Consider the following 116,023-nt stretch of genomic DNA (forward strand, 5'->3'; position numbering starts at 1 on the left):
ACTGTGCCGTGAAGGGAAAAGCAAATAGGAAAGAACATGCACAGCATCAGGGAAGGACATTAAGCTGAGGCCATATCTTTCTCCCTCTGTCTGTCCAGTGAAAACATCATGTAAGAAGACACATCACCATCCATCATCGCAGACAAACCGAGAGGGACTTTTAGTGGTGATCCGACCCCTGGCAGGTACACACCTCTGACACTCTATTCGTTTTTAACTATGGGAAATGCAATGCAAGAAAAAAAAGGCATTCTTTGGAAAGTTTTCTTTACAAAAGCAATGGAGGAAAGAGTTTTGTCATTTAATCAACAATAACAGGAAACTATATTACAGTGGGTTATATTGGTATGTACATTTAAGCATAGGTTACCATCTGGGTAAGCAAAGGAAGACATGGATATAGTTAGTCTGCAGACAGTGTTTATGATTCATGGCTGGGTCACCTCATGGGATATTGCAGTCACAAAAGATATTGCTCAGTAAGTAAGAAAAACATCAGTAACATATCCTCAGGTCTCCTCACAAGTACAGGTCCGTTGTCCACACTCAGCTTCTTGGAGAGGCAGTCCTGTTTCCTCACTTGAGGTCCATGAACACTCGATTTCACATAACCGCCTTTGATAAAGGAGGCAAGTGACTCCAGGAGCATATTAATGTGCTTTCCCATGAAGCTTATCTCAGACTGGGGTCACAGAGGCCAAGTGGCAAGAGGCTGATCGCCATTGCAATAAGGCCCTAGAAGCCGTTAGCGCAGATTACGACCCCTCTGACGATAACGGAGCCAGCCCAGGGCCTACTTTTTTGGAATAATCAAAGTCTTCATTCAAACCCATGTGGGAAATAATATCCACCTTTACAACAGTATAGGGCGTACTCAAATTAACCTCTGCTAACTGAGATGGGGGCCATTTTGATGTGATATGAGGAGGCGTAATTGTCGACCAGCAGCAGTTTTTACACTAAATACAGTCCACAATCCCAATGGCCCTGCCCTCTTCAATGAGACGGGGGTGTTTTAATGACATTTTAAATGGAGTGGAACACAAAAAGTGTTAAAAAGAAAAAAAAAGACATCCTGGATCGACAGTAGGGCCCCACCCCTCCACGTTTTGATGTAAATTGTTTCCGTTACATTTACATAATTCTACTTGCCAGCTATCATGATTGAAATTGAAACCAACTCCCCGGCTGTGAGAACAAAGCAATCCCAAGTCAAGTGTTAGTCGTATCGCATCACAAGTGTGCAAATGTATATTTCTTTTTGCAGTCCGCAACACTTTTTTGTCTGGTCCGTTGATGGTCTATTCATTAAGTGGACCACTTTGTTAGCATATGGTCGTCCCCTGCTGTCCTCCACTTTCTGCCGTGTCACAGAGGAGGAAGGGATACATGTATAACTGTCTTGATTGCTACAAACGTTTCACTACTCTTAAACTGAAGGATTACGCCTTGTTCACAGCAGGGAGAATAGCGTGCATCCGACCTTCTCCTCTTAAGCCATTTGCCTCATTCACATTGTGAATCATGAAGTCCAGCCAGCAGTTGTAACAGCCTCTGATACCTCCGTCTGAATAGGAGCAAAGCGTCTTTGCATGGCTTTAAATAAGCCAGTCTCAGCTGCCAGCAAGTCCATTTGATATTTTTTAAATACATTAGCTTCATCAATTGTGCTTTAAAGCATGCAAATAGCATAGTAAATCAACCCTGTCAGAAAGCAGACTATAACAGCTAAACATTGCGGGGTGGAACACCACCTGTCTACACCTTCTGGCCATTTATTTATTTCAACAGCAAGATTGTACATATTCACAAATGCCTCTCTTTCTTGCTTTGAAGAAAGTCAATATGTTTTGTCCTTGATATTGTCGGATTCCTTTATAGGGCTTCACAAAAAAAGTTGAAAGCATCTGCTTTGCGCCCCTTTAACTATTCAGAGGCTAAAGATTTAGTTTACAGCATTTAATCAATGGCGTGACTCGCAGGTCCGTTCATTTTTTTTTTTTTTTTTGTTAATCCGATTCTCCATATTCCTCCTTAAATCTTCTTGGGCGACGACATCTCAGTGAACGGCTTGATGGCGAACGGTTCATAACAAGGCCGAAGCGTATGCGCTGGCCAAAAATAAGGAGGGAGGATGGGCTTTAAATGCCCTAATATTCATCCCTGTCATTAGCTGTACAGTATGGTCTAAGGCGGGATGCTCAGTCTTAGCCGCTTCATACAACTAATCTAGTGTCTGTCTGGCTCTCGTCTGTTTATATCATGACATCTTGACAAAGTGAATATTTCTATCAGCAACGCAATACTGTATACAGTCAATTGTCTGTCAACACACGTGCATCGCTTCCGAAGAGTAGTTTTTTTCACCCAAGGATGGTGGTTAAAAGCAGAGCAATTACCATTAGTTGTCTCACTGTAATCCTCTCACCTTTGACCCCACTAGCCCAAACATGTCTGGCTTGAGGTCACTGTTAATTGTGACACCCCACCAGCCATCAGACACTTTGCGTCCGTGTGACAGACAACACATTTTCGTTACGATGCAAGGTTGTGGTTTTACAATTATTCTTGATCGCAAGTGAAACAAATATAATTTTGTTTTAAATCCACCAGAGGCTTTCTTGTGGTCTTGAATTTTAGCACTTGTTCTGTTACTTATCCTCTCCATTAAAAGTTGTTTTTAATGATTGCCCCGCCCCTGTGAATCAGTTTCCATGGTCCATAAAGCCAGTGGTGTCATTGATGGGGTGTTTAGTCGGATAGACACATACTTTCCAACGAGTTGAATGAATAGGTAAGATGTTAATCAATCCATTAAAGGCCACATAAGTTAATTAGCTGACAGTGCACTAGGGTAGACAATATCCTTCATCCTGACTGACACTTATGGACTTCCAGCACGGAAATGTGCAGCTACAACGTTAATCAGTAAACTCATCTTTAGTAAATATGATTACACTTGGGCTGGTCTGATGGGAAGATGAATCGATTAGTTTATTTACTGGTAGTTAATAATTATATAAATTGTGTTGAAAATGAGAGCGTATAAATGCTAAACAATAGGAGAAACATCTCATTAAGAGATGGGTGGAAAAGCTGATTCAGTGGAGCACAAAGGAGTGAAAAGTAGACTTGTGGTTGACTCTACATCCATAGTTGCCTATCATTTACATGCCAACAGAACCCCCTTCACACCCGCATATCCATCATGTTAATATACCTACAACATGGCCAACTGGGTAATATATCTTTGACCTGTGATTACGCTAACAGCTTATTGTTTGCACACTGAACAATCCCATTATGTCAACGATCTGTTTACATACTGTACCGCCTCGCTCTCTAGATTAGTCTGTGTGCGTCCAAGCGTGTGTGTCTGGCCGCGAAAATGACTGATTTTTCTGAGTTTGTGTGCTCATACTATATTTTGTTCTGCATATTGTTCGCTCTACCTCTTTTGAATGTTGGCATACATCTTCATCCTGGCAGGGTCTTGGTTCGGCAATTCTGCCCAATGGTCACGTCAGGAACCTTCTGCAGATACTGTATTTTAAAAGGCATTGTCTTTAATTCACCCTTTCGTGCACCACTAACGATAACCTGATAGCATGATAAGCTGTCCACTGGAGTGACCGCCGTCCCTGAAAGTGTTAAAGAGTGGTAGGAAAAGCAGAGCATTGTAGTTTGGGAATCATATATGTAACCTCAACTCCAAGCATCTGGTTGAGCCGATGGCAGTGCTAATTAGCACAAAGTAAACGTCAAGCAGGACATGGTCATGACAGCCCTAGATTATTAGCAGCAGAATATGCTCGCAAAAAAGGTAAATGAGGGGAGTTGAGCTCTTCAATGTTGCTGTTGATCGCAAACCATTACCTTTAAGGGCAAATGGACCAAAAGTGCACTCGACCAAATGTTGGATACTTTCAGAACTTCTACTTCGGTTATGGACTTGTCTGGCAGCGTTTCGACTCGCTGAGATGTACAAATCCCTTTGACGTTGGATGAATAGACAGCTGCTGGCAGGATGCCCTGAACCACTTTGTGAGCTGCCATTTAATTGGCGCGCCCCAGTTCGCTTTGCCTTCTTCTCTTCCCCCACCCACGCACACTGTGACCAGGTTGTGTGGAACATCAAAAGTGAGGTTACGTCTTCTTTAAAAAAAAGGTTTAAGAGTTATGGACTCTGCTGCTGCCTATTCGCCTGCGTAGCAACATTCACTATTGGAATAGGTGAGCTGAAACTACATGAGTTGTGTTACTTGTGATGAGACCTACGGTATGTCGTGATCAAGTTCCAACACAACATGCAGCATCTCTGGCTATACATTGTGGAAATACTGTACATATATACAGTGGTATATTTGAGCAGTGCCGTGTTTTGGTTGTGAACCGCTTAGCCGTGCTAGCTTATTTCATTGAGCGTCCAAGTGAACACTTGTTTTATTTCCTCTAGTCAAATGTCCGCTTGTAGCATCCAACAATGAGCATGGTTCTCCTCGCGTCATGCAGCAGGGAAGCAGATTGAAGGAGTCGGAAATAAGTGACAGACGCCTCTGTGCAGATCACTCACTGAGAGGTAGGGGCTGTTATATGGTGGACCTGCAGTGTTCAGGTTCCCTGTTGACCGTGTAAAGGCTGTCTTTCGTTCCCACTGAGGTTGTCTGTCCACTGGTTTGGTATTTGATCTGTCAGGCCATTTTGGTTATCATAATGGTCCATAGAGGACAGAGGTGTCCTCATTGACATTACAATCGAGGAGGTGTTCTTTGCCCCATTTATTAGGTCAGAATGAGAGCACCGACATCCATGCAAAGAAAAAAGTTGCCACCTAAACGACGAGTTGGGGCAGGAATGATGGAAACATCTGAATCACACCAGCATGAAGAAACTTTTTCCAAGCCATGTTGAACACTTGAAACACAGACATTTCCCTTTCACCGCGGTTTCATTTTTACTGGTAGAAATTGTTTGTGATTTTACCTTGTAACGTCACAAAAGCGTATCTACAAATAGTTTTACCTCGATGTAAGATCTTAATGCAGTCTAGCAAAAAAGACATAATAGTGCTCCCCCCCCCCCCACTCCTGCCCCGAGTGTTTGTATTAGAAAACAAGTTAAAGTTTTGTCGGAAATCATTTCTAAAATATCCACATATGAATGTTGCGATCTACAATATGGTACTGAAGAACTGCCGTGATCCACTATGCAGTGTATAGTGTTTCATGCTTTTCTCTTCATTCGTCTCTATTTACATGTACTAAAGAGAATACTGAAGGGGGAAGACCAGGCCAGGAATAATTAGAAGCAACTTTTGCTTTTTTTTTTTTTTTTTTTACAGTCCCAATAAGCTGACGAGAAATGATACTGGAAATGATAATTACATGGTGTCTGGAACGAGAAGGATAGTGGCTTCATTTGGAAAATGGTGGGCCATGAGGACTATACACAGTCATGAAGGTTTATGGGATGGTGAGAACGACTTGGTATGCGGCCCGCATTAGGAGTGTGGGTACGGTTTTATTATGATCTATTTACAGAAGCATGCATTAGTGAGGTTCCTGCCGAAAGGAAAATAGTCCTCCTGATGTCACTGTCTCTTGAGTGTCGTCTTCCCCCCCCCCCCCACCCATTTTTCAGGTTTTGTAGAAAAAAAAGCTGGAAGCAAAATATCAGGGAAGAGTCAAAAGTAGCAATTTGGAGGGCTATCAGCCAGTCTGTCTTCCGTCCCCCTGGCGAAGACATTTTTGAATGTTGTGCTTTGTTGGTGTCTTCATGCGATTGGCCAGCCGCTCTGATGTCCTCACTGCTCACTTGTGGAGTTGTCTGAAAAAGAAGTAAGAAGGGAGAGGGTGGGAACACACAGAAAAAAAGAAAAGTGTAGTTACTAAGTGTGATTCAGGCAACCACATTCTCACACACGCGTTGTCGTGCTTCCATACAATCGCCATAATGTTGAGTATGAGAAACTGAAGACCGCATTACGAGCTGTATGGTACATTTGTCTCAGCCCTCCAGGAATTATGGTGACATACAGTGAGTCACAGTCACATTATATATGGGGTGGGGAGGGCTCTGCTGTCGCCGATGCCAATGTAAAAAACAAAGGCAGAGTGACCACCCTGTGAGTGTACACGGTGAGCCCACTTGGCAGAGATGCAGAGCGACAGTGTCGTCTGCACGGGGGTTGACTCTTCATTCAGCTTCAATTAAGGCCAAAGGTAGACGAGCGATCTTAACATCGGCGCTACTCTAAGGTGTCCGTGTAGCATGTTAAGTTTTGTTTGTTGTGTTTTAAGCTGCACGTATGCAGTACGTAAATGTTTATGAAAAACACAAAAGAGCCATTTAATATTCACTGCTTATTTGTGGCACACTGACAATGATGTTTCTCAGTGCTTGTAACCTTTGACACTGTTCCTTGCTATCAATGCCTGGTGTTCATATTCAGACGGTCTTTCCAGCTTGGCGGAGGTTACGCTTTATCTAAGTGTTTGTTGTGTCATAGATCCAGTCATATCAATTGCCTCTCTCCACGTGGCAATCCCACTTCAAACCACGAATTGCTACAAGCACTCCATCGCTGCATTGTCCACCTTTTGCACAGCAGAGAGCCAATAACCTCACCGCAGAGATCACAACTATTGCCCTGGGCATGCTACATCCACTCTGAGAGGAAAAGCAGCAGTCAGGACTCCGCAGCTCCTCAAGAGTCAATGTGGTCCCAGGGTGTGTGATAACAGAGTATGTGATGGGAATGCAGGGCCATTTGGACCTGCAAAGCCAGGTGTTAGCACTTCAGCTCACCGCCTCATCAATAATTGACAGATGCAAACCAATCAGAACAATTTGCTCCCCGCAGCGAAGTGCTAGAGCAGCCTAACATTGGTGAATCATTAATGAGGCAATTAGCAGAAATGGTTAGACAGTTCGCCCTCACTGGCGACGCTCTTGGGACGCAACGGCGACAAGTCTCCTCATATGGGCACTGTGGATGATGGAGTGATGTGCAGACCGACGCAAGCTGAAGCACAAGATTGCTTCAAGACTGAGCCAAGCGAGCCATCTTCGACTGCAAGCGTAACTTGCGGTGGTGCCAGTTCTCCATCTGTTGACCACAGCTCAGAGCGCCAATAATGGGAACAAACCCAATTGGCTAATACCATGGGAGATTGACCTTTATTGGCGGTTGTTACCATTGCACAGACCAGCAGATGCCGTCTCCTGGGTGATTCAAGTGTGGGAGAGCCTTTATGGACATGGATAAAATCGACCTCAGTGACATCACTCAAACATGGAGGGGAGAAAACAACAAGAACAATAACAGCAAAGATGACGATTGCCTTTGAAGAGCAGAGATCCCGGACTGTTGTTTGAGTGGAAAATCAAAGACTCAAGGGAGCTCCTCACAAAGCCTCATCGTTCGACCATATTGGAACCATTTTATAGTTTATCAATGCTCCTCTGCCCGCTTTCTCAGCCATTGGGACGAGTACACGCTCAATTAAACCAGCAACCTTGATCTCAGGAAGAAACCGTAAAAATGCAAATTGCTCTAAGGATATTTTAGCGGAATCACAGGCTCTTGCTTAAACGTTAAAAAATAAATAAATAATACTGCATAGAGTTTACACAATTTTATTTTATCATGGTTGCATTCATAAAAAAAATCTGGATCCAGATACTGTACATTTTATTAAGTAGATATATAATGTTCTTAAATGTATCTGTATTCAGATTATTTTATTTTGTGCAACCACATGACAAAATAAAATTAAGTAGATTAAAAAACAAATCTTTTGTCAGTGTAATAACAGTGTAACAACATAAATATGGCTTGTAAATTTGACACGCCATATAAAAGAGTGTTGTGCCCTATGAGTGGCTGGAGATTCATCCAGTAGATACCACACCTCTCGCCCAAAGTCATCTAGGATAGGACATTCCTCCTTGGTACATGCGGTATATAAAAAGAAAAGAAAAAGAAAAAAAGAGGGTGGGTGGATAGATGAGTGTCTTTTGAGTTTGGGCTTTTCTTCATTGTTTATTTTTTTAATAATCTTCAATTATGTGAAGTTGGTTGTTGAATCATGCCTTCCAAGAAGGTCAAAATGAAGGTCTACTACTTGGTTGCAGCAATAGTGGAACTGTTGATTCACTTTTAATGACACCGGAAGAAAAACTGGCGTGTTGTATTTTCTCAATTTTATTTCGTCAATTGGTTGCACAAAATAAAATCATCTGGATGCAGAAACATTTTTGAAGTAAATGCATAGTCTGTATTTTTCCAGCTACATTAGAAAAAGTCGACGTAGAGTCTACTAAAAAAAAAATGTTAATAAGATGACTTTATTTGGTGCTACAACTTTACCAAATAAATTCGAGTCAATTCATCAAAACTTTTTTGGTGAAGTTTGTCCAACATTATATCAGCTTGGAGGAGTTGCGCAACATCTACAGAGACCTCCAGTGGAAGACAACCAACTACTGTGTGTATATGCTCAATGCCGGCATCAAAACAGGAGTTCAGAGAGAGATTATCCTCTCATATTGAAATATTTTAATCACTTTTCTGTTGTCTTTGCATTTTATGAATGACTTTGAAACCCAGCCGCACATCATTGATAAGAAGCTTGGTCAGGCTGTATTGCTGATATTGACACGTGTATTTTTAATGGTTGCTATCCACTTTTATAGCCCTCTCCGGATGTCATCGGGGAAAACAGGAAATTTGGTGGATGGCTTGAGAGAGTCATAACCCCGGCGCATTTGTGTTTTGAGATTAACATGTTATTAAGATTGTAAATCCATTTTTATTAAACAGGAGCGCAAAACAAAGGAGCGCTGAAGTTTGTCATAACGCTTTTCGGTAGCCACCCACTGAAGCATGTCTTTGCGATAGGTGATGATGACTTATTTAGCTACCTTGAGAAATCAGTCACACCTGAAGTGTATACCGTGATTAGTGTTCAAATTTGGGGGTTTTTTTTTGTTGTTTTTTTCATTTTAAAGATGCAAGTGCATTGAATCGAGCCAAACCGAATTGTTCTACTTGTATAGAATATATCGCGATACCTATCGATTCTTTTTATTTATGGGAGAGAAATATATTTTAGGGCGGCCCGGTGGGCCAGTGGTTAGCACGTCGACCTCACAGTGCAGAGGTTGTGGGTTCGATCCCGGCTCCGGCCTTCCTGTGCATACATTCCAGGTACATTCCATCCTGTAGACTTGGGCCCCCTGTCTCCTTATCTTGAGTCAACAGTCTCAAACTTGGGCCTTAAACTGGACAGTGATTTCAAACTCGATCGGCAAATTGGTGCCGTTGTTAAATCCAGCTTCTTTCACCTTAGACAGCTGGCCAAAATAAAACCTCTCCTCTCACATGAACACTTTGAGACAGTAATTCATGCCTTTGTCACATCCCGGCTCGATTACTGCAATGCCCTTTACTTTGGAGTCAGCCAGTCCTCCATTAAGCGCCTTCAGCTGGTCCAGAATGCCGCTGCTCGCCTCTTGACTGGTACTCGTAAGAGGGAGCACATAACTCCTACTCTGGCATCCCTTCACTGGCTCCCCATTCATTTTAGAGTTATTTTCAAGATCCTCTTATTTGTTTTCAAATCTCGGAATAATCTCGCGCCACCTTACCTCTCTGAGCTCATCCGCCCCTACACACCTGCCCGGCGCCTCAGGTCTGTGGACCAGACTTTATTAGAAGTACCAAGAACTAAACTGAGGCTCAGAGGGGATCGAGCCTTTTCTGTTGCTGGTCCCTCTCTCTGGAATGACCTCCCACTGAACATTCGGCAAGCCTCCTCGCTGCCCATCTTCAAAACCCTCCTCAAAACCCACTTGTATTCTTTGGCATTCGACTCAGCATGACTTAGATTTGTTCTTGGTGTTACTGTTTAGTGCTTTCTACCGCCTTTATTACCGATTTGTCTTACTGTTTATTGTGCATGTTAAATTGCTCCATGTACAGCACTTTGTATGCAGCGATGGCTGTTTGAAAGTGCTCTATAAATCCTGTTGACTTGACTTGACTGTGTGAAGTTTGCATGTTCTCCCCGGGTCTGCCTGGGTTTTCTCCGGGTACTCCGGTTTCCTCCCACATTCCAAAAACATGCATGGCAGGCCGATTGAAGCCTCTAAATTGTCCCTAGATGTGATTGTGAGTGCAGATGGTTGTTCGTCTCTGTGTGCCCTGTGATTGGCTGGCAACCAGTTCAGGGTGTGCCCCACCTACTGCCCGAAGACGGCTGGGATAGGCTCCAGCACCCCCCGTGACCCTTGTGAGGATAAAACGGATTGGAAAATGGATATAATATATCTTAGAAGTAAATGGTACTGACAAGTTCATTCAAATGTCTTTAAAAAGACAACAAAAAAATAATATCATCATACCCACATCATATCATATCGAATCGAATCGAAACGTAATCCCACTGAGTCCAGCTGGATCAAATCTTCCCACAAATCAAACCGTCCTTGAATCTTTCCCACCCCACCTCTCAAAAACAGTACAGGACAGTCTTTTGTGGAGAGATGGGCCCCCTAACCGTTACACACAGACACTCCACCCGCTTCCTTTTCAGTTTTTTCCTTTTATTTATTTTTATTTTTTTACCCTCTCGACCCCACGCCCAACTTTAAGCTTTTGTAAACTGCTTTGATAAAAGAAGAGATACTAACAACCTCTCACACCAACAAACTCCACCCTCCATATTTCCCAGCATTTACTCGAGGAGAAAAAGGAGGAGTCATGTACAAGCTTTAATAGCCTTTTTATTGTTTGCATTTGACTCAACAAATGCACCGCTGAATCAAACATTGGGGTTGACCTCAACCATGCATTGAAAATGAAGTTCTGAACCAGTGGCTTCATAATTAATGCTGAGCACCAAGAGCATGTGGGCAAACGGTTTTGACTCTTTCGCTGATGCTTTATCTTGTATTGATAATTTTTCATCCAACAAGCCTGCAAAGTCTTGATCTGTGAAAGATGGAAAAACGCGTCAGGGATATTGGAAATCTAATGCAATTTTACAGGAAGTGGAAGCTCCATGGTTTCATTGACAGCCATAATGGGAAGATGAAAACAACGGAAACATGTTTGGCGAGATGATTTATACACTCCTTGTTTTTTTTTTTTTTTTTTTTTTAAACAAAGTGAATAGCTGTGTTGGCATAAAATACTATACTACACACACACAGCCCTTGTACATTTGAATACACACTATTTCATGATTTTCCCAGCAACTTCAGGGCCGTGTCACTCGAATAAGGCCAATCTTCGCTTCGGCACAAAATCGGTTTCGTATTTCTTTCCACAAATAAATAAAAATCAGGAAATAAAAGGACGGGAATAATAATGAAATGGGAAAAGTGAATCAAAATCGAAGAACGATAACATGAAAGATTGAATCAAATGTAGATGTGCAATAAATACATATTCGGTATCGATTAATTAAATACGTTTATTCCTAAACTTCACTGTTAAAATTAGTAAGAGTTTTCCATTTCTTGGTAATTTCACATATGTTTGCCACAGATCCTTAGATGCAAATATTTCTACTAGTTCAACTCCATCCTTGGTTCTTTTGTTGTCTGCTCAAATAGCCCGCTTTTACAGAATTAAAAAAAAAAAAGATACTCGAAATTTCCTTGACATAGTGCAAACTTTTGTTGGTTCCTGTTTTTGCACCTCTGTGTTAATGGAAATCCTTTTTAAAATGCCACTGGTGTGCGAAATTCAGAACGTGACTAAGTAAAAAGTCACATTTTCATAGGAAACGCTAACCACAGTTACTAGACCATGACCCAACGTAAAGTTTATGCTTCTGTGGTAATATGTATCTGTCATGTTTAATGCCCAAATATTATTGTTTTCAACTCACATAAAAATGTTTTCATTGAAAATGCAAAGCACTTTATTATGTTTGAATTATGTCACATTGTCCCTATTTACATGCACAGCTGGAAAGAAAAGTTTGAGTGGATCAATGTTTTGTTTACATTGAGTTCTCCGAGAGGCAGTTTGAAATTTTTCTTACTTGTTCAAAATGGTAAAAGAAGCCACTGAATTTGAAAGAGTGCACAAAAACAATTTGTGATGCTTGATGGGCAATAATATGTTTGTTTGGTCCAAATAATGTCCAAACTTGAGTCATTATATTCTTCAGGCTCCTCAAAAAAAAAAAAAAAAAATCATTGTGATCCTTAGTTCAGATAAGCACAGTTTTACAGGCCAGCGGGTCAAGTGGGTTGAGACTCAGCGCAGCACTGTGGAAAGTCGTCATCATCATTTCTTTCATCGCTGAGTAAAAAGACCTGCGGTGGAAACTCTCATCAGATACACTGCACCCACATCATCATTCATCACTTATAGATAATAAAATGTGTACGTCATGATGGACCGCTAAGGAAAATCTCGATCAATTGAAATGGGTTTTAACTAGTTAGTATACGTTTAAGTTTTTGACTTTGGAGAGACCCAGTATGGAGGCGCCGTGCACATCTTGACACAAAGCAAGCAGCGGTTTCTTCATGGAGTGTGTCACAACTCTGACCTTGAAGAGGCGTGAATGTGACTAAACTCGGAACAGCAAACTATCCAAAAAAAAACAAACATTCTTGTGATGTCTCGGCTGCGTATTTTGAAGAATGACATTTCAAAATCACTAACATTATGAAAACATTGTTGGGATATATTTCATTGTGTTTAATTCCGCTAAAATGTAAATGATGATTATTAGATTTTGAAAGCGTACACGTTAAGAGTAGTTTGCAACAAGTGCACACACACACACACACACACACACACACACACACACACACACACACACACACACACGCGCAGGGTTTGCGTGTGCGTGCATATACGTTATTGAAAACGTCTTGGTGTCTCGCAGTGGAGGAAAAGTGACAAATGCGACCGAAAGTGGGGATGTGACATTTCGAGCGGGCATTTGAAAAGCTCAATGGATCATCTGTCAGCTTTAAATAAGAACAGGTTGAGCGAGACGGACAAAGACGAGGTGTTCAAAGGAAACAGGAGAAAAATGAAACTCGGGCTGCGACGAGCGTGTCTGTGATATACCGTATCCCCCATGAAGCCCCGTGACTGCTCTGAGCCTGTGGCCGGACACGATCAATAACCTGAGCGTATCTCCTTATGCGATGCATTGAACAGTGCACGCTATTTTTATATGGCGGCACTTCAAAAAGAAATAAGGGAGACTCGCTCAAATAACCAGATTACACTTCATCCATTCCTTCTCTGATTGGCACATTCCATCCATCTTTTAAGGTCGTGTCTTTTTCACCTGCAAATCAACGAGTGGCGGTCACAGACCAAGCGAGTGTCGTCACGTGTGGGTTAAACGCTGGCGGCCTGTCCTCGTCTTCCAGGGTCCCGTAATGTTCGCCCCTGGGGATCAATACCCATCAGCCTGCTAAAACAAATACATTTATCAAAGCCTGATAGGTGTGCGCTGTACCTCGTAGCAACAGCGTGTTACATCAGATTGCAGGCCCAGATACGGAGGAGCATCCAGCAGCTGGAGACGCTCCTGCCAGACTGCGCTCTGGCGTTTCTGTTAAACTGCTTGCATAACACGCAGCGTTGTTTTTGAGCAAAATGATGACAGGTATTATGGCTCCCATTGGCAAAAAAAAAAAAAAAAAAAAGGGCTGATCTTTCTCCATGTTTTCAATCAAGTCAGCTTTGTGGCATTTATAATTTCATCCGAGCGAAATGTTCCTTATGTCCACCCTCTGCTGCAGATAAAGAACAGGCGTTTGAGTAATTACGGTGCATTATCGCCAAGGAACATTTCATTGCCGCGTTTTAAACTGTGTAGCGAGCAGTGACAAACGAAGGACCATTTTAATTCCTATCAGGAGGGAAAACACATTGCTGGAACCAATGAAGTCAACTCTCACATTCTGCCTCTGACTGAGACCATCTGGACCAAATAATTTTTTTTTCCCCTTTGAATCAACATCTGTTGAAAATTACACAAGCGACACTTAATCTCGATATGGTCCTCCCTTTTATTTTTGCATTTGCTCTAAAGTCAACTGTGTTTGTTGTGCACTTTAATTTTTTATGGCAGATTTGATCACAGAAAAAAGAAGGGCATTCAGCCGTGCGTAGCCTTCTGCCATGGAAAGAAAAAAATAAAAATCAATTCTCCAGCACCTTGAATCTGAAGTCATTTCAAAACCTTTTCCACTATTAATGTGACCTATACCCTGTACAACTCAACTGGGCGGGGGGGCATTTGCAATAGTAAATAAGAATACAGAGATCAGGTGGTTGTCAGGCTTCTGCTGCTCTAGATTGCAGACTAATAAAATAAAATAGAATGTCAGGACAAGCCTCCAAGAACATCTGACGCTTATCTGAGGCTACTCAGGACTTCACCTGGTGGCTGGGATGTGATGGCTCCCATTTTCCTCAGGTTCATGTGACTGGGTAATTTTCAACAGTTATTTTTATTCACCATCTTATTATTTTATTTTTTCATTGAGTTGTAAAAGTTATATTACTGGTAGAAAACATTTTAAAATAATTTATCTTGGTTCGTTTATTTATTTCTTTAATGGGTATTATAAAATCCTTGCATTTGAACAGGGTTGTGTAAACTTTTTTTCAATAATGTTAAAATATTACTTGAATTATTGCATGGGCAGTTACTAAATGTGCTCATTGTTGACCATTTGGAATCTGGAACAAGTCCTTCAAAATATCCTGACTTGCAATGGGAAATTTAGTTCAGAAAGAACAACTTCAACAAAGTCAACCAGCACCATGAAGAGGATTATCTCCCTCTTTGGAGATTCCACTGTAAACTTTGATCAAGAATCAAGTGTAGGACAAATCCATTTGAATGAAAATTATCGGTCACAGGGGTCAGACTCAAGGCCCGGGGGCTAGATCCGGCCCGCCACGTCATTTTACGTGGCTCGCGGAAGCAAATAGATCATGTCAACTTGCATGATGCTGGCGAAAATCTCGACCAAAATTTAAAAAAACAAATCACATGTAATAAATAAGAGATGTATTGTAAGCATTTTCTGGGAACCTAATCCCTCATTACAGTAACTTAATCAATCGTTCAATAAACCGCAATTGACTTTTTTAATTTGGTTTCAGTCATGACGTATCTCCAAGGGAAACGGTAACTAAAATGTGGCCCACGACAACAATGAGTTTGACACCCCTGCTATAGGTCCTACCACATAATAACAATAACGACTTTTTCTTGGCCCAACCACACTTCTCTGAAGTTTCACGCAAATTATTTGAGCAACCTTTTGTGTAATTTATTTGACAAAAAAAAATGCTATAAACTTTACCTTTCTGGTAGTGATGGCAATCCACTACGTGTTTTCTGTCGTTCCCAACATCTTCCCTCCTCCTTCTTGTCCTCTCCCTCTCGCTCTCTCTCTTGCCCGCGTGATCGACGGCCTGACCGTGTCTGTCAATCTGTCAGCAGCTGACAGTTTTACAACATATACACTATAGGGATGGTACCATCACTCAGTAACGATTGAGCTCTGCTCTGAAATCTAAATACAGAGTGAAGGAGATGTAAAGGAGCAAATAAACGAGATAGAAAAATAGCGTTTGTGTCAAAAAGAAAGAAAAAAAGCAGGCAGCCAAGATCGAAGAGGTCAGCATGTGCATCCCGGTTTTACATTGGAATGTATCATGTCAGTTTTTCAACATTGTCAGAATGTTTTGAGCTAACATTTCCACCTATGAAGGTGGAATCATTGGTCTTGTGTCTTTCCGCTGGCCGGTGAATAATTTATTCCATTGCAGTGGTGACACTTAACGTAATCGCGAGCTACAATTACAGAGGAACAGAAATATTAGACTCGATCCGACCCAATGGAGCAAAAGATCTGGCCGTAGCTTGTTAATTTATTGTGCTGTTTTGCTCTTATTTATTACATTGGGAAGTGTACAGTGGGAGGACTTTTCAATGATTGACTGGACACTTTGTTTTCCACCTGCAAGTTTGAGCGTGCACCAATCCTGATGTCACATGTTCCCCATATTCTTATTGGAATTACTGTAACTGATATTTAGTGTGTAACAAAAAAGTAACAACATTTTTTGTTATTCTGGAATGACTAAAGCACACTGTGTACATTCTGCTTTATTTAATTGGATACCAAACAAACGCTTTAGTACTCTGTAACATGGCCTGATTGTTTTCAATGCAATTTTCACCTGGGTTAGGGATTGCTTTTCAAAAAGAATTTTAAATGCGTTTGAATTCGACGTGAGCATAGATTAATGAATATGTGTAATATATGTGAAATGAATCACAAACTGAAGTCTCCCCTTGAAACCAGGAGGCAAACGCTGTGCCGAGGAGAGCGGGAAAGGAGCAAATCTGCCACTCTGTTTGCAGCGAACAGAAACAGAAGCATCCTGCCACCCCGCACTGTCATATGGGAGGCAGGTTCCCGCAAACACATGCTTAATGACTCGATTTATTCACTCTTTCACCATCTCTTCATTTTTTCCGCTCTCCTTTTGCCAACTGATTAAACCGGACGCACTTCCGGCTCTCGCTTTTCAACAAAACGTGCAAACTCTTATTGAATCGGGGAAATAAGTCCCTTCCCAGATTTCCAAGTCATGTTCTAAAGTAGTTCTCCATGATAAGGACAAATTATTTTAATATCTTTTTTTTTTTCTTGTGCCATTCATGCCACTCCGTCGAATGTTGTTCAAGCATCGATCGTACAGTTGCGCTGGAAGGTCTCTCAAATGTTGTATTCTCAAATCCATACTGACAGGTGATGACATGATGGAGGTCGGACTGCACAATTAATTGTGTCTACTTCCCTTTCTCTTCTCCTTCGTCTCGTTGTCCAATCACTCTCTGCCTTATACGTTTTGCTCCCCCATCACTTTCTCCACTCGGCGCTGCGATGTGTTGAGCGCGAGATGTCAGATTATTTCCCAGCAGACACTGCGCAGTGTGACAGAGGACTGGAGCATTATATCACTAGATGACACCTCCTCTGCCTCGAACACCCCCCCCCCCCCCCCCCCGCTCTCCACCACACCGCCCCGCAGACAACATCAAATATCGCGGGCCCTTTTGATCATTTAAAAGGCTTGTATTAGGAGAAGAGCCGGTGCTTAAACAAAAGCAAACACACTGTTTCATCTGTCACATTTGTCAGTGGGCCATATGTGCGGTGTGAGAATTTTTCTGTCAGAAAGGCCCTAAACCACATAATGTCACGTGTGGGACACCAAAACCTCTCGATTATAACTGGCAACCTGTATTATTGAGTAAGACATGTTATTTTACTGTGAAACATTAAACAGGCCACAACATTGAATACAATTGCACTAATGAGAGCCAATGCAAGGGCAGCAAAAACTAGAAATACATTTCTTCTTTTTTTTTCTGGTGATTTTATATTTATCAGTTTGTCAGGGCAACCCTTGTGCTATTACAAAAAAATACACACATTTAGTGTTTTGGATTGTGAAACATCAAGTCCAGTTTGGAATTCAGCGGCTCTGCTTATTGTGTCCACTCTCCCCCTCCAGACCAATAACTCCAAAGTCTTTGCTTCCTAAGCGTACATGGCAGCATAGCACAAAACACAATATTGAGTCTGCACCAGGGATTCATACTGCAGCCTCTCGCAGGATTTATGGAATGTTAAGAAAGAAAGAGGAAGACAAACAAATAATGCTTACCAAAGTGATGACCTCAATAAAAGAAATCATCGTGCTTTTAGTAGTGTGGCAATTATTATTGTGTTCCTCATCACATAATGACTTGGAACAATGTCGTTAATGGTATTATTGGCTGGCCCCCAGAATAGGGTGTGTAAGCTTGATGAAGCTTCTTTTTTTTTTTTTTTATAATCCATAATTCACTCCAATGCATATTTGTTTTGATCTGTGTGTTGTAAGTTTAAGTTTGTTGTTTTATTTATTTATTTTGTGATGACTGATTGGTGTCAGGGCGGCCCGGTTGTCGACTGGTTGGCGCGTGGGCCTCACAGTGCAGAGGTGCAGGGTTCGATCCCAGCTCCGCCCTTCCTATGTGGAGTTTGCATGTTCTCCCCGGGCCTGCGTGGGTTTTCTGCGGGTACTCCGGCTTCCTCCCACATTCCAAATACATGTGTGGCAGGCTCGTGGGATACTCTAAATTGTCCCTCGGTATGAGTGTGGGTGCAGATGGTTATTCGTCAATGTGTGCCTTGCGATTGGCTGGCCACCATGTCAGTGTGTCCCCCGCCTACTGCCCAAAGAGAGCTGGGATAGGCTCCACCACCCCCCGCGACAATTGTGAAGATAAAGCGGAACAGAAAATCGATGGTTTGATGGAAGTTTATGACTAAAGGTTGCATCTTAAAGCAATGGATCTGGTGATGCTTTTGACAGTCTATGATCCACTTGGCATTTGTGTACTATCGCCTCATTAGAGCAAATGAACATACACCAAAATTTGTCTGTGAAGAAATAAACCTTTACAACAGTCAAAGACCAACTCGAGAAACAAAACAGTACGTCATGTGTAATCAAACAAAACGACATGATTATTTGAATTAAAAATTACAACTTAGAAGTCACTGTGGTGTTTCTTAAGTGACCACACTTTAGGCACACGCACTGCTCCGTTTGCAAAGTAGCCTGTGGTGAATCCAATTATAATCAGGTGGTTCATTCAGACGCTGGATGAATGCTCACAATTCAACATTCTGGAATGTAGCGGGAATGATCACTCTGGTCACGTTTGGGCGCAAAGTATACAGCCGCTGTCTTACAGGCAGGCTTCTGAGAAAGCGGTAGAATTAAAAGTTAGCTTCACTTTGTTTTGGGTGTCTGCACCGACCTTCTCTAATGTTCTTCCTCCTCCTCCAATGCCTTTTCCTCCGCCTCCTCTCTCTCGCTCGCTCTGACGGCTCAATAACAGGTGCCATGCTAAGAGAGCTGTTACAGCCGTCCCTGAGTGGTTGTGTCAGCAGCAATGTTGGGTTTGAGCTTTCCAACCTGCTAACCATGCAGGAAAAAGGAAAAGGGAGAAGGGGGGGAAAAACTCTCCCCGGTCCCCAAATGATGCCCGCTGGGAGCCATCGTGTGCTAAATTCCGCCTGGTGGTTCTTCGCTGTTTTCTATCTTTTGGCTTGCGGACTCTGATTAACAGACACGACCATATTGGCCCTTTCTGCATGGAAACACCCCAGCAGCTGTGTTCAGCAGAAAAAAAATGGCTCCACATAATAAAGAAACATCAACATCCCAATTCAAAGCTTATGGAGTTTTCATGGAACCAAAAAAAAAAACTTGAGTGTTTCAACTTCATTATCCCCCCCCTCCCCCCAAAAAAATAAAATTGATCTAGATGATCCAGCATAATGACTGATGGCTTCAAAAGCAACTTAACTTAAAGAGCTGATCTAGTGCAAGCTGATAGACATATCGTCAACCTTTATCGCAAACAGAAAGATCCGTCGTCGTGATTGCTTTTTTTTTTTTTTTAAACCCTCCTTCAAGCGCATTCCTCGAGATTTGAGAGGTTGCCAAATCTATGCAAATGAAGCTGCTTTGTGAAAAGACACATCAGCACGCATGAAGCCAGAAGCGGGAAATAATCACCGCCGGATTGTGTGCAAACAAGAGCTACTAAGCACCTCTGAAAGCAACAAAAAGGCACTGCAGCCGCTTGGAAAAGAATTCAGGCAGGTGATTTTCGAGGTTTTTTTTTTTTTTCTGATTAGACACTTTATTTCATCCTGACTCCTTAAAAACTTTAGCATTATGGATATGCATTACTCTTATAACATACAGTACTGTGCAGAAGTCCTGAGCCACTATCTTTGTTTTAATCCTGCACGCAGAGTGAAATAGCACACTTAGTATCAAACAGATGAAGATATATTGGCACTCTACCGAGTGACATTTTAGTTATTTGGAATCATTATAGACTTGGTACAACAAAAAAAAAATAATACTAATCTAAAGAGCTGCATTTGTGTGTCTTCAGGACTCAATGTCTCTGCACCTTTAGGAATTTTGTTTTTGTGGCAGGCAGGAAGGGTAGAGGATGTTGGCATATAGGTAATCTAAATTTAGCGGCCATACCATCACAGGAGCGCCTCATTTTACACGCACGCAAAAAAATGATAAATTCCAAAGGTGACCTGATGTCTACACTTACAGCTGATTGATCGGCTTGTGTTTGTGAGGGTGGCACAAAATGGACAGGGCAGACACACAACACCTTTGAGATACTTGGAAGGACGTATAGGCCATCCGACCACAGCATATATACCGGACATCTAGCATTTAAGGTGCCTGGAACGTTTTTTTTCATTTAATTTTATTTTTTTCACCACCCAAAAAAGAAATGTTTCGGGATGTACCTGTACATGTAAATATATGGCACCTGAAAATGGTTCTGTTAATAATCTGTTAATAATATCCTAGCATTTGCTAAAATATTATTAACAGATTACACTAATTATTTAATTCAAGGTGTAGGAATGGTGGAGTGTATTGACGTGCAGCAATAATGACTGTATTGGAAGAAAACCATCTACAATATCACATGACAGCTCTGAAACTGAACAGGAGAAAACTTGTCGAAACACATGAAGCATACAACATAATTAAAATGAATGGCATTGATCACAATATAATTAGTCGACTATTTTTAGTGCTTAGAATTGATTTAGAATTCACACATCTGTAATACCCTCAAATAATTTTACGCGGACCTAAATCATTCAACACAGTGGCTATTTTTATGGCTGTCTTGTGTTATATTCGAGTGTTTGGGAACAAAGCGGGGATGTATGAATCTCTCCTGAAAACATAAATAACGCAGGCAATTCATCTTAAGAACGCAAAGGAAATGTCAAGGGCACAGGAGTTCCTTCCCCACCCCCCTCTCACGTCGAGGTCACACACAAAACATAAACAGCAAAACACATGCACAAATATACACAACATTTGCATGCTGCATTGTGTCCTGCCGCGCTACAAATAAGTTACGGCATTGACAAATCACTGAGAGCTCTAAGTGGGGCCGAGGTGGGACTAATTGAAATGAACTTTAGTGAAGGGTGCGTGTGTGTGTGTGTGTGTCTGTGTGTGTGCGTGTGTGTGTGTGTTGGGCAAGGGGAAAGGAGGGGGTTACCTAATTAAACAAGTACTTTCTATGCTGTGTTTGTGTTGACGTCCCGCCGCCTAAATTTAAGCTCATCTTGTTTAGCCAAATGTGGCGATGTAGGCAAAATGTTGCATGAAGAAGGAATAAGGTCACTTCATCTCCTCAGTGGAATGTTTTTTTTTTCTTTTTTGCGCCTCTTATCAAGTCACTTGAAACATTTTTGGGGAAATCCTGAGCGGAACATTTATTTTATACTCTGGCTGTCTTTATTAGAGAAACTTTGCAGGTTTGGTAACTTGTGTATATTTACGTGATATGTTCTTGCCGGCATACAAACAGCAACGCACGCGTGTATACGCACAAGCAGGGGATATATGGATGTCTAGTTTAGAAGAGATGAAGTTTCCCAGTAAGAGCCCAATTCCTCAGTGGCTGTTTAGAGTGTCTCGAGCAGTGCTAAGTGTTCTCCCTGCGCCCGATCGGTTTGTTTAAGGTCCCCCGAGAAGACTCTCGCATCCTACCTCGAGTCGCTCCTTTGTTTTCCTTTTGGCTCACGCTCACTGCGCCATGTGCAACTCACTGGACATTGCAAATAGATTGGACTTGATGTGCAAATCACTCACGGTACTTTCTGTCATCGTTTTGTGTCAGACTAAGACGTCAATGTTTTTTTTTTTGTATTCATTATAAATCTTTCATATCACGATCATCATACCGTGCTTTGCGGCTCTTTGTCATTTTGGTGCTGAGCCAAATAATAAGTCAATTTGTCCATCTTTACTTTTCAAAGTGACTGTTGTAATGTATGCTGAGAGTAATTGTGTTTGCGGCATACTGTCCATTGAATATATATTACCTCATAAAACAATTCATTAATCAATCTTTTACCAAGTAAATGGTGTTGCGTGTGTTTGTTGGGGCATTTTGTTCCCTCGAGACGTTTGCCGCTTGTCTTACTGTAACTTAATACTGTTCTGTTCCTGGTTTGTGTTGCTGTTTACGTTCTGTCTGGCCGCTTGCTTGGTGATCGCTGGTAGGCGGAGCCGGCTGAGGCGCACCTGCAGGCATTTTGAGATCGAGAGTGCTTTTAAGGCGAACAGCAGTGGAATGAAGTTGTTGGATAGCACATTTGCTTGCTGCCATTACTTCCCAGCCTGTAAATGTATTGTTATTCTGGATTTCCTGAGTTGACTGTTCCATAGTGCTGTTTTTGTTACTTACATTGCCAAGTTACTCTTTTCCACTGCAACTTTGTCCACCGCTTTTGTACTCCTTGGTGTACTAGCTTGCAATGTGTCTTTTTGCAGTCATTTCTGTCTTCGTTGGTGCACTTTGTACCCACGTTTGCTGTGCATGTAGTTTTTAAGCCATTTTGTTGTACACTTGGCAGATTCAGGATTCTATTTTATGCACCAACTCACATGAGTCATTTCCCGCTATGGCTCCCAAATAGATAATTATAATATTATTGACAGCGGTGGATAATGATACAATGTTGACTTCTCATACAGCCACGTATGGATGGTCTATGAAACTGTAGATTTGTATCCAGAATTAACAGGCCTAATCCTCTTGGCCATCTTCCCTCCACCATGCAGGAAATCAGGACATTGCTCACATTAGGACGACTGTTGTCATTTTTTTGTTTGCTAGGAAAAACAGATGCTCACTAAATACAGCAAAAACTAATCGCAGACACACGTTCTAGCGCTTTCTTGCTACCTCGCTTGAACCAAAGGTCACATGTGTGCAGATAAAATAAAAGCACAGCTTTAAAAATAAAATCACAGCTTATTTTCTGTTTTATTATGACTTCATGGTCACTGTGATGGCCAGTCATAGACGGAATGTATGTGGCACCCGAGCCGGACTTTGCCCAGGTCTGATAGATACCAAAATTCTCCGGCCCGGGAACATTTTTCTACATGATCTTCCAGGGAGTATTGGAGCAAGACACTTTTCCACCAGCAAAAGCAACATAGTGTAATAATATCTCACGACATTTTTTTTTTTTTAAAGCAAAGGATTTACTAAACCATCTTTGTGCTGCTCAAGACACCAAGCTTGATTAGAAGTATGGACCCTACATCCTTTAAAACTTAAAAGTACACTTTATATCGGCTGTTATAAATTGAATTTGAAATTAATGAAATTCATTATTGAAATTCACGGAAACATACATCAAATCGATCTGAAGAAAAAAATCCCACGCTTGTGCTTAATATATACTCTTTGTAAACACGATGTCATTTTGTACCTCAAATAAGTACTTATTTGTTTTTCAAACTTGTCCATTTCGAGTCCTCCTCTCGGGATGCGGAACTTGTGTGAAGGTTATCCAGCTGACTATGTGGCTAAAGGAACTGAGATGTTGAGCGATCATTGTCTTTGTCTTTCAAGGCTGCACGCTGTGTCCGTATCGCTGTTGCAGCGTAATTGATACGGTCTCATGCTGTTGAGCTTAACAGAGCCTCGCTGTGGCCTAACGCTCAGATCTCGCACAGCTGTTGGGCTCGGAGCTCTCATAAAATCGCACAAGCATGTGTAGACACACACACACACACACACAACACATCCACCCAGCCGACTTGTGGTGAGATCACAGCCAAGGAGAGCCAGAGCGGGGCTGGTTAGGCGGACATTAATGGAGATGAGCTGCCTGGTTAGCTCAATGGAAAATTGAGCAGAGTTGATGCTCATTTCATCCCAGCAGCAGTCCGCTCCCCTGGGAATACAACTGATTTTAGAGCTCTTGAAAGGAAGAGGAAAGTGGGGGAAAAATGCGGTGTGTGTCGAGGCTGGTTGGTGCACTACAGAGAAAGCTTTATCATGTAAGGTTTTATATGAAACTGGATGTGATAGATGATTGTCTCCGAAGAAACATGCTCAAAGCACACATTTGTAAGGGCATGCTGTGTTCAATCAGTGCTCCTTCACTGACAAGACGCTCTTATCGTTCGCCTGCTTAGTAGCGAGTGCATTAAATCATGTCACTAGTGAGAAAATGTGTGCGACACCTGAGCGCATGTGTCCTGGCCAGCAGCACTGTCGCGTAGTAAAAACCACAGAGGTTCAGCGGCGAGCAAGAGGTGGTCCTCTACTTTTATCCCGCCGCATGACATTCTGTGACATTTAAGAAGTCGTTAAAGGTGTCAGCAATGTAGAGGAGAGTTCCTCAGGCGGAGAAACGCCCTCACAGCTTTCACCAAATAAAACCTTGTTGGAGGAACTGATTATGGTGTCAGAAAAAAAAAAATCTATTACACCATTGACATAGTCTGTGTTTACCGCATTTACACATGATGTTTGCTTTTGTGATCCTTAGATGTGACTGGAGGTGTACGAATTGGAAATAAACAATGTTGGACACGAAACAGAGGCTGTACTGCTAACATGGCCTGTAGTCCATCTCTGGTCTATGACGGTTCACCAATGGTCAGCAGTGGCTGTGACACAAACACACAGGGTCTACAAAAGATAAGAGTCTCCACTTTTATGAGACTCTTCCTCCGGACCAACAAACAGCTATTAAACTGCATCCAGATCTGGCTCCTGCTGATGCCGCTGACCGCTAATGTCCTACTATTTGTCCATCTCTGGCCTCAGTCTTCATAAAGGGCCTTGCTGTAAAGAGCCCAGCTGACCTACATCGTTAGGGCCCGACCTTGTCTTTACTGCAGGAAATGTTTGTTTAGGGGAAGCCCCCTCCCCACCCCCACCCCCTCGATCTGAAGTGGTGCTTAGCCTCTGGTGGAGAGAGTAACCCACAGGTTCAAAGCTCTTCCTCTACTGAGAGGCCATCACCTCCAATGCTAACAGACGTCACAGATACAGAGGGGACGTAACTAAGCTCATTTCTAATCTGCTCAGGTATGTTTCCTCTCAAACAAAACACCTCTTTACAGTAGACAGAATACTAACGTTATATGTGGTTGTCTATATGAATACTCTTTGTAAACACGATGTCATTTTGTACCTCAAATAAGTACTCCAAAAATAAAAAAAACCCAAACAAAAAAATTCCACTTTTTTTTAAAGCTATGAGAGATTCTTCCATTGTTCTGGAAAGATTTTCTACAAGCTTTTGGAGTGGGTCCTTTGGAATAATTATTCATTCAAACTGAAAGAATGAGGTTGTGAGGTCAGAGGTCACTGATATTGGACTTGTGAGACAATTTATCGCAAGGAGCCAATGCCATGGATTAAGCGGCATATCCCACATTTGTAATATTCATATGGGTTGGGGATGCATCAATGTGTTATGAGCCAAACTATTCAAATGCCATTGTGTCCATAATTATTCACATGGGATACATTTTCTCCAGTTCATCCGTCGCAAATTGTATTCATCTACAATTCAAACAAAACAAATTTTAACATGCACCACTCAAACATGACATACTTCCATTGTCTATTGCAAAATATAAAGCATGTATCGTAAATATAGATCAACATGTACAATCTAATGAAAAATATTGGGGTACAATTCTCCTCAGATTGTGCAATTTGGAATCCAGACTCCTTTTTGGAGAGGTAAGATAAGATAAGAGAAGAAAACCTTTATTAGTCTCGCAATGGAGAAATTCCCAATTCACAGCAGCAAAGTTATGAAAGGAAGAAGTAGAACAACAAAATATAGGAGCTGCTGGAAAGGCAGCCACTCTCGCGGCGCCATTTTGAAGTCAAAATAACAAAAATAACAACATACCCGTAATGTTATATTCATTTGTGCAATTTATTTCTGAACTGTACCGTTTCCATCAGTGATGTCAGGGTGTGTAACAATTGTCCTTCTGAGTTTACATTTACACATTAAACTATGCTGTTCATTTAGAAATCTCATATTTTTAAATCACGAATGTTCAACCTCCTTCTGTTGCATCATGAACTCAGGCAGACTTGACACAAAGCGACGTGTGCCCCCTTATTTAAATTTTCCTAGGTGACAGGAGTCAAAGTCAGCCAGGTCGCACTCAGACCTTTGTCCATCAATCAGATGTGACGCCTGAAGTTGCGCTCTCCACTCGGGGAGGCCCTGACATTCCCACCGTGCACGCAGAACTAATGGAGTCCCTCATGTGCATGAGGGCACCGACAGAGCAGTGAAAAGAGATGGTGACTGAGTGTATTGTACCCCATTGACTCATGCCCTAAGTACATGAGTTCCTGCCTCAAATCCTTGGAAATATCCAGCTCCGGGTCAGGTCCACCCTTAGCCACATCACATGGGAGGGACCAGGTGGCTTTTTCTGATGGATGTTAAAAAGCTGATGTCTTGAGGTTTGGGAGTTCTCTCTGGGACCACTTCTGCGCTGTCTTTTTGTGGTACCCCAGCTGCTATTGCGCTCATAAGAAATGTTTCCCCCAATCATTTGTGAGTCTAGAGGATGACAACCACTGGCCTGCACAGTTTCCAAATAGCTACAGATTCAACTATACAAATAATACAGCATGTAAGAGAAATGGCAGATGATATTCTTTCAGTGCGTCAGGAACTCAGCATTTCTATATCTTGGACACCCATTTGGAAATATCAATATAACAAACCAATACAACAATGTCTTTTTCATAAAGATTTGAGTATACTGTAGTGGATTTTAAAAAATAAGGGGGAACTGGCACGGCTTCATAGCTACTGACAGTGACATCCCTTACTGAACACTTTAATGAGCAGTTGTGTGTTAAGAAATGTATTTGATAAAATTCAGCACTGTTTTTCTTTTAGTGAACACTGTGAATCTGGCGTACTTTTTTTTTCTCCCCACAGCATAAACATACAGTATACAGTAAGGCCCGATGGACCTGAACCCGTCTGAGCTAAAGCCCAAACTAAACACACAGACATCTGGTCGATGTAATCCTCTTACAACTGCCCACACACATTGTTGTTGATGGTAAGTCGGTGGTGACTCTGACATTGTACCATGGAAATTAACTTTAACTTATGTCCATTAACTATCCAAAAGCAGCTTACACCAGCAAGGGTCAAGGACCAGACTTAAGTTTAAGGCATTGAACAAAACTGGGAAAGAGAGGTCAAAGGGGCAATCACATCCATAAGGCTATGCGATGCAAAATATTACTGCCTCTGACAAAATGTGTGAACACATACCATAATAATTCAAAAGCCGGTAACGTTCACAGTTGCCAAGGGCAGCTACGGTACATTTTGACTTTCAACATCATGGTCCTTGTCTTTAGATTTGTCATTTAATTTGTCTTACTCCTGTCTTGCAAACTAAAATATGTGACCTTCTCCTCTGCAATGCGGTCTTCAAGCTTTGCATTTTCATTCAAGTTGCTCACTTAACGCGCGCACACACACACACATACAGTATATATACACAACACACATACGGCTCTCCAAAATTATATGTATCTGTTGATTACATTCGGTTTGGCCTTTGTAGTGTGTGTAACCTTTGCATTGTCCCTGAAGTTACCTGTCCCGGCCGGCTACACTTTATGACCATGTTGTCATCGTTCATAGTGACGTCCTTGCTTGCTTCACTTAATTTGTAAATGATTCCATGTGCCATGGATTAAGCGTGCGGACCTCGTGTGTAATTTTCACTGAACCAAATGATCAAGAAATCTTTGTTTCTCTCATGGCAGAGCGCTTAGGACTCACCATAAATGTGTTTTAAAAGAAACAGACTGGAACAATGGTGGAGACTGCGTGGGAAATGGCTTCCTGTTGTGCTAAGTCTAAGACCAAGCTCAAACGAACCTAACATGACAAGTGAATTTCAAAACATGGGAAAATTACACTTGACACAGGCAATGTACACTTAAATGAAAAGGAAGCATACACTTTAGGCCTTTAATATTTGTAGAGATATGGAATAATAATTATAATTAAATGGTCTAAGACATCCGGGATGTCTTATGAGAATCGAAATTAGCTTTCAAGATGAATTAAGATGCAAGAAAAAAACAACTGTACGCTTCCTTGATGTGATTTAGCCAGACATTTGCAGACTTGCGTCACAAAGGAAAAAAAAAACTGCTTATACGGTGGTGATGTACCACACATCTGGTTAAGGTTGTTTAAGTATGTGTACTCGGACACAAAAATGAGACAGTTGTTGAAGTTTAAATCATAGCCATGCCTTTAAAAAAAACTTCTGAAATATATCAAAGTTAATCTGAACCAGTGTCGTCCCACCAGGAGCCATTTTACTTGCTATTTTTCATCAAAATGCTGGCCACCACTTCTCCCATCTCTGCGTGCACCTAAATAGTTAATGGACCGGCCGCCCACTTGGCTACTGTATGTTGAACGGCTGAATGAGGCAGTCTGGACCACTTCAAAAAGTTTCTGCCATAGATCAGAAAAATATCCAAAACTTTTCAGTTTTGTAATATGCATGGTGTGCTTTTGGAACGATATACTCTTCCCTGGTTTTGAAGTTCAAGTACTACCAGATTTATATGTCTCTCAAAAATCCCCAGTCCATCGATGGTAACTGGGCACTGGTTATGAATACACATTTACTGCCCCCCCCCCCCCCACAACCCTTCTTCAACTTAAACACGTCTTCATATATGCATGAAAAGCCATTTTGCATCTCAGTGTAATCATCATGCACATTTTACGATGGTTCCTCACACACCGAATGCGGTGGAATACGTTGGACCAGAACCATTATGCCTGTAAATGTGCTGGTTAATTGTCAGATTATCCCTTAACTCTTATGCTAAATCTCATGCTAAATTGTTGCCAACTATAATTCACAGTATATACATACTGTAGTTTGAAGATCAGTTGGAAGTAGCAAATAAAAACAAACAAACAAAAATGTTTTCAACAAGCTATGCATCTTCTAACCAAGCTAAAAAAAAATGTATGGGAGTTTGATACTCTGCCTTGCCTTATGTGTCCCGGTTCATTGTGTAGTCACTGTTCCAGGGAGATAAACTGTGCTAGAAAATAGATCAGTGCAGCAGTGAAGCATACCACTGCACAGCTCCGAGATACCAGGAAGTCAAAATCTTAAACCCACACTGAGATTTGAGTCGGTGCAGCAGGACCTCTTTGAAGAAAATGATAAAATATTAAGGGGAAGTGGAAACTTCACCCGGCTCAACGTCGACATGGGTCAAGCCACACACGGAGCTCCTAAAATAAATCCTCTTTTTCTCTTATCGCTACCTGCATCTGATTTTTTTTCCCCCATTGCTTTTTTTCCCAACCAAGAGGTGTCATAGAGATTTCAAGAGTGTACAATATACCACATTGAAAATTGACATGTTTTTTATATTTGACACTTTTCGATGACATAATGCTGTATGCAAATTGGGGGAAATGCACTTTGAAGAAGTATTTCGAATCCTTATTGAAATTGGCCTCAGTTATTGACAGACAGCAACTGAGTTGACATTGCCAATACTCGAGAGAAACATCCATCCACCCATATCTGAGCCGCTTATCCTCCCGGGTGTGTTGGAGCCTATCCCAGCCGTCTTCGGGCAGTAGGCGGGGGACACCCTGAACTGGTTGCCAGCCAAACACAGGGCACACATAGACGAACAACCATTTGTATTCGCAATCACACCTAGGGGGCGATCTAAAGTGGGTCCAAAGTGGGTCCACCTTCTACTTGCAGGACGACTCGAAGTCAATATGTATGTTTTGCGGGGTAGTCAGCTTGACAGTTGAAGCATGCACCACTTAGGTTAAACACTGACCAAATCCCTGTTATTAAACTTAACCGTCAACATGAAACAAGGGGTGGCGTATTTAAAGGTAGTTTCAGACAAATACAATTTTCACAAGTCCTGAATAGAGTCAGTCTTGAGTCTCCAGAAGCTGCGTCGCTGATGAAGGGTGACCCACAGCTTTAATTAAAGAGTTTGAATTGATAAATGATCAGGAAAATTGGAAATAGATGGATGGACTATTATATGAATTTTGTATTTTATAGATGATACAAAATTGATAAACTTTGTTATCACGACATCCAAGTTAAAGCTACCTCGGTGTAGTTGGCTGTAGCAAGGACACCACAGAAGTCAGGGCTGTCAAGTCCCTGTGACGACATGAGTCACTCCCTGGCTCCACCTGAGCACTGGGGTGTGGCCGGAATGATCGCTCTGTGTGAATGATCCACCCTGATTCGACCCAGACTGTCAGCATAGACCAGATGTTCACCTCTGCCTGTTATCTGGAATGAAGCCGGCCGGCCGGCCTCGGTCATGGCGGCGATCGCAACTTTCCCGAGCTCATCATCTTAAATCACAACCTACTGTTGCCGAGATGAATCAGCGTTGACTCCCAGCCAAGTTCTTCTTTAAAGTCAGGTGTAACTTTGGTGAAAATTAAGAGCAAAGGGATGTCGGTTGGCTTATATTGTATTAATAGGTTAAATCTATGGTGACCTTATTTTTGGTGGAGCAGTCTGATAATTGGAAGTCCTGCACAGCGTTAGGGATTACCGTGTTTATCCTCCTATAATCCCCATAAACATTAAGACACAGCAAGCTACATGCTGATTAGCTTTAGGCAAAAGCAGTCAATCAGAGAGTGATAAATAGCCCCTTCCTCCCCGACTTTCCATCCCCATGAATGAATACCAACCTTTTACCTTGGATTTCTCATGACCACCTTTGGCACCTTGTGAAATACATTCCAACCTCTTTTAATGAGAGCTGAATCACATGTGTGGTGTTCACTCCAAATGCACACTTAAATTGTTGCATTTTCATCCATAATTGGGAGGACGTTTGTAACTTTAAATTGATGTGTATTTCCTGTGAAAGTCATTCAAATCAGGGTCCAGTTCTTTCCGTAACTCCCAAGTTGACAATCAGAAGTGTAAACATTTATCACAGGCCTCAGGCCTGTAGTCGGGGATTGCTCCTTTGGCACACAGGAGTCCATTCTGCCATGTTGCATATTTGCCCATTCAGAAAGGGGAATGGCCCAAATTCCTCAAGCAGAACACATTTAGGGAGGCCCGTTGTGAGGACTTCATGTTTGCAAATGACTTGCAACTATGCACATAAAACCTGCTACATGTCCCTGATAAAGTGACTTGTTGAAACCCAGACAAGCACCACTGCTCGAACTCCTCCTGCCAGAAGCAGGATGGAGAGACGAGCTTTGCGCGAAATGCAAGATGGGAGAGGCGGAGGAGGCGGGGAGGGTGGTTGAGCTTGAGGACTTGTGCATTTTCCACGTACATGCGACGCCACGATAAGGAGACACTAGAGCTTGTTTACATGCAGCAATGGGAAAACAAATTGAAAATTCCTGGCAGGCCGCAGATGCATATCAAAGCAGGATTATTTTAGAAATAATCATCCATGCCACAAACTGTCACCCGCTAATCTCCATTTTGTTAGAATTCAAATTACTTTCCCATGTTTACATTGCCATTACTGCAAGGGCAGGGGCTAGACGCTCTATTGGGGCCTTATTTGCACAAGCGTAGCAATAAAATACTGATAAAAATAAACTTCCCATAAATATTCCAAAACATAAAGAATGCTAAGGTTCTGTTGGCCCAACAGGAATTTTGAATAGCGGTAGCTTGAGCAATAATCGAAGCCGAAAGCAGCTATGAAGGAGAGACGGCAACGATTGCAGATTTAAGTTGTGATGGAAGTGTGATTGACGGCAAACGCAAAAGTCGGTCGGCCATGAAGTCATCGAATGCCACACTCGGAGTGAGCGGTTCAGTTCGTCTCAATTAGACAGCAGTGTTGAACTATAGCATACACGAGCATACCGAACTGTTCACTACAATCTGGAGCTCGAGCCGATCAAGAATTTCCTAAGAAGAATAGAAGCGCATTGAGTTTGAACTCCATCAGAGTCAAGAAGTGCCACTGGTCTCCGGATCAGGTTGCTGGTGTTCATCATCACTTCGAGCTGTGCTGGCACTGTGGTCCGATACACTATCCCTTATCCAGCACTATCAGTGACTGAATAATGCTCTAAAACACGGATGCATACTTAAGCATGGGAGGAGCTATGGTAAAACACGTCTGTTCCTTTTTTTATTTTTATTTTTTTAATATACACCAAATATTTGTCCAAAAAAACACTGATAAATATTCTACATACTTTTTCCATGGAAAATTGGGAAAAATCCAAAACGTAAAAAATATTTTTGAAAGAGAGGAAAAAAAGAAAATCCACAAATAGACAAATTCAATACGCAGGGGTTGACTGTAGTTTTGAAGTTGTAATATCACTGATCACCCCTAGATGGCAGATGTGCCTTAGTTGCACTTAAAATGGTCTTACGCTGCCCTATACCACAATGTGAGTCAGATACTTTTTTGGCGGATTTGTAATGACGTGTAGGAAAAACATAGTACCCCAATCATTTTAACATTTTGAGTTGATTTTTTGTGCGGAAAAATTTACAAAGTTAGTTCTTACACTTAAGATCGGTTTCATGTTCAGCAGTTTTGTGGTGTCTTTGAATGGTACTTTTTATGCAAGACAGACCTTTGCACTGGGAAAAAAACATAACAAAACAGTATGCGCTTATTTTGTTTGGTTCAACCCCTTTGTTGTTGGCTTCGAATAATTAATATTTTACACATGCATTGAAAAATGTATTATTATGATTAGTTATGAAATATATTTTATTAAGAGCACCTAGTTTCCATGTGTGCACATATTTTGCCCATAATTTGTCATACATCTGTTTAGGAAGTGAGTGGTCCTATATGGGTCCCCAGTGGTAGAAAAAAATGTTGGCCCATCCGGCATTTAGGTTGCCACTCCTTGTTGTAAATGTTGATGTTTAGATGCAACCAAATGGAAGATACTGTAGCTCCTTGCTTGGACCGTCTTGCATTCACACTGACAGTCAAAATCGTTAGTGTAGGTAGAGCATGGAAGTGGCCCTTCACGAAACGGCAGCGCTGATACCATTAGTATGTACTGTAGGTTCTTCCTCAAACTCCTTAGTTGCGGTCAGACTCTATTTGTTGCTCGGCCGTACAGCCTTGGAGGCTGTCCTTATGGTTCCCTGAAGAATAGAGGATGTGTCTTGTGGTGAAAACCACACTGTGGACAGACACAGAGGAGACACGAAGAAGGCCGCTGTCATCCATGTTCACTCCAGCACTGCTCACCTCAAATTGCTTTCTTTTCTCAATTTGACTGTGGTCGCTTTCTTTCTTCACAAGAAAAGAAGTATAACTGATGGGTGACCATACACTAATGAGAGAAGTTATTTGGGTCACATTGAGGGACCCTCCGTGTGATGCAAATAATGTAGTCTGCATAGAAACAATGGTGGCGTCTCTGCTGTGACTTTGCTCCTATGTTCCCCAGCCCTTGCCTGAGGCTGTAAACGGCTTTGCTCACTTGGGGAAGGTGGCGCGGGGGCCCATGGTGGCACAGAAGGGGGCAGACAGAGGTAGGTTAGATTAACTTTGACAAGGTAAGGCTTTGAACTGGAGGAGGTTAGATGATTTATTCTCCAAATACCTCACCTTAATGGACTTAACAGTGCTTTTGTTCAATCAGATGACAATAGTGCACAGACACGATGGTCTGCTTTTTTTCTCCTTTATCTCCTCCACATGCTTAAACTTGATCGCTTCTTTTTTTTTTTTTTTTTTTTTTTTTTACATTTTTGACAATATACACCCCTGTGGAGATCCAGACATGCAAGTTATTGGCATCCTGTATCGGTTCTTTATTGTTCTTATAATTACCGGTACATGGCCTAGCTGTCTCTCACTATAACTACCGGTACTGTAAACTAAAATGAGATAATTTAAGCAGTGGCAGCAGTCGCACAAACTAAACAGGAAGCTTTGTTTTAGGCATTTGAGTGTGGCAGATATGAGTTTTGAGAACTACGATGGGGTTATATTACGATAGGGATGCCATCCTTTTTGGAATGCTGGGAAGGTGCAGCTCCTATCGTACGAGGCCATACAATTGTAAGACATATCCCAAGTGGAGGGCAAAAGCTATGATCTCACCGAGTTATCCAAAGAATTTTGAGGCAAAAAAAAACAACATACAGTATATGTTTTCTTTTGATCTCATTTTCTTTCCCTTTGCAGCCTAGTATATAATGACACCAGCTAAGACGGAACACATTACAGACCATCTGTTGTCATGTGAAACACGGCGACAGAGAAGGGAAAGATCCGAGTCAGATTTGTTTTCTCTGAGTTTTCTTTTGCCGCTACTTTATCAAAACACACTTTTCTTATGGTGGACCTAACTGCACTTGTTTTAGTATTATTTTCTTTTTTGCAGAGAGGGATGACTTGCTCTTTCTCTTGTAGCATGACAGCGTCGGTGTGGATGCTTCTCATCTATCAACATTTCTTTATGGGTCTAAGATCAGCACATTCGGTGGCAATTCAATCCACCCCAATTTATTGAAAGGTTTATGCTAACAAAGACCACAATGAAAAAAATGCCTTCTGACTACATACACAATTTCACACAACTACACAGGTATGACACTTAGTAAGAACAGCCCAGCATATTGAGATGTAATACTATAATAAACCCACTGAATACATTTTCTGGAGAATTTTCTCCGTTGCTTTTCAGTTTCCTTCAGTTTGACTTCGTGACTTTGTGGTGACAGAAACTGAACAAACGACCACGCGTGTGATCTTATGTCCTCGCTAAAAGTTGCACAAGGTATGACCAAACACTCTCAACACATTCTAGCCCACAGTCGCTCATAACTGTGAACCTCAGTGCGACCACCTCAACCACATGTTTTCGTTGGAACGCGGCGGTAACAGTGGAAGTGCGATTCGTGCACTTATCTTTCCCTAATTGTACTTTTGATACAGATCCTCAAATCCTATTACTTAGAAAAAACATTCCCTATAAGCTTGTTATTAATGTATTATTACCAGGCAATGTGAAGCAGCTGCGAAGAGGGCGGTGGTTTACAAAAACGAGGCCAAATAACGAATTGCTCACACCTTACTAGAAAACAGGGCCGGAGCGGTCACAGCCCCATGCTGTGAAGGAGGCAGAGTGTGATGATGATGAAATGCCGGATGATTCACATTTTACTGTCAGAAGTTGTAAAGGGAACACTTGCTCACGCCTCGAAGAAAATAGCACGCAGCTCAAACACTCGGGCTCGTATTGACTCACGTCTCCTCCTCTGTGTCGCTTTGGCAGTCGGCTTTTAGTCATGACAGCAGGGAAACACACCATGTTATTATGCCTATAGCCACGAGTTTCAGACCCTGACAATGTTGTTTCAGAAATTGTATATTGATGCTGTACTTTTCCGTCTTTGCCAAGCTTGCGTATTGATTATTATAGCCAGGTTTCCATTAAACAGCGACGGGTGTGGTACAGTCAATTCTCTAAAGTTGAGCATCTTTCCTGAATTCATCCCTTATCATTTTTTGGGGGGGTGGGGGGGATTACATTATTGGTGTATATGGAACTGTTTTGTGAGAGCAGATTTAATTCTTTCTCAAGTCAAATCCAATTTATTTATATATCTCCCAATCACATAAAAGTCTCAAAGGGTATTATATGCCCACAGTTGACAAATATTAATGATATCCCCTGATCCTAACCCCCAGGGGACCAAGGAAAACCTCATCTGGGGAAAAAAAAATTGAAACCTTGAGAAGGGGCAGCAGATGGGGGAATCTGCTTTCCCGGATGACCAGGCTGCAATGGGTGCAACATTTAACACATAATATAATGCTGTGCAATATAATATTAATAATTTACTGTGGAAGTCCCTTCAATCAGATGCAGGAAGACACCTTCGGTGAAGTGCCTCCCGACCTAGTTGGTCAATGCGGAAATTTCATGTACCCGTGTGAGCGAGTTGGGAAGGTAAACAATGAGAAAACAACGTGTGCAAAACATCCACAAACACACACTATGGCACACGCATTCTGTTCCACTTTATATACCCCAAGGCGAAAACATACACTACCAATGTTTACTGGGGTTGACTGGGTTGACTTAAACGATACCATTTGGTGGAAACTTGGGGATTAAATTTAATTAAGTGGTTAATTGATTGCTGAGGATTCTGAACTGGTTGTTGTGCTTATTGTTAAACATAAATGGAGTCGTGGATCTGTCAATTCGGCCTCAAACCATTTGTGGCCTGAAGAAGAAACTGTTGTCAGCTATGGACTTCGTCCACTCAGGACTCCATCATGGCAAAAGTATGTCCATACGCATGTTATGCTCAGACTTGTCAACAATAACCAGTAAACGGTGTGGAAATGTTGTCAAATGCTGATTTCTAGTGGAAACTTTACTCGAGCGTATCCTGTATGCATGCATGTCTGAGTTTATCGGTGCCACGCAGATGGTGAAGTCGGGGTCCGTGATCAGTGCATTTCAGTAAAAACAGGTTTGCAAGCGTTACCATTGTGTCTAAACCTGCCTGCGCTGCTCACCTTGGCTCAGTCTTCCAAACCCGGTCTCATTAACTCCTTAAAGCAAGGGAGTACAATATCCCTTTGGTGCTTTCTTAAAATGTCTTGCCAATTGGGCCATTTCACTGACGATGAAAACAAGATCACACAGAGACACACACACACACACACACACGCACAAAAAAAAAAACCCTCAGCCATTTAAAGAAAGCCTCTTCATAAAACATTTAGCAGATCATTTCATTTTTGAATTCTGATTCCTAGAGAGTATCTGACTTGTCTTTGTAATTGCCGAGGGAATATCCTTGTCCCTTTGACTTGGCAAATGCATGTGTATTTTTTAAGGCCAAACGATATCTGTCTAAACACTGATACAGTGATTCGGGAGTTTCCTTCTGCCAAGACATCACTGCTAAAACAAACGCTGACCCATCCATCTGTCAGTGACATGCCACAGGTACGTGCACACCAGGAAGTAATCCATTCCTCAAGTCTACCTCGACCACTACATAGCTGTTTGCATTAAAAAAAAAAGTGTTTGCACAGGTCCTGTTTAAAATGTCCTGTCACTGTATGTCAGTATACAGTCGTTCAGTTTCCTTAGTTAGTAGTTGGCTAACCCTTTTTTTGCATGGGAAGGCACATCTTAGATAAGAATGAGTTCAGAACAAACAGGCATCCTGTCACTGTCTCCTATGCTTTTCTAACCTGAACTCTGGGAGCAGCCGAGGGCCTGGAAGCCAGTATCTTAATGGTCCCCCAGGGCACATAAAGCTGCCAGGCCCATGATGCAGGACACGCTTACTCCGCTGACCATGTCACCGGGGGCTCTTCCTCACCCTCCTTTTGAGGATTCTCGTGTGAAGTGAGGATGCTGAATGTTTGATGCTTGTCTCTTGCGGCTGTGTGTTAAGATAACAAAAAAAAAAGGGGGGGGGGGGGACCCGGACCTGGAACTTTAACTTTGGAAATGCGAGACAGCAGTTGAAGGCATCATAATGGCCAGTGTACCATATACAATTGCTGTGATCCCATAAATCCCAATTAGTCCGTGACTTGCCATTAGAATGTAAACTATGACCTCCAATGCATTTACACTGTTCACAATGGCCACAGCAGATTTGTTTCCCCCCAAATCTCTGTCCTGTTTTCTCACAGTCTATCATGGAATCTTTGACGGGCTGCAGGCTGAAGGGGGAGCTGAGCCCTGGAGGCTAAAAGGCACCACTCGGTACAGCCAAAGATGCCAATATGTTCCCTCCTGGCTTGTCCTGTTCAGATGGGGTCCCTCATGTTTCTCATATTGGGCCCATAATCATGGCGGGACATAATGTGATCGAACCAGACCAAATTGCTTCCATACATTGTAGCTTGCCGTGAGAACCGTGACCAAAATAGGACAAAATGCACAGCAAATGACCAAATTTTGATCGGCCAGGTACACAGATTAAGTCAATCAGGCTATTTTTGTCGCTGTTTAACCAACCTTTCACAGTGCATCCCACAAGTAAGCGTTTGCTCTGTGAATCAGATCCAACTAATAATGATTCAAATCAAACACATCTGGAGATCAAGTTCAGTAGCAGCATCCTCCCCAGGCGCTGAGCAAAAATGATTCAGGCGGGAGTCGTCCACGCTCGGGGAAATGTGCGCATCATCGTGGTGTATGTGCTGGCTGTGCGTGCGATTGAGTAGCTCTCTCATTTTCTCTCCTTAGCTTATGTTTCTTTTCCACTGACCTTTCTGGCATATGATTTGCAATGTTTTCAGTTGCCCTTGCCGATCCAAATGAGTGTGGACATCATCGATTGCGCAATCGTGCTACAAGTGTCTCAGTGTAGGGGTCACTGAACTGCTTTGCCATACTTGCCTCCTGCACCTGTCTTTTCACTCAGTAAAATTATAATGTTACATCCAATTGCATTTGCCAAGACTCTTTGCTAATGGAGCAAGGAAGGCACTTGTTACTTACAAGAGGTATTGACAGTTCATTCGAATTGGGCTCTTTGCATGACGCATTTGAGTCGTTTGTTCATTGAAGTGAACTAATTTATCACCAGAATAGTGACTGTGCAATTAGTTTTTTTAATTGGCTTTGTGTGGCTCAGCAATAAATGTTAAAACACTGGATGCCAGAGAAGCATTGTATGAATGTTAAAATGTAAAAAAAAATAGTACTACTACTAAAATAATAATCATAATAATGATGTGTTATGATGGTGACAGTACAACCTCGACCAACATCACGAATGAGTTTTCAACCTCACTCTAATTCTATAAATGTTATAAATGTGGAGAAGCTGAGTGGTGTATCAACCACAAAGATTTGCTGGTCTTCCTTGAAAGAGAACATAAAAGGAATAAAGATCCATGCTGCCGGAGCTTTGGTGATCAATACAAACAAAGAGAACTGATCGAATGATCCTACAACATAAATCTGCAAAATAAAGGCTTTGATTTATTTATTTTTTAATGCAAAAGCAGAGCAAGAAATGCAGTAACACCACTCAATGTGTTGTAAATCTTAGAACGGTCACACACACTATTGATTGCTGATTGGCAGGAAATTAAGGAATATCAACACTAACAAAAGAATAAAAAAAAAGAAAGTTTTTTTTTTTAAATGGAGCTCTGTAAATTCTTCCTGCATGCACAGAAACACACACACAAACACACACACACACACACACACACACCCTGCTGTTTAGCTGCCCTTCAACAATAGTTGAAGTAATGTTTATTGCTCTGTTTGGGAGACGGCCGGATTCATGAGAAATCTGCACATCAGCAGTATTTCAGGTGCGCTCAACATGGGGACAGAGAGTGCTCACTGGAGGAGGGATACAATGAAGTGCCTGTGCATATACTGCCCCTAGTGGTCAAATGCAGCAAAACAATGATTTCTTTTTGCCTCATTTTGTTTTCATTTTAATTGTCTTTTCTTCCCCAACTGTTTAAGCCTGTTCATTGCAAGTAAGTCAAAAGACAGAGTTCCGTTGATTATGAAAAATCAACGGGGCAAAGATTCAAGATGGGGGCTGGGGGGGAAGAGGTCCAAATTGTTGGAAAAGAAAAGTGCTGTGCTTGTAGTTTATTAACACAAAGACATGCACCACGTCATCCGATGGGTGCACCTTGAGCGAATTTGCCTCAATATCTTTCTGTGGGGCAGTGCGAAAAGAGTGCTGAATATGTATCCATACGTGGAATATCACACAGACTGGCTAATGAGCATTAACATGATAGCAAAGAGATGCTCAGGTGAAAAGACCGAAGAAGGAACCTCCTGAGGATATTTTCCCCAAATGCCTCCCTTTTTTTCCCTTGCTCTCCCCTACAGACTATTAGCCCCACCTCCCCTCCTTTCTTTCCGTCTGTGAGGTGCAATTAGTGCTCTCAATGAATATTGAAGGTATGGAGAAGAATGAGGCTTTTTAGCTGTTTCTCTTCCGCTTAGACCACTGCTCCACTGAGGGATGGCTGAGGGCTTTGACTAAATCAGGATGCTGCGCTACAGAAACGCCACTTAGAGCTGAACAATCACTGATCATTTATTTAAACAGACTTATTTATTCATCGCCGTTTGCTGTTGCTTAGAGCTGTGATTTTCTCACCAAGGATTATTCTCGAGTGATTTTGCTACCTTGAGGAGAAGAACTGCTCTGAGTTCCTCAAATTAATACAAATCCTTCAGCTTAGTTTGCCAGGATAGATGGTTTTGTCAATTGGACTTTTCCAGGTTGGGGGGGGGGGGATTAAAAAAACTGTTTAGTTTACTCCAAATTAAAGTGCCGCTGAAATTTGGAATTCGACCAAATGTTTCAATAAAAATATACAGTTACCCTTGTCCTTTTGTAATATCAGTGGAGAATAAATGACCTTAGAATTGAGACTGGAACCTATCACAGTCGTGTAGCGACAGAATCAGAACGTGCTGATCTGTCCTGTGTGCTCGGAGGAATATGCCAACATCAAGAATCAAAGAATTGAATAAACAGCCAATTCAGCTGTAGTTTGCCTTTCAGTTTCCACTAGACACTGACCTTCAGAGATCCCCTCTCTCCCTTTCCATGCATCACCATAGGCTAATTGAATTTCATTTTAACGTATATATTGTTTTCATCATCAACGACAATCACCCCACTTCGATGGTCCCTCATCAAATGAGCAGTAGTTTTGCAGCTGTGCGCCGGATTCACCTCGTTTCACATTCATACTATCGTTTAAGAGATGACGAGAAATGATCTACCTGAGAGATTTCAAGTGTGTAAGGCCTTATATATTCTGCTCCATTTCTTAGCACAAATTTGATCTACTGCACATAAATAAGCAAACGGATGCATACGAAACAACAACGTAATGTTTATTATTTACACACACACACACAGACAATAATATATGACCCTCGATTCACACATGTGCATGATCCCACACAGCTCCCATATCCCACTATAAATACACACGCATTGCTCTGATGTACAGCCGTAACAGGACGCTGTACATCCAAGCTAATATTTCTGCTCACCCTCAACTTGATTAAAAAAAAAAAGTCAATGTTGGGTAGAAAGAAAATGACCCCCCCCCCCCCAAAAGAAAATCTCTCAACCTTTTAGGGTGATAACAATAATTTAGTAGCAACTTAGATCACTCAACATGTAAATACTAATTGTCTTGGAAAAAGAAACCTGAACCCTACTCCCTAAATATGTTGAAGCTATATTTAAACCACATTTTGATTGCGTATATTTAAAAAATGCAACTCTCTCTCTCTCTCTTTATATATATATACCGTATATGTATATACATATAAATAAAAACTTTTACAAATCATTTCTTTTGATTCCTGACAAGCTTGAGCTTATTGGACATGTGACACTTTGCGAAATACCAAACTGAAAGAAAACATTTTTACTCAGAAACATCTCTTATCCGTTGTGACTCACACACTGGTACAGGTTTCAGTGTTTCGAGATTTTGAAGCAAGAGGCCCGCCGTGGCGTGACGATCATGCTCGGCTGTTACGCAGTCAGGCTGGAACATACACGCACACACTTACACACCAGCATACACGCTGATAAAGGAAGGAAAGTATTGGTGTCTCCTACCACTTCCTTTCATACAGCCGAGCCGTGTGGTAAGAGTCATAATGCAGAACATAAATGCACCTCACATCGGCAGTGATGCAAATACAGGAATCGAACACATCGAGAGTCGTTTCCAGGAAGCCACGTCTAACTGCTGTGAAATGGGCCGCAGGCAGCAACGGCAGACTCTAATCGCTCCCGTTTTTGTACATTTGATCTGTCTCAATGAACACTGAAAACGTATGCAGCTGCAGGCAGCTTCTTATTGGCCATGTGTAAATAACTGCGACAGTTGGACAGGGCATATTCATCTCCGCAAGAGAATTCATTAAAAAAATAATAATAGTGATCACTTGCAACCAGAGAAGAAACTTGGCTACTGCGGGCTGTAGGCAGACAACAGTGCGAGACAGGCTCCAGCCTTCGCTTTAAGGTCCATCAATGTTTAATGTAGTGGGGCAGCCAAGGGGGCCAAGCCTGAGCTGTCATCCTCATAAAGGAGGTCAGCAGTGGAGTCGTCAGGTTGGAGTGTGAGCGCAAGTCTTGTTAAGGATTGGCAGAGGACACATGAAGCTCCCTGTGCAAACACGTTTGAGGTCACAATCTTTTGTCAGGTTTGACTCGGTTAAGTGTAATCTCTTTTCACGAGTGATATGTCGGTCATTAAAGATCCGGTTCTTAGTGGTCGTCTCTCTGAGTGAACGATGGGAATCGGTAGCCGATTTGTTGCTTTTTCTCACTTTTTTTTCCTGTTTAAGCCACATGTGATTTCATCAAGATGTGTGGTGTTGTCTGTGTGTCCGCCCTTTGCAGAAGGGTCAAAGTAGAAGTTAGAGATATGCGCGGCACACACCTATTTAGTGAGAAACTGCACACAGCTAAAGTGAAAATGTGAGTGCAAAAATAACAGGAACATTTGGTTGCATTTTAAAACTGATAGTTCAAGGACAGTTTAGACTTGGCAAATTAAAACAATTATATCAAACAGGCCAGACAAAGTGCATACAATTTACCCATTATTTCAGTTCGAGTATGTTCAACGTCACGTATTGTGAGTGCATCAGAAGTCTACATAGGAGAATCACCACACCCTTTAATTGCACAAGCCAGGTATGTGAAAAAAAAAGACAAAAGGGGAGAATATGGCCGTAAATGTTATTTTATTTTATTTTTTTAATGTAGAATTGTAGAAACAATGGGCCATTTCCATCTACTTTATTCGGGATGTGTTGTCTATGACACAACCTAAAAATGATCAGAAGAGTTTGCTGATTGCCCCGAAGTCACCGAACCAAATTAAAAAACAAACAAAAAAAAACCACCTCAAGTATAAATAAAGCAATGGCCACTCTGACCTTCCTTCAAGGCTCTTTAAAACGTTTTGTGAGGTAAACTTAAGTCGTGATGCTGCAGGGATCCTTGACCACGATAAATTGTGCTGAATCAAATGTTCATTCGGATTGTTCACAAATCACCCCGGCATCCTAAACCGTCAAGAAAATACAGCCCAGCCATGTGTCTTCTGTCAAAGCCAAGAGAGTGTTGATAAAGTTTATGGGGGAGCTCAAGCCTCATAAATTTGAGGCTGTTTGTGAAAGGACATCCTGCCATGATAAACACGCAACGGCAGCCTGCGGTCTGACAGACGTCTGCTTTGTGATGGGAGCAGGAAAAGTCTGCTCTCTTCAGGTCCACTCTTGTCACAGTGGGATACACTTCACATTCTCTGATTCCATCGTTGAAAAAGACAAACGCTAACGGGAATAGGCGAGTATAGTACAGTCAGCTGCACATGTATTACCCTCACAACCTGTGATTACTAGCAACGGTCTACCTTTACTGTCTTTGTGGTCATGAGGTCATGAGGTGGTGTGTATTTGAAGGGGTGGGCCAATTTAGCCACCCTTTTGCAGTGACCTTCATGTGCAGTACCGGTGCTATAGACTTTTGTTCGAGGGTTCAGACGGTACAAATGACCGAGTGCTGTTGTGATAGTGGGAATGTTGAAAAAAAGTGTAGCGAAACCTCTATAAGGTTGAATGCCCTTGAGGTCCGATATGAGGTCTCATATGAATCAGACTTTGTGAAAAATCTTCAAGAAAAACATGTCTCTGAAAGTACACAACAATTTGAAGCGCTGTCAAAAAATTTCAAAATCTGCTCCAACTTCCCGGACCAGATTGGGTTCGACCTTGGAGCTCATAGTGCTCTTTGTCAACACGTACAGTTGCAGCGATGAACATATGAGCTTGGGTCGTGCGTCATGAAAGGATGTCAGACGTAAAGCATCTGTGGTTGGCAGCGGAGGTGGGAAGACTGAGAGGGAAAAGGAAAGAGAGGGAAAGTGCTGACTCTGACACCATCCCTGTGTTGCTAACACAGGAACCAATTAGCTGGAAGCCAGCTTCCGTTTCCCGTGCTGTTACAGGACCTCATCTGGGAGTCCCCAGGCCTTGACTGCAACTTTGGTGGCACATACTGTACAGCAAAGGCACTCTGCAAATGTGCTACGAAATTAGGAGCGCATGCTAAATTGATTCAGCAAGTGATACATTTTTGACACTTGATCAGTACAATGTTGATATCAGTGGAGTCATAGACTGGGAGCAGTTGAGGCATATAAAATAAATTGCATCGACTGACAGAATGTGGAATCAATTCAATGTTTTCCCCGTCTGAATAAAAACAAAAGGATACAATTATTTTGGTGATTTTGAAACACAAGTTTGAACTTTTCACTGTTGACGGACAGGTAGAAATGCATTGGTCGCTGAGGGTGAAAACAGTTGGCACATAGGATAGCTTCGAGGTAATTTCGTTCCAGTTTAATTCACTAAATATTACTTAAACTGACCTTGAAGATCCCGTAAGGTAAATTCAAGCCAATGGGGGTGCTTTTAAAAATACACTATATTAAATATGATAAGATTAATAATGTGTTCAATGAATTATTTTTATACAATGATTCCGAACTTTTGATGACTGAAATACGATGACATCCACCACAGATCAGCAGAGCGCATACTCTCTCAACCTGTGCTTTGATCAAATCCAGCAAAATCGCATTACACCACCTTTGGCAAAACCTAGACCTGCACCGAGCTGGTCTAAATTCTCGTCTACTTTCTGTAGCGCGTTCTGCAAAATTGAAAATGAAAATGAAGCATCCGTTTTTATGCCGAGCGCACATGTGCCCTTCTGGAGCCTTAAATGTTTTGACACGTCTCAAATCACCTCAAATTACGCACTGTGACTCATTTCCTTTCATGTCAAAGACCTTTCATATATTCCAAAAAATTAACCCCATGTATCTGCATCTGATCTGTAACGTTATGCCGTCATGTTAACATACCTGTATATGCACTGTCAGTACTTAGACAAAGGTCCCTGCTCTACTATGCCTGTGTGCACTTATTTATGCATGCAAGCAGTCAGAAATGCACACACGTGCACACCTCCTGACCCCCCCCCCCCCCCACACACACACACACACAAACATTGTCCTGCATAGAGAGGGCGATGGGTGACGCAGTCTTTTTATGACACATATTGATCCTCTGGAGCGCAGTAAAAACTATCCCCAGACGTACAACAGAAATAACTGTAACCATATAACAGCTTCCTGCCAGGGGAAGAGATCCCACTGAGCAGCCATGTGACTCAACTATTTCTGGACCCGCAGCACCGTAGACTGTCCAAGACTCGCACCATCCTATATAGGAGGAGAGAAAAGAGGGTTATTGAGCCGTATAGACGTGGGCCTGATTTCAATTATCCAAAGCGTACTATCCAGTGAAACGTAAATGATGCATAAAATAGGCGCAGTTATTTTGGTGGGGGCTTTGGAAACATCTCAATCATGTCTTTTAAAGCAATATTCCAGAGGATCAACCTTTAACTCTTGGCCCTGCCGGAGAGTTTCCTCTGTCCTTTTCAAAGTTGACAGCAGAATATAAGGTACCATTCGATCTTAATCTGGTCAATGTGTTCGGAAATGTAAATGAGCAACGGAGTTGACAGCATTTGGACAAAAGATTCAAACGTGAATGCAAGAGACTCATAGATGATGAGTGCAGCGGGGCTTTTTAAGGTGACGCGCGCATGGTGTGTGGAATAATAATGCTTAACATTGGTTAACAGCGCACCAAGATTAATTCCAAGATGCTATTTTCCTGTCGCTGGTCGCAGGGCACATTTCAGTTCCGACCATGGAACTCCAAGAGCAACAGTAAAGCATCCCACCACATATTTCAATACGAACATGCCCATGCTTGCCATCCAAACAAGCAACCACCCAGCAATGACACCTGCGCTGAGCTAATTCAAGGCATATGATCAAGGCCTCACACTTGTCGCGGTTGAAAAATGAGGGTTTCATGTACTTGTGTTCACTGAGAGGCTTTCAGTTTGATTGTTTATGAGCGCTTCCTCTCCCTCGCCATATGGTGCTGTTCACTTTTAATTATGATAATATCAACGTCTTTGTCTTGTATAGTCCATTTGTGTAATAACATTTTCTCAGTGCAACACTCAACCACACTCACTCCCTCAAGCACACACACATTCCGTCGAAACATAGCTTGTCAAACCCCCTAGCTTTGGAATGTCACATTTAACATGTGGAACGTAATTTATTTATTTTATTTCATTTCTAAATGATTCAAACATATGCTCTTTTGATCTTTCTCTCTCTCTCTCTCTCTCTATCTATCTATCTATCTATCTATCTACAGTATATATATATACAGGTATATATATAATTTTTTTTCTAATGATGTGAGATTCACATAAAAACAACAATAACAAATGACACTTTCTGGTTTCACAAGCCAGGCGCTTGAGCCCTCCTGCCCCTTCTGAATGAAATTTCGCCTTTTTCGATTGCAACACTCTGCTGATTGTGGGTTTTGTTTTTTTTGTTTTTTGTTGGGGGTTTTTTATGTGATGCTGAACACCCATCACTTTGGTTTTGTGGCCAGGGGTAAGTCAAGCCCACCAAGCATTTAAAACACATGTGAATGCGTCGCATGTACCAATCAGTGGTCACAATTTGTTTGGAGTTTGGAAGAAAAGTGATGCACTGTATTTAGAAGATATCAACATGATGATTATACTGTAACATTTCAGAATATATTCCAGTATTTGATTAAATGTTGGGCTTCCATGTTTATGAGTGAGAAAAATAAAAAATAATTCATGGGGGATCTTGCTACTCGAATTTCATGTAGCTTCTCTTCGATGTACTTGCATTTCCAAAATACGTAACAACTTGTCATGGGAAAAAAAAGCAATTTTGCTTCAGTTACCAAACACTGCTCGTGCATGCTATCACACACCAACAACAGCACAAAAGCAACAACTCCAAAATTATGTTAAATCACGAATTTAACATGCTAAAAATTGCTCTGTGCCAGTTGTGGACATGTAAATTTGTCAGTCGTATACCGTCATTATTTCGGCATTTGTCGGCGACAACAAGTCGGCAGACGATTTGGATAGATTGGGCCGGGCTGAAATAATGATGCCATGATGACTGATGGTGGCCCAGTGTTCGACTGGTTTGCGCGTTGGCCTCACAGTGCAGAGGCCGTGGGTTCGATCCCGGTGTGGAGTTTGCATGTTCTCCCCGTGCCTGCGTGGGTTTTCTCCGGTTTCCTCCCACATTCCAAAAACATGCATGGCAGGCTGATTGAACACTCTAAAGTGTCCCTAGGTGTGAGTGTGAGCGTGGATGGTTGTTCATCTTTGTGTGCCCTGCGATTGGCTGGCAACCGGTTTAGGGTGTCCCCCGCCTACTGCCTGAAGACAGCTGGGATGATCTCCAGCATGCCCGCGACCCTTGTGAGAATAAGCGGATCAAAAAATGGATGGATGGAATGGTTTGCTTGACAGAACAAATAAATATGTATGTATAGTAGATATATACATACATACACACGGATATCCAGACAGTATATGTTAAAAAATCAGTTGTCTAAAAAATAATGACGAAGCAGTCACACAAATAAAATTAGACAGTGCAGAAGTGTGGTAAACTGCAAAAAAGGCAGAGTGAAATTGAAAACACATCCGTTCCTTGTTCTAGATCCTATTTCTGTATGCCAAGCCTTGTGCATCTGTATGTGAAATAGATTCCTTTGCCATTCACAGTCCTTCACGCTGTTTGGTAACAACGTCCCCAAATATAAGGATGAAGCAGGGAAGAATTCATGCAGATTAGGTCGAGCACGCAAGGGATGCACCTTCTCCTCCGGAGTTGTTTAACCGGAGGAAAGTATTTTGAGCTAGTTGGAAGCGAAGCACTGCAGGGTAATCCTATTCTGCACTGTCTGCAAAAAAAAAAAAAAAATAGTGATAATTTCTGGAGGAGTTCCCTATCTTTTTTTTTTCTTTTTGTTGTTTTTGAAAGACGGAGGCAAAGACTGGGAGGCAAAGACTAGGAGACAAGAAAAGGAATTGGTTCGGGGGATGCTGGGGGGCCTCTTGTAGCTGATTACCTGTTTAAATAAATCCCTGCAGAACTGTGTGTTGTTGAATGAAAACAAACATGCATTTGGAATTTAGTAAACATATTTTTTCAAGAGGTTAAAACAGAGAATGGTAAATGGGCTTTCACTTGAAAAGCACTTTTCAAACTTTAAGATGCTCGGAGAGCTTCAAGACTGTCTCATTTATTGACGGATGATAGAGCAGCATCCCCAGAGTGAAGTATTAAATATTAGACTGAGGTTGTTGTCAAAATAAATGAATAAATAGTACTTGATAGGTAACAATTTGCCAACATGCAAAAGCACTAATGGTCAATGTTTGAGTCTTGATCCTTGGCCCAAATGGCCATTTAAGAAGTTTGCTTCTATTAGAAAATAGAAAAGTGCAATGCATGAATAGACTGTGTGTAGACAATACATTTGGCCTTCATAGATTTGGCCATAATGCCCGGTCCTCTCAAAACAAAAGGTGCCATTCTGCAAAAGTGCCAGCTCATCAAAACATGTGCAACAAAAGGTATCAGCCGTGGCGTGACAAAGTATGTCACTGACCCTAAAAGACCTAAAGGTCTCTTTTTGTTTCCTTTTATAGGCTTCCCAATTAAAAACAAACACCCCCCTCCCAACCCAAACAAAAAAAAAACACCTGAAAAATTTTGCAATTATGCACAATACTTTCACATTTTACTCCTACAGGGATAAACGACAGCATCGGTGTCTAAAAGCTGAAGCTCCTCGGTCACAATGTCACCTGTTGTGCTCAAAAAGTACTCTGGCCATTGTGACATTTCTGCCGACTGTCTACCCGCTCCCACCCCTTGCATAACTTTTATTTTTCTCCTTGTAAGGTGTTACAGGATTAAGCTGTCAGAATCATACAAGCTACACCGGTTCGAACTCACTATCGAGTTTATGAAACATTTCAACTGGAGCCAATTTCTCGTTTAGTGTCATTACAGTGTTTCTGCACACTCGTGTAAAGTGTCACAATTAATTGGAGTTCATTTCCAGGATATCATTTCCGACTGTTAGGCAGGCTGTAAAAGCACATCGCCACTCACATAATTACACAGGGAAGCAGAGGAAGCCTGCGACATTTATCTTCCAGCTCAAATATGAGAAGCTGCTGAAGAGGTGTTTGAAGCAGTGTTCGGCTTTATGCTTAAATGAGCCTGCTTGTGCAGCTTCACTTAATTTGACCAAAATGTTTAGCAGGTTAATGAATAATCGACCCACACCCAAAAATACAGACCAGTAAAGAAACAATAATTCAATTAGATCCAAATGAACTGTCAATTCAGCACGAGCCCTCCAGCTGTCCCGAGCAGCGAAAAGCAGAAATCAGCGTTGTGAGTAATTGAGCTCTCTGCTCAAGTAAACCTTTGCTTACCTTTTGCTTACTGTGCAGATGCTTTTGACACAAATAGTATGTTTCTTTTTAGCTGTCGAGGATGTAAAATCACCCTGGCACTGCAGGGTTTTTTGGATGAAGAAAACGACGTGGGGGGTGGGGGGGTGTGGTGGACATTGAGTGGCACTGCGGGATGCTTGTCTATCCCGTGAATGTTTGTGGGATAACGAAGTAGAACTGCGACACTAGCGAAGATGCACCAAAATAAATGATCCCTGGAAGTCTGCTAGTCGAACGATGCGCTGGAAAGTTAATAAATGGCACCATATATGAAAAATAGCAGCCGTTTGTGTGACTGCGTGTATGTATGCACGTGTGACAGAAGGTTCCGGGGCTGCTGTGTGCAATACCGGTTGGCAGGGTGACTGTCAGGATGGCCGTGTTTCCTGTGTCAGCTCTAAAATAGGTCCAAACACAGCAGAGATGCTCTGCGCTCTCTGGCTATTTACAGCACACGCAGTGCATGTGCAAGATGCTGCCAAGGTGTGTCATCTCTGTGAGGCTCTGTGATTGGTATAGCATGAACTGACTTAAGTACGGAATTTGGAAAAGGAAAGGACTGATTGCATTTTTTTTCCCCCAGACATTCTTTAAAAGATAAAATAGTGGAATAAAAATGTATTTTCTGCCAATTAAACATGTGTAGGCTATGTGAGTTTGCGTGAGTGTTTGCGCCTACGACCTTGACCGCTCCATATGTGACAGTGTTGTCCCGAGTAAAGGCACTGTGTCCTTCTCGTGTCGTGACGTAGACCTTCTGTTTACTGGAAAGTTGCCCTCCCTTTGGTGTCGGTTGCAAGTAGCAAACCTCACACTTGATGCATAGAGTATAAGATGCCATAATTGATTGTTCGCACCCGGATATGACCGTTATACTTTGCATCACAGGCAAAAGAAACAACTGTGACATACTGGCTGAGAAAGACTTTAATGGGGTTTTACATGGGAAATGAATGTGGATCCGGAAGATTTCCTTGAATTAAATATACAAGTGATTTCACATGAATGTGGGGGCCAAAATTTCATGTGCACACAGATACCTCAAACAACTGTAATATACGTTCAAATGGGTGTGGGTATGGGAGTGCATGTACGCGGGCATGCGTGCATGTGCGCGCGCTTGTGCTTCATGAACCGTAGTGCTCAGGTCAGTTACATCTAACGTAGAGCTTGCAGCTGCTTTGAATGGGCCATAATGTGCTCATCTTGTGTGTGTGTGTGTGTGTGTGTGTGTGTGTGTGTGTGTGTGTATATATATATATATATATATATATGTGTGTGTGTGTGTGTGTATGTGTGTGTGTATCCAGTGTCTTTTCATCCTCCTGTGACCACTGTGCCTGTGAGACAGCAGCAGCCGTGGGAATGGAGAAGGATCCGGGTAGCGCTGCCCCTGACCTCCCTCCACTCCGACACAAGGGTAGAGATAAACAGGGGCCATGAGGATCGCTAACATCTCTCTCAAGCAGGCAAACAGAGTCTCGCGCACACACACACACACACACACACACACACACACATTCAAACACGCACACACTGCACAGACATCTCATTAAAGCCATCGAAGTTGAGTGTTTGCAACTGCGGCGTGCCACTGGGAAGGAGTTCTATTAGGTTTACTATCAAGAGACATGGGAGGGAAATGAGAGTTTGTATGCCGGTACTGTGTGCATCAAATCTTGGAATTGTATTTGTGTTTGATGTCTATCTCATGATCACTCAAGGGATCAAGTCAGGGCACCAGTATGAGTACTTATTGGAGAACACATCATGATAGCATCGAGACCAAGTCATTCATTAATTCTCAAGTTACATTTGCCATGGAATCTTTTTTTTTTATCTGTTTGGTTTTGTTCTTGGATTGCACATATTTGATTCCTGTTTCCATTTTTTTTCAAACATTTATTATATGGTCACTTTGGTGTTGTTAAAGGATATAATGTGACAACGGATCATACATATAATCAGAAGCAAATAAGTCAAAGAAAAGTTCCATCCAGATCACACATTGAAACAATTTCTATGCAATTTTGACCACTTCAAAAAATCTCTGAACTCAATTTGATGTGCTGCATATTTGGTTATAATCATTGATGTCAAAATGAATTGAATCTTGTTGGATTAGATTAGCTGCAATTTTTGATGTTTGTCTGGATATATATCTATTTTTATATCTTGCATCCTGACGAAATTTTCAATATGGATGAGACTGTTATCTCCTTTTAACAACAGAGCTGCCTTGACTGTTTGTTGTTTTTTTGTATGTGTTAAATATAACGCAAATAATGTAACAGTTTTTCCCACACTTTTGCTTCAGTTCAATGGACCTTGTGGTGTTACTTTGAGTGTGTGGGCCTTGTCCAATTGTGGCCAATACAGTTGAGATGCAGAGACACATGAAGAAGAGGTTCACACTTAACTCACAAAACTGCAGTAATATCGGTCATTATTTTCTTGCAAATGATAAGAAATAATATACTGTATATCTTTGACAATTGTTGTGTGTGTCCGCATGTGTTGCTCCACCATATGTATTAATATACCCATTGCTTCAAGGTTTATAATGCCGCAACATCAATACTATTCATGAGCTCATCTCTGGTGTTTTGCAATGTTTCTTATGATTTGGTTGAACGGACTGGACTATTGTGAGGCAAAGCTATACATTTGTTTGAAATATAAAACATGCAAAGGTCAACCTTTGATCATGTTTCAAAACGATTGGTTCCATAGGAGATACAGCGAATAGAACTTCATTGAAGGTTTGCATCAAACTACATCAAGGGCAAGCAAATGAAAAACATATTCTCAGGCTTTGCCTTCCCTAGACAAACAAACAAAAAAAAACTGTGTTTTACTGTTCTGCCTAATGTCATTGATGTAATGCGTGCAACAGGGAGGAAGTTCATTTTGAGTAAAGTATGCATTGTGTTTGTTTCTTTTTTTTTCCCCTATTTGGCATCATCAATATGCAGTTGCTTCCGATCATGTCATCCTACACTGTACTCCGCTACTTGCAACCAGAGACCATCAGCTGGGAACTCGTTGCTCCCGACACCCTCCTTTTATCATGACCACATCACACGTGCACTGAGAAAAAGAAATTTAGGCTGGTGCAGAAAACTTTTTTTTTGTAACATACAAAAAAATAAATAAATAGGTGAGCAAAGCCAAACTATCCATTCTCGTGAGCGCAATATTGTCTCCCAAAAGACCTCAAAGTGTAATGTCGCTTCAGGGAGTAAACCTCACATGACACGGGAGCGTGGCTCCCATACGTCCTCCCAACCTATACGCCCTCCTCATTAGGCTTGTAAAGACATTTTATCTTCAGGCGGCTGCCACTGTCCAGCCTGTACTGATAAAACCACAATGTGAACATTCCCTGCCTGGTTAACCAGAAGCATGAGAGAAATTGAGCGATACAACTATTTACTCTCCTCTTCCGCTTTCCTTGATTTGTACTCATCCGACTCAGCTCCGGGATTACAAGTTAACAATAAGAGCAGCGCGGCCTTGTAAATACAATAGTTGTGTTGACACTCGCAGAGCCTTGCAACAGACTTGCAGGCTCCGCTGCAATACAAGCTCGCCTCGACTCCCTTTTTTCATTTCCTCATTCCTGTCCATTACTCCACTTTTCTCTCCTCACCGCTCCTTTTCTTTCCTTTCCACTCTTCTGCTTCTTCCTCCTTTTTTTTATTCCTTTCCACGCCTCCTTCCTCTCCTCCCCTCTTCCCATTTTCTTTTCTCTCCATTCTGTCTTCCTCGTTGGCCTCCGCCCATTTAATATTTATGTTCTGTTCCTCTCTTCCGAAGAATTCTCTGTTTATTATTAGGATTGTTTCATCTTGCCTGGGGAATAATAAACCGTGATGATATGTATTAATATGTGCTCAAGACTCTGTTTATTAACTGGGCACTCAACAGACCGGTTTATCGTTTTTCTTTTCTAATATTTGAGGTTTTAGTACCTGGGCCGACTCTGCTTATTGAGACGCGCTTCAAGGTTTCATTTAAATACGTACATTAAAAAGTGCAACATTCTTTCCATCAGCAAGAAAGATAATGCAATGTCTCTGAGGCAATTACTGTTTATTTGTAGCCATGTGACGAATAACTTACAACTGCATGGGTGACAATGAATGTAGTTTAACATGCATTTTCATATCATTATTTGGCTGCTGTTGCCATGTTTCTGTGCATCCCCCCATTGCCATCATTTCTGCATTTAGACATTTATTAACACAAACCCCTCTGAACTGTTTCTATTGTTTCATTTGGTCCAGAAACATTTATAGTCTGCAGTAACAGCAAAATATGTTTTTTTTTTTTAAATGTTTGGGATATGTACTGTAGTGTTGCGAAGATCTGAACCCTCCAAATGCAGGCCTGGCATCTGCAGAGGGTGAGTGACTGTGAACGCTATGGCATGGCAGGATGAAGTGTGTTCATTTCCTTATTTATCGACTCGCTTGCTTTTCTCTGAGTGTTTGAAATTAATAACAGCCAGCAGAAATCAGACAGAGGGATGAAAATCAGCACTTTCCCTGCAGTGAAGCCATTCATCAAGCTAACGAGGGGGAGAATGGAAGTGGAGTGTGTGGGTGTAGTGGGAGAGGGAGCAACGGCAAGCAGGTGCAACGTAGTGAGCACAGGTCAGAAGTGAGGTACACTTGATTTTGGGATGGAAAGAATAAGTACGACATTTGTTTAAGAGGAGTAACAGGACATGCTTGAGAGGACGATCAGTCATAATACGATTTGTGTATTAGTAGGATGAGTTTAGAACACGCACGTCCTGCCTGTTTTCCATCTCTCTCGGCTGCAACACACCTGATTCAGATGATCATCCAGCTCTGAAGCAGCATTAGAACATTCCTGATTATTTGAATCAGGTGCGTGTCTCCTGGGAGAGCTGGAAAACAGGCAGGACAGCGGCCCTTGAGGACCGACTTTGGACACCCCTGGTTGAGAAGGATGAGAGGCCTCACTTTTAATTCAGTGCAGTGTGGGAAAGAACATGTATATTTTTATTAATATATCAAAAATTGTTTCGTTTCATTATTCTTTCACAGTGGTGCCTTGAGATAATCTTTCCAGCTCATAAACACACAATTGAATTGAATGGAAATGCCATTTATCCATTGGAACACCAATTTGTTTTTTTAAATAAGGGGAGTAGCACTCCATAATATTGTAGTTTATTTTATAATACACTCACACAAACAAAAACTAAGAAAAGTTCCACAACTAATATCACTCAGTACACTGAGTATTATTAGCTTTTGTTTTTACAGGGGGGAAATACATATATTATGCCTTGAAATATTGTTAGTGTCTGACTACATGTGTTGCTGCATTGTTTGTGTTTAAATATTTAAATCATGATAGACCTGCCACAACGTTGCATTTCGGAAGCCTGTCTGCGGCATTTTCATTTTTTGTTAGCATTAACCTACCGGACTTTAAGCCAAAGTTATGTGATTGTTTACAATACGCAATGTATAATTCTCTTTTTTGTTTTTTTATTTTTGTTTGACAGTAAACTTCAACTGGGAGTGGGATTAAGCTTTGAAGCCCTTTTGGGTTTTTTTAAGAATGATTCACAATTTGCCAAACTGCTGCTTGTTGTGAAATGAATTGGATTCACTGTCACCATACAGTACTCTTCATATGCAAGTGGAGGCAAAAAAAAAAAAATCAGTCAAATGCTCAAGTCTCTGGGCCAGTCGTATCTCATTGAACAACTGTTTTAATTGCATTTTCAAAAGCTAAGTGCTTCTGTTTTTTGTTTTTTTCCCCCATGGAATGACAGCATGTTCTTCGAATCTTCTCCAATAGGAAGCAACCAATTCAGGCCAGAACAGACAAAAATGTCCCCAACTGCAACATTTTACTCCCTTTCCTTTCACTGATGGGTGATGATGCCCTTTTCCCAAAGTCTCAAGCTGCTCCGCCTCCCTGACAGTCCACCAGAGACCCAACGGTATCTTAAACCTAGAGTTGGCTGACGAAGCGGTTACTGCCGAGCCTCCCTTGTCTGAGCGAGTGAGGCGCTCGTCGCTGAGAACTCGGAAAATAATTAGCAGAGTGGAGCGCTGCCCAAGCACGCTACACTAAATCTAGCACCACTTCACATACAAATGAAGCCCCGCGTCCCCCCTTTCGGCTCCTTTAAAGCTCAAACTGATACGTGTGCCTGATACGTGGTAGTGACGCAAACCGCTCACATCTCACTATACGTGCTTGTCTTTATTTTTAACTTTCAAGTGGTTTTTGGTCATCGGGCCTAAAAATAATGAACTCCTCTTGGGAAGTGTTCAGTTTCTCCCTCCCACCTGGAGAAGTAGGTTGAAAGAGGTAAAAAGGGATCACACCCAATCTTGGATTAATCATCCAGAGCGTTGTTTATGTATTTCTGCGTGCCGGCCTTCTGTCTCTCTCTTAGGCCTCTGCACCTTCTTCTATCTCATTAATTTTCCCCTCAACACAAGAGGTCAATCTGGATCGATGTCACCTGCCCTCCATAGCGGAGAGCAACATCCTGGGACCTAGAAATAGACCTCGCTGTGATAGAAGAGCCCGTCTGTAACGACATGCAGCTCTGAGCATATGTGACTGACATGGACCAACTGTGATGGTTAGCAAAACACTGACCTCAGGACACAAATATAGTTTTGAAAAAGGAAATGTGATCATTTTGTCGAAATGTGACCAGCAGCCGTGTAACCTTGCCTGCATGTTGAGTTCCCAAAACTCCATCTTGTCCTGAGCCCGCTGCTTTGCACCACAAAGCAACAATGTGTTTGGGGGCAAGATATGTGGCTGTGACGAAAACATTTGCCGGTTGACAATCGGCTTGATTCAAAAATAATATGTCAGGTTATTTAATAAAACGACAAGTATCACTCAACACGACGATGCTGTCTGTGCCACTCATAGACGTAACAGGACTCCTCTTATCACAACATGGCGCATGCCGGTGACAACATTTTCACCCGTTGCCGGAGTTGGTCAAAACAAAAGTTTGGTATGCGTGCACAAGTTGCTGCGTCGCTCAATCAGCATGAAGTATTGTAATGAATATCCCATCGTTCTTAAGCAGATCACACTGGAGCCGAACTAAATTGATACTGAGTCAAACTCCTTTGAGTGATTCACGTATCAATCAGTTTCTTGGCAGGTTAGCAGCCGGGTGCATTTGAGTGAAACGTGGGCAAGACGTGCACTGTGCAGACAATGGGCCGAGGGTAGGCCATTGTTCATCGATCAGTGGTCTGAGTGTTGTGCTTTTCCAGCTGATTGGGCCTGTTGATTTGGTCGCCGAGGTAATCGGCTGGTCAGCTTCACTCAAACGACAGCAAAATAATTTTAGTCGGAGAAAGAAAGAGTGATAGCTATTGGTCTATTTGAATGTTTATCTGTCTTGTGAGTCACCAGCCTATCTAGCAAGACTTCATCAAAACATGTGAATTCGAAAAGAAGAAAAATGGAATGTCAACGAGATAATCAAATCCAACAAATTTGCATGACTCCATTTACGCCACAACTTAGACATGCTTTTATCTGAGTTAAAGTTGAGTCGACTCTCTGTCACCAAATTGTCAGATGTGCCGGGGGCGTGTCAGAGAAAACACTGTTGGTCCATGCACCTATTTATTTAAAACAGGGCCCTTTGTCTAAATGTGAAGAGACTCTCCCCTCAGGCACATGCACGCCACCTCCCATTTTCATTTGATCACATTATTTCACTATTTTACCAGACAGTAACATTATTTAGTTACCAGCAAGTCCATAATTGATTGGTTTAGCATATAGCATTCTTCTACTTTTTAAAACATTATTTACACTTGTCTATGAATGAAAGATGCTAAAAAGCATGGTGCATGAATTCAACTTCTTTTTAATTTTTTAAGCATTTGACACGTCATCCATTGTAATCAATTTTATTTTGTTGGATTAAACAGTGATTTATTTCATTTTACACTTGTGTGGCAGTTCAAAAGTTTAAGTTTAAAATGTTACTGTAAAACTCCGAAACTTTTTTTTTTTTTTTTTTTTGGCAAGAGTTTGACCCAGTGAAATTGTATTATTTGGATGGCAAAAAATTGTTTTGAAATGTTCTGATGTTCAGCGTTCTGGAACAGTTTTGATAGGGAGCTCTTTTCGACATCAGACTTCACCTGGACATTGGAAGCACAGAATTATCCAACAGTTTTTGAAGGAAGTCAGGGTTTCTATCTAGATTCATTCAATATTTGCATCCAGTAAATGCTGCGCCTCAATCATCATTACCAGTTGATATTTACTGGCTTTTGCGGTGTGTTGAAGTGCAACACAGATGATATGAGATGAAGCAGCAATCGGACCCATGCAGCTATTTCGTTGACGTCACTTGGGGTTGGATTTGCCCCTTACAGAATGCTGTAATGTGATGTGACCACACTCCAGCCGGTTGGAATCTATATTTGCACACATTCATCTCACCTTTTTTCACACACACACACACACACACACACACACACACACACACACACACACACACACATATATATATATCCACGTGTATATATCCACTTCATCCGTACAAGATTTGTCCCTATATATATATATATATATATATCCACGTGTGTGTGTGTGCAAGCACACACCTGGTGTTTTATCTATGTCAGCATATGCTGAGTTCCGAACTCTCCTCACACTATGAACTCTAGCATTTCTTTGTCTACTGTATCTACTTTCACAACAGATACTGGCCAGTTGGTAGGGTTATCTGAGGTTATTCCCCCAAAATCTAACTGACTCATGGTCCTACATAGGATGCAGTGATTTTGGTGACACCCATGTGATCCTGGCCAGAGTCAGACACACTTCCCGCAGGCAAGGACGCCAAGACCTGGCTCTCCATCTCCATCACTCAGCTTGTCCCCCCGGAGCTACGTGGTGAGACTGCTCATAGGCCCTCTCTCTTCTCATATACTTGGATTTGCATAAAAAAAAGATGTACCTCCTGTATGGTTTAGACTGTGAAGAAGAGAACACACCGAACGCTGCGCTTCTCTGGCAGGCTGTAAGAGCGCCGCATCGGCCACGAGCGGCTGCAGCCACGGAGCAGAGATTTACGAGGCCGCTTGAGATAGACGTCCTCATAGTTTTCCACTTTAATTTGTTTAACATCCGTTCCTTTGGCATTGTTTATATTCCCCAGCCCTCATCTGCAAGCAGAGGGCGCCTAATTCACAGTGATGACGTGTGGAAGGGGGGGTGGGGGGGCATCACTTAAAACACTTCATCCGTACAAGATTTGTCCTTGTCTCTCCTGATGGCTTTTGTCCTACCTCCCTTTTGAAGTAAAGTAGAGCTGGAGAAAGGCCAGCTACTGATCGTACACCACACAGCCCACATAGACACAATCGAGTAAATAACCCTACACCCTACATATATAATAACAAATAGCACATCCATATGTGAAGCCAGTACGAACAATGAAACACAAAGCTTTTTCCATCCTTTTTGTGGTATGAGGAGGCACATTCTGAATTTTAAGCAATTCTATAAGTTTACTTTCGATGCTTTTTTTAGTTCTTATGTCCCTGTGAATTGATCTTAGGAAGTCACACTACCTTGATTTCCAACAGTAGCTCCTATTTTGTGTGCTGTGGGTCAGTTCCATTTTAATGACTGAATGTTGCGTCATATCAGTGCTTGTTTGTTTCAACCAGATTGAAATTAGGGGAGACATTGATATTAGCATAAAATTGTAGAGAATGTTAAGAACCGCAGTGGACCGTTAAAGGGAACATTTTGGAAGATGTACTTTTTAATTGCTTGCATACAAATTGTTGAGTTTGTGGAGTGCCTGCATGCTCGGTTAGTGTGAATTGACACAGCCAAGTAAATATTTTGTGCGTGGCCTTCATCCTATTTTCCGAGCCATTCTAAATGTTGCCAAATTGTCATCACAGTTTGTCTTATTTACCTAATCCCGCTCCCACAGAGTTTCTCTGCCCACGGCCTGGAACCTTGGCTGCAATGTTAAAGCCACGTTCAGACTATGTTGTCTGAGACACAAAAGTCAAAGCCAAAATGTGAGCAGCGCTGATATAATAGTTTTTGCGAAGCAGCAACAACTTGATTGGTGAGCAAAGTTGTCGATGAGGCAGAGGGGTATTCGAGTTTGTCCCCTGCACGTGCCACATAAACGGATCCACACACTCACTTGACAAGTGTAATTTGGCGTCTTGGTGATGAAGTGCTGACTCCTTAAACGGCACCTCTGACGATTTTGAAGAATGGATGGGGAGATGGGACACTATTTTAAAGTTTCATACATATGTGCTAATCTTATTTTCGTTCTAGTCTTGTATTTACAACAGCAAACCCCCAGGTTAATTTCAGTGCAAGGCGCCAAGGTAGGAACGAATTTAACGTCACATTGTTTACTGGGCCTTCCCCTGCACCTACCAGTTGCTATTGAGTGACACTGTCAGATGGCAGAACCCAGGGTGTTCTTCCATCCATCCATTTTCTGAAGCACTTATCCTTTTGGACTCATTTTACATCCATCCGCTTGTCGTACAAGCTGCTAGCTAGCGCTAAGCTAAACTCCCTTCATTTGCTGCTCTGACGGCGTGAGGCAAGCGGTGAAGTAACAAAGACAAAGATAAACTGTCTGGCTGGACTTTAGTGACTGCTCAACTGTTGAATTTAATTCTCATGATAGCCGGCTAAATATTACATCCATGCGCAAATGGTTCCGTGTTTTGTTCTTGAATGTAGCGAGTTGTCACACGGCACATTCACTCCTCCCACATACATATGTCACACGTAGACGTGAGGTGTGTGTGTGTGTGTGTGTGTGTGTGTGTGTGTGTGTGTGTGTGTGTGTGTGTGTGTGTGTGATGTAACTCAACTCAAATCTAACACTCATTCGGCATTCATTCTTAACGGTTAATTTGCCACTCAATTCGAGTCACCACCTATTCGTGTATAGCCCTAGTGCTTCTCACCCTTGTTTATTCACTTGTTATTGAGACATCAGTACGCTTTGCATTTCGCCGTTTTCATAGAACAGAATCCTGTGCAAGCAGCCACTGCCAGCGGCAGCCTATATTGATCCAGAATAGCCTTTCAACAAAGGTACTCCATGGCTTTGCTTCCTGCAGACCAAGAAGGAGCATGTTTGTCTGCGTGCGTTATCTGCCATGGCATTTCAGGCAGATTATTATTACAAGCTTGCTTCCATACAACCAGTGTGACCAAAACACGTTTGGATGCAATTTTTCCGAATAAAACATTTTTCTTTTTTTCAAGTACCCTGTCAATGAGAATCATGAGGACAATCAGACAACCTTTGCTTTGCACAAGCACGATTGGGCTCGCAGTGATGAACGTCTCCAGCACCAGCTGCAGCTGGGAGGCAGTCTCGGGACCCTCTAAACATCACCGCTAACAGCAGATAAATTTGTCTGACATTTTGCCTGTTGCTTTTTGGAAGAAGATGAACTAGAGAGGTCTGAATAGTCGATAAATCAAATTTTCATATTTGTGGACATAAATTGCAAAATAAATAAATGAATAAAGTAGTAAAATGTATGTTTTGGTAGATATACATACACACCCAAAACTCCTTGGTAACCCCTCCTCATGCCGGTCACAAAAGATCAGGAGTGGCATCTCATTATTCTGCCAGCATATGTCGCAAGTCAACCAACATGGTTGTGTTTGGACAGTCTGGCCGGTGCAGATTACCAAATCTTGATCCTGCAAGAGTTTCACGGGGTGTAGGTTAGGACTGCTGGTAGGCCATTCCATTCTTTCCACTCCCAAATTGTAGCGGTGGTTTCTGATCAAGGCCGCTTTGTGTGGGAATGTTGTCATCTTGGAGGTTATTCAGTCGCAGACTATGGAGGTACAGGATTGCAACTGGTTCATTCTTCAACCTCATCTCCAAATCTCTCTGAATTGAAATTACCGGTACATCCAACTAAGCCTTGTTTATTTCGGTGATGGAGACATTATTACACCCCAAGAGTACTCAATCGATGCAGGAACCAGCACAGCACACCCCGTGATCCAAGTGACAGGTGGAATCTAAACTGCCCACTGAACATAACTTTGCTCCACATGTTCAGGTTCCAATGCAAGTCTTGCAAGCAACAGTGCAAACAGATTGTGAAAGGCGAATATCGCAAATCTCTTGGCTGCATCGTGACACTGAAGATTGGCGGTGTGCAATCCCAATTTTCTGGGCGAAAACCCATTGGGCATATTGTCCTGCAACACCTGACTGCAAATCTATAGAAGACAGCCTAAGTCCTGCCAGTGTGGGCAAGCATCTTCTTGGGATGCCTACTTCACAGCCTATCTCTGACATTCCCTGCCATGTGAAACTCTGCCCTCAGTTTGGAGATGGTAACAGGGCTCAACAAACCTGGTTGAATGTCCCCTATTGCATGGGCCCTGTCCAAATGAGTCAAATGGGACATGCCAGCTTTTGGAGCAAACACCTTCTACCCACTGTAGCCATGTCCATGTTGATCGTACCAGTAGCTAAAACTAAAGTCACTAACAACAGAAAAATAAGTTGGTTGGCAGTGGCAGAAGGATTGCAAAAAGAGTCATGGGCATAACTCACATTTGCAGCTGTCCTGCTCCTCCCACAAATGCGTATTCCATACAAATCTAAAACCAGTAAAAAGGGACACAAACAACCTTTCGAACCGTTTAAGATTTATTGCCAAAAAGCACTGTTGCAACAAAGAAATAATCTACCAAACAGAAACGTCCTTACTTTTCTGTGATGTATTTATACTGCAAATTCCGAGGCTTATTTCTCCAGGAATGTTGCTGGTTGTTTTGAATTGTGCATTTTTTTTCTTTTTTGCATTCACACATTGAGAGTGCCCACTGAATGCAATTGAGACTTGATCGATTGGATTTGTGTATGCTTGACTCAGTGTGCACAGACAAACCAAAACAACAATGGCAATGGTATACTCAATGCTTAACACATTTCTTGAAAGGACCGACCACCTGCATCACAATGTGCATTCATGTGGACACTTTAAATGCAAGTGAACCATCAACGTCTTTAGCATTTTGAGCAGGAGTGAGGAATTTCTACAGGAATTCAAAATCTTACAAAAAAAAACAACAACACATGAATAATGTGCTTTACATTATTTTTCTGTTTAAAAAAATGGTTGCTTATTTCTTTTCACATAGAGTGCATCCGTGTGCGTATTCAATCTTAAAATCTCCTGACTCAGAATTGAAAATATCACAAACAAGGATGGAATTTCAGTCGGAACAAGCACTGTTGTGCATCAGGTTCAAAATACTCTAGCAACAGTTTATTACATGCAAGACTATATTACGATATTACTGAGCATGACCAGGATTGTCAGACAACTTTTGGTTGACTTTTTAAGGACTCTACATTCTGTTTGTATAGAAGAATAAGAACCCCCCCAAAAAAGGTGAATGAAACTTTTTTTGGTTTGTTTTTTTACCTCAGGTAACCAAGGGCGAGGAGGAATGGGGCTTGAAATCACAGATGGAGGAATTTTCTGGATGACCTAGAGAGGCAGATAAGATTGGAGAAAAACACAGGAGAGGATAAATGACTATCAAGGTAAATACACACTGTGCCATTTGCGCTCATTCCTCTGTTTCCCCCAGCATGTGTCATTCTCTGCCACCTTGTCAAACACACACACAAATAAATGCCCCGCACAATCACAAAGAAACAAATAGTTCCACTCTGAGCAGGATTCTCCCTCGCCTTGTCTGTCTGGTTGCATACAGTACATGGATCACAGTAAGTGTTTGATGCAGAGGGAAATGTAAAAATTTGCATGCAAATAGACTTTACAGGCACAGCCTCATGCATCAAAACATTGTAACCACCAGAGACGAAATATGGTATCTAAGCGTGCAGTGTGTCACTGCACGGAGAAGACAAAATACTTTTTTTTTTTTTTACCTGCTCAGCTCATGAAATTACACAATTAACTGTTCAAAAAGGGACTGGATTCATCACGCAGAGAAATGTACTGTGACGCTTGGCATTTCTGGACTTTGTCGTTGATACTTCATGAGAGACGCTTTCCTTTTCAAGTGGTAGAGTAGGTGTGTGTCGTTAGGGGCTCAATAAATGTTGTGTGGAAATGTTAGCTTAGATTGTGGCGACGCGCCCTGTGCTGGGATGCCAAACAGGCCCGGTGGGGAGGATAGTCTACACTAAAAGAAAAAAGAACATTTCAAATCAGTGATGCATAAATCACTTTTACAGATCCTGTACAAAGACATTAGTTTTGTTTTTGTTTTGAAAAATTCTCAACAGATATTTCAATTACAATCTGAATAACCGTTGTGAGGAAAAAATACGGGATTGTTACAAGTGTGTGATTTTTTTTTTCTCTCCATATTTTTAACAAAGTCTTCAACATTACGTGCAAAGACGTTGCCGGGGAATGATGTTGCATTTATTTAAAAGTCACTGTCTCTTGGTCTGGGTCCATTTACAGATACCGTTATATAAAATTACCACAGCAGGTCCCGAGCACCTCATTACCAACATAACCTGCAGCCAGTCTTTCAAGGACAACTCTCCAATGACTCCGCATGTATCCGCTTAATGTCTATTTGAAGCAACAGTCACTTCCCTCTTCTAAAAAAAACAAAAGGCAGGGATTTATAGAAATAGCAAAAGCATTCTCGGATTGAATAAGCACCTTAATGGCTCCCTGATGTCAGTTTAATTCTGAAGGAGTTTAGTGTTTCCACCGTATCTCACTCATATAGAATGACAGGCGACCGGATTTTCATTATCTTCTTCTCCTGCTGGAAATCTGTATCAGGTGTGAAAGCCATTCGAGAAACTATGTAAAATATAAAATGACATGAAACAAGTTTCTATCACAAAAAAAGCTGTATTTGGGAGATGTGGAATTGATCATTGAAAAAAAAATCTGACAACATTAATTATTCAAGTGGTTATAAAAAGTCGTCACATCCTTGTTCACGTGCCACATTTTTGTGATATAAAAAAAAAAGAGACCAAAATAAATTCTAAACTTTATTTATTCTAAACTGTACTTTATTGAAACAATCAATAATTTTGAGAGGTGAGGTCAATTTATTAAAAATGCGGTGGCACAAGTGTGCACACCAAATTATAACTAAAATGGGGCTGTATTGAGAATTAACCACTCACATTCAAACTCATGCTAAATGTGAGTCAGCACAGACCTGCCAACGATAGTTCCTCTGATTGACCCGATAATAAAGTTCACATGTTCCAGTGAGCTTTTCCTGTCGTCACATCTTACAGCAAAAGCCATCGTCCGCAGAGGGCATTCACAGCATCAGAATGATCTCATTGTTCTGTGCATATCGTCGGGAGAAGGGTACAAAAGAATTTCTCAGGCATTAAATATAGCGGGGAACACAGTGAAGACAGTCATCATCATGTGCATAAAACATGACACAAGTGACATTACCCAAAACTCACAGTCCTCTGAAATTGATGAAAAGATGAAAACCGGCCAGAGAGGCTGCCAAGACACCATTAGCAACATTGAAGGAGCTGCATGAATTTCTGGCATACACTGGCAGTTTAGGACACGTGACCGCATTCTCCTATTTTTATATGTCCGAGGGTGGCAGGATGAACGTTTTATAAAGAAAATCATCCAAGCGCAGCTACATTTTACAAAAACAAACTTGAAATATTCCAAACAAGTTTGGTAAAATGTGTTATCGTCCAATGAAACCAAAGTTGAACTTTTTGGTTATAATTCCAAAAATTTGTTTGGTGCAAACACTGCTCCATCACCAAAACAATATCATACCAACATGCAAGTATGGTGGTGGCAGCATCAGCCGGACTTTTTATTTTTATTTTTTCCGGGGTTTGGGACTGGGGTTGTAGGCAACCTGGACGGATTTATGAAGAGTTCAAATTAATACTCAGTGTTAGCACAAAACCTTTGCGCCTCTGTTATAAAGTAAAATCTGTCAGGAAAAAGCCTACTAGAACATCTTCACCTCATTTGTGGTTAGTCAGAGGCATTCTAAATAGTTGCAGGTGCATTCTGACTCCCATTTAACATGAGTGTGAATGGGATTGGTGAGTTTGAAATACAGCCGCATTCCTTGTTCTACCACAAGTGGGTGTGCAAACTTCTGCAACCACGTTTTCTCAGTCACTCATTTTTACTCCCTCTCTTGAAAATACTGTAAACATTTCAATTGAGTTGCACAGTTTATAGGTCACATTAATGGTGGGAAAAAGTTATTTTTTCATTGTTTGTCTTTTTTATACTGTATATCACAAATTGCTGGCATTTCAACAAGGGTGTGTAGACTTTTTTTTTCTTTTTTCCCCCACTGCACATGCACTGAGGCAATTTTTACTCAAGGAATAGGCCGGGGGTTTTAGTTTAAAGAATTTGTGGAAGACAATGGCAAAACAGATTTTTCTTTAAAAAATAATTAATAAATAAATAACCATTTAGAATCGACTGAGTTGTGTTGTACGTCGGATGTGCTCGTCCATCTCATTTGGTGGGTTCTGGGCAGAGGAAATGAGTGTGGGCTCCCCAGAGTAGAGAGATTACACTAATGACTTTGAAAGCAGCCTCGTGCGCTGTCCCTTTTGACCTCAACTCATCCTCGGCCCTAGAAGATGACAAGGTGATATTATACATGCACACGTACATGGGTAGACAAACGCTCATGTGTTCACGCCTGCTGTACACTCCTGATCGTGCACGTTGAGAAAAAAAAACATGATTACACAGAAGCAGCAAGATAATGGAGCCTTCCCCAGCTCCTCCAGTTTCTTCTGAAGCTTTGCAAGACGTAATATTTTCGCTTTGCCCATATTTTGACTGCAAGCTATAATATCACGCCACAGATTCAACTCTGCATGGGTGCTTTTTTTTACAACAAGATCAGTTTTCAAGAACTTAAACGCCACAATGACATAAGAAGTATTGGGCTTAATGTTTGTGAGTATGTTTTCAGTTCCAAAAAGTGTGCAAGTTTTTTTTGTTAATTGACCTCAAATCAATGTGTGCCAACGAGGAAACCATCAAAATGAGAATGCAAAAAGAGTTGAAAGGGGACATCCACAGCACTTGGCTATGAAATAAATGAAAGAAAGCCCAACTATTTGAAAGATTCCTTTGAGTTTGCAAATTCGCTCTCTGAATGGAAACAAAAGCAAACAAATTTCCATTCATTCTAAAGCCTTTCAATACATCGTTGTTATAACTAAACATGAAAATAGCAGCGCTGCGTCTCTGATCAAATAGATGTAATGAGATACAGTGAGGAAAAAGGAGAGCGGCTTGGCCGTGACTCGTCTAGCATGTGCACGCATGCAAAAAACCCGACAGCGGCACAGCTGCACGGAGCTACGCTCTCGATTTATCATCCCTACATTGCAGGAGCTAGTGGGCCACACGACTATTAATCATCAGCAAAACCATTTAATTCAGCACAAGCCCAACTATTGTCTCAGTCTCTCCCCCTCTGTCGGCTGCGCAAAGCAGCATACACCTCGCTGGCATAAAAGCAGACATGCAAGTGTTGGTTAGCGCAAACGTGTGATTGCGAGTGATGCATTTTTTATGCTCAAATGTGGACTAATGGTGCCTCATTTGCAGCTTTATAGAGGAGTATGTCTTAGTTTTCATGAAAAAAAAGTGCAGGACCCAAAGCGGTCACAAAGTTTGCACAATAATGTTAAAAATCAAGGGTTGGTTTATCCAACTAATTGTCCTGAAACAATGGAGAAAAACATTGCCCATCAGACTTTCTTTGTTGCATAACTTGTTCTCGCATGTGAGAACAAGTCCCTGTTGAGAATTCATGTTGGGTGACTTTTATGGGACCCCCACCAAAAAAAAAAAAAAGAAAATCTTAAAGTAGGTGTCCAAAAATTGACCAAAATACAGGATAGGGTTTCTTCTGCTTGCTGTTATTGGCACCTTTTGCAGCGCCTCCTCACATGACATGTCCATCCCCTCCCTACAGCCAACAATCCCCCCTCCCCCACACGCTCGGACTCTGCCCCGAGCCAACCTTCAGGAACCTCTGACAAACAGGATGAAGTGGAGTGGAATTGAAAGATCCCCAAATAACAAAATATGGAGCACACACATTGTCCCCAAAAAATCTGACAACGGATCAAGCAGCAAGCAACATGACATGAGAGGGAATAAGATAGGTGTGCAAATGACATTTCTCTAAAACACAGTACATGTACTTATATACATGCTTGCTGAGACACACACACACACACACACACACACATACACAACCATATTGATAGGAGCATGCAATTAAAAGAATGTAGATGCCCGATATGAGAAAAAAAATATTCCAAATATATAAAATATACTTAGATACAACTATCTATACTTTTTCTTAGTTATATTTTGATTTATGGACCATTGCTGTGAACCAAATTCCAAATTGACTTGCTCTTATAGAAAGAGTTTTCCAGAGTTAATATAGAAGAGGAAACGTCTGGATCAAACCGCCACCTGTATCATTAAACAACAATAAAAGCCACTGCATAAATTAATCATCGCGGTCTGTGGTTCTGCTGCATGTGTATTGAAATGCTTACATGCAGGGATATCTCTGCTTCTAATCATTTCAACATGTACTGTGTTCCCATTGTTTTTTTTGTGAATAATTTGGGGTAAATGCCAGCTGGTAAAACCATATTCTTGGGTGAGCAGTGGGGGAAAACAATACATGAACAAAAGAACTGTCTTTGATTGTGCTGCATTCATGGTGGATTTTTTTTTTTTTTTGGTATCACAGTGAAAATTCGAGGACCAGTTTAAAAAAAAAGTGAGAAACGTATTGAAGGCAATTATACATTTATTGCATATCATTTAATTGTATGAAATGACAAAACGAGCACATATGAACATCACATATGGTTAGTTGAGTGAAATCATTTTGCACAGCAAAATATTTATATTTATATGTATGTATGATGTAAGATTAAATCACATATTTTCAAAAAGAGCTCCCTCTTATTTATTTATATTTTTATTTCCATGTGCAGGGTATCAATCCCTGACCATTTAACAATGTCCAGACATTATCAATTCGAAGAATTATTGCTTTGCAAATATTGAGTTTGGTGAATTCAGCACATCAAAGTATTGCATGTCACAAAATACCTCTTCTGGGCCAAATAACAGTGGAAAACCGTTGTTCTTAACTCCCTACATCATGATGACAGGCCAGAGTGTTTTAGTGCACTGCACTCACAATACTTTAGCTTCTTCACAAAACTCTTTTGAATGCATTACAAGCTCAAATGCTGAACAACTTTGCTTTTTGAACGTTGTGGCCAAAATTTCTCGCTCATATGCTGCAAATGTACGATACAATTCTGCTCACGGCATCCGTTCAACCCGAGCCGGTCACATTTAACCAAGTCCAAATGTTTTTTTGCTTGTCAACTGTATATTAGTCATCTGCACGCTTCAAACGGTGTCACTTTGTTTTTGTCTATTCAAATTCAATTTATAAAACGTTGTACTTTATATTACAGTTTTATCTTTTGTCAAATGCAGAGGAATATTTAAATAATAGTTTAAAAAAAAAAGGTTTTTCCTACACCCGTGAACCATGAAGGATCTCCGCTGATCCACTTCCGTCATATACATTGCACCCTAAAGACGTTGGGTGGTGGTGCACTTCAACACAGCTGAAACGCCATCGCACTGTACACAGGTGGGAAGTCCTGTCACTTTTTGGTATAGCTGTCCCAAAAAAGTGAGGAGGCATAAATGAAAAATGTGAATGCCATGCTGGAGTCATCTCCTAAAATAATACCAATTTGAAGAAAAGAAAAAAAAGACATAGCACAAAGAAATAAAACAGTATTTAAAAAAAAAAAGAACATACATGTCCAGCATGCAGAATAGTTCAATAACTCTTTGAAAAAACAATGAATACATAAAGTCTCTGAAGAAGCAAATGCATGAAATGGCTGGCGATCCTCCAAGTTTGGCAAACAAAACAAAACACATGAATGCACTTGAACAAATATCTGCACACTGTTTTCAAACTTAAAATAAAAAAAAACATGTTAAAGGGCAAGGTAAGTGCATGCATGCAGTTGCTGAACTAAGCTGGATCCAAATCAGACACTGCAAATCTAATGAGGGTTGAGAACTAGTGACAAATGGGGTCATTTATAATAGAAAAGTAGACTTGATGAGAGTTCTGTCAACTCACACACATCGCTCCATGTATAAACCAACAACCTGTTTAAAGTGTGGAAGATGGGGTGTGGGGGGGGGGCAAAATAGTTCTTATTGGGCATTTGCGCCAAAGTGGAGAAAGGGGGAAAAAAAGTTCAAACAGAACGTTTTAAAGCGGGGCTGAGTAACTCGTCAATTCTTTCTTTTTTTCACTCGGTTTTCTTTTTTTGCGCGCGGATATGTGCAGACTCACATGAAAAACTCCGGAGATGACGGGTTGTTGTCGCTGCTCGAGCCACTTTCTCTGAAGCCGTTGCCGATGAGCTTCTCATACTTTTCTTTGTACGCGTCCCTCTCCCGGACCAGCCTGGAGATCTCCTGCTTGAGGTGCTCCACTTGCTGCACCAGTTGCGTCTTCTCGCCCTCCAGGACGTGCCGCTGCTGGACGCGCTTGAAGCGACACGACTGCGCGTAGCCTCGGTTCTTGAGGGTCCTCCTCTTCTGCTTGAGCCGGATTACTTCTTCCTTGCTGACCCCCCGCAGCTGCCGGTTGAGCTCCCGCACGGACATGGTGACCAGCTGCTCGTCTGAGAAGCGGTCGTCCAGGCGCATGTGCGGGTGGTGATTTGTCCCGGAGACGCCGTTGGACTGGATGCCCGGCGCCTGGTGGTGGTGGTGGTGGTGGCCGCCACCTCCACCTCCGCCGCCCCCTCCTCCACCTCCCCCGGCCCCGCTGTGGTTGTGGTGGTGATGGTGGTGGTGGTGCTGAGCCCCGTTCTGAGCGGCGGCCGCAGCGATGACCGCCGACACTACCGCCGCGGCGGAGCCCATCTCCTCCCCGGCCATGGCGCCCCCCGGGCCGGCTGCGCCCGCGAACTGCTGGCCTCTGGCGTAGCCATCGAACGACTGGAGCTGGTGGCTGCTGTTGATGAGCGCCTCGACCGCGTCCTCGGGGCTGAACCCCAGCGCCTCTGGATTGAGCTGCTGTTGGTAACCGGACATCCAGTAGAAGTCCTCTATGTGTGTCTTCTGCTCGCTCCCCGAGCCCGGACTGGGCGCCGAGAAGCTCGGGGAGGGGGGCACAGAGCTGCAGGGCGTGCTCATCGGCGTGGAAGACAAGGATCCCCCGGCGATGAGGCGGCTGCACTGGCTGATGGTGCGATCGGGCTCGACCGGCTCCTTTTTCACTTCAAACTTCATCAGATCGAAGTCATTAACATATTCCATGGCCAGGGGACTGGTGGGCAGGTCGGAGTTGCTCATTGCCAGCTCTGATGCCATCCTCTTGCTGCTGCTGCTGCTCACAGTCCTCCAGACGGGCTGAAGAGCGACCGGCTGGCTGGCGAGAACGTGAGCCACCTTGAGAGAGTTTGTCGAAAAAGCGTCACAAACAAGAGTTTCTAATGCGTCCCGGCTCGGACTACTTTGGCCGTCGCTCGGCGGAGGCTTTCGCGCACACACACACCGGCCTGGGTGTCGCGCACACGAGGAGCGGAGTCCCTTCTCGGCGCGCGCCTCGTATTTGAAACATTTAACACAACTTTTCACGCGCTTTTTCTCACGGAGACATCGCCACCCGACGCAGCCGGCTGCAAGCGAGCGAGCGGAGGCAGAACACGGGAGCGATTTTTTGAGGCAGGCATCACACAGCAGTTGAGTTTAAGAGCTTTGGAGCTCACATGACGTCAGGCTGCAAGTGGGAAATTGTCTCGGACGTGGAGCCAATGGGGTCGCACACTCCGATAGCTAATTAGCATATTAGTCGACTACAGAAACCAAACTTTCCCCCCCCCCCCCCCTCCCGTGTCAACTGTCAAATGCCGTCAGCTGGCACTCAGCTGGGATGTTGAATCCCCCAACTCTTTTCTCCACTCGTGTTTGCACGAATACATGACAGTTGTTTCATTTATCTCTGTGGAAAGACGTGCTGTGGATTCATTCACATTCCTGAACCGATGGATCACTTTTAATTGTTTTCCATTCGAATGTAGGACGACTGTGTCATATTTTATTGTTCACGTTTAGTAACTTATAAACTACAGTACATACATACGTTTATACATACTGTATGTTTTACAATGTTGCCGTTTTTAAACACAATGAACTACTTGACCTAGATGCACGGGGATTGTATTGTTCATATTGCAGAAAAAAGATTTTTAAAAGCAAACAACGTTCAATTCAAGAGCGCGCTGCACGCGCGCGTGTATCAGAATAAAATTCAACACTGCCACCTTTTGGACATATCGGGGATTAAAATCTCATCATCAAATTCCCTCACATACTCAACAATTAAAAAGAAAGAAAGAGAAAATTAGGAGAAAACTTTTATATTACAGTTTGTCTTTCTTCAAAGCGAAAGCCAGTTTTACGTGTTGGCATTATTGGACAGTCAAAACTGAAATTGTTGTGCATGAACCCGGTGTTCCATCCAAACTGATTTCATGTCCCGTGGCCATAAAATGGCTTTATCTAAGCACTGGCTTGTCGTGTTGCCGAGCGGTCGTATAATCTGCTCACTTTCATTGCACTTTATCTCAGTTCAGAGGTCTCCTACTTTGACTTGACTTGTGTGTAACACAGCCATATGACTTCTGTCTTGTTTGTGCCCCTGGTTACGTTCTCACCCCTATGTCCTCGGTCGGCCATGAAGTGATCATTCTACACACGAGAACAAAGTTGTTGGCAACTATCTGTGAATGAAAGAAAAACCCCACAATGATCACTTCAAATATCTTAAAACTGATGAGACTGGAATTTGTTGAATTGCATACTGACAAGCCACAATTCTTCAGGGATAATATGCAAAAAAAAAAAAAAATCTTGAACAAAAAAGTACCAAGAGTTTGCCAGTTTCATATTTGTAGGCGTGAAATAACGCTATCCTCCCTGTGGTACGCTTGGTTATGTTCCTGGTCTGCTTTGCTAAATCATGCATAGGGTGTCTTGAACCTGTGCTTGGGTGCAAATAAGTCTCAAGACGATTAAGAAATTCTCAAGTGAAAGGTGTCGGTCATGAGTCTTCCATCAGAACAGAGACAAACGCAGCCAATAAGTAACAAAGAATGGCTAAGTATAAAACCCTCGACTATTCCGGAGAGTCCGAAATTAAATACTGAACATATGTGAAAGAATCCGAAAGAACTCAACACAACTTAGAAGGTTAAAGAGCTCACTGATTAATGTGCTAAAGTACCCGCCAAGACATGCTGAAAACCTCACTCAGAATTACAGAAATTGTTTGATTGAACCCCCCCCCCCCCCACACACACACACACACACACATGTCGTGGAATGAAATATTAAGGGAATCATTTCTTTCAAGAGTTAAATATGATTCTGTTGCACCACAAAAATAAAACAATGCCTTATTTTCAGTTCCAGTAATTTTTATTTCCTACTTTGGTGTTTGTTGTGGGTTTTTCTTTCATTCAAAGCCGGGTACTTTACCAACAATTTTGCCCAGATGTTGCAAAATAAGCTTTTTATACTGTCAAAAGTTATTTTTTGAAGTGAATCGCTTGGGAGGTACAGCAACCTCTAACGGGCTTTATCTAATTAATATTGTCCACGTATTTCAGTGGAGCAAACAATTTAGTTGGCCGGCGTTAAACATACTGGCGCGGTGCTCGAGATTGTGCAAAGCATTTTTTTTTTTCAATACAAAAGTTCCTCCTCCATTCTGCTCATTCTCACGCAGTAACAGGACCAGGAAGGCATTACATTCATGTGGAATTTAGTGCCGTTTGCATGAGTTCCCTATTGTGTGCGCCATAATGGCAAAAATGTAATAAACGGCCGGCACAAGGTGCATTCAGTAAGAATGCTGCAGGAGAGGGGAACTGACTGACATACAATGCTTTCAAATTGCTATTTCTTTACGATGGAAGAGAAGCCTTATTCATCACCCTCTCACGATTGTGGCCGTTTGTCTGTTAGCTTGTTTCGTGAGGTAGTTAGCGAGCTACATCATCCTACTTCGATATTAGGAAATAGTTTCACCCCGTCCACTTACATGATATGAAAACATTTCTCAGGCGCTTTATTTTTCCATGCATAGGGTGTGTTTCTTCATGTAAAAATCCAGTCATTATCAGGAGATTGCTCTTAATTTCAAAATACAACTTGGTGTGAATCCAAATGAGTATCGTTTGGCCTTAATCGGCCAAGTTCTGCACTCTATTAAATGCTAATCGAATTTACTCTTGTCTCGTATATTGGGCTGAATCTTCTACATCCCTGCAAACCAATAACTGTTTAAAAAGATGTAAGTTTATTTATTAGCCCCTTAAATTGTATTTATTTCCTTCCCAAGTCTGACATAATAGTACATGTTCTATTACTGTCTACGTTATCCCGTTTCAATGTTTTTCATCAAATGTCCATTTATTCCTAATTTTATGGTCAATCTTCTGCATACCTCATACATAACTAAAATAACCGTCATTTTGTATGGACCAAAAATGAATGTTGCAATGTTGCAAGGTATCCAAGTAAATTGTATACCACACAATGCACAATATACAGAAAGTTTATGACTAATAGTAGTTCAGCTTGAACGTATCGTTTATTCTGCATGCTGTACAATCTTATCAACAGACGCTCTCCGTCATCTCACCAGTGTCATATTGATCATAGAAGAAAAAAAATGGAAATATGGCCTTCTAATCAACTCTTTTTTAATCTCGTAAAAGTCTGATCTAACAGATCCCATTTTTGCCCTCATGATTATGATTTTATCTCTAATAGTCTTGGACTCTTTCATATGTAAAGTTTGGCACGTTGCTTTTGAGTAGCAGGTCAGCGCCAAAGTTAATCAACAATGGGTGAAGATGTAACTGGTGTTTTTGCATTGGCTCGTCAATACGGCGCCCCGAGTTTTGGATTAGAACACAATCTCCGATAGAAGCCCATTGTTTCTATTTCCACTCGGTCGCCCTGTCATCTGTTTGGGCTTACCTGCGCAGCAGTGGCCCCGATCCCTGGGGTACGGCCACAGCGGAGCGAGACTAATACACAAACGAAGGGAGAGCTCATTAGTCATGACAGTAGAAAGTGGCGGGCCTAAATTAGCTGCTTTTGTGTGGCTGAAGTTATTGATGATGATGCCGGGCGAGAGAGATGTGCATGGAAAGGAGAGGGATGGTATCAAAGCACCAAATTCATACAATGTGAAAGAAAAAGAAATGTAACATTGTCGTAGTCTGTACCGTATCAGAAATGTCTCATATTTTAGCCATCTGTGAAATTCAAGTACCTCTGAAACTATAGCAACCACATTAAATAGAAGAATATTATTGAATCACTTCACATTTTCCCCTCCCTCCATTAATGTACTCTGTCGTTGTTTCCATAACCATTTATCAAGCACTCCAGAAGGGAAACATGCTAAATACTAAAACATCTGCAAAGTAAAATAAATAAATAAATACATACATACATAAAACTAAAACCAAAAAAATGTCAAAACATGACTTCTAAAGCCCGTGAACTCTTTCAGCATTGTTTCTTTTTTTTTTTTTTTGATGGAAAAAAAAATGAAAAGATGTAAAGGTTGAAGCATTCTGCTTTGTTTTCATGATGACGGTCGTCATGTCATATGATGAAAATGACATCATCTCAATTTTAGCGGGATGGGCACAAAAGTGCACATGCAGTGAATCATTCAGAATTTATCTTGTGTGGATTTGAAGTCAATGGAGAGCACTTGATGGAGGACAGTAGTGATTCAATCTGAACTATTTAGGAAGTCCAACATGACGTCAATTATGGAAAGACTTCTGCTATCTCCTCCAAGGCACAACGTTCGTGTATTCATCCCTGGCTGCAGCAATGCAAATTATGAAACCAAGGTTTTTTTTTAACCCTTATGTGTGAATAATGTTTGCAGCGAATACAAAACTCATGGAATCACTATGACTGTGAAGACTGTCACTGAAATGCGAGTTTGAGGCCCCCCACTCCTCCACAGTATTCGATGATAGACGTGAGTGAGTGAAGAGAGCAGAGGTCACCGAGTTGTTTGTTGTACGGCTGGTAGTCAGTCTCGATGCGTGCATGCGCGTGTGTCTCCAAACGGCTATCTAATCAGCTCCTTTGCATTCCATCACTTTTGCATTCAAGCCTTAACACGAGCCCATTACAATATCAGTTCTGAAGACAACCTGTGAGCTGATAATACCACTGCAAATATAAGATTAAACGTCACCCAACTTTTGAAGAGAACACAACTCCCGTTGTGTAGTTGTGCATATCCCAAGAAAGACACGACTTGTATTTGTGCCTGCAAAGCATTGCTCCCTGCCTGGACGATTTCATCAGCAGTCGAGTGAGAACAACAAAGCTGCAATATTAATTTTCACCCTAGCAACAGAATGTGGGCACAGCCATGTCATAATGACCCTGATCCATTAGTATGAGGCAGGGTGAGGTTGTGGAGGGTGCAACAAAGGGTAGAGCGGAAAAGGCCACAAGGAAAACAGATTCTGGACTCTGAAGTGGATTTTTGGATGGCCTATTTTGGTCGGTGTCTGGCCTCTGTGTGACAGAAGGATTTTTGTTCCAAGATCCTCATGTTAAGGGAGCAGACCTGCGGAAACAAATTACACCCCCCCCCCCCTTACCCACCAAGCAAATGTGGACTAAGTTGCAAATTTATTTGCTTGCTAACAAACGTGGGCTGCCCAGTCTGATCACCTGTTGAATAATCAAAGACAAGGAGTCCATACTGCTCAAATGAGCCATAATTACGCTCAAATAAACATAAAACATTGGTTTACTGTCATGTGTAAGTTAATGTGTTTCGAACGTCGTGATATATGAACCCTTGGATAGATTTCCAAGGTTATCACCTCAGGTCCTGTGTGCATTCACGTGACTTAGACTTAACAACAGAAGTTTTGTGTGTGTGTGTGTGTGTGTGTGTGTGTGTGTGTGTGTGTGTGTGTGTGTGTGTGTGTGTGTGTGTGTGTGTGTGTGTGTGTGTGTGTGTGTGTGTGTCAATGTTTAAACAATCCCAAAGAGTGCTCGTCCCCTTTGGGTCGCAAATGCAATAAAATGATCACTCACTTGTAATAGCGGAAATAGAAATTTATTTGACTTCCATTGAAGTTGTAGGAAATAACCAGCCGCAATATTTTTGTAAGTACATAGTAGAACAAAGGTGAAGAAAGTGTTCGGCCCAACAATACGCAATTCACATCGTACAACAGGAACAACAACTAAGAGAAATATATATGTATACCCATTTGTGTGTATATATATATATATATATATATATACATATACATATATATATACTGTATATGTTTTGAACCCGGCAGCTTTTCAAATAACATGGTTTATTGATGATTTTTTTCTAAAAAGCTTCCAGCCGGCCATAGATTTACTCATAGTCTCGTCACATCTGACCAATAAAAACCAAACACGTCATAGTCGACCAATAAAACTGTCCGAATCTGCCATCATTCTAAATATTCAGCCATTTGCAGTGGGAGTGAGCACGCGTGGGGTAAGGGCGTGCCGTCTGAGAGAGAAGTTTTTGGCAAGAGAGTGTTTGGCAAAGCGCTACATGGCTGCGTAAGGAGCAACTGATATTTAATTAATTATCGTCTCCAAAGCACAAGCAATAATCTCCCCTTTACAGGCCTCAATGTATAGAGGTGAAATATATAATAATTGAGCCTTATTTTTTTTGTCTCTGAGGGAACACTGATAAATCTGCCCGATTCGGAGGTTGACTATTATCTCATTGTGGTCAACCTTAGATTCCTCTGTGCTATCATCTGCTGAACGATTAACTCACAGACATGGTATTATCTTTGGTTTTCATTCCCTAAATGCATTAATCACCGCTTACAGTCATGACACTGAATGGAACCACCTCTTCATTGTGTTCAACACAGTGTTTGTAGATACCAATACAGGTGATTGACTTGGGAAAGCTATACAGAACAGTTGCCACCATTGGACAGGCGTGACTGCCAAGCATCTTTTACAACTTGGCTCTAAAAATTCACCGCCGCTGATTCCAATTTGTGAATTGGAAACCTGCAGGTCACTTATGCTTGTGGATATCCACGTCACAGATGCGCCAAGAAACGACAATCCCAACCCAAATGACGCAAATGTGCGGCCGATCGTATCCAAGCTGACATAAACGCTCATTCGGAGATGCAGATGAGCATGCCCGTAGCCTAATGAGAGATTTTCTGACCTTTCTCCACGCACCCCAGGAGAATATTGATGAATCCTCTTTTAAAAATAACTCTCGCCTTGTAGGGTCATTAAATGATTTACAGTTATATCACAAACACATAATTATTGCATTTATTATGCTGGGAGTGTACAGGGTCAGGACTGGACCTAGTAGTGCACAAAAGCGTGATTAAAAGTTGATTTACCCAATCGGAGCACAGTTTCGCATGACCACTATGAACCCTAAAATGTATAGTATATTATGCAGTTATTGTTGCCTTAATAACAGAGAAGCCTTAGCGTTCAGGTCTAGTCAACCCCCCCCCCCCCCCCGGTAATATTTTGCAACTATAAAAATCCATTTCTAATTGTAGTTCTCGCAATGACATTTGAGACTTACATTGTTGTAGATTTTTTTAGTTTTAGGAGGTAAACCTTTGGCCTGATGAAACGTGAGTAGATTGATTTTGTCCATTCTCAGATCATCACTATTATCTTTGTCTAATCACACTTAATCTCAAACTGTGATTTAAAGTCATTACAACTAATGTCATATTTGGTCCAGTGGCATACGGCGTAAAGTCCACAACGAAATAGAAGAGTTATGGAATTAACTTATTCAGAGACATCTGACCCATAAATGTGCAGCACCTCCATCTCTGTGCCGCCTCGATAATTAGCATTATAAAGGCCTTTGTCTGTTTCAGTGCTGCAGTCTGTATCTTTCCCTGTTAATGATGTCATTTCAATTGTTACATTGGCTAAACTGCTAAAATGTCAACTGATCATAAGTGTGAGTATGGCCCTTTTAAACCTTCCCGTGGGTAAAATACTGAGTGCCACATTGAGCATTAAAACCAGACCCAATTTACAAAGATGATTTTAATTAACTTGTTTGGAAAACATTTAATACCACTCTGAGCATAATTGAAGACATCTCTCAAGTGTTGAGTGACTCTTAATGGAAGTTGAAGAGGTAGGGAGATTCAACAACAGACACAAACTCAACGCCCCTCCTCCCCCAAGCCCCACTACATGAGCAATCTAGTATCAATCACATGCTAATACTATTACCTTCATCCCAACTCAATGCAACTCTGCTTACTTATTTTTCATGGGCAAAGAAACACAGTGTGGCTGCATTATCTAGATTACCCAAATGGCAAATTTTGAATTTGGCAAAATTTAGTGTTTCTTGTTGACAGACACATTTTGGGAAATGAGCAGGCAAAAGATTTCCTTGGTTGTATACAGTGGAACTTTCAGTTATGATTATTAAAAAAAAAAGGGTTATGCACAACATTTGAATAGAAAAACGACTTCTATGAATGTACTATTTTCAATATACAAATGGACTCCAAATGGAAGAGCTCAAGTCCTCCTCCCATCATATTCCATACTATAACAGTCCAGATGGTTCTTTTCCTCTTTGGCCCAGAGGGCACGACATCCCACTTCCGGCAGTGCTCTGTCCTTAATTTATTTTTATTTATTTATTTTTTTGTAACGTTCACCTCAATCGGCAGCAAAACGGGAGTCCGCCAGTGTTGCAGTCCACTGTAATAGGTGCTCAGGCTCATGCTGGCAAGAGCAAAGATGATTTTCTCTCTATTACAAAATTCTATATCCGAAACAGTCCTGTGATAGTATTTAAAACTCAAACCGCAACAAACTGTCAACTTCAATATCTTTAAAACCTGGACACTATTCAATTGGGAATGCAGACTTGTTCATTTTCCACATACTTCAACCAATGCATTAAGTGGTGATGATATGAATTATCAATCGTAAAACTAGTGGGTTGAGGCAATAATTACAGGGCAAGTGCTCATGCCGAGACAGTAAAAAAAAATACCTTCCTTTCAAACCGTCTTGTTTAAGGTGGGCCAAATGTTCCTACCACCTCAACCCTGCAGTACTAGCAATAATGGGAGTCTTGTATTCTCACCTTTGCACCCCAGCTGTGTGTTGGAGACAAAGTCAGACTGGAGGATAAACCTATGTCAGTGTATGAGTAAAAGAGACAGCAGCTGTATCCCTGTAGTCATCTCACTTCCTGGAAAACGATTGGCCTTGAGGCAGAAGAGGATAGAATTTTGCACAATATAGCTTGTTGGCTTGGGGCAAGAGTGTCAAAACAAAAATACACAATGTTTCTTTTAAACTCTCCAAATGTTACGTTCGCTTGGAGCGACAGATGAGTCTAGCCTTCTACCAACCTTGAGCTATTCTATTTTGTGTTGGTAACGGCTTCAATGTAAAGCAAACGGATGTTGTATGGTTAAATACTGTGACGCCATTGGTTAAATCTAGAGTACACAAACCTACAGTTTGTATGGTGAGAGCGTTTCCTGCAGAACAATGAGTCTCCAAGCTTCTCTGACACAACCAGGGATACTGTGTGAATGTGCGTGTGTGCTATGAGTATGTGTGTTCACAGATTATTTGGAAACATAAATTTTTAAATGCCATTGTGTTCAAATTTCAAATATAGTTTGATAATAATGTGTTATGATAACCTCGATAAGAATGTCATAGTTTCATCGCGGTTAGTTGTCGGGATTTTAAAAAAATGTGGACAAAAATTGTTGAAGCGTGCCGTATGGATGGAATTAATAAATGATTACTTGATTACACTGATTGTTGAGAAGTCTGACGATTGAGTGGAATTTATTGTTGATTAATCATGTCTTAAACAATGGAGATCAAATGTCGCCCACATGCTAGCTATGTTAGCATAACCGCAACCTTGTTCACATTTGTTGAACTGACTATCGATGTGTTGCTTTGTTGTTTGCGTGCTTATTTTTAGATATTTATCAACAAGTATCACTAAGATGGAGTTAGGCTATTTAAATTTTTATTTAAATGTGGCACGTACAATTAATGTTAGCAGTTCAAATTGGGCCTCACAGTTGACTGTTGTTACATGCACCATTCTGTTTTTTTTGAATGAGGAATGGTCACCAGTATGGGAACAAGCCTTGTAAAGGGAACACTTTATGGCACTGTGGCAAAACGTCCTTGATAGCATATCTCCCTGCATGGAAAATTGTCCGTTTGCGAAATTAGATGCCCAACGACTAAATAACAAATGGATGTCACCTGCTGACAAGCCCTGAGAATCACATTCTTTCTCCACACATCACATGTTTTCCAATGAATTTACAATGAAATTGGCTAATAAATCCTCATCATCCGAATTATGATCTGTGACTCCAGAGCTGTGGCATCAGAGTTCACATGGACAATGACACCCAGTAGTCAGAGCACATCCTTGGACCCATCTGACATTCCAGCCAGCAATTACAGCGCTAGGCTGACCAATACACCTCCTCACCATGACAATAGGCACCATTGTTTGCGTACAAGGGAAACGTGCTACATTGTTGTTCTGCTCCCGTCTTGATAACAAACTTAACTGGATCATTAGAGCAATTGTCAGTCATTGCACACTCTCACGTTAATGTAAAAGCAATGACAATAGGTCAAGCAGTATGTTTGTTGTCTGGAACAAGGAAGTGTTTGGCAATTCATTTGAGGGTACACTATCTTAAAGTTAGTGGTCAGATCTGGAGTCTATCTGTACACGACTGGAGAGTGCAAGTGCGTGTGTATGTGTCTTTGTCATATTTCCCTTGCCATGCGCTTGGCCACTGCCCACCTTTAATAACCTGATAACTGACCTGACATATTCCCTTCTTTTGTTTCTTCAAGTCCCTTTTAAAAAGTAGAAACAGTCCAACACTTCTCGTGTACTGCATATCATACAACTATTATTCACACTACATATGTGTTAATGGCCCGAGAAGGAATTTTGTGAGTGAAATGGGGTTTGTAATTTGGTGTGAAATGAAATATTCAATACTGAATGGAAATAGCATCAATCCTGCTAAAGTCTCCTTGGACTTATACAGTATTTACCCTGAGAAAATGCTCCATCCAGAAGACGACTGAAGTTAACTTGATTTTTTTCTCATCCAGGCAACATTAACATGGGGTACATGCACTCACAGTCACTTAATTCGGTATGGTTAACAGTGGATAACAGCAATATTAAAAAGATTTTATACAATTTAAAAATCTGTCAATTGTTAATATTCAACTACAGAGAGATTAAACTCCTCCTCAGGGCCTATGGTGAAGAATGAAAAAATAACTATTCTGAAATCATAAGGCTGAATCTAGTAACAACCCATGTTAGGGTCAATACTGAAACGTTTTGGAAAGTGTTTTGCCACGAAGGTTAAAAATACAATCAACCAAATGTGCCACCTTTTTCAGTTGCATGACGTTGCATACTGTACTGCACAGATGGAAGAAGTCTCAGTGCCGCTATTTGAGCTGTCTGCGGCAAAGGTTTGCTCACCACTACTGCTGCTGTTCAGCAACCATGTCTTGTGCAATTTTCCCTCAAAATAATATTTGTCCACCATCTGTCTACAACTCCCACTCCATACCGAACTGAAGCCAAGACACAGGGCAACTCACTTTCTTCTCATGCAGAATAGGTTGCTCCGACATGAGGCCATCCTCTCCCAAGCCACTCTGAAATACAAACTATAAATCAAAAAAGAATTACAGCATACATTGAACTCTTTTGCAATCACCAAGAACTCTGGCTGGTGTCGTTAGGATGACAACAACAGCATGCGTTTCCTGTTCTATTCCTTTCAGGCTACAACTGGCTGAGGTATTATCCCAGACTGGAAACATTACAAGGATGCCAGATTAGTCCCACAAGTCAGTGCATAAACCAATGCATTTTATTTCATTACGTTTCATGATTTAAGGTTCTATATTACATCAGGCAGAAGGTGCAGTACAGGTGTCTTTGCTAGTTTCTGTCTCGCAAGTTATTATTTTCACCACCATCACAATGTTGAAGTTGAATATGCAAATTTGATATGATCAGCAGAACAACAGAAAATGTGAAAAGTTGCCTTAATGCAGGGTGGTATGATGTCATGGCTGTGTAAATGCACTTAAGCATGCATGAGTGCAGCTCAGTGTGAGTAGGGGTCAGTGGGGGACAGGGGAGGCCAAGGCACAAAACCGTCCCAGTGTGAGTACGACCTTAGTCTAAAGTTTAAAAGGGTCTATTATTGATATAAAAAATAAATAAATAAATGTACAGCCACACACAATTATTTATACAAGCCTCCCACTTTCAGTTGCCTAAAAAGCACCCTAAAAATTGATTTATTTGTGATATTATCTTAACTTATAAGAGCAGTAAATACAAAAGACATGGGAGCTTTTACCTCAGTATCCATTTTATTTTCCACTATACAACCTCATGTAAAATGCTGCAGCCGACACTAGCGATGCAAATCAACATGCGCATTGTGGTACAGTGTTGCAGCCAAAGCACGACATAAGTAAAAGAAAGTTGTTCTATTTTACGACTGTGATTAGTGATGTTATTGTAGCATGGATACAAAGAGCTAACACGCTGCCTCGTTCTTTTAGCAGACTCACACATGTCCAGTTGACGCTATGTCATTGTCCCGTGCTGTGGGAGCTGTCAGTTGGTCTGTGGCTTTCCACTTTTGTTTGTTCAAGCAGGGGCCCATGTTTGGCTTTGTTCGTGAGGTTGTATTTTTCTTTTTTTTGAGGGGGGGGGGGGGGGGGATTCTGACCAGTTTAATGAAATGACTACGGTCCACCAAACAGAAGCTGTAACTTGTCAAGGGCCTGGAATCACAAAGCGAGCAAACAAGCCATGATACTGGATCAATCGTCTGACGAGAAAACAGAGAGAGGAATCTATTTGTCTGGATTGTATACCGAGTGATGTTTTTATTTCAAAAGTCATATCAGTGAGGTAAGCTGATACGTGAATAAGCTAAGCAAACATCCAAAGGTCAGCCATTCTCCAGTATATTGATTATTTGATTATTAGACCGTCTAAAACAGGGGTGTCCAAACTCGGTCCTCAAGGGCCGCTGTCCTGCCTGTTTTCCCAAACGGCATTCAATTCCACATGAATGTAATGCAGTTGTGGCTGGTTGCAAGCTATGTCGCATTAACAAGAGCATCATCCATCATTCTTCGATAAATTCATGGTAACATTAGTATATTAATAGAATGCTATCGTGAAAAGAACGTTTACAACCAGCTGCAAAAGTTAGCGTGTCTCTCGTTTGTGAAATACATACTATAGACTTGCTTGATGGTCTATAGTATGTAACGTAAGCTCGTTTCCACTGTGACGTGACTTCGCAAAGCCGCGAAAAGCAGAAAAGTAGCTCCACTTTGACTTTTACTGTTGTACTAAATTTAGATTTTATTTTTAAAAAATTGTAATTAATATTTTACTGATGTACCAAAAATTGAACACTTTGTTTAAAAAACAAATAGATTGCATTCTGTAGAAAAAGGGTGATACTAACCCAGATAATTAAAAACAATCATTTTAGAGCTGCAAGGCCAAGATACCATCCATCCATCCAACCTATCCCAGCAGTCTTCGGTCATTAGGCCATTGTACCGTGAAAGCAAAATATTTTTGCCAGTGACCAGAGTCTGATACAGGTCCATGCCTAGTGACAGTCAAAGGGAGCAAACGATTAATTTGTCTGGAGGATCAGCGTGGGCAGGAAAGGTACTTTAATGAGAGGTCAAAGGTCACGTGTCAAAACCCACTCTGCGGACGACATGTTAAACATGCTGCCCCAGGGGCAAAAGGGGACATTAAAGTGTTTGACAAGATCAACAACAACGGCCTAATTAGAACAAAGCGAGCCACAATAAACCGACTAAACCTCTTTCAAAGGTGGATTTCTTCTGTGGTGCTACCTCAATAACTTATTTCCAATAATCATTGCTGTCCCAATTCCAGTTTGTGCAGTTGTCTTAACAGCCAACGAGGATTTACCGTCTGCAGGGTAATTTGGAGGAAACAGCCTCATCAGGGGGAAAGACAATTAGTCCTTCAGCAAACAGCATGGATCAGTTGCTTTAATTAAACACCCTCCCCCTTCACTGCCTCTTCCCTGCCGCTCCTTGCCCTCTCTGTCATCTGTTTTTCCATCTCGTTTCTTTATCACCGTTGAGTGCGTTTTAAAAAAAAATATATATACTGTATATTGTTCGCCGGACAGATGACACCCTAATAATTTGTTGTGGGGCTTGGTGAGCCTCTAACCAGTGGATTAGATGGATATCAGTCAGTGGGATAGTTTGTGGAGTTAGCGCTAACAGGATTTACCATCTACCGAGTATATCAAAGGCAGAGTCTTGTCCTAAGCACTAAGCACTTAACCAAATTAAAAAGTGACCCACAGGTGGGCTCGCTGCACTTTTTGTGCCGATGGGCCATGACGCTAATTGCTTTCTAACTCTGTTACCAGTGCCATCAAATTACACTTGTCAATTAGAGTGAAGAGAAGTGTATGGAGGGTCTGAGAGCTTACCCCGCTGCTGTGCGTTTTACTTTTGTCTTTATTGCACAGTGGGCACTGAGTCAGAGACTTGCAAAACCGTTCTCTGTCCAACGTTACCATTATCTTAAATTCCTTACTTAATTCAGCAATATTAAATTAAGGCATGCGATGATGGACCGAACCAGAAAAGCTCCACACGACCCATAATTCTATCAGATGAATTCTTATACAGGTCAGAGCCAATTAATACAATTGGTTGACCTGCAAGTAGATGGCCAAAAAAGATAATGTTTTAAATTTAGAGCAAATTTATTTGTGTCAAAAGAAACCAATCTGATTTAAAAATTCACTAAAATTGATGCTAAAACTTCATTAAATAGAGAAAAAGCTGGAAACGAGAAGAAAAAGCTGTGTGTGTGTGTGTGTGTGTGTGTGCGTGAGTGCGTGCGCGCGTATTAGTGCGCGTATGCGTATGCGAGAGTAAATTTGAGTGTGTATGTTTTCATCAGAAATGTACACATGGTAAATCTGCATTGGCTTCAAAAAAAGTTCCAACCTTTGTATTTTTATTAATCTTTCTTGCTGTGCACTGTCAAGTCTTTATGCATTTTTTTTCTCAGCGTTTGCATAATCTAGATTGGAGGAGTGTCATAGCCAGTGTAGATGGTTGGCAGTGGCACCCCTTTTTGGTTTGTTACTGGAATCGTAGGGCGTACCTTTCCAGCAAGAGTCACCACATAATGGGGAGTCAGAAGAATGAATAAAAGTGACAGACAGCTGTAGAAGACGAGCGAGGCAAGTGTAACTGTCAGGGTAGTAATTCCACCTGTAAACTACCGCCTGCAGGTAGTAGCAGGGAGAGGCAATGTGTTAGACGTTGAGTATATCATAGGAGGAAGATTTTTATTGGCTACCAATCTGTCTTCTGTGGTGTTTTCAATTGTGTTGTCGGACGGGGGGGTGCCTCTCTCATTTTTTGCTTCAGGGGAATGCATTTTTGCGCTGTGGTGTACCACACATCTGACATGGCAGGCCTCACATAACCAAAAGAATCCTCTCGTATGGTTTCCCATCTACCTCACATGGAGGAGCCAAAACATTTTGCGCAACAGTGTCGAACACTTATGATGCGGTGCTTGCGACAAGACTACACTAGACCTGGCAGATTATTATTATTATTATTTTTTATTTTTTTTACAGATGTTTTATATTCTTTGGGGTAATCGTAAATATAATCATTTTAAAAGTGTGTTTCACACTATATACTCCTGATAATTTAGTATGTTAGAGGAGAATATGTTGCATTTATTGTCGTTGCGTTTACATCACTTAACTGTACAGTGCAATGAAATGGGATAGCTACAAGCTTGCATTCATAAAAAATGAGATTGTATAAAGTATATACTATCGGCTTTGAATAATTAAAATGAAATAAGACATTAATATATAGCTCATTTTAAAAAGGGGGAGGGTTGCAGTAGTATTTATGTGACGGATGGGCTTGTTCTTTTGCTGGACTTAGACGTGTTGTCTCAGCATTTAGCCTCTTGTGACTTGACAGGTCGAACAACTTAAAATAGGAGATCATGCAAAAACAAGGAGGATTAATGGTGATGTTTTTGCTCATGATCCATTGTCACAGTTCATGTATAGGTGCAGGTATGTGTATGTACTCACTGTCTGCACCTCTTATTGCAGAGGCTTGTCCTAGTCCGGGACTGCTGCCAAGATGGGACGTCACTTTAACCCTTTGTGTTGTGGAGTGAAGAGTAGAGTCAATAACTTTTATATTGCAACATGATCAGGCAACCGAGTAAGAGGAAGTGTTGAGTTAAATGTGCATTAAGTGATTGGTTCATTTTAAACATCACGAAACAGAGCATTTTGTATTTTGTCATGCTAGTTTGCTGAGGCTAGCTATTATTCGACCTATGCTGACTTTTCACCAGATCAAATGTGTTTTTCCATGGCTGATAATATTGCCCAAAATTACTTCTGAACAACAACACCGAACAAAGATTTTTGGAACAGGGCTCTTGCAAAATATACCAGACAGACACTGAGCCATTGCCAATAGTAACAGATTGCCTCAAAGCATGGCATGACCTTGAGTAGACGTCCGCATTCGATGAGGAGTTCGAGGAGCATTGCCTCATATCCCCAACATATTTCTACCTCCTCCCGCCTCGCTACTCTGACAATATATGACAACATGACCCCATACATGGTGGACCATATTTACTTCTGTAGCAGTTTACTCAAAGCACACAGCTACTTTAATGCAACAACTTGTTTTAAAAGCTACCAGACTTTAGACAATGATATGGCGATTAACGTTTGTAAAAGACTGATATAACCGTCATCCAGATATGACTGCGCCTTGTCGGCCTCCTGCTTGGTTGAGCATCATGTGTAACCCAACAAGAGAGACGTGTGTCTAATTGAAGAAGACACAATGTTTGTCTTCACAATTTGGGCCCAAGCCAAATGCTTAGCATCAGGGGGCAGGGTCCCTCCGGGCCATGGAGGCTCTAAGATTACCTCCCCGTGCTAGCTAGCATCTTTGCTCACTTTTCAACCTCCCCCCTGCCTCCTCTCGTTTCTCTTTCTCCACATGAGGCCAATTTGTTGTGGCAGGCGTGCGTCTCAAGGTCTAGATCTTGTTACACAAATTTGGCTTTGCTTGAGCATTTTGAACCCAGTCCAGACCTGATAGATGAGGCTGTTGGCGACTCCGATGAGTGCCAGACTGAGGTGACATGAGGTGGGCTGTTAATGTTTGATGCGATTTAACATGGTACAGCATACACAAAGCCTAATTTGTGGTGTAGAATGTAACAAATTACTCAGTATACTGTGTGTATAGATAGAGAGAAAGATAGTTGTGCATATGATTCCATTTAACTGACAATCCAAATTACTTGTGATCCAAGCTGTCAGTACATCTTCCATTAATATTAGCTCTTTGTGTGACAGTCTCATAGTGGTGTTAGACACACAGTCAGGCTAATCCCACCAAGACCGCAGAAGTAGGATTAGCTAAGCGAATACTCATCCTTTCCTGGATGAAATCCTGTTGCCATCTCTGCAACGGGAAGTGGTGGCCAATGTTTTTTTGTGCTTTGGAGGAAGAGGGGCTGTTGCGGTTTACACAGTTTTGTTTTTATCTCCCCTTCTGTTGTTTTGGGGATTGGTTAGTTGATGAGGCTGAGCTCTAGGGTCAGAGTGATGAGCAGAGATGCCTTGTAGTGATAAGCATGACAAGTCTGAGGACATTATAGATGGGATAGCATTTCTGTCATCATTCAGTCGCTGTTGCTCTTAACATTACTTTGGTTTGATTTGATCTCTCTAGCAATGATGGACGTTTACACGTGTTAGTTTTCGACTTTATTTGATGTTGATATACAGTTCATGATACATGTCATTGTAGATCGGTATATTATTGAGACACTGTTCTGATGATGAATGACTAAGACAATCAGTCGAATGGTCTGGTCCAACTATTTGACACAGGGGTGTAGAGTTTGGCTATCTTTAATTAACTTGCAGTTGAACACATGCACTTTCAAAACTAAGTTCTATTTTCATTTTAGAATACCTTTGGATGATTCCCATTACAGTTATTCTGGTTGAATTCAAGGGTTTGGTGGCCGTGTTGGTCAACTTGGTTCATTGTATGGTTTTGTGATACTCTGGGGCTCTAACAAAAGTGTTCATTTGAGTCACTTGAGCCAGTCACGTTTCTCCCACTAATCTTACATGTGACACTTGACTCTGACAGGAGCATGTTCTAAAATGTACACTGTGCCCTACTTTTAGCAATGCATCATCATCAAGTTTCATATGTTTACATGCAATTTCTTTAGCAGCAGTTAACATGTATAATCCTGTATGATAGATGTGACTTTAATATTTCATTTGCAATTATTAAAAGACATGAAAAAGATGATCATTTTGACCCTGGATTAGATTAATTCAGTATCCATCTTTCAAGGGGATGCCATATAGCCACGTCACGAATCCGTATAGCTCTGGTTAATAAAATGCAGCATTTTATTTGATATTCTAAAATATATGACACCATCATTTTCGCAACCTCCAGATACACTGTATTGGTCAAGACTCCTTTTAACCACGGGAGATTAAAAATCCAAGGATTCCTAGGGGATGCACAAAAAAAAAAAATCCTCTGTTTTGTGTTCATTGACAAAACATTAAACCCACAAATATCATTGTTCCCAGAATCATGCATTTTGGGATCCAATATATCGCAGACTTTTTCATCAAGTCATATTAGTCACTTCATGCATGCTACATGCCACCACCTGAAAAAACAGGGTCATTCAGGACATTCACATATTTGTGAAAGTATTAGTCTCAATTCCTCTCCTACAGAGCAGTGGGAAGTGAGGCTGAGAACAGAGGGCAGAAAAAAAATCTCTTTCGAAAGTAAACAGTCACAGAATTGAAGTAACGAGGAAGAGGGAGGCATCTGAAACATGTGGGAATGATGCGAACGTCACATTGGATGGACAAAGGGCAACTGTGATGGCTGCAAACTGAAATGGTCCGTCCTTGTTTGAGAACACTTACAAGACTGACATAAGCCATTTTCTCACAGACTTTAGGTAAGGCATTGTGAGGGCATTTCCATGGAAGCTGTCTCTGTGTGCATGCTTAGCGGGAAGAGAATGTTGAAAAATGGGCGTGCACTGTTTATAATGTCTGTCTGAATAGTTATGAATTCGCAGTCATAAAAGTTTTTATTTGATGGGCCTTGTGCCCCCCGTTTTTTTTCCAGCAAGTCTACCCATTTACCAGTCGAACATTATGCACGGCTTCATGTATTAAAGTGGTGAAAGTCTCATGAAAATGTTACATACTGTATTGTATGCAGTATGCTCTGAACAATTTTATCACAGTAGACTGTAATGCTATTAAAACACTGTCTGCCAAGCAGAGGATTTAAAGAGAGCTGTATACATCTGCCAGATTCTTCTACATCTCCTTTTCCATTAACATGAGACCGAGAGCAGCATGCGTCACGGACGGACATAAATCTCCTGTTTCTCTTTCCCCTCCCTGGCCCCCACACAGTAGCCTCTGGGGGAAGAGAATGCGCTGCAACAGAAGCCTTTACTTAAGACCACAGTATATGAAGACTTTATCCACAATCAACGTGTTTGAATGTAGCCACATTCAATTTAGTACACCAAATCATACATGGAAAAATCTGTGGCTCAAGAGAAAGTCATCCTTCACCTTAGAGCTCTATCGCTAAACTGTCATTAACCTCTCATCCCCTTGCAGAAGGGTTTCAAAAAAAGCAGTGATGGATGACTTGGTTGTTTTTCCTCTGGCATTCTGCTGTCCCGTGGATCCTACCGCTTGTATTCTAATACACCCAAAGGATAACATGAGGGTCGGGAAAAAAATCCTCTTAAAAGGGCGATCATTTACTTTTAAACATGCAAGGAAGACGGACAGATGCTCCTCCTTAGTTGTTTCCCAGGGCAGCTGTGTAATGTAAAATGTCATCGAAGAATGTTGCACTGTCATGTTAAGATAACATATCTTACTTCAAATCATAATTGGCATTTTCCAAAAACTCGTTCACTGCCTATCAGTGGCATGAACATTTGGCATTAAACATGCCTGTTAGAAGTTAGGATTTTGAGTAAGGTAAGCCGTTCATATAGCATCAAATGCAAAAAGTGTTTTAGTTAAGAGAATGTTTGGGTTGTATATGTTAAATTGCTCCATGTACAGCACTTTGTATGCAGCGATGGCTGTTCGAAAGTGCTCTATAAATACAATTGAATTGAATTGAATTGTATTACCCCAAGTAATTAAACATGCCATTTTGAGAAACAAGATCACAAAAAGTACGATACATTTTTTATAACATGAAGCATATAAACGTAAAACATAACCATCCATGGAATTCTGCTGCTTTGAAGAATCTGATGGCTGGATTGTCGGACTGCAATAGATGTATCCCTTTTTTAAACGAAAGTACTTTGTACATTTTATATATTTATTTGGTTATTTATTTATTCAATTCTAATTATTATTTGCACTAGTTTATCAATGTTCTCTATCTTATATTGATGCATTGACCTACAAATCCAAACAGACACGTACACAATACTTGACCACTAAGCGTATTCTCATTAGTGGTAAATAGGTCTTGATTAGGAGCAAGTTCACGCAATCCATCTGATGGCTATCTACTTGGACTGTAGGTGGATGGAAGCAGGACCGCACCAGCCAGTCTATTAGATAGTCTTTAGAGAAGGTTCTGCTGAGGGGATCACATTTGGACACTTTTGTCTCCCATTGCAGATTTCATTCCCTCCCACAGACACCGATCTTTCACTCACTATCACCTACACTTCAACAATAATATGCTCAGTGGCAAAAGAAACCTAATTTACCCGAGGATTGCGTCACTTTTACGTGGTGCTAACTGGTAAAAATTGAGCAAACAGCGCAGAATCTACAAAGCACGTGTGTGTGAAACGCGTCACTAACCGAGATACCAACCAGAATGCATCTTGGTGCGCCGGTGGTATTTGCGCGTATTTGAAATCACTCACGCCAGTGCTGATAGCCATGTGCAATTTGAGTGATGCAAAAAATGCCAAGAAAAAGCTGGTGTCATTTTGGCGCTCCTCTGTGGAAGCCTCTCTTTTGATGAGGGCGCATTACAACCTGTGACAATGTGAGGGAATGCGTCAGATGTTCAAGACAGGTCATCCTAAATGACGACATAAAACAAGTTCTTCATCTTTTCATTCATGAAATAGGACACCCAGTTCAATATTTTTGGCTCAGAATACCATCATAACGGATTTGAAATTAAATGTGTGAGATCTGCTTTGAGCTTTAATTTGATGCTATTTACATCCTAATCAGATAACGTGGTAGGTTTGTGTATATGTCTCCCAGTTCTTAACGATGGGGCTAGCTAGCTACATGTTAGCATCACATATCCTTGGGTTAAGCCAAGTTTCTGTCATAATCTAAACGCTTCGGTCACGAAGATAACGAATTCCAACAAGTTGTAACTCCAAGTCATTTGTTTCATGTACCAGAGCGTTGAAATATAAAGACTCGGCTGCGGTGGCTTACAATGTTGACACTAGCATCATTATGCCTCTGACTGGAGAGGCCTACGTGGCAAGATACACCCTGCTACAATATGACTGGCTCCAGTGCTTCGCATTGCTGAGGGGGGGGAAAAAAAGTAAAAGAATTTTGCGAACGGACCGACCAACGGAACACAGATGAACTGAACTGAAACTGTCAAAGCAAACAGTTTGCACAATTTTTCTAAACCGTTCCAAACCCTAGTTTGGACAGTACCTGTGAAGAAGCAACACAAACCCTTTTTTGTTATCTGTATTTCAAATGTCATCACAGTTTTTTTCCACTATGCGCTGAAACAGCTCCATCCAGTTAATTCAATTACCATTTTGAGATAATGTATAGAGTTTTGTATACTCTCCATTCATAACATTCCATTGTGGAATAGAAATTACTTTTCGATATCAACCGATCAACAGACGGCAGTGTGTCTGACTCCACTTTCAACCATATTTAAGCGTCCCACTGTGACATGCACCCGATTTGACGGGTACTGAAAAGTGAGGAGATTTGACTCAAATCTTGAACTTTTACAACTAAAACGTAACCTTTCAATGAGAGTAATCGTGCCCGGGTGTGTCCTGTTTACCAAAAACACTTTTTGTTTGTGCCGTGTATCAACCAGCCATCTCCTCAGGGAATTTTTGTGATTGAAAGTCCACCAAATGAAAACAGCAAATCTATTTTGATGTGACTGGCCTTAGCCAGAGACACTTCAGTTCTCAGTTCTGTTGAAGTGTTCTTGTGAAAGATACTGAAACCTTAGTTGATCATCAGGAAGTCAGAGTGCGTGGGTGAAATGGGTAGCATTTTAGGAACCGTTCGAGTATGGCAAAGGTAAAAACGATTGCATTGTTTGCCAGTGCTATATAGCTGACTTGACTGACCTTTAACTGATGTACAGTAATTTTCAATTGTTTGATAATTTTTAAATATTGTTATTGTTGAAATTGTGAAATGGATTTGAAAGAATTTGGCCAACTCATTTTTCCAAACTATTTCTACAGTCTCATGAGCTGACCTTTTGCTAGTATGCTGCTCCATTTAAACCTCACTAAGGTTCGGTAGTATTGTACTCTTTGGAGGCTGATCAATTTCAAGCTTGTGATTTGGTTCATTTCCTACCTGGCCTCATCACATCAAAATATTCAATATACTACCTATTATAAAACCATTTTCAAGACTTGTAGGTGGTAAAAACGACTATGGTCTTGGAAATACAGACAGTAAAATCAATTGTGCGTGGAAGCCAGGTCCCAACTTATATGAGGTGTGAACGGAAACAAGACAGCCTCATAGTAATGCAGTTAAAAAGCTGAAAAGGAAGGAAAGAAAGAAAAGTTTGGAAAATGTGCAGCTGACTCCAGCTCAGCCTGACGTAACACCAGACTTACACGGTATTCTCAAATATCTTGATTGTACAGTACGTGAGTCTTGGTGTACAGCCAATATCCATCATCGAACACTTAAACACTATTCTGAATTAAGAACCACTGCACATGTGGCAGTAACCAGACTAGTGGTTGTGAGTTTCTGGCAACTATCATGTCAAAAAGAATGGAACTGAATGAATGAAGGAGTTAAAATGGAGCAGAAAGGTATGTACTTTCAGGTGGGCGTAAGAGCCAGCGCAATGCAATGTAGAAGTCACACTCAGGGCTGATGGTTGAGTCGTATTATAACTAAAATATTCAAATGTTACAAAATGCATTGAGTGGCATGACAAGCATCAGAACAGATGCACCATAGACGAGCAATATGCTGAATAATTGACTTTGTGGAAATCAAGAGACACAGAATTTCACTGCAAAGCTGAGGTTGAGAATCCTCCAAACCGCTATGTCTCTTGAGGAAAATGTCTTTGCCATCCCCTGAGTGGCCATTAACTGTCTATTTCCATTTAAGCCACATGTTGCGCCGTGCTCGACAGTGTGGTAAGTGTGGCTGGAGCCAAAACGTTTTTATGTTGCATTTCCTTCCATGGGCGGCTCGGTGGGCGGCTGGTTAGCGCGTCGGCCTGACAGGGTTCGATTTCGGCTCCGGCCTTCCTGTGTAGACTTTGCATGTACTCCCTGTGGCTACGTGGGTATTTTCCGGGTACTCCAGTTTCCTCCCACTTTCCAAAAACATGCATGGCAGGTTAATAAAACACTCTGAAGTGTCCCGAGGTGTGATTGTGAGCGCGAGTGGTTGTACGTCTATGTGTGCCCTGCGATTGCCTGGCAACCAGTTCAGGGTATTCCCCGCCTACTGCCCGAAGACAGCTGGGATAGGCTCCAGCATGCCTCGCGACTCTTGAGAGAACAAGCGGGTCAGAAAATGGATTTCCTTCTGTTTCGGTCATATTTTGCAACGTTTCTCAAACTCCAGTTAGGTATCGCTAATTAATAACTATTACATATTACTCAAGCAAGAAGTCCACAATCAGACCCCTGTGAAACATTTAACAAATTAAACTGCTGTAGTCTTGAGTGTAAATAAACATAAAACAGGACTACACAAAGCAATTAAGATGTGATACCGTGCAACGATCCTTCGCTGAAGCTGATGCACTTCTCTTCATTCTTTTTGCACCCATCTATCTATTTTCTATACCGGTGATCCTGCACAAGGCCCCGGGGTGAGCTGCAGCCTGTTTTAGCTGGCTTGAGGCGACAGGCAGACTACACCCCGCATTGGTCGCCAGTCAATTGAAGAAAGACAACCATTGCCACTACATTCACACTGTTGTTGAATGGTAACTGAACCCACACTGCCTGCTCGAGAGTCAGGCGAGTGAAACACAACACCATCATGCTTCACAACAAACCGTGTCCTTGCCTTTTGCACAGAAAAGCACTTGTAAATGTAGAACTTCTTCCAACTCTCCACGATAGATCGGATCGTGAAATGCAAATGCTGCTCGAGTGGAGGACATGAGTAAGGACTTGTCACGTTATTAATGGAGAATATGCAGTACTGGTTCTAAGAATAATCCGCAGAGAAGACACCACAAGTGGAAACAGGAAAAGCTGCTGCAAATGCTCCAATCGCATGCATTCATTGAAGTACTCACTGTGCCATCACAAAGCCACAAATATGAAGGAAAATGTCGTGTCATTCTATTTATGAGAACAATCTTAAACCATCAAAGTTATGTTTCATTCATGGCAAGGATAATTTTATTTGACATCACGTATAGCATATCTTAAAGTTCAAGTTTTCTGATAATTGTGTGGTATATTATTTCCTCCTGGTGTCCTATATACTACAGTCTATTACTTTAATCTGTCATTAACACAATCATTCCAAGTTGTTTAACATTCCTGGTCGATTATAGAAACAAACAACAAGTTGCCTATGCAGGAAAGATAATTTTAGTTTGATTTTGTTTATTTATTTTTTGAAGAATGATGCTTTCCTAAAGTCTTATTCTATACACTTTTAACCTTGTTGTGATCATTTCAATTGCCATTGATAGAAGTGGAAAATAATCATGCCACACTATAGATAGCAGCACGGAATAGAGTATTTCAGCTCATTTTTGATGGGCAATAAATCTGTGTGCGTACGTGTACGTGTATGCTGATTCCTGCCTCTTACTGTTTGTATCTAATGAGTAGTTTACGTGACGCCCCAGGTGGAACTCTATGAAAAGGAGCATTGTGTTGAGGGAGTGTTTCCCCGGTGGGCAATGCTTGTAAGCCGTTCTTCACGGCATGGGGTTACATTGGCGGTTCACAACGGTGGTCAGGCTGTCCTGTAGAACTGTTGCTTCTGAAAAAATGTAGCAGGTTATGAGGCTCCACATCCATGATACAGTACTCTATTATTTCTTATTGAACCACAAAAACATGGTGTGATTCTCAAGGACGAAGCAGATGACCACATTGAAGAAGAAACATGCATAAGAAGTAGAGCATGTGGCTGTTTTGCGAGGTTGTTGACAATGCCTGATCGCCTCATTCATTAACGGCGATGGTAAATTTCAGTAACAATGACACCAAACAATTTGATATCTGAAATTATGCAGTTACAGGAAGTAAAACAAGATTGCATTGGTATGGCCTTGGCAGTGGTCACTGGCCAGACAGCCTACAATACGCTTTAAACCTGGGAATGTATGTTTTTATTTTATGAAAGCTCATGTGTACTTTTGATTGGCTGTTGCATCATGCAAAGGCGATTATTATTATTATTTTTTTTAATTGCAGCAAGAAGGTGTGTGTCAGTGTGGAATTCTGCCCACTGCATGGTTGATGTCAAGGGCAGGCTTTAAAGTTTACTTTAATATTAGGTCGAGAATGTTTCATTTGTAAAAGAAGCATAACAATCTTCAATGAAATTAGTTTCTTTTCATTTTTCCTGTATTGCAATGTGAAACTTTGATATGTGTTTCATCATCTGTTTTTGAACCCAGTCTTCTCTTATGTCATATGTCATCCTCTTATCGACAATACAAATTGTATCCTTTTGGATGTCGAGATTGCGTTGGTGAAGGTAAAACACTGACTGGATCTTCGCCGAGGGCATAATTACATTGTATGCATGGAAGAGAATGCGTTTGTGTTCAAGTTTATTTTACACGCTGCTTGCTTAGCGTTGCTGCGCCTGCGGCTCGTATGATGATAAATTCAGTGCAGGTGACACCCTGGTTACGGTAGGTGAGGATTGATGGTCTGCAGAGACTGGCAATCTATCACCATTGCATCGGGATTTCACGAATCTGTTCCTGATCACGGCACGCAGTGGGGGCCACGTGATAACGACCCCTTCCAGTGTGACACCACAGGAAATCGATAACATGCACTCAAGGTCAATGTACTGTTGGAAAACTACTTAAGCCCTGATGGATGGAGGGCTTTTCTGGAGACGAGACAAGCCCCTGACATTGCAGAGAAAAAAAAAAACATTGAAAATTGAATGTAAATGCAAACGTTTAACTTAAAATTGGAGTCAAACCATGTACGCGTATTGGTTAGCAAGCATTGTGCGAAATGAATGCATGATCCTGCTTGATAGCAAGTTGTGTGGCATTTGTTACTCCACAAGTGTCCTTCCGTATAATTCGCATGAAGTATTCTTATTCTTCAAATTTGATGCACAGTATCGTTTATCATGACGTAGTCTCTAATACTTGTTTATTTTTACTTTAAATCGACTTTCATTCCTTTTTGAGCTAATCTGGTTCTAAAATGGTGGCTCTTAAATGAGATATTACATCTTGCTTTTGTAATGTTTGTTTATGCTTTGGGTTGTTGTTTTTTCCCCCCTCATATCAATGAAAGCAATTTCACACCAAATACACACTTGTCGAGATTTATTGAGTGTGTTCCTTTTGAGGTTTGCACAGCCATAAAACATTCATGCAGGGCATTTAATAAATTAATAGTGAACTAATCTGTTTCTTGGTTGACCAGTCCGAACACTGTTTTTTCCATCTTTTCCATCTCTTGCAGTAAATGCCTGTGTGAGTTTCTTTCAGCCCGCTTATGTGTGTTACAACAATCTGTTATAGATACCGTGAATTAACAGACTAAAATGTGGGTGAATTACTGTGTTTGTCTCTGGGTTGGCAGCTACCAAGAAGCCACAAACCCAGAAGTACAGTGACTATCCTTTCTTTTTCCAACCCCCTCTTTAAGTTGCCCTCTTTTGCGTCACATTTGCATTAGATTTCCAGCCGCTGGCATAAACATGACTCTATTACTGGGTCTCCATGCACAAGTATTGCCAACGAGAAACCTGTTCTTCCCATAGTCCAGCCACATATATCCATCTGCACTTCCAGCATTCTGCATAGATTTTCCTGAAAACCGTGTATCGGAACAATTCCACCCATCTATCTGATCTATGCTATTCCTTCTTTCTGAATCAACCTGGTTGCCTTATTTAGTGCTTTACAGTTGCTCTTCTGATATTATTACTTCCATTGGCCTGAGAGAAAACCACAAAAAAAAAACAACCACCAATGACTGCAAATCAAATGGCAAGCGCAGGCAAAGGAGCCTCTAAGGTCGAATACAGTCCGGCAAGGTGGTTTATGTTCACTTTGTTCGGATTTTGATAGGTGGTTTCCCTATCAAACGTCATTCAAGTGTATAGAAATGTGCAATGGCAATAAAGAGCAAGTCTATGACATAGGAAAGAAACAATTTAAACTATGACTATCCTAAATCCTCGTACTGGCAGTCTAGTAACATTTGTGCTGGAATCACATAACCAGGCCATTACTTAGAAATATATATTTTCACATCACATTATAACGCAGTGTGAGAAATGTACAAGGGAAGGAGCTGTTAAAGAAATGCTTTCATACAAAAGTCACTCAGCAGTTAATAACTAAAGATGGTCGGCTCATCTTTCCACTGATTAGTGGAAATCATCCGCAGTTCTTACATGTTTTCAAAATGATGCGAGCACCTGGCTTGGTCATGTGCGAGACAGGCCGTGATGGGAAACGGGCTGAGATCCAGAAGCTTTTTAGTAATTTGCTCGTAAATAACAAAACGACCGAGACTTCTTTGTATTTGTCTGTCAACTTAGGCGCCACATGTTCCCAAATCTTATGGCTGCAGTTAGACATTTTGTTGGCACCTCCATGTAAATTATGCTTGTTATTCACCCTCAGACATCTGTATTCTCCCACTTCCAATCCTGCCGCATGATAGAAATGTCATCAACACATTTACTCAGTGTTAGAGTTGAATTCCATTGATCTTCAAAACATAATCTGTGGTTTTCTTTGACACAGTCATATAAGATTTTTCTTTCTTCTATTTAAGGAAGTAATTTTGCAACTTGTTTGTACATTCAATCCAAAAGATATTTTTTTCCCCCCATGGGAGATTAATATAACGTACCAGCAGTACCTTTACCATATGTAAGGTTCACACACAGAGGCAGACGTAGATAGTCGTATTGCTTTCATTTGCATAATGGATTATGTGGGTCAGCGCATAGATGGTCTATTTTTCTTACTCTTCCTCATCTGTGTGCCTTATTCTTTATGTACCTCCAAATAATTAGTGCATCTAGACAGCAACAACACATCTGTGCTAGCTACACATTTCCTGCTAACCTACTTTATCCCTGATGTTACAAAGACTTTCTGGAGAAAACTTTTTTATTGTAAAAATGGGGTTGCACAGCCTTCCCAAACCGATGTTTCCCCTCTCTTTTGATACCACCCCGCATTTAAACGGATGCAACTTTATTCTGTACTCATACTATTTGTGGTGGTGTTGTCGAAAGCAGCACACAATGAAGTCATGATGCTGGAAGAAGAAATGGGAAATGACAAAGACCTCAATGGACAGAAGTCCAGTGTGATCTTTGGGTTTGTGGTAGGATCTAAATAGTTTTTTTGTTTCTTTTTCTGAGGGGCACATGGTATGATCAAGAGCAAAACACTAGAAAAACTGCCGTGGGGTGTGGGAGGGAAAGGGTGGTTGGGGGCGGGAGTGGGGGCATAATACCTGGAATACAGAGAAAAAAAACCAACACCCTCCAACGATATCATAACTCAGTTCATTTTCGGTGTTAACATGACAATTGCGTGCTCTTTGTTTTAGCAATCAAATATGTGCGGACTACGTTTTCAAATCTGTCACACACATCTTGGTATGGACTGTGTTAAGCGATCAGCTGCTCGCTGCGCCATGTTTTATAAGCCCTTTAGGGCACAGCAACCCATATATTAGCCTCTGTCTGGGCCAAGGAGTCAGTCGCCTGTTTGAACATGAAAAATTAGCCAGGCCCTCAGACACCAGTCATTATGTGGTTGCCACTCGGCTTTTCCGCCATAGCCATGCCAAATGGGACGTGGTGACAGCCCAGGGAGCTAACCTTGGAGGCTGGCTATTCATGGGAAGAACCTCCCCAAGGAATGGTAACGGCACTTTGAGAACCGTGCAATTAATGGAAGATGAGGAAGGGTGGTGAAAGCAAGATGACTGAGAATAGAGATAACTTCATTCAAGAGAAATAGAACATATGGGGCCTAAGAACCCCAAATTCTAAATTCCGTGTTCATTTTTACTGATTGCACGTGCTTGGAAACAGGTTTAGAAGTGGTAAAGTCCACTGTTTTTAATAGCAGGTTTAGCGCTTTTGGTAGCTCTGATGGCTTTCACCATTGAACATTCCAGACAACACCACAAGCACGAAACTAAATTTGAAGTGTGGAATTGGAAGAGAAACGAACAGAGAATAAATCAATCGTTCCGATAATTTTGGGAAAGCCAGAAACTGCATAAAAGCCACATTTTGTTTGATTTAAGTCATCCCGAATGCCTGTAAAAGGCATGTATGTCCCCATCCTGCGTACCATATGGTTTAAAACTTGGGACAGCACGCCCAGATAAATGATCTTGGCAAGGCCATCGTCAACTGTTACTGTGCGCTGAGATGACCCAGATATAAGGACACTGGCTTTTGAAAGCAGTTTTGTCAAAGGTGATATGGCATTACTCCTTCTTGTGACTGCCTCCAAGTCAGTCGTCAGATCATTTAGAAGTTTCCAAATTGATAAACAGTACAACATTTTTGTAACATTATATGTTTTCATATGGTAATCCAGTAAATCAATTATCATTGACAGATGTGATTTGCCGGCAAAACAACACACTTGAGTAAGCCTGGTGCAGTAACAACTGATCAGTTGGAACGGCAACTGTTTCAGACTGTCAGTTTGTTTGTTGTCATTGACGTCTTTTAAAAATGCCTTTGAAAAGTAATCCTGACAGCTCTTGCTTGAAACGAGTGCTGCTAGCTGCTAAAGCTGTTAACCACTAACTACAGGGCCGCCGCCAAACGCTGGCAGCAGGCGCCGTACAATACGTTGTCAGTGTAATGAAGTCATTTTTTTTAGTTCTCTTAATTAGCGATTGAATGTTATTTTGGGACAATGCTGCATTGTTGACATAGGTAGCAACACCTATGTGAGAGGTTCTCAGAGTACTCTAGCTTCCTCGCACATTCCAAAAACATTGCACGGTAGGTTAATTGATCACCTCGAATTGTCCTTAGGTGTGATTGTGAGTGTGAGTTTGTTCGTCTATGTGTGCCCTGGCAGCCAGTTCTGGGTGTACCCTACCTTCACCTGCAACCCTTGTGAAGATGAAGCGGTTCAGATAACGGATGGATGAATGGATGTTCCGAGAGCTAGGGGCTACTCCATTTGGTACTTGAGGAGGATATTCATACTTTTTGATGTATGTACTGTTTGCATAAGCGTGTCTGTAAGTTTGCCAACACTGGTCCTTCGAGACATGCACATATAAAAACACACACGTAAACCCAAGATTTGTAATACCCCACTTTAACATACTTTTGCGTCACTCTGATGGAATCAGTGCATACACTGAGGTTATCTAGGGGGAGCTGACCTGCTTTTAAACACAGAAGTATAGATGTATAGTTTTCTGTAGAGTTCATTTCAAAATTAATGCCAGTGCAACAACGTAGACTTGTGTTAGATTTCACATGCAATACTAACCACAATAAATCCTTTTTAAAGCAGTTTAATATTTGTCGTTCAGTTTATAATTTTAGTTAAAACGCATCATGCAAAGGCAAAATGAAGAGTTGGTTGTAAATCAGTAAATGTTGTTTTAAAAAACATGATCAAGCACCTGGCTATTTATGCTTCCCTATCATGAGGCCATAGAGGTACTTCACTCCACAAAGTCCATGCCAGGCTTAGGCCCACACAGTGAGAATAACACGACCCACACGCAAACACCATGAATGAGTGCATTAAAATAACCACACCGAGGCATTTACTGGCATAAGCATTTGTCTCCCTTGTATTTATGAAATACTGTGTTAAAAGTATGTTGACTTTAAAAACAGTTTTACGAAAATTGGCGGGTTCGTATTTGTAATATGTAATGATGGATAATATACTGCAAATAATTCGGCACCTAAATGTTCTTAAATCCCACCAACACACACAAATGCACTCATACTGTGTGTGGCTTGGGGCATTGAGGGCTGCTTGTTGACCACAACACAGAAGCAACTACTTAGCCCACAGTTTGACACACGAGGGCAAATTTTCTATCATTACCTCAAGCCTTTTAAAGTATTCTTTACAACACCATGTGACTCCAGTGAATGAAGGCTCTCCTTTGTGTCTGTGTGTAATAACAGGCTCCTAAAATGTTTTATACTAGACAGTTAAGTATCGATAACTGATATCACCTGGAGTTTGGGCTGATTAGTTGGCAGACAATAGGAGCCCCCCCCCCCCCCCCCCCTTGTAGACTGCATCTGCCTTGACTGGCACATGTCTGTGAGCAAGCAGCTGTTTCTAGGGTCCAGATATTGTGCTCCAAAATGAAACAATAAGAAACCATAGATCAGGATATGAGATGAAAAGCAAAATAAGGATGGAAAATAATTATATTGCGCCTTTAGGGTGTTTGTTACCTCATATACCTTAGAGGCACCCAAGAAGAAAGTATGTGCCACTCCAATAGCATTCTCAATCCTCCTCCTTTCTAATTTTTTGGACAATATTTGGTTTTAAACCCTTGTGGTTCAAGCAAAGACCTAAAAAACAAGTCATGGATGAGAAGATCCATCAGTTTCATTGAACAGTCGGCGCGTGTCATAGTGTTTTGTTCCCATAAAAGTCCACTGCAGCATTAAAGAACAGTATATATTCTTTCAACCATTCAGATGTGTGTGTAGTGCCACTCTACAGAAGTGTATCAAAGCAGACCACTTGGAATGGCACCCCAAGGAAGCTGGGTGGCACTGTTGTGGGTCATTGTTTTGGGACCATCCATCCATTATCTGAACCGCTTATCCTCACAAAGGTTGCAGTTGCATTTAGATTAACAATACCAATACATGCGTGGCACATTAGCACTTCCTCACGGTTCTGAAATAGCGGGGTTCTTAATTGTCCAAAGGGGTCAATGAATGGTTCTGTAATTGTATTTGTGCATGACATGGCTCAGGTGGTAGGGTGCTCGTCTTCCAATCTGAAGTCTGTGAGTTTGAGCCTGAGCCCTTGTGACTATGTTGAGGTGTCCTTGAGCAAGATACTGAACTCCCCCAGTTGCTTCTGATGCTCTGTCCTGTTAAAACGACTCAGAGTTCAAGCCCATACAGCCCACTGTACATATGCCCTCCAAAGATTTGTTAACCAGCTCATGGTGTGCCTTGGTGGGGCAGCTGCCACTCAACCAAATCAGCCGGGATAGGCTCCAGCATACCCTTGTGATATAGAAAATGGATGTATGGATATCGAAACAGAAGTGCTCAACCATACTGAGCTGCCTGATGGAAACAGTGACCGGACGCATAGGCCAAGGAGAAACTCATAAAAATGGGATGCTTTGCAAGATAACGTTGAGGGTCTTTGTTTTCAAAACAATGATCGGACATTTTTCAACGTTATCTGGATGTTTTCACGGAGTGAACCTTTGACAGCATTCAGGCATATGCCAGAGGAAGGTTTCAGTGAAGGTACAGGATATCGTACTTATCTAAATTATGATCCGTTGGGCTTTTGGAAAGCACTGGGCTGGACTGAGTACCATAAACCATAGGAGGTTTTTTTTTTAATGTACAGTACATGTTCTGGTTTTCTTCACTGACAGGTGAGGTAAATAGTCCAATTCAGTCGTTGACTTCCTGCCATGCAAGGTCACTTACCTTGACTGCGTAACTCTGCTGATTGTTGCAGCCCTGTGGCGGCCTCCATCTCCAGACAATGTTGTATTTTGGCATGACAAGCACACGCAGCATTTTGCTCCGAGCCCAACGGCACCCAAACACAGGTCACTTCTCACTTAGCATCAGAATCATCAAGCCATGATTGAATAATTTATGACATAACAATGACAACGAATAAGTAAAAAACTGTTGAGTCAATATTTATCTCGAACTTTTTGCAGTGTGCAAGAAAAACTGGTCGCGGAAGATCAGAGTTGAACAATCCCGACGACTTCAGCAACATGTTGGGATGAGAAAATGGTTGCTTGTTGAACTATTTCAAACTGGAGAGAGCACGTACGGTGAAAAGATAAAAAGACTATGTTTACGCTCTTTGTAGAATCCAGGGAGATCTCTCATTTATCTCTCCCCTTAAACAGTGGTTCACCCTGCTGCTAAAAGCCAACCTCAGCAGTTTCTCTCCCTCTCCTTACCCTTTAATATTGATGATTCTCACAGGATAAAATAAGTTAAGTGGAGATATGGTAATCCCTCCTCTGCTTGCTGAACTCATTTGTTTACTCTGGGGTGACTCCGGTGATGTAGCTACGCCTTTCTAGTCGCATATAATTTCACGTTTAGCAAATGCTCCCCTCTTTAATGTGCCCACTATCAAGGTCATGAATAGCTAAATTTTCTTTGCTTCTAGAATTAATTATTCACAGATAAAAAGAAATGGAACACCTCGGCCCCTCCAAACCTGACTATCCTCTCTGGAATGAGCCACACTTATGCCTTTGTCCGCAATATATTTGACCACTTACACATGCAAAAGTATGGAATTAAATCTTCTTTAATTATTAATTTGGTTGTTTACTGTGACTATTTTATTACCTTTTTTATTTTATATCAGCAGCAGAGTATGCACACTTAACTAACGGCGTATAAGTTGGAAATCCAATCTTCCTCAGTTAACTGTTGAAGAAAAAGTCTGAGTGAAGAACAAACTAATTAAACTTTACCTAGGAAACGTCTTTACGTGATCATAAAATAAGTGGCTAGTGGATTTATGTTTCACAAATACGAGTGGCTAGTCTGGAAGTAATAATCGCTCTCCTACTCAAGGTTATTGCAGAGATCGAGGCGGACACCCCTGTGGATCCTCTTTGACCAAACATTGGAAATGCTCTTTGAATTCTTATGCAGTCTGTTTGATAAAGGATTAAACTCGTGAAATCCGTCACTTCATGGGCTTTGAGTTATCACTACATTTTACCATTTTTCAGGAGAGCACTGGTGAATATATACGGTATATTGTTTTATAAACACACAATATTCTGATTATAGCACTCAAAATACTTTATAAATCATATTTGAATCCGAGACAACTTGAAATAGCATGCTCAGACATACAAGTGGGCTATTATAGAATCCTCTAACCAGTGCCTTGTGCTACAAAATATCTTTACTTGCTGTTGGTAATTGTTGAGCCATTAGCTTTTTACGATGGTGTCTTCGAGCTACTGGCTGCAAGGCTGTGATTCCCTGTTTGAAAACAAACAAACAAAAAAAAGGTAGTCAAGAGATAGTTAACTATATAGGCTCAAGGTTCAGTACCTCTCAAATTGCACAAGGTTCGGCTATGTTATTAAGGCATTAAGTAGTGCATCGTTCCCATACAAAACATCGTTTTAGGATGTCAACCTATGTCTTACAATAGTGATATAATGAGAAGAATAGCATCACATCGTTAGCCCCAGCACTGTACACAACACATCATGCCTTTGTGAATGTTCAGATTGGTGTGCACGGATCATGCAAACTTTTCCTTATACTAAGAATAGGAATGTTTATTAAGACTTAGTTAAGGTAGTTATTTTAGTAAGTAATTTTGCTATTTGTGTTCCAGCCTGGCTGGCCAGCGCAGGGACTGGGTTCCTTCATAGAAGTTCTACTTTAAATTAAATTTCACGAGAGGGACATCCGAGAAGTCAAAAACCCCATTATACTTTATAGTTTATTTAAACATAAAGGATTGTATGTGCTTCTAGTTACAGCAAATGTAATCAGTATCCATATCAAGTTCCAGAAGTCAAATGTATTTTCTGTATTCGCTCAAGTAAATACACAGATAGTTATGGTCTCACAGATTGCTTCTTGGTATGATTTATTTCAACAAGCATTCTTAATGAAGTCTCATCTTTTCTGCGATGGTGTCACTTTATTTATTTATTTATTTTATTTTTTGCTATCTTGTATTTGAACGAATCACCTGCACACTTTAATTACCAAGTATTTTCCCCAAGCCAGCTCAGCACTAACCAGCGTGCCTACATTGCCTCTCGCAGGCTTCATCATCTAACTAAGGTAGTCGATGCCCATCGCAAATGCACGGTAGCGTTAAGCAAGACTGATGACGGCTGATGAAAGTGTTTGAGTGAAACGCTATAAATGATATGAAACTATTCAGAATATGTGAACGATAAAGCACGGATGAACTTACAATGTCTTAAAGAGATTGGCTTGTGTTGGATTAAACTCTGGGTGCTGAATCAGCCTGAATATAGAGTCGGATCCTCCTTTGAAAGCTGTGATATGACTGTGATACATTAGACATGTCGCAGTATGACTAAATACTACGTATATCTACAGGTTGGCCTAATCATTTAAAATGTGTCTTTTTTTCTCTCTCTCTGGAAATATGTGACAGGTCTGGGCAGGTGACATGTTTCATTCTGACTGATGCGTTCAGTGTAATGAGGCTTGGACAGTTTCACGCAGTATGAATTTGAGACGAGCCGAGCCCGAACTGTACAGTAGTAAAATTGCAAAGTATGACGGGGATTAATGTATTTCAAAATACAATGGGAAGATATGGAAAGCAGTCTTGATGTTTGTTGCACTCCCCTCTGCAGCGTTCGGTGGAATTGTATGACAAGCGGAATATTTGAAATGGTAATATAGGTATTACGTAACAATAAGATCAAGTTCCTGAACAGTTCCGCTATTTGGTCTTCATTCTTGTCCATCCTACGTGGGCGTGTTCCTTAAAACTGTGGTCATGGACTGAAGAGGAACACTTTTGCCCCATAGCTCTGTGCTCACCACAATGTCATTGCAGTCTTCAGCTGTGCCCATTGGCAAGGCTCGACCGTGCTCAGTCTGGATTATATAGAAGTCATCTAGAGAGCCGATCTCACCGGTACCTTTGTCATATGTTGTCTCACTTACTTCATGTGGAGTCTGTGGGGATCCATCTCACTTTTAAGCTGCATGTCCTGGTTCTGCAGGCCAAATCTTTGGTGGGTAGCCATAAGTCACGTCTGGGTTTAGCACATTGCTGAGGCTGGCTGAGGTTTGCTGCGGAACCACAGCTTAATTCACCCGGCACAGTGAGGAGACGGCCCGTCTACAGCCCAGAGCCATGACCAAGCAGTGGCTTTATTGTGGGGCTACACGCCAGAGATATTATCACCCTTTTCCTCTTTTTTGTCTTTGTCTCTCAATAGTTGTGTGTTTGAGGATTCTTCTAACGCATGTTCAGGTACATGTCCTTTTTTTGGGGGGGGGGAGGGTTATTCACCAACACATTTTTTTTCATCAGAACCTCACTTGCCACATTTACACTTTCAATGGTGTACTTTATCTCCTGCAAAAATAAACAAGGTTCCCCTAGCATATGTCAAGAGAGATAAATTCGCATGGGACATTTTAGTTAAGTGCTTTACCATACATGAAATGATAGTACTTGTTCAATTAGAGAAGAGGTGCAGTGTCAGAGAGTTTAGGGTTTCAGCGTAGCAATCCCGACATGGGCACACTCGCTCCCCACCACTTACTGGAGATATGTGGATGCGATAACGGGGAGTAAATATACCTAGGCAGCATGTTCCGCACATATACACGTGCCTCTTTCAAATCATTCCCTGGTGCCACCGCAGCTACTTTACAAATAATAGCCCCCATGTGTGTTCCGGGCTCCAAGGCTGTGTGAGGCAGGGCGACTGGGCGCTGTGCCCAGTCTGAGACCCTGTCAGAATCACTATAAATTTCTCCTCGTTTTCAGCAGCTGTAATTTAACGGCCAGATGTACGAGAGACTTGAGGACCTGCTGAGATATACAGCTTACTACAGTCTTGTTTTTTCGCTCTACTCTTTTACATGGAAAGCCATTTGCTTTATTTTGCTGTCAGCAAATTATTTAGAATGTGCAGATGATGCCAACAATACAGAACATAATATTGAGCGTCGGGTTATGTTATAATTACAATGCAAATGCAATTTACTGAACATTAATGACTCAGTCATGATACACATTTGATTAGAATGATCAATATTTGTGTTGCCGCAACCTGTGTTTGTGCTGTAAGTAAAACATATAGTGGCTGAAAATGGATTTGATAGTTGAGAAATCCTGACTCTGTCTCTCCATTTTCTATACCACTTATCCTCATGAGGGTTGCAGGTGAGTTGGGGCCTATCACAGCTGACTTTGAGCTCGAGTCAGCGTACGCCCTGGACAGCTATATCAATGTTTAAAAACAGTAAACGTGCTATTATTGATGGGCATAAGAAATTATTAATAATTAATCATTCTTTTTGGGGGGCAGAGGGGGATGAAGAGAATAACTCGTACCTGGCTGACCGTTTTGGCTGTCGCTTTAGCCTTCATCAGAGCTCCAATGAGGGTTGAAGACACCTTAAAGAGAAAAAAATAATAAACCTTAAACCTATGTTAAAAATGGAGTTCACTTCTTGGCTGCAACCTAAAGAAGCGCTGTTGTTCAGTCTTGTCGTTAAAGAAGAATATCACGATAACCATGTGAAGTTGAGCTTCATCTTTGTCATTGCAACTGCTCAGTATGTATGGCATTGGCATCAAAAGAGGCATTTAACCTCCCTCCCACCCAAAAGATGAAAATGTTAGAAAAAAATGCATAGTTTATCAAGGAACTGTTATTTCCACTAGAATGTAGTAAAAATGTATGCAAAAGTATTTCCTTTTAAGCAAAAACACTTAATTAAGGAAGGCCCAAACTGATGAGAATTCTTTGGACTATGCCGCTGCATTGTGACACTCTCATTGATAAAAACATGCTTTTTTTTTCCCAACCATACTTCTTGTCAGTATCACACCGCCCAACGTAGACTTAATACAATCACGGTGGTAAACTAAACATAATGCAGTATAAGACAAAATGATTTTAATGCTGACGACCGCACTAATTGGGAATATAATGGCGGGTGAAGGCGTGCTGCTGGACTTAGTGGGAGGCCTGATGAATGTGTGTGGACTGGAAATGTTGAGGAGTCTAACTGTCTATTAACCCAGACGGACAGCATCGCCGCTCAGGTCTTCTGTGAAAAGTCACTTTGTATCAACTATGCTTGAAGGTGGCATGCAGTTTTCAAGCCATGGTGTGAATGCATTTAGGGCATGTGAAAATCTCATTCACCTCAATTTCTCTTTAATTAATTGTATTCAAATGAAAGAATCAGCATATTAGAAAGCCAAAAGGTTGTTTGTTGAACAACCAGAATACTTCAAAGTTTAGAGAAAAAGAAAAATACCTTTCAGGAGGTTGGTTGGAACCAAGAACAATGTTTGCCAAAGAAAATCGTAAATACGGTCTGACTAATCTGTTCAATGGACAAACTGACATTTGAAGAGAATTAGAGTATATAAGAGTAATACAACAAAATGGCTCAACTTCCAATGGTTTGTACATTTGTGATACTGCCAGATAAAATCTCTTGGATTTCATATGACACATTAACCTTCCCCCTCTCCCCCCTCATGTGATCACGCTGTGCATGGTAGGCATTAATTGTCTGTGTGTATATATCCCATGAAAATGCTTACTGCGTTGGCCATGGGCACGCACAGCCGTTGGCCACACATAGAGAAGCAGTAGGAGGTTGACACCCCCTGTTTTACAACCCTTTGAGGAAGTACAATCATTCTGGCCCTCCTCTTCATTTTCCTGCGTACGTACAAGCACTAATATTAGATCAGCCACGGCCACCGCTCGATAGAAAGCGCTTTCTTCGAGATAGAATAATTGCTCTCGGATTCCTTACTCATAAAACGGTCCTTGTAATTGGACGGAAAATGTATCTTCTGAGACACTCAGGCCAAAGTGACGGCGGCAGTTTTAATTAGACGCATGGAACTTCCATGGAAGTGAATTCTGCCGCCTGCAAAGAGCTGTAATTGGACGCGTGATGTTCTGATCATGAATTGTGCTCGAGTTCAGACGATACAACACGGCACCCTCTTCACCGGCATTTTTAACATTCCAGTTCGACGGAGGTAATTCACTCCATATATGGATAATCATTTTTGTACGCTTGCAGGTGAGCCAATATGAACACATACCCTTAGATGCTCACCTGCTGGGTTGATTACAAAGGCCGTGGCTATATTAGCCCCCGTAAGAATTCCGCACAGGATTCCGCTGTGCCACGGGGATGCTGTAGCTGTATGCTGGGTGCTAGCGAGGGCTTTCACAGGCAGGACCCTACTGGTATAATCCCTTAATCCCCCTGCACAGGGGTCCCACAACTGGGTTGGAAAGTAGCCTTGGGTAGTGTGCTTTAATTAAGGTCTGAAAAGGGGGCAAGAATGTTGTCGAACAGATGAATGAAAGTCGTGTAAGAAGTTGTTTGGCAGAGAATGGACCGTAAACTTTGTGTAGGGCTAACAACAACGTGTAATTGTGTTACAAGATGATTTTAATCATACTGTGTATCTAATAACCAAGTTCAAGTGTACAGTAATCTTCACAAAATGTTGCAGAGGAAAACGCACAAGCTTACTTAAGAGCTAGCTCTTTTATCCAAATTGTTTGTCGGATTTAATTTATGTTATTGCGTCTAAAGTGTTAGGATTGATTTTAGTGTTTGTGGTTATTGGGGCATAAAAACAGTGAGACTCCTATTATTTGAATTTTTTTTTAAATCCTGTGAAAAAGAAACATCTCCCTTTGTAGATGAGAGCGATGTCACCAAAGAGAATAATGGGATTGTCTTAAGTGAGTCATTTCACTTTTAGACCATGCTATTTCGGTTTGAGCATGTATTTGGTATCTTTTTTTATTTTTATATATAATGTAAGGCCATGAAACATATTGTCATGAAAAAAAATCATGATGTGAAAGACTTGCGTTTGTCAGTCTTAAACCCATGTCAAGCGTTTGGAACTTTGGAAAACTGTCAAAAGTCCTCCAAGCAACAGGAAACAACCAGATTTCCCTTGCTTGGTTGTTAGCGCTCTAATCCAATTCAGGTAGGCCAGCGGGGTAGCCTTAGCCACTCTTGATGAATATTGCTTCTCCACTCTTGTTTTTGACTGTTTCATTTGCTGTTCTGTTGGCCACATTATTTCTCAATCAGCCTTCAAGCTGTCAAAAAAAAGTCAAAAATGAAAACTGTGACAGGACAACGATTGTGATACTTTATGACGCCATCTCTGAGTTGTCTTTAATTCAATGTGGTGTGCTGCAGTGGATTAGAAATGGGAACAGTGTGCAGTGAAGCCAGCGATGGGGCTTGAGAATCTGTGTTTTTCGGACGGCATGCCACCAGGCAGGGTGGTGGCCTCCGTTGTCACCTGAGCGGAGTTTAACATCAATATATCAATTTACAGAGCATAATATAGAGTGGGTCATATCAGTTTGTGCAGTTTTGCAAGCCCCGGTCTAAGTATAGACATACAATATTGGCTACCACTGTTGGTATTTGTACTTCCCTCCTTTAAAATCTTGATCATTTACACAAAATCAATCAGCAAACAGGCCACTGCAAAGTGTTTTACATATTCCATCTCCAGCATTCACTAGCGTGGTGCAAAAGAGATTATCTCTTCTTTTGCAAATGCTCTCAGATTGATGCTTTAAAGGCCTCCGTAGCCTGACAGTTTGACATTCAAAGTCACTGACCCGTCGTCACTTTTTTTTTTTAAGCCAGGAGTTAGGGTGGATTGAAGAGGACAGAAGGTCAAAGGCCGCGTGTTCATCCTGAAATACCTCCCTTATCAGAATATAATGCCGTAATCACATGACATATACAGTTGACCCCGACACAAGGCTTTTTTTTCTTGTTTTTTTTTTACTGACTGATAAAATCTAATTACATTCCAAAGGTTCCTAAAGCAGGCCCAACAAAGGGAAACACCCTTGTTACCAACATGATAGTAAAACACGTGTAACTGTCTTCCTCTATTGATGGTACAAGGATTAGGAGAGCCCTCTGTTGCAATGATCTCCTGCAGCAGGGGTTCCATACGCACTCTTTCCATTCATATATATGAATATATATATATATATATATATATATATATATATATATATATATATATATTCCAAACTACTTATGCTCACAGGTTAAATGTGCATACACATTGTAAATTTTATCAAACTTTAATTGGCAAATGCAGAGGAAAAGAGTGTTATGGTTTACCTCAGCTGGCAGTGGATAAATTGCAAGTCAGTAGCCCCAAAACCTGGTAACTTTTCATTTTAACTGCACCCAGAGACAAGATGGATGAAGTGAAAGGTCAAGACTATATTTTCAAGGATATATAACAAAAGCTGACCCCTAAAATGGTTTGACACGATGTTATAACATCAACAGACTTTGTTAGTACGCATGCATTTAATTGTGCAGCTTATATCTATTGATTGAATGCATACTACTTCAAAACAACAGGGGGGGGGCAACTAGAGGGAAAGCAAAGCATCCTCTTTTTTTGTTCTCCAGCTTTTAAATGGTGTCATTTAAAACACACACAAATATATGAATCCTTACATAATCTAACCTGCCTGAAGCCCTCTGTGTGGGTTGGAGCCCAAAAGAAATAAAAGATGACATGAACATAACCTTCGATTTGTCAAATGAAAATGTAACACAACTTCTTTGACCTGTGGTTCTCGAAAGCTGCTTGCGGTTAAAAAAAAAAAAGAAAGAAAGAAAGAAAAAACAGAGAGAGAAGAACCACCCTTTGACTTTGTAATGACGCACACTGCTGCAGAGGCCTATTGTAATACAAAACTACAAGACCACTTCTCCTAAAGTCTTTGCAAACCCACAGCTAAACGGATAATAGCTCGGCCTTAGACTGAAACATAGCTGAGCCTCGGAATAAAAGATATTTAGTCCGATTGCTCCGCTGAATACAGAAAACGAAGTCACATTGCTGTAAATTAAGAGACTGCTTAATTACACCGACTGCGAGCGCAAACCGGTTAATAAGTGCAATTTGAAGAGTGGATGATTCCCCGATAAGCAGGCTGGATTACCTCTGTAAGCTCTTCTGTCACATACAGTGATGCCCCAAATCTCCCTTTGCTCTGAGCGTTCGAGCCGTCAAATGAAATGAAAGAGACCTTAATGAACACCTCGCTCCCACTCGTGGAGTCGCTGTTTAAGATGGGCTGCAGCCCCTCTCAATGGCTGTATGCTAAAGCTGGGAGATCAGAGCCCGCTGACGTGCAGGCTGGCCTTGATTCCCATATTCCTTTAGAGGGAAGGAAACTTGAACTCTTTTTGGCGATCTTACATGGCTCTCATTCCACTTGCGAGATCGGCCAGCATCAACAGCATCGTATTCTGTGATGTCAAATGGTCATTAGAACTCATTTATTAGAGCTAATACAATCATGTAGATTTGTATTACAAAGTGCATTTAAGTCAAGTTTACTCAGATCCACCAAAATATAACAGTAGTGATATGTTAATATTCCAATTCCCAGTTGGAGTTATGGGCCCTGTTCTCTTTTGCATTATCATAAATCATAGCAGTCCTATTTAGACATTCAATACCACACTGTCCCCCAGGACCGTAATCTGTTTACAGGAGCACTGCAGCTTTGCATAGTACTCTCAAATCCATACCAAATGCATTTTTAATTGGTAAATAAATGCAAAACGCATGCTAACAGGCAATCGCGGCAACGCTCCTGAATACTTAAATATGGTTCCGAGCATGATGTTCGCATTATGGATTTCGCATCGGCGTGTGTTTCCAAGGTGATTTATAATCAGCCAAGCGTCCAGTCTCTGTTGTGGCATAATGGAAGGTCCCGAACTTAGCTGGTCCTGAACTTAGCTATGACTTCATCACATTTCAACATGAATATTGAAGAAATTTCACGGGAAGCCTTCACAAAGAGAGGGCTTGGCTAATTCTTATTTCCATCAGCAATCACCATAGGTCAACACCATGCTTTTTCACACCATATGGCAAGAACGAAAAACACGAGTAGCCAGTTCACCTGTTGTAACTAATCAGTCTCTTTTGTCTGGAAAAGGCATGGCCGTCATTGTAAACTGGCATATTGTGTGTGTTGCAGCAAAATCACTGAGTTCAAACAAGTCTAAAAATTAAGTTGAAACCTTTTGGATAAAACGAAATCTCATAAAATTGGTTGACCAAAACAGTTAATCCTTGCAATTCTCTCTGAGATGATACCTCATGATTGGTGACCTCTACATATTCATGCATGACAGGGGTTTGAGGTTTAGAAGCATATTGTTCTCATAAAGTTGGTCAAACTCCAAATGTTATGACTACCGAGACATTCAACTACAATGATGCCTTGAGATATCAGTTTAGTTTGTTCTATGACAACTGCTAACACTTGTATCCCAAATCCTCTTTCTCCAATGAAAGAATAGAAATGTCAACAATCCATTACAACCTCCCTCAAAAAACAAATGTCCTCGTGTTTTTGAGCATAATTAAGAATTCTTCTGTTTGTGCGTCATGATTAATTTATTGCGGCTCCTTCTGGTATGTGCAACTTGGCCACTGGGTACCAGTATAATTCAGTCATGCAGAAAAGAGTTTCACTTCTCCACTATAAGCGACTTAATAATCTGCAGTAGTATTTGTCATATTTCACAGAGGATAAAAAAAATAGATGCCTGTGAGAACTATTATTTTTTCAGTCTAGATGTGCTGCTGTGCTGTTTGTGTTCAAATATACCTTGCTAAACGCATTCATAGATGCTATTTGTGTGCCCGTCTATCCTGTTTCTCATTACATGTCTGCATTCAATTAGTGGAATTGAACATAAAGTTTTGTGGTCAGTTAAATAATATATCGTAAACCAAACACATTTCAAATTATGAAAAAATATATACTCTTGCAATGGCAAAATAACTGTCACAGTGAGATTTTTGAAGATATCTAACTTTACCATTGTAGGTAAGGTCAAAGTGAGTTGGTTAATTGTTTTCCCGCACATCCACGAGCATGCTGTGAAATGTGACTGCTGTTACTGAGTCACCCAGCGATCAAAGGCCAAGGCACACCACCATGTGTGGAAACACATGATTCTGTCGGTTAAGGGCGTCAAGAACATCTGTTTGATTGCACAACACTTTGCTATCACAACCACTGCAACGCTGTTGGTGTTTTTGGAAGGAGAAGGAAAACAGCACGGATAGGACACCTGCTCAGGTTTCAGTTTGAAGGCATTAACTATATGAAAATGAGGTGCATACATTGTATTTCAAGTGAAATAAATATGAATGTATTTAATTAGCAAATGAGCAACTACAATAATTGGCACCATGCAGTCCCAAAAATCCTTATAGGGGAAGGATACACTTATTTCAATTGGGTCCAAAGTTAAAGTATTGTCATTTATGAGTTTAATAAGGTGCAAAAGATGATAGACATTTGTTGCAATACACATTCCAAAGATAAAAGTAAGGAAGTCATTACAGATGATCAGATCTATTTTCAACTTGCATGAATGGAATTGACAGGTTTTTAGAACTTGAAATGTTCCCATTCTTAATTTGTATGTATTCTCTTTTATTTTCTTACATAATTAAGCGAATTCAACCTTGGTTTCAT

At 41.4% G+C, this 116,023-nt stretch overlaps 1 protein-coding gene across 2 annotated transcripts; it reads right to left on the minus strand.

The window, feature by feature from the left end:
- Positions 1 to 5,653: 5,653 nt before the first annotated feature.
- mafa (MAF bZIP transcription factor a) lies at positions 5,654 to 71,509 on the minus strand. 2 transcript variants are annotated; one of them, XM_086107481.1, is made up of 3 exons: positions 70,025 to 71,509; positions 63,040 to 63,105; positions 5,654 to 5,826 (listed from the first exon to the last, which is right to left on the minus strand). In XM_086107481.1, exons 1-2 carry the CDS (start codon positions 71,050 to 71,052, stop codon positions 63,078 to 63,080), a joined length of 1,056 nt encoding a protein of 351 aa, XP_085963607.1. In that variant the 5' UTR covers positions 71,053 to 71,509; the 3' UTR covers positions 5,654 to 5,826; positions 63,040 to 63,077. The 2 variants fall into 2 exon arrangements, with proteins under 2 accessions (XP_085963607.1, XP_085963608.1); XM_086107482.1 differs by lacking the exon at positions 5,654 to 5,826 and adding an exon at positions 10,808 to 10,996.
- Between the last annotated feature and the right edge of the window lie 44,514 nt (positions 71,510 to 116,023).

This window comes from Hippocampus guttulatus, chromosome 3 (genome assembly GCF_054856545.1).
Source record: "Hippocampus guttulatus isolate MCC_2025c chromosome 3, RoL_Hgut_1.0, whole genome shotgun sequence".
Taxonomy (NCBI): domain Eukaryota; kingdom Metazoa; phylum Chordata; class Actinopteri; order Syngnathiformes; family Syngnathidae; genus Hippocampus; species Hippocampus guttulatus.

Excerpts from the sequence above, each read along its gene's own strand:
- mafa (XM_086107481.1), bottom strand. The coding sequence starts at position 71,052 with ATGGCATCAGAGCTGGCAATGAGCAACTCCGACCTGCCCACCAGTCCC. Across the intron at positions 63,106-70,024 it reads TCATCTCCGGAGTTTTTCAT|GTCATCCAGAAAATTCCTCC; the intron begins GTGAGTCTGCAC and ends CTGCCTCTCTAG.